General features: G+C 41.4%; 4 protein-coding genes across 4 annotated transcripts in view; 1 reads left to right on the top strand and 3 right to left on the bottom strand.

The window, feature by feature from the left end:
- The window catches only part of LOC308661727 (zinc finger protein 24-like), a 765,670-nt gene extending 748,414 nt beyond the window's left edge, over window positions 1–17,256 (top strand). The window contains exon 5 of the mRNA XM_081316890.1: window positions 17,224–17,256. The gene's annotated coding sequence lies outside the window, so the exon portion shown is untranslated. The remainder of the gene's footprint in view (window positions 1–17,223) is intronic.
- Window positions 8,393–11,522, bottom strand: LOC308663067 (vomeronasal type-2 receptor 26-like; the record flags this gene model as incomplete). Its single annotated transcript, XM_081319212.1, has 3 exons — window positions 8,393–9,303; window positions 10,753–10,879; window positions 11,406–11,522. 3 exons carry the CDS (start codon window positions 11,520–11,522, stop codon window positions 8,393–8,395), a joined length of 1,155 nt encoding a protein of 384 aa, XP_081175338.1.
- Window positions 17,257–27,401: 10,145 nt separating the features above from the next.
- Window positions 27,402–60,004, bottom strand: LOC308663066 (vomeronasal type-2 receptor 26-like; the record flags this gene model as incomplete). Its single annotated transcript, XM_081319211.1, has 5 exons — window positions 27,402–28,306; window positions 53,266–53,392; window positions 55,133–55,345; window positions 57,209–57,263; window positions 59,997–60,004. 5 exons carry the CDS (start codon window positions 60,002–60,004, stop codon window positions 27,402–27,404), a joined length of 1,308 nt encoding a protein of 435 aa, XP_081175337.1.
- A 7,473-nt stretch (window positions 60,005–67,477) lies between these two features.
- Window positions 67,478–131,873, bottom strand: LOC308663065 (vomeronasal type-2 receptor 26-like; the record flags this gene model as incomplete). Its single annotated transcript, XM_081319210.1, has 6 exons — window positions 67,478–68,388; window positions 71,311–71,437; window positions 75,711–76,499; window positions 82,616–82,907; window positions 131,598–131,638; window positions 131,721–131,873. The coding sequence occupies 6 exons, from the start codon at window positions 131,871–131,873 to the stop codon at window positions 67,478–67,480; spliced, it is 2,313 nt and encodes a 770-aa protein (XP_081175336.1).
- Window positions 131,874–144,179: the final 12,306 nt, after the last annotated feature.

The raw sequence follows: 144,179 nt of genomic DNA, 5'->3' as shown, positions 1-144,179 counted from the left end.
GGAAACCCTATACCATTTCAGGCAAATGGCTGTCCAGTCTCCTCTTAAAAACTTCCAGTGTTGGAGCATTCACCACCTCTGGAGGCAGGTTGTTCCACTGGTTAATTGTTCTAACTGTCAGGAAGTTTCTCCTTAGTTCTAGGTTGCTTCTCTCCTTGACTAGTTTCCATCCATTACTTCTTGTCATGCCATCAGGTGCTTTGGAGAATAGCTTGGCTCCCTCTTCTTTAGGGCAGCCCCTGAGATACTGGAACACTGCTATCATGTCACCCCTCACCCTTCTCTTCCTTACACTACACATACCCAATTCCAGCAACCGTTCCCTATATTTTTTAGCCTCCAGTCCCCCAATCATCTTTGTTGCTCTTCTCTGTACCCTTTCTAGAGTCTCAACATCTTTTTTACATCGTGGTGACCAAAACTGGATGCAGTATTCCAGGTTTGGCCTTACCAAGGCATTGTAAACTGGTATTAGTAGTACTTCACTTGATCTTGATTCTATCCCTCTGTTAATGCAGCCTAGCACTGTGTTGGCTTTTTTGGCAGCTGCAGCACACTGCTGGCTCATATTGAAGTGATTGTCTACTAGGACTCCGAGATCACTCTCACAGTTGCTACTATTGAGCAAAGTACCACCTATACTCTACCTTTGCATTTGATTTTTCTTGCCTAAATATAGAACCTTACTTTTTTCACCATTGAATTTTGTTTTCTTAGATAGAATAGAATAGAATAATAACTTCATTGTCACTTTAAATGTACACTAAGAGTATACATTAAAATGAGATTTCATTGCATACAGCTCTCAAAGGATAACCACCTCCAATATACACTGCATAAATAAAAGAAAAAATAAATAAAATAAATTTTGCATACACACAGAGAGAGAGAGAGAGAGTGAGTGAGTGAGAGAGAGAGAAACGACACAGTCTTGTTTGGATGTATACATAAACATGGCAAGAAAAATGAATCTTGTGAGATTCCCAGACGGATGGCATAGGGAACCAAGCTTTTTACAGAACCTTGTAGTCCTTGTAGAAATACTTCAAAAAGTCATCCTAGATGGGGGCAACAGAAACAGACCGTGAAGTTGGTGTGTGGGGTCGCTAATAATGCTTGGAAGTCTAAGCACATATGAGCACTTATAAGCAGTGTCCTAAATAATGGGAAGCGAGTTTCCTATAATCTCAGCTGTCCTTACCATTCTCTGTATGGTTGTGGTCCTGAAAGGAAGTTTCAGGACATAACTAGAAAGTGATTCTGAAGGAAGATAGTTTGACACCCAGAAAACTGGGTGTTGTCCTTCAATGTAGTCTCTTGTCTCCAGAGACTCCTGTGGAAGGTCACCCAGAACTATAGAGTTTGGTGCCATCCTAGGTTGATGACACTTAACTCTAGTGCTGCCTGTCTTCTAATTCCAGGAATTACAGATTCCAAGAAATCTGTAATCTTGAACCCTTCCTAATGTTAAGACAAGGGCCTATTTGTGATTTAGAATAGACTAGAACTAGAGCTGTTCCACTGGTTGATTGTCCTTACTGTCAGGAAGTTTCTCCTTAATTCCAGGTTTCTTCTCTCTCTTAATTTCCAACCATTGTTTCTTGTCCTGCTTTGGTCCTTTGGTGAACAACGTGACTCCCTCTTCTTTGTGGCAGCCCCTCAAGTACTGGAATACTGCTATCATGTCTCCCCTCTTTCTTCTTTTCTTTAGACTTAGTCAAACCCAAGTCCTGCAGCTGTTCTTTGTATATTTTAGTCTCCAGGCCTTGGATCATCTTAGTTGCTCTTCTCTGAATTTTTTCCAAGGTCTCAACATCTTTTTTGTGATATGGTGACCAAAATTGGCTGCAGTATTCCCGGTGTGGTCTTACTAGGGTTTTATAAAGTGGGAGTAATGCTTTGTGTAATCTTGATTCTATGCCTCTGTTTATATAACCCAGGATTGTATTAGCTGTTTTGGCTGCTGCTGCACACTACTGGCTCATAGTCAAGTGATCATCCACTACGACTCCAAGGACTCCTATTTACTTTTCCATTAAATCTCCATATATTAATCCCAAATTGGAAGTGATTTTAATGTTGCTCATGCAAAAGAGGAATTTCATTTCCCCTCTGTTCTAGAAATATGAATTTTGGGCTGATATTTCAGACTAAGGGACAGGAAATTGACAGACAGACAACCTCAAAGATGCTTTTTAAAGAGGCAACTGGACTGTTTTGTTTTTCTTAGAAGACGTTTTGCTTCTCACCCAAGAAGCTTCTTCAGCTCTGAGAGAAGCGAAATGTCTTCAGAGAAAAACAGGAAAGTCCAGTTGCCTCTTGAAAAATCACCTTTGGTCAAACTATGACCTGGATGACTGAGAATCTCCATAAAGGACAGTCAGACAACTGTATCATTGGGTAAATATGGAATAAGTATTGGGTGGATAGATGTTATTTTTTATTTTACACTCACCCTTGTAAGATCCCGAGAACGTTTATATTTTGAAGTGTCTTTGTTTATTAAACAAACAGTGGACTGTGAGGTCTACAGCTAAGATGGTAGCAATGTCCACAGCATGGTCAATGGTGAGACCCGATTTCTTGCTACATCAATCCAGAATATGATTTGGGGCAACTTGTTGGGTAGATGCTCTTCTGCTTGTTGGGTAGATGCTCTTCACATTCCTTTGACATTCCCATCTTTGAGGATGTGTTTGACCTTCCCTTCTTAAGCCTTCCAGGCACTTTGAAGATGCAGTTGGGAATCCCTGTGTTCCTGGTTTATCATGGTTGATTGTTGAGGGATTCTGTTTCATATCGGGATGGGGGGGTTATGTTTATATGTACATCCTGTTCTAGAAGGGAGAGCTCCCAGTGAGTGAGGGGGGGAAGTTGAGGTAATAGGTAGATTCATCCTGACAGTGAGGGACAGAGAATCGCCCATCTCTCTCTGGTCCACTACTTGAAACTTGTCTTACTCTAGTTATCAACTCTAGTTTCCCACAAGAAAATCTGGTTAGTTAACAATAGCTTTCCATACACCCCGCCCACTGAGTGTTCATGCTGGCCAATCACATTTCTTTGGTTTGTTATGAGAAAGGTCCACTTCTCCATCAGACACCTATTTTTGTGACCTTGGTTCTCGCGGTCTATAGATGGCTTCTTAAAAATCCCATTTCTTTCCCAAACTTCTCCTCCTCCCTGTTTCTGTGGCAAGTTGAGTAGTGACAGAAGTTAGCAAGCATCTTAGCAATTCAATTCTTTTTTTACACATTTTATTAAGTACAGAAAAAAATAATTAAAAACATTGAACGTAGTATATCATCTTTGCCTGATCATTCCACATTGGTAACCTTGCATGTGGTACATAAGAAAATACATATTACAATTCAATTCTGATAGCCCCGTTACCAGATTTTTGGTCGCTGTGGGTTCTGGCTGTGGCTTTTGAATGCCATGTTGATGTATAAGAAAGATGCCCTGATCATGATGTTATCTGTCATGTCTCACTGAAGTCTGGTTGTTCCCAGAGTAGAGGCATTCCCTTCTTGGTTTGAAATGTGGCCACCCTGATTTGTCGTTTCACCCCAGGCAAGAGCCCTAGAAGTGGGGGTTAAAACCCCTTAGAAGCTCCACCATCCAAATTATTGGAGGCGAGGTCATTTGATGGAAGTTGGACTTAAGGAAACTAATGGCTGCTGGTGGAATTGCTCTCCCTGCTGCCCATTTCCAAACATCTTTTCATTCCCAGGCTCTAAACTGGACCAAGTTCTTCAAGGCGTCATTGAGCTAAAAAGATACAGGATGCTTCCAGTTCATGTTATCTGATATACAAAGGAAAGAAATAACATTATGGACCACTGCAGGAAATTAGTTTCATCATTTACTAGAAAGAGGAATCTGAAAAAAGGAACTGGGCTAGGTTGGGGAAGAGGGAACAGGTTTGGCAACAGGCAAACTGTGCACTCTGGAGAAAAAGCCAGGGCTTCAGGATCAAATTCTATCAAAACTGAAGGAATTACTTTGTAGTCAGGTAAATTTTGGATCGGGTTTTTTTTCCTGAACATCAACAGAGGAAAAACTGGGAGATCCAGGGAGTTGGGCAGCATATATAAAATACAGAATAACAGAGTTGGAAGAGACCTTGTAAGTCTTCTAGTCTATCCCCCTGCTCAAGCAAGAGACCTATAACATTCCAGACAAATGGGTGTCCAATCTTTTCTTATAAGCAGCCATGACTTTTGGAGGGAAGCAATTCCACTGGTTAATTGTTCTAACTGTCAGGAAGTTTCTCCTTAGTTCTAGGTTGCTTCTCTCCTTGACTAGTTTCCATCCGTTGCTTCTTGTCCTGCTTTCAGGTGATTTGGAGAATAGCTTGACTCCCTCTTCTTTGTGGCAACCCCTAAGATATTGGAACACTGCTATCATGTCACCCCTCACCCTTCTCTTCGGTAAACTAGACATACCCAATTCCAGCAACCGTTCCTTATATGTTTTAGCCTCCGGTCCCCTAATCATCTTTGTTGCTCTTCTCTGTACTCTTTCTAGACTCTCGACATCTTTTTTACATTGTGGTGACCAAAACTGGATGCGGTATTCCAAATGTGTCCTTACCAATTGTCTATAAAGATTGAATGTTAAAATAACCAGGATATGTATAAACTAAAAAAATTATTGATAAATATAAGAAAGTTATTTTTATTTAATTGATATAATAAGAATTGTATTAGTTTAAACATGAGACAGTAAATATTAAGGGGAAAAGAGAGGAAATACTTAATGTAGTAGTTTGAGACTTGTACTAAAGATATTTGTATGTTATTGAATTATCGATTAACTCAGCCTCCACGTTGCTTTTAAAATATTTAAATGTAAAATTAGAAAATCAATAGAACTTTTTTTTTTAAAAAAAGGAAATTCCTTAGGTTGACCAAATCAATAAATTTGCCTTGAAATATCATCATCATTTCCCCCATTCGTTCTCCAGAAGAACCAAAAGGATTCTCATGTTCCTCAGAGATGTACTGTTCAGTTGCTTTCTTTCTTTGGACTTTGGGGTAGGTTTTTTCCCCATCTTTGGATTTGGGTCTCTTAAAATAAGACACAAGAAGACTTTACATTGCAAAGTTTTATAGGAGATTATGGACAGGGCTCACCCGGTGTCCAGTTCTATTGAACATGGAACCCCCTGTAGCCTGACCCTGAGTCTTAGCTTTTCTTTGAGAGGGCGATGGGCTCCTGTTTTAAAAATGTTCCTCCTCCTGGAGCAGTATCTGACCCTGTTTTGCCCTGAGGCCCATTTACCTCTCCTGGGAATGTCTTCAGCTTGAGGTTCCCTCTGGTGACCTTTACAGACAATGATGATGTGCCCCTGTTTGCCACAGGCTCGACACACTGCAGTGCGCAACCTGCACTCTGATCGCTGATGCTGTTCTCCACAGCCGGCACAGCTAGAGAAGAATGGCCACTACCATCTGGCCTTGTCAGATAGCCACTACCTTCTTCTTGGTGTTCTGTACCAGCCTGCTACCGGCCCTGCAACAAAAGCAGGTATGACCCCTTTACAAACGGCAAGAGGCTGGAATAACGTCTGCCACATTTATTACTACAAAAACAAACAAGACACGAACCAAGATACAGGAGCTTTGAAACACTATCCGAGCGGTTGCTTTCAGCAAACCAGCCCTCCCCACACATTCCCTTTATAAAGAGTTCAGGGCATGGCTTCTCTCTCCCTCCTTCCGAGAAGCCCCATTGCCTTCCTCTGTTTACTCCTACTTGACTGCCTCCTGCGTCGGGCGTCCTTGAACAGGGCCAGCTGTGGGTCATCTTCATCCACACTGTCAGGCTCACACAGCTGGGTCTCCATGGTGACCAAGTGGGAGGGGCCTGCCTGAGGGCAATCATCAGCAAGATCTTCAACCCCCTCAGCAAGGTCTTCAACACCCCCCTCCTCCTCTGAGTCGTCCGACCCAACTGCCGAACCCACAGGCTGACCCTGAATCACAACACTTGGTAGCTTCTGCACCCGGTCGATCTCATCATCTTTGTCTGGGTTGTTTGTTCTATTTGTGGCTTCATGGTGAACAGCTGTCTGGCTGAGGGGAGTCTTCAGAGGTCATAGAGCCTTCACTGCTCCACCAGCGGCCTCTTCTGCCAACACCTCTTTTAATGCATCCTGTAATGTCAAGGCTTCCTTTGCAAACAGCCTCTGCTGTAAGTCTCTGTTTCTCAGGCCACATACGAGTTGGTCCCTGAGCTGATCCTCTAAATCTTGGAATTCACAGAGTCTGGATGCCTGCCTTAGGGCATCCATGAATTCAGCTGCTGACTCCCCAGGCTGTTGTTGTCTTGTTCGAATGCATGCTGCCAAGCAATAATGGACAGCCGGGTTCAAAATGTTCTTTAGCCTCCTCTTTAGATCAGCGTAGGTGACTGATTCTAAGCTGGCTGCGGCTATCAGCTTCTCTGTGATGTCAAAGGTTGCCTGCCCATATATGCAGAGCAGGATTGCAGCCTTCAGTCCATTGTCTCTCACCTGGTTGGCCTGCAGGTAATTCTCCACCCTGGAGACGTAGGAGCTCCATTGTTCAGGGTGAGAAACATCAAATTTGTTCAGCTTGCCCACTTTGGCCATACCTGACACTCAGGTCTGGGTCAGATGCCTTCTGCTGTTAAGGAGTTGCTGTGTGAATCCTGGGGACGGATCCCTCAGGAAGACTGCCTCCAGGGTGGCTTACTGGCAGGCAGCTTCCAGTGTGGCTTACTGGCAGGCAGGCTGGGGACGTAGTCCCTACCAGGGCTCTTGTGCCTGGTGTCACACCCAAGTGACTTCTGGCTCAAGTGCTTCAGCTCTTCTTTAGCAGCATCCCACCTTCGTCACCAATGTTAAATGTTAAGTTCAATGAGGCATTGATCAGACCGAAGGTTAAAGCAACAGCTCTTTATTGAAGTAACACAGAAGTGGCTCTAACAGCCACTTAGTTTCTATTTATATCAGACTGCCACTAGGTGGCAGCCAATGAATTTAAAGCAACATTTCCTGCTCAAAGTGCAGGCTTGTAGCTAACATGAAAACAGTTAGAGACTTGATTTAAACATATTCAGCTAACAACTTATAACTGCCATTAGAATTTGGGTCAATACACAACACTAACCATAAATGCTGCATATTATCAGTGTCCAAGAAGACCGAGAAATTCTTGGACGGTAGGAAGAAACAGCCACAATACAATGAAGAAAGAAGACACAACCAACCTCAGATATTTCTACTGAATTTGAGAATAAATGTGATTGCAGGATGAGTTCTCTTTGTGAAGAGGAACTCATTGCAACTTTCCATTTTAAGATGGTAAAAACAGGTCTTCTGGATCAGGCCACAGCCACCCTCATCTCCCAGAGACCACACAGATACTTCTGGAGTATCCACAAGGAAAAATGGACATGTTTGAGTTATCCAAACCTCTGACCAGATGTTGAGTTCCAATTTCACCTCCTTCCCTCACACCACATCAATAGAACACTTAATCAACCTATTCTGTGGGAATTATTTTCTAGAAAACCTATGAGGCTGTATCTTCATTTGTCTCTTGTTTAACTTCTACATAGCAACAGCAATAGCACTTAGACTTATATATCACTCCATAGTGCTTTACAGCACTCTCTGAATAGACATTTTGAATCTAGCACTGCAAAGGATGCCAATTGCATAATAATAATAATAATAATAATAATAATAATAATAATAATAATAATAATAATAATAATAATAATAATAATTATTATTATTATTATTATTATTATTATTATTATTATTATTATTATTATTATTATTATTATTATTATTATTATTATTATTATTATTATTATTATTATTATTATTATTATTATTATTATTATTATTATTATTTAGAGTCTCCCCCCAACAATTATTTCTGGCATATCAACAAGATTCCCATTGCACAAGTATCATGTTTAAAATAAGTGGGTGGCATTTTAGGTAGATTAATAGCACAGGACAGATATAATCATGAGACTAAAATCACAGTGGCCAAATTGTGATTCTACTGGACCAGAATGGGGGACACTATTTTATTTATTTATTTTATTTATTTATTTATTCGGTTTATATACCGCCCTACTCCCAAAGGACTCAGGGCGGTTTACAAGGCAAAATTTAAAAACAATACAATATAAAATTAAAATTAAATTAAATTAAGTCTAGCCGCAAAAATTAAAATCACAATTTAAAAACATTAAACCCCTCAGTCCAGACCAGATAGCTCAAAGAGCCAGGTTTTTAGGTCCCGGCGAAATGAACGAAGGTCGGGGGCAGTCCGGAGTTCCGTTGGCAGTTGATTCCATAGGGCAGACGCGCCCACAGAGAACGCCCACCTGCCCTTTAATTATTTCAAGCAAAATTTTTGGCCCTGATCATAAGCTGCTCCTTCGTATTCAGGTCTGGCTTCAGAATGATAATGTAGCACTTGGGTATGAAGATGCAACCCAGCAGACCAGCACTGGAGGCCAGGATGGAGAAGATCTGCACAGCCACCATGTATTTCCCTTTGGTGCTGAGGTAGGTGGGCACAAAAGTTAACCAGACACTGCAAAAGACCAGCATACTGAAGGTGATCAGCTTGGCTTCATTGAAGGCCCCAGGCAGTTTCCTGGCCAGGAAAGCCATCATGAAGCAGATGGAAGCCAGAAATCCCAAATAGCTGAGGGTTATGTAGAACATAACAACCGAGCCTTCATTGCATTGTAGGATGATCACTCCAGGCTGGGAGTGGAGGTCAGAGTCAGGGAATGGGGAAGAAACTCCAAGCCAGATGGAGCAGATGATAAATTGGACAGCAGAACAAGAAAAAATGATGGAGTTGGCCAAGCTTTTCCCCAACCATCTCTTCACTTGGTTTCCTGGTTTTGTGGCCAGGAAAGCCAACACAACCATGACTGTTTTGGCCAAGAGAGAAGAAATGGCAATTGAGAAGGTGATACTGAAAACCATTTGTCGGAGAAGGCAGGTGGCTTTTCTTGGTTGACCAATAAAGAGAAAAGGAGACAAGAAGCAAAACAGGAGACAGACAAGGAGGATATAAGACAAATCTCGATTGTTGGCTTTGACAATGGGAGTTTCTAGGTATTTGATGAATATGATTAAAACAGCACCTGAGATTAGAAACAAGAATAGTACAAAAGAGACCAAGACGATGCCCAGGTATTCTTCATATGACAGGAAGGTTATAACTTTTGGAATGCATTGGACTCGGTCCTCATTTGGATATTTATCATCCGGACACTTGGTGCATTTTTGTGTATCTGAGAAAACCCCAAAGCAATATTTCTTTAACATTCTGTCTTTTTACTTTTTAAGGAATGCCTTCTTAGGATAAAAACTGACACCAGGAGCTTTTTCCTGGATGCATTGCTTAACATCGTCATAGAAAGATGATAAATAAGCTGTAGCTTGATTTTTTGGGGTGGGGCTAATATAAGTCCTACCTCAAAAATAAGCCCTAGTTTTCGGGTGAGGCACATACCTAAAAATCAAACTAGGGTGGGGGCGGGGCTGTGGAGCTTCCTCACACACCACACACCCACTTACCTTGTAGCCAGGCCTCTCCTCACTGGCCCACTTCTTCTGCAGCGTCTTCTGCAGCCAGGCCTGCATTTCTCAGTCACAGGCCTTTCCAGAAGGCCACTGCAGCTGAAAACCGAGCTATGGATTCAATCCATAGCTCAGTTCTGCAAGACCTCTGCAGCTGAGGATTGAATCCATAGCTCGGTACTCAGTTGCAGAGGCCTTCCGGAAAGGCCTGTGACTGAGAAATGCAGGCCAGGATGCAGCTGCACAATGAAGTTGCTCCTTAGGCTGCAGAAGTGGATTGGCTGGCTGGGGTTGTCAGTGCTGGAGGTGAGTATAAAAGATATCCCCTGAAAGTAAGACCTGGTGCCACTTTTGGAGGCAAAAAAAAAAAAGATCCGGTCTTATATTTGGGGAAACATGGTAGCTAAGGTCTATGATATTTGGTGATGTCCTAGGAACCAGATGATTTCCTGTCAAATATGCAGAACCTTCATAGGAACCTACATTATTAGAGGTAAATAATGAATCAGTTCATCTTTCTAGTCAAATATTCTGAGTCCTGTCATATTGCACTTCTTAGTATAGTGGCCTCACAAGATGCCTATCTTGGGAAGACTAATTGTCTGGCAGAGAAAGCTAGTCCTGCAAACAATTGGGAGCAGTGGTAATATGGATGCAATAAGGTGCACCCATAACTGTCCACACCACTCATTGTGGGCCAGTGACAACTTTTCAGTGATCCTCAAGCAGAGGGTCATGTAGAATGGATTAAATTATCTTCCAGGTGGTGAACCTAAGACAATTCCTCAAGTTTCAAAGCATTCATATGTTCCTAGAAAGATAAATATGGAAGGATAAATCCTAATTAAAAAGTAGAAGAGATATTCCCTCTGGCAGTAGTAAAGCTTTCCCAATATGCCACACCCTCCTATCTCTTTCCAGCACCTTGTCATTTTGCTATTCTTCCCTTTACATAAGAAATTATGCAAAATAATTTCAAAATAAACAGAAAAATAATCGAATTTCAGTGTATTTTAAATTTCACTTTCATGCTCTGGATGAAAGTCAAGTCTGTTGGTTGAGCAGGGGGTTGGACTAGAAGACCTCCAAGGTCCCTTCCATTTCTATTCTGATTCTAGCCCACTTCCACAAGATCTTTCCTTTTCTTTGGTGTTACCCACCTTCCTGAGTGGAGATGGTCCCCTCTGGACAAGGGATGCAGTCGTAGCAGCAAATTGGCTCTCCTTCTCTCTTCTGCTTGACAAATCCAGGGTGACAGCTTTCCACACATTTGGACTGAGGAAGAGACTAAGCAGAAAAACAAAGAGTAACAAAGAAAATATCCTAGCATTAACCACCCATAGAAAATGGAGATAGACATCAACATTAGCAAATAGTCTCTGGGTTTCTCTTAGGTAAATATGAAATTTCTGGCTAGTTCCAAATGGTTATAATAGAGATAACTACTGGCAAAGACTTCATTTAGTTCTTCCATTTTATTTATTACGTATTACATTGGAATATACGACTTTTCTATTTAATAAAGTCTGGAGTGATGAAAGTGAGAAAAGATTTAAGCATTAAGTGACAACTAGTGTGTTTCTCCTCAGGGCTTTATTAGCATTATTTCCTCCATTCCTTATATATGCATGATTTTAAAGTATGATGAAATTTGATCTAAAGTATGATGACCCAACAAACAACATTATAAGTTTTATAAACCCCACATTTAATTCTCAGTGAAGATGATCCACCTTGGCGAGTAGGCCTAACCCAGTTGAAGTGAGTCCTAAGTCTTTGGAAAACAAAGGAAAGACATTGATAGTTTCCCAACCTTGTTGAGCAAGTTTAGATGTGAAAGAGCATTTTGGTTGATTACAAGTCTCTGTCCTTCAAAACTCCCCAGTTGTTCTTTGATGGGATGATCAATAGGGAGAACCACCACACTCATGATGTTCAGATCTGCTGCTACATCTCCATTTTGATCCAGGTATATTTTCTCCTGGGATAAATTGCAGAACTCATTCTTCTCCAGATAGGCATGGAACTAGAATGGAAATGCTCAGAAATTTTAAAAGCAGAAACCTTGATTCCTTATCCCAGGTGGTCTTTTCACATTTGAAACTTTCTTCTACAGTTGTCTATTATGCAAATATGCTTAGTTGGAAGAACATAATTACCATTATCTTCAAAAATCAAAAAGTTCAGCACAATTTGTCAACCACATAGATTAGAACAGATCGAAAATAAATTGAGCAAACAAATAATTAAAGAGACTGTTCATGAACCCCTTGAAAACAAAACAGTGATTACCAGATTGTTTTGTCATGAAGAATGTTGCCAGTTGATTTTCTCCCAGGTAGACCAGATGGGAAACATCACCAGATGATTTAATTCTACTTTATTCTAAAGCTAAGTTAACATCTTGCAAGTCTGAAAGTACAACTCTCTCACCAACTCTTTTAACAGCCTGAAAAGTTAGGGAGGATCCTCTTTTCATTTATTTCTCTGCCCATTAGGCAATGGCAGCCTCTCGACCTTTTATCTGATTGATTTTAGGCAGCATCTCTTCCATCCATCCCTTGAGTTCAATCCCACATATTCTAATCTAAATAGGTTGTGAGAATTGTCAGGCATGAAAGGGTAGGTTAACACATAGGGGTTCAATTAAACTGATTTATTACTAAGTTCATGCAAAAGAATCTTCTCAACCAACAGTTGGCAGATGAGTGTCAATGGCATTCAAACTTACTGTAGTTTTTTTGTGGCAATGTAGGGGTTCAAGGCTGATCACTCTTTAAACCCCATCCCCTGTTTTGTCAATTCCCCTATATCTTTATTTTAGCAAAATATTAGCAAATAATTTCTAATGTATAAGAACCTAATTAAGTGAGGCTGGATGGTACGATATTTAAGTGGATAAAAAACTTTTAAAAATTGTATTCAAATAATTTTCAATATTTTAATAAAACAGGGTAGATATGAATGACAATTAGTTCTTGGTTATCTATTCTTCTATATTGTTATTAATAGAGATACATAGAGTTGGTAAATCATGATTTCATGATGGAAGATTTATACCACCTCTTAAAAGAAGCTGTTTTGCTCTCATTTTTTTAAAAAAAAAAGACTATTTTTTTCTGAAAAATATTTATGGTTTCTTGATAGAGGTACATGAGTAAAACCCAGTAAAAATATATCTGATTTTTAGCAACTAGGACTTGACAAGCTGTGATACTTTGTATAAGAAAAAAACTGTGGCAGCTACAGTGTAGATCTTTCATTAAGGTTTCATTTGCACTTCTTCTAAAACTGGATGAATACTGCATCCAGTTTTGGTCACCACAATGTAAAAAAAAAAGATGTTGAGACTCTAGAAAGAGTGCAGAGAAAAGCAACAAAGATTATCAGAGGACTGGAGGCTGAAACATATAAGGAACGGCTGCTGGAATTGGTTATGTCTAGTTTAATGAAGAAAAGGATGAGGGGGGACATGATAGCAGTCTTCCAATCTCTCACGGGTTGCCACAAAGAAGAGGGATTCTAACTATTTTCCAAAGCACCTGAGGACAGGAGAAGAAGCAGTGGATGAAAACTAATCAAGTTAGAACAATTAATCAGTGGAACAACTTGCCTCCAGAAGTTGTGAATGCTCCAACACTGGAAGTTTTTAAGAAGAAATTGGACAATCATTTGTCTGCAATGGTAGGGTTTCCTGCCTGAACAGGGGGTTGGACTAAATGACTTTATTATTAGGGTTAGGGTTAGGGTTCTATTCTATTCTATTCTATTCTATTCTATTCTATTCTATTCTATTCTATTCTGTTCTGTTCTGTTCTGTTCTGTTCTGTTCTGTTCTGTTCTGTTCTGTTCTGTTCTGTTCTGTTCTGTTTTTATTATTATATATGTACGCTGGCCATTGATTATAATAAATTATTTTTAATTTTTTTTTTATTTTAATTCCATTTATATCCCGCCCTTCTCCGAAGACTCAGGGCGGCTTACAAGCTTAGCAGTAGCCTTCATTCTATGTATATGCCTGCTTAGTAGGGCTTTCACACACACCCCAAGCGGCATTATTACAAAGTCAGCTTAATTGCCCCCAACAATCTGGGTCCTCATTTTACCTACCTCGGAAGGATGGAAGGCTGAGTCAACCTTGAGCCTGGTGGGATGCGAACCTGCACTAATTGCAGGCAGCTGGTGTTAGTTAAGGAAGCATTAGCCCACTGCTCCACCAAGGCTCCAAATTAGTAGGGAAGAAAGGGAATCAAATGTTTGTCAATTGGCAATTGATACCTGCCATGCTTGCAGCCTTGAAGCCCCCAGACTGTCTTTGCCCTCCTTCCTTCTTCTTTTGGATGTGGAGGAATAAGCAGCATTCAAGGCATGTGCCAGAGTCTTAACAATAATGTAAATACGGTGATTATTTGTGATCTGGATTCTGTTCCTTTTCTTTTGGGTCTCCAAAGTTGCTATCTCGGTGCATCTTCTCCGGCTTTTGACCGAAAAGAGATTCTTTGAAAAAAAACAGCGAAATGACTGCTCTCGAAAATGGGGTTCCACAAAGAGTTTGGTTTGAAAAACCTCATCCTTTGGATTGTTTTTGGCCTGAAAAGCAAAGCTCCAAATACTATGGATGTATTTGAAAAGTCTGCGTTTTCTCACTGGAAATTCCCCTAAGACTGTCGTGATCCAGACTTTCCCTTCAATGGGTCCTGGTAAACTCTCAAGTTTTAAATGGAAAGGAAGAATTCTGGGCAGAAGGGAAACAAATTCTATGAAGTGAACAAAGACATTGACTTGTCTCCACTTAGAGATATCATCTCCAGAGAGTGCTGTTTCTCCAGTCACTGAGAATAATTGTGATATAACAACACAAATTCCATTTGTGACAAGCACAGGAGTAAAAGTCCTCATGAAATTCTCTCCATTCTCTACATCTGAAGCAAAGAGGCCAATCAATGTCCATCTGAAATAGAGCAGCAATTGAACAATTCCTGGGTAATGGAACCCTTCTTTGGGAAGCATGTGGTGGAAAAAAGGGAATTGACTTTTATCACTCAGAATCTCTGAAACAATTCTACCTCTAACCTAAAAACATAATGAAGAATGCTAGTTTATATTTGAGGTCATATCAATTCCAAAATATTAAGTTTTAAGAAATTCAACTTGGTTGTTTTGAATGTATTAGAATAGTTTATTACTGATTAACCATTAGGCCATATTAAGATACATACTGTAATATAAAACAGAACATCTTATTAAATATCATATTTGCAATATACTGTATACAATAGAATAAAAGAAACAAAGTTATCACAAAAGAATAAAGTATCACCCCTACAATTTACCAGATGTGCAGATCTCAACTGAACTGTTTTGTTAAAAAATGGGCCAAGTTAGAAGTAATTATTAAATTTTGTTCACACAGGAAATACATTGTTTTAAAATGAGGATCCCAATAGGTTGCACATCTATCCAAGATATTGATCTATAGTATTTCTTGAATAATTGAGATTAAAATAATACATATTTAAGTCTTCTCCTTGGGAACTCTGCAAATACAATTCTGTTCATAATAGGGGTCATAATAGGGTTCTCCTTACTAGCACTGATGATGTTACCTAGTTAGGGTAATGAAACATCTGCAAGAAAATAAGCAAGCTCAGAGAGCACCAAGGATCCCTCAATAGGGGACTTGCGTAGATCTTCCATATTTAACCACTGTATCCAGCTGCTCAAATCTTGCTCAAGTAAATAATGCCCTAAGGTGTTTAAGCATTTCTGCATTCAAGTACTTCACAATTTGGAAGGTCCATTTGTAGCAGCTCATCCATTTCAATGTGTCAAATTTACTGAAGATGGCTATATTTTTCTCTGCTGTGCCATCCTGGATTCTTTGTGTAACAATCATTATAGCTTGTTCTTCATTTGTACAAGAAACAGGGAAATCCAGAGCTCCTAATATAATTTGTCAGTTGTACAATCTCAGAGGTCTTTCATTGAAATTTTGCCTGTTCTATCAAAGACAGTTTTGGTAGTCTGTTGCTTTCCATAGCATTAATTTTACACCAATAATTATATTCCTTGAATTTAGACAAAGAACAAATAGCATAAAATACCTAATTCTGCTCTAACAGTAGATGAAGCCCTCTTGTTGACACCCAGGTAAGTTCTCAGATGCTGTGATTGTTTTTTTTTCTAATAGTGGTATCTTTTTTGAACCACAAACACCAGCTCCATATAAGCGTATTCTTGGTTTTATATATTTTAATAAATGAGGCTAAGAAAGCTGGATGGCTATGATTTTTTTTTAAAAAAATTAAGCAGTACATTCATTCATGCCCTTGCTCAAGTGAACTCCTTTGATGAGAAAGAAGCCATGATCCTATCTCAGAGAAAATTATCCTTAGGTAAGAAAAATGGTTGGCTCACCACTGAATAAGCTATCTATGGCCATGATGTTATTTTCCAAAGACTATGACTTTTCCCTTTGATTTATTAATAATCAAGAGAATTATTATGACAGTGAGAACTATGTCTTTTTAATAACCTATGTAACCCAACACATTAGTATATTATTATTTGTGGAACCAAAGCACCTGAGAGTAGGACAAGAAGCAATGGATGGCAACTAATCAAAGAGAAAAGCAACCTAGAACTAAGAAGTAATATCCTGACAGTCAGAACAATTAATCAGCGGAACAACCTGCCTCCAGAGGTTGTGAATGCTCCAACACTGGAAGTTTTTAAGAAGAGACTGGACAGCCATTTGCCTGAAATGGTATAGGGTTTCCTGCCTGAGCAGGGGGTTGCACTAGAAGAACTCCAAGGTCCCTTCCAAATCTCTATTCTATTCTATTCTATTCTATTCTATTCTATTCTATTCTATTCTATTCTATTCTATTCTATTCTATTCTATTCTATTCTATTCTATTCTATTCTATTCTATTCTATTCTATTCTATTCTATTCCATTCCATTCCATTCCATTCCATTCCATTCCATTCTATTCTATTCTATTCTATTCTATTCTATTCTATTCTATTCTATTCTATTCTATTCTATTCTATTCTATTCTATTCTATTGCACTCCAGTCCACTCCACTCCACTCCACTCCACTCCATCCACTCCACTCCACTCCACTCCATTCCATTCCATTCCATTCCATTCCACTCACTCAAGAGGAACCTAATATATATTTTAGCCACAATATCTATTAGATGAGTGGGCCAGTGATTGCTAGGGTCCCTTTTATTGCCCCTTTTAAATACAGGTAGCCCTTGACTATAAGTCTTTTAGTGGCTGTTTGAAGTTACAACAGCAGTGAAAACTGATCTTTTACCATTTTTCACACTTATGACCATTGATGCATCTCCATGGTCACATGAGAAAATTTGGATGCTTGGCAACTGGTTCATATTTAGGACAGTTGCAATGTCCAAGAGTCACGTGATCACATTTTGCGACCTTCTGACAAGCAAAGTCAATGGGGAAGCCAGAATCACTTAAACAACTGTGTTAATGATTTAACAGCTGCAATGGTTTACCTAACAACTGTGGCAAGAATGGTCGTAAGATGGGGCAAAACTCACTTAACAAATTTCTTGCTTAGCAACGTAAATTTTGGGCTCAGTTGTGATTGTAAGTTTTTTTTTTATTTTTTTTTATTTTAATTCCATTTATATCCCGCCCTTCTCCGAAGACTCAGGGAGGCTTACAAGCTTAGCAGTAGCCTTCATTCTATGTATATGCCTGCTTATTAGGGCTTTCACACACACACCAAGCGGCATTATTACAAAGTCAGCTTAATTGCCCCCAACAATCTGGGTCCTCATTTTACCTACCTCGGAAGGATGGAAGGCTGAGTCAACCTTGAGCCTGGTGGGATGCGAACCTGCACTAATTGCAGGCAGCTGGTGTTACTTAAGGAGGCATTAGCCCACTGCTCCACCAAGGCTCTTGAGGCCAACCTGTATAGGAGTTACTATTGTCATCTTCCTCCCAATTGGGGCATGGCAGCTATTATTTATTTGTGCATAAATCTGCCAATAGAGTGTTAGAATATTGTTTATGATACATTAATAGAATATTTCATTTGAGCATTTACATTTTTATTAAGCTTGAGACACCATGTCTCCTTTTGTTTTCTTTAAGATTTGTATTTTCTCACACTTCATTATTCCACAGACTTGAAAGCAGTTTAGCCAGGTAAATGAGAAAAGATATACATTCTAAACATATGTCTGTGCAGTTTCTCAGTTATTCAGGTCATGCTTGTCCCCTACAATGGCCATGGAGAAAAGCAGCTCTTGAATCCCATAGAGAACATATGACTCAATCTATTGCTCACCTATCAACACTGCACTCCCTCTATTAGATAGAGAAATACACAGACAGACCTGTGGAAGTTTGTAGGTGCCTACTAATGTTGACATCTGGATGGAGATATCATTGGCAGCTCCATCAAGAAAAGTCAAAAGATTGTCCTTCTTTCCGCAACTGTAGTTGGGAACATTGGCTTTTCCAGTAGAGAGCATGTCCAGCAAGGCATCTGAAGTACCAAGTGTGTTCAAACAGTTGTCATGGATGTTGTAGCCCAGGGTGAGATTGTGCAAGAGCTTGGGTTTCTTATTGACATTTTGAATGGCGAAAATGAGGTGTATGATTTTTGACTGATCAGAAGATAAACTGTGGTAAAAATATGTTCATGTCATACTCATCATCACATAAACAAGTATCAAGTAAATATTGAGTCAATTGAGTCTTAAGCCAATGATCCCAAACCAAAGGAAATGATAGTAAGGTTCTACATTTAGGCAGGAAAAATCAAATGCACAGGTATAGTATAGGTGGTACCTTGCTCAATAGTAGCAACTGTGAGAGAGATCTCGGAGTCCTAGTGGACAATCACTTAAATATGAACCAGCAGTGTGCTGCAGCTGCCAAAAAAGCCACCACAGTGCTAGGCTGCATTAACAGAGGGATAGAATCAAGATCGCGTGAAGTACTAATACCACTTTACAATGCCTTGGTAAGGCCACACCTGGAATACTGCATCCAGTTTTGGTCACCACAAGGTAAAAAAGATGTCGAGACTCTAGAAAGAGTACAGAGAAGATCAACAAAGATGATTGGGGGTCTGCAGGCTAAAACATATAGGGAACGGTTGCTGGAATTGGGTATGTCTAGTTTAATGAAGAGAAGGACGAGGGGTGACACAATAGCAGTGTTTCAATATCTCAGGAATTGCCACAAAGAAGAGGGAGTCAAGCTATTCTCCAAAGCACCTGAAAGCAGGACAAGAAGCAACGGATGGAAACTAGTCAAGGAGAGAAGCAACCTAGAACTAAGGAGAAACTTCCTGACAGTTAGAGCAATTAACCAGTGGAACAACCTGCCTCCAGAAGTGGTGAACGCTCCAACATTGGAACTTTTTAAGAAGAGACTGGCCAGCCACTTGTCTGAAATGGTATAGGGTTTCCTTCCTGAGCAGGGGGTTGGACTAGATGGCCTCTAAGGTCCCTTCCAACTTATTATTATTACTGCTGTTAGATAGTCACCCATAAAGATTTAATTCTTGTGAATGTTGAGTGGATGGGATGTAGATAGTCCTCCACCAGGGTTAATAGTTTCCAATATATCATTATTTGTAATTGTGCTGGTTTTCATTTTTCCAGTAACTGGGATTCAAAATCATTTAATCATTAAAGTAGAACCATTGAAAAAAAGAGAATGGTTTATAAGTGACAGCTTGCTGTCAGAAGTTGTAGGTGCTTCATCACTGGAGGTCTTTAAGAAGAGACTGTACATTAACTTGTCTGAAATGATATAGGGTCTCCTGCTTGGGCAGGGAGTTGGACTAGAAAAACTCCAAGGTCCCTTCCATCTCTATTCTGATTGATTGATTGATTGATTGACCCAGAAAACCATCTCTAAAAACAAGTAAGCCTCTATTTTCATAAGGAACAGTCTTTGAACATCAATGAGTGGTTATAAAGATAAAACTGGCTGCTTGTAAGCCGCCCTGAGTCTTCGGAGAAGGGCAGGATATAAATGGAATTAAAAAAATAAAAATAAAAATAAAATAAAACTCAAACCCTTTTAATCATTCAGTGATAAACTGAATTATTGGACAGGAAGAGGAAACTAATTGGGACTTCTTTTGGATTTTTATCTGCCCCATCTTTAGTTTTGAGTCGCTTCCTCAAAATAAGACAAAAGAAATAGAAACGATTTAGTAAATCAGACAGATCCTGCAACATACGAGCAAGTGAATATGATGAAGAGATGGTATGTGTTAGAATTGCAAATGAAGGGAATGCAACCCCATTGCACTGAATGACTTACGAGTGAGACTGACTGGAAGGAGACCGGTTGAAAGGCAATGTTGTACGTGATAGTCTTGTTGCAGTGGTGACCACGCTAAAGAGATGGTCTCCTGGCCTGTAATAGCTCCATGGATTTTTTTCATCGTCCTTCTCCAAAATCAGTGGGCACTTCATTCTAAGCTTCCCAGAGACTGGCTGGGAAATCAGCAGCAGCAGAAACAGAAGCAGGATATCCATAATTCATAGGGATGAATCAATCCCCTTCTCGTATGTAAGAATGAACAAGAAGAGCTAGTAAAACTCAAACCGCTCTCTCAATATGGAAATGCCAATGGCTTTGTTGATTCAGAAAGAGACAAACTGAACTGTAGTTGGAAAGTAGAGAAGATACATTGAAGAATTCAGGCCCTGCCTTTCCCAAAACCTATGCCACACAGAATGGGATCTGAGGCATTTACCCTTTTCTTAATCAAGATCCTTCCTTGTTGCTTCAGTCTGATGTTTTCATCAAAGGCAGTCATTGGAGAAGTAGCAAAAGAGGTCTCAAAAACCCAGGATAGTTTTAATTACAGTGAGAGGTAACTTCTCCCCTGGGTATTACAAACTTCTCTTCTGCTCCTTGTATAAAGAGGTAGCTGGAGAAACCATGGTACTGAAAAGTTACAGATACACCCTTGAGGACACTGTTCTTTATTGATTATGGTCCCTCCTGCCAGGACTCATCCAGAAAGTGATGCTGGAGTTCAATAATAAAAGGATAGACTTTTGCTTTCCTTCAACATGGTATCTTGTCTCCAGAGGCTGCTGGGTCAATCACCCAGGAGTATGGAGCTTGGTACCATTCTAGGTTGATGACACTTAACTCTAGTGTTACCTGTCTTCTAACATCAAGAAAGCAATCCAAACCCTTGAACCCTGCCTAATGTTAAAAGCATGACCTGTTTCTGATTTTCTTTTCCATTAGATCTTCATTTATTAATCTTGAATTACAGCTGAGTTGCTCATGCTGAAGTTAAATTTCATTTCCCATCTGTTGTAGAAAATCCATTTTTTTTTATAACAGCCAGGAAAGTGTTAGGGTGTGGACTGTATTGTTGGGTAAATAGGGTGAAAGTTATAGATTGCGCAGACATTTTTATTTTAACAACAACAACAACAATAACAAAGTTGGAAGGGACCTTGGAGGTCTTCTAGTCCAGCCCCCTGCTCAGGCAGGAAACCCTATATCATTTCAGACAAATGGTTGTCCAGTCTCTTCATAAAAACTTCCAGTGTTGGAGCATTCACAACTTCTGGAGGCAGGTTGTTCCACTGATTATCTGTTCTCATTGTCAGGAAATTTCTCCTTAGTTCTAGTTTGCTTCTCTCCTTGATTAGCTTCTTCTCTCTTTTCTTGATGCTGTCTGTGTTGCTTTCCATATTCACTGAGATCTCTTATATTTTTAAGGTCCTTTTAGTTTATCATATAAAGTAAAGACTGTGATGTCTGCAGCGAAGATGGTGACAGTGCCCACAGGGTGATTGAAGCTGGGACCTGATTTCTTGCCACATTTACCCAGAAACAAGTATGAAGGGACCTGATAGCCCTTCTTCTGGTTGTGTCACCATATTCGACCACAGGTGTGGTGCCCTCGTGGTCTTCTTGTATATGAGGCTGTGTGTCATCCCTCCAAAAGTCTTCCATAAACTTGCAAGATTCATTTTTCTTGCCAAGTATATGCATACATCCGAACTAGACTATGTTGTTTCTCTGGGTCATGTATGTGTGTGTATGTGGGTATATGCATATTTTTTTGTCAGATTTATGAAGTGTATATTGGAAGTTGTTACCTTTTGAGAGCTGTATGCAATATAATGTATGCTGATTAGTGTGCATTAAAAGTGACAATGAAGTTATTATCCTATCCTATCCTATCCTATCCTATCCTATCCTATCCTATCCTATCCTATCCTATCCTATCCTATCCTATCCTATCCTATCCTATCCTAACCTATCCTATCCTATCCTATCCTATCCTATCCTATCCTATCCTATCCTATCCTATCCTATCCTATCCTATCCTCCCCTTCATGGAATACTGCCTTGTCATTGCGAAGGGGCTTGTGTAATTCAATGAAGCTACGAACTATGCCATGCAGGGCCACCCAAGATGGACAGGTCATAGCAGAGAGTTCTGACAAAATGTGATCCACTGGAGAAGGAAATGGCAACCCACTCCAGTATCTTTGACATGAAAACCCTATGGACAGTACCAAAAGGCAAAACGATATGACGCTGGAAGAAGAGCCCCTCAGGTCAGAAGGCGTCCAATATGCTACTGGGGAAGAGCAGAGGGCTAGTACTAGTAGCGCCGGAAAGAATGAAGCGACTGGGCCAAAGCTGAAAGGACGCTCAGCTGTGGATGTATCTGGTGGTGAAAGGAAAGTCCGATGCTGTAAAGATTTTTTTCTCCATAGGAACCTGGAATGTAAGAGCCATGAATCAAGGCAAGCTGGACGTGGTCAAACAAGAGATGACAAGACTGAACATTGACATCTTAGGAATCAGCAAACTAAAATGGACAGGAATGTGTGAATTTAATTCAGATGACCATCAGGTATACTGCTGTGGTCAAGAATCCCTCAGAAGAAATGGAGTAGCCTTCATAGTCAATAAAAGAGTAGGAAAAGCAATACTGGGATACAATCCCCAAAGTTTAGGCTTAAACTGAAGAAAGTAGGGAAAAGCACTAGGCCACTCAGGTATGAATTAAATCATATCCCTGTTGAATATACAGTAGAGGTGACAAATAGATTTAAGGAATTAGATCTGATAGACAGAGTGCCTGAAGAACTATGGATGGAGTTTCGCAACATTATACAACTAAAACCATCCCAAAGAAAAAGAAATGCAAGAAAGCAAAATGGCTGTCTGAGGAAGCTTTGCAAATAGCTGAGGAAAGGAGGGAAGTGAAAGGCAAGGGAGAAAAAGAAAGATATGCCCAATTGAACGCAGAATTCCAGAGAATAGCTAGAAGAGATAAGAATGCCTTCTTAAATGAACAGTGCAAAGAAATAGAAGAAAACAATAGAATAGGGAGGACCAGAGATCTCTTCAAGAAAATTGGAGAGATGAAGGGAACATTTCATGCAAAAATGGGCATGATAAAGGACCAAAATGGCAGGGACTTAATAGAAGCAGAAGAAATTAAGAAGAGGTGGCAAAATTACACAGAGGAACTATACAAGAATGAGCTTAACATCCCTGATAACCACGATGAAGTGGTCACTGACCTCAAGCCAGACATCCTAGAATGTGAAGTGAAGTGGGCCTTAGAAAAGCTGAGCAACAACAAAGCTAGTGGAGGTGACAGTATTCCAGCTGAGCTATTCAAAATCTTAAAAGACGATGCAGTAAAAGTGCTACACTCAATTTGCCAGCAAATTTGGAAAACTCAGCAGTGGCTACAGGATTGGAAAAGATCAGTTTACATTCCAATTCCAAAGAAAGGCAGTGCCAAAGAATGTTCAAACTATCACACCATTGCACTCATTTCACATGCTAGTAAAGTTATGCTTAAAATCCTACAAGCTAGACTCCAGTAGTATGTGGATCGAGAACTACCAGAAGTACAAGAAGGATTTCGAAGAGGCTGTGGCAAGTTCTTTAAGAGATGGGCGTACCAGACCATCTTATTTGTCTCTTGAGAAATCTATATGTGGGTCAAGAAGCAACAGTGAGAACTGGACACAGAACCACTGATTGGTTCAAAATTGGGAAAGGAGTCCGGCAAGGCTGTATACTGTCACTCTGCCTATTTAACTTATATGCAGAGCACATTATGAGAAAGGCAGGGCTAGATGAATCAAAAGTTGGAATTAAGATATGCAGATGATACCACTCTAATGGCAGAAAGTGAAGAGGAACTAAAGAGCCTCTTGTTGCAGGTGAAGAAGGAGAGTGCAAAAGTTGGCTTGAAACTTAACATTAAGAAAACCAAGATCATGGCATCTGGCCCTCTCAATTCCTGGCAAATAGATGGGGAGGAAATGGAGGTAATGATAGATTTTATTTTCCTGGGCTCCAAGATCACTGCAGATGGGGACTGTAGCCAAGAAATTAAAAGACGCTTGCTCCTGGGGAGGAAAGCCATGACAAATCTAGACAGCACACTAAAAAGCAGAGACATCACCCTGTCAACAAAAGTGCGTATATTCAAGGCTATGGTCTTCCCAGTTGCAATGTATGGCAGTGAAAGTTGGACCATAAGAAAGGCTGAGTGTCAAAGAATTGAGGCCTTTGAACTATGGTACTGGAGAAGACTCCTGCGAGTCCCTTGGACTGCAAGGCAATCAAACCGTTCAGTCCTAGAGGAGATCAACCCTGACTGCTCTTTAGAAGGCCAGATCCTGAAGTTGAAACTCAAATACTTTGGCCACCTAATGAGAAGGAAGGATTCACTGGAGAAGAGCCTAATGCTGGGAAAGATTGAGGGCAATAGAAGAAGGGGACGACAAAGAATGAGGTGGCTAGATGGAGTCACTGAAGCAGTAGGCGTGAGCTTAAATGGACTCCAGAAGATGGTAGAGGACAGGAAGGCCTGGAGGAATGTTGTCCATGGGGTCGCGATGAGTCAGACACGACTTTGCAGCTAACAACAAAAACAACAATCCTATCCTATCCTATCCTATCCTATCCTATCCTATCCTATCCTATCCTATCCTATCCTATCCTATCCTATCCTATTATTTGGAAGGTGCAATTGAGACACCTAGAGCCAGTTGTTGGAGGGATCATGTTTCTTTTTATTTTAAATCCACTAGGTCTCCAGAATCCAAACCACAGACAAACCAGAACAGAGTAACTCTGAAAGTTTTAGGTATAACCACTGCTCTTCAACTCTCCTAATTTTATCTATGTCTCCACTCCTATATTTTTATCTAAAGATTTCTCTTGGTTATGTGGGCATGAGTCTCTTACTCATGCCCCAGTCTGGGTTAAGTGGACTTTTGACATTGGGTGTTTGACCTCTCTATATGCTCTGCTTCCCATGTAAGTACCCCTAGCAAATCAAGTTAAATGAGAACTATCTTAATTTTGCGATTCGTATCTGTCAAGAGTGAAAAGCTGGCAGCTACATGCCTCTCTATTTTCATCTTGTCATTAGAATGGTGTTGTTTTCAACTGGGTTAGTTAGAGAAACAAAACCTCTCCAGTTCTACGGAAGCTTGCTGAGAATTGGCAGTATGGAAACCTTTCAAAGACATTCTAGCAGGTGTGAAGAAGATAGCAGATGATTTCCATAACAAAGAGAATTTGTTCACATAAGCTACATGGACATCTGGGGGGTGGGTTGACTTGGAATGTCATTGTTATATGCTATGATATGATGCCTTGGGATTTTAGAGTTAGTTTTACTTCATCTTTACCAGTCCATGTATTCAATAAACAGTAAGAATTTCAGAAAAGAAAATGATCCTGGATTTTTATTTGGATACTTGAGCTGGAAGCTGACATTGTTTTCCTTTACGTATATTAATTTTTTCACTCACTTAATTATATAAGTGTTATATCTCTTTTCCTGAAACATTATTTCAATGTATTAAACCTATTTTCCTGAATTAATGTATATCCACACCAACTGGACAACAAACTTATTGGCAATAGGTAGATAGGGCTCGCAACCTGGGTGTCCTCCTAGATTCACAGCTCTCCTTAGAAGATCACATAGGAGCTGTGACTAGGGGGGCTTTCACTCAGGTTCGTCTGGTGCACCAGCTACGACCCTATCTGGACCTGGATGCCTTACGTACAGTCACCCATGCACTTGTGACCTCTCGTCTTGACTACTGCAACGCTCTTTACATGGGGCTGCCCTTGAGAATCACTCGGAAGCTTCAGCTGGTACAGAGTGCAGCTGCACAGACGCTTTTGGGGGCTCCCCGATACTCCCATATTACACCTCTGCTTCGTGAGCTGCACTGGCTTCCAGTTGCCTTCCGGATGAAATTCAAGGTGCTAGTGATGACATACAAAGCCCTACATGGCATGGGTCCGGAATACCTACGGGAGCACCTACTGCCAGCGTCAACACCCCTCCGTCTTGTGCGCTCCCACAGAGAGGGCCTCCTCAGGGTGCCACCGGTCAGAGAATGCCGGCTGGTGACCCCCAGGGGGAGAGCATTCTCGGTGGGTGCGCCAATCCTCTGGAACCGCTTACCAGCCGAAATCCGGATGGCCCCCAACCTTCGCACCTTTCGGCGAGATTTAAAAACCTATCTATTCCAGCAAGCCAGCCTGGCCTGATAGATTTGGGGTTTTATTTGTAGATCTGGGGTTTTATTTGTTTTATTGTTGGTTTATTGTATACTTACTTTGCTCTGTACACCGCTCTGAGTCCTCCGGGAGAAGGGCAGTATATAAAACAAACAAACAAACAAACAAATAAATAAATAAATAAATAAATAAATAAATAAATAAATAAATAAATAAATATGCCGAAACAAAACTCCTGTAATCTTCCGAATGATAAGTGAGCCCCATTTTGTGACACTCCTGTTTAACTTGATGCCAAGAAGAGGAATATGTGAGATTAGGCTGAAGTTGCCATGCTGAAAATGAAGCAATAAAGGAGAATATTTGTAGCTCACGATTGAATTGAGGGGTCCTTGTTGCACTTGGTTGTTTTCTTGTAGACATTTTAATATTCAAACTAGGCAATATCATCAGTGCTGGTAGCAGTCCTGGCACTGATGATGTCACCTAATTTGGGTAATGAAATGTCTGCAAGAAAAAAATCAAGCTCGAAAAGCACCAAGGACCCTTCATGAAGCAGGCAGGAAAGCAGGATGACAAAAGCCAGGAATCTTGGCTACAAAATCCCTTAAGGAGGTAGATTGGACAGAACCAAGTTGTTATGGAAACAAATGAAAAATGTCACCTGAAGATCTGTGACACCAAACCTGAATCTTCTTGGCATCCAGCTCTATTGCGCATGCCTACCTTTGAGGATATGTCATAGAGCAGGCATGTCAAACTCACGACGTCACGTGACATCGCGCAACGTATCGGAACTTTTTCCCATTGCCAAAAACGGGATGGGCACGGTTTCTCCGTGACGCTCCGGCCCGTGGGCCGGCAGTCTGACACCCCTGTCATAGAGAGAAAGAGACCTTGTTCAAACAGTTAGATTTCCATATTCATTCCATCTTAGGCAAATACTCTTTTCCCTTCTATTTTGGGAATCCTGTCTCTTCTGTTCAGATGTCTTATGTTAATATAGAATATTCACTTTTGTTATCATGCCCTTCCCTGTTTGCTTTTTTTTATTTTACTGTTTGATGATTATATTGGACTTTAATTTTAATAGTTTTACTTTCTTCATAGTTTTATTTTCTTTGCTTTTCCTTTGATTTTAAATAACCTTAATTCCAAACAGATGCAAAGAAAACATACAAGCCCAATAATAAATGTAATGAAAAATTAAATGTTATGAACCTGAGAAATCATTTCACTATCAATTCCCTACTTTAATCATTAGATGTTCCTTAGTGTTTAGATCTGGTCTTAGGATGATAATGTAACACTTTGGGAAGAAGATGCAGCATAGCAATCCAACACTGGAGGTCAAGATGGAGAAGACCTGCATGGCCACCATGGACTTTCCTTTTGTGCTCAGGTAGACAGGCATGAAGGAGACCCAGACACTGCAGAAGACCAGCATGCTGAAGGTGATCAGCTTGGCTTCATTGAAAGCCCCAGGCAGGTTTCTGGCCAGGAAAGCTACAGTGAAGCAAATGGCAGCAAGGAAACCCATGTAGCCAAGGACAACATAAAACATGATGACAGAGCCTTCATTGCATTGCAGGATAATCACTCCAGGCTGGGTGTGGAGGTTAGAGTCAGGATATGGGGGAGAAACTCCAAGCCAGATGGAGCAGATGATAATTTGACCAGCAGAACAAAAAAGGATGATGGAGTTGGCCAAGCTCTTCCCCAACCATCTTCTCACTTTATTCCCTGGTTTTGTGGCCAGGAAAGCCAGCACCACTGTGATTGTTTTGGCCAACACAGAAGACACAGCTACTGAGAAAACAATGCTGAAAACTGTTTGTCGGAGAAGGCAGGTGGCTTTCCTTGGTTGACCAATGAAGAGAAAGGAGGACAAGAAGCAGAGCATGAGGGAGACCAAGAGGATGTAGGAGAGGTCCCGGTTGTTAGCTTTGACAATGGGAGTTTCTAGGTATTTAAGGAATATGATTAAAACAAAGCCTGTGGTTAGGAACAAGAATAGAGCAAAGGAGATAAGGATGATGCTGAGAGGTTCATCATAGGACAGAAAGGTTATTCTTTTGGGGATACACTGGTCTCGGTTCTTGGTTGGATATTGATCATCTGGGCACTTGGTGCATTTTTCCGTATCTGAGAAAACCAAAAAGCAATATTTCTTTAATATTCTTATTTTCAAGAAACACCTGCTTTGGATATCGCCTTATATTGAGAGACAGGAAAGCCATAGTAAATGGTAAATAGGAGGCTGTATATATATTCGTAGATTTTCATGGGTAGAGGTATGTAGGTCTTGGCATATTTAGGTCTTTTCCCGTGTAAGACTGAGTGTCTTGGCAACGTTTCGACGAGGTCCCAGTGAAGATGATGAGTGGGACCTCATCGAAACGTTGCCAAGACACTCTCAATCTTACACGAGAAAAGACCAAATATGCCAAGACCTACACACACACACACACACACACACACACACACAATATATATATATGTGTGTGTGTATAAATTACTAACAAAGAATATAGGGAGGCTGATATGCATTTCGGACTCATTAGTCTTCATCAGTCAGTCATACCCTTCTGAGATTCGAACCTGGGTGTGTGTGTATATATATATATATATATATATATATATATATATATATATATATATATATATATATATATATATATATATGTGGCTCAGTGGGTTAGGACGCTGAGCTTGTCGATCAGATGGTAGAGGACAGGAAGGCCTCGAGGAACATTGTCCATAGGGTCGCGATGGGTCGGACACGGCTTCGCAACCAACAACAACAACAACATAATACGGATGCGGTGGGTCAGTGGGTTAGGATGCTGAGCTTGTTGACCAGATGGTCGGCAGTTTGGTGGGTCAAATCCCGAGTGCCATGTAACAGAGTGAGCACCTGTAACTCGTCCCAGCTTCTGCCAACCTAGCAGTTTGAAAGCACGTAAAAATGCAAGTAGAAAAATAGGGACCACTACAGTGGGAAGGTAACAGCGTTCTGTGCGCCTTTGGCATCTAGTCATGCTGGCCACATGACCACAAAGTCATCCTTGGACAAGCGCTGGCTCTTTGGCTTTGAAACGGAGATGAGCACCGGCCCCTAGAGTCGGAAACGACTAGCACGCATGTGGGGGGAACCTTTACCTTTACCTTTTATAATTATAAAAATAACAAGAATAAAATCAAAACTGATATACTGTACATGGTACCACAACTATCCTTCAGTAAGACAGCTCACCAAATTTTCATCCTACATTGGTTGGGTCCTGTCAGAGCTCATTGGGAAGGGAGTTCTATAAGGAAGAGGCTGTAATAGAATAAGCAGGTTTCTAAGGACCCACAATGTGCCAATGTTTTAAGGAATAGATCTGAAGCATGCCTATTATATCTGTTCTGGTGGGATAAGCAGATATCCTTAGGGAGAGGAAGTCCCACGTATACCCTGTCCTTTGCCATGTCGGCCTTCAAAGGTGAACTTAATTGCACTTGGAAAGAAACAGGGAGCCTGTGAAGTTCACACAATAGGAGTGTAATATTGTTGAACATAGGGGAACTCAACAATGTGGATGTCATTGCATTCTGAACCTTTTATATATTCCACGTGGTCTTTAAGAACAGCCCTATATAGAGCACATTGCAATAATTCAAACAGGAAGTGACCAAGACTTGAGCAAGGCCTCTTTGGTCCAGGAAAGGATATAGTTGGTACAGAAAAAAACTATGTGTGAAGATTAGCTATGGCATTAATTGACACGTGGTGGTGCAGTGGTTAGAATGCAGTAATGCAAGCTAACTCTGCCCATTGCCAGGAGTTTGATCCTGACTGATTCAAAGCTGACTCAGCCTTCTATCCTTTCAAGGTCAGTAAAATGAGGGCCCAGATTGTTAGGGGCAATATGCTGACTCTGTAAACTGCTCAGAGGGTGCTATAAAGCACTATGGAACAGTGTATAAGATTAAATGCTACTGCTATCGCCATGCTCATTGAGTAGTAGCCAGGAGTCTAGGAGGATCTCTAAATTGTGCACCACCTTCATCCAGGAGAGTGCCACTCTATTTAGAATAGGAGATGGTTTATCACTAGACCTGCGGAGGTCAAAAAAAGGAAAGCCACTCAAATTTGCCAAGGTTGAGTTCAAGTTAGGTTTTCCCCATCTAGATCCACAAAGCCTCCAGGTGCTTGGCCAGCTTCACAACAGCACTACCTATCTATCAATGGATGCCATACTACTGATACCATACCTTGTGGTGGCCAATGACTTCACCTAGCAATTTTATGTAAATCTTAAAGAGAAAAGGAGAGAAATTCAAACCCTGAGGAATTCCACCTTGCTGGGGCCTAGGGACCAATCTCTGTCCTCCAACAAAGCCAACTGAAACTGTTTGTGAAAAAGGAGAACCATTGCAAAACACTGCCTCCACTTCCCAATCCCAAGCTGGTTCAGAAGAATAGCTTGGTTGATGGTATCAAAAGCCACTAAGGGACCAGAGTTGTCTGGTAGGTTGTATCAACACTGTACAGAAGTCTTCAGAGGTCATTTGTAAGAGCAACCAATGCCATCTTGGTGTCATCAGCTTGTGTACAAACATGGTCTCAACAAACTTCCACAAAAATATTGGACTTGAAATGTGTCCTGTCTAACACTGTTAGGCCCATAACGAGGCTCTTTAGAAAGGGGTGCACTACTGTTCCTTCAGAAAAAATGATGGTACCACCCATTTCTAGAAAGGGGCATTAACCTGAGGGCTTAGGCTATCAACCTGTTAACAACTATTAAGAGCCTTTATAAGTCATGAGTTTGCTTTAGTAAGTGTTATTTTATTTTAATGACTTTATGTTTTTGCTTGATATAGTCTTTGTTTAGATCAGCAGTTAGCTGACACCTACTTTGAAACTGGAAGAAGCTGAATGCTTCAGTTATGGGAAGTTTCAGTCTAGCTGACCAATTATGAATTGGTAGATTTTATTCCTAATAATGATAAATTTAACTTATGTCCCTTCTATCACACTGATATCCTCAACAAGGATTTTATGGTAAGTCCTCTGTTTGGTTTTTTTTCATGTCCCTTGAACCCAACGTCTCTCTCTCCATGGTACTCCCTACTAAATATTTTCTGCTTTTGTGGTTCTTTGATCTTAATAAATATTGATTATTTGATATATCCTTTGACCTGTAAGGTATAGTTTCTATGAGTGATCAAGAGCCATTGGCCTGAAACTGTTCCTCAAGTTTCAGAGTTCAGATGTTTCTAAGAAAAGTAAACACAGAAGGACAGTTCCAAACTGACAAATAGAAGAGATGTTTCCTGGGGCAGAAGTAACCTTGCACAATCCACCATGTCCTTCTATCTCATCCTTCCAAATCTTTTTCTTATCCCCCCATTGAAAATGAAGAACAACAAATATTCAAACTTAGGTGTGTCTTTTAACATACACATTGACCTAAGGTCTTTGTACCCATTCATCCAACGTCACCCACCTTCCTGAGTGGAGATGGTCCCCTCTGGGCAAGGAACACAGTCATAGCAGCAAATTGGTTTCCCTTCTCGAGCCTGCTTGAAAAATCCAGTACGACAATTGTCCACACATTTGGACAGAGGAAGAGACTAAGAAAAAAAAAAGGAATGTCAAATAAAATGTGTTAGAACTAACCATCTATGGAAAATGGAGATGGATATGCCATTAGCCAAAAAGGCTCCAAGCTTCACTTAGGCAAATATGAAATCTCTAATTCTAATTCTAATTCAAGACAGATGTAGGAGATGTAACTTCTAGCAGAATCTTCATTTAGTTCCTCCCTTTTGCTTCTGCCTTATCACATTATAGGTAAGGAATTTTCCACTTGATAAAGACTGGAGAGATAGAATTGAGTAAAGATATAAGCATTAAATTACAACCAATGGGTTCCTCCTTATGGTTGTATTATCATGCATTCCTGCATTCTTTGTATATCTATGACCTTAAAGTATGATGATCTATTCATGTGAAATATTAGATTAAAATTTGTCCTAAAATTATTCTATCAGAGTTATTAAAATAGAATAAACTGCGATGAAGAAAGGAATTAGTAGTATCTGGAAAAGTTTCTTCTGGACTACTGTATGTAAAACATTGCAGAGCCCCCTCCTTTCAAAGTAGTCAAAAACAGTCTCCCAATTAAAGTACAAAGCAAATATTCTCTAAAATTCTGTCTGTCAACCTTCAATTTTTTTTGTTTATTTGTATATTTATTTGTTGAATTTACATGACCTGCCATGCTTCTAATATAAGACTAAAACTGACTGCCTTGTTTCTGGAACAGTAGTGAGATGAGATGGAGGTTGCATCATGAGAACATGTCCCTCAAAAAAATGTCTTTGGAGATTCTCAGTCATCCAGGTCATTGTTGTCCCAAAGATGCTTTCTAACAAGGCAACTGGATTTCCTTGCTTTTCTTTGAAGACATTTTGCTTCTCACCCAAGAAGCTTCTTCAGCTCTGACTGGATGGTGGGGAACATAAATCCTTCCATTCTCCACCATCCAGTCAGAGCTGAAGAAGCTTCTTGAATGAGAAGCGAAACATCTTCAAAGAAAAACAAGAAAATCCAGTTGCCTCTTGAGAAAAGCACCTTTGGGGTCCCTCAAAAAAGGTAATTCTCAGCATTTCCCATACTGCTGGGAAAGGTTGAGGGTAATAGAAGAAGGGGACAACAGAGAATGAGGTGGCTGGATGGAGTCACTGAAGCAGTAGGCGTGAGCCTAAATGGACTCCAGAAGATGGTAGAGGACAGGAAGGCCTGGAGAAATGTTGTCCATGGGGTTGTGATAGGTCAGACATGACTTCGCAGCTAACAACAACAACAACAAAAGGTAACTCAGGCAACTTTGGTTGCAGCTACAACTAGGTGAGACCAACTGTTAGGAGAAGACAAATCTACATTTATTATTTGTCAATTTTGGACCCTCTTTTTTGCCTACATAGAGACATAAGGTAGTGAACAATCAAGATAAACAATGACATTCAAGGGGTTTTCAGATAAAATGCCCTCTTAATAGTCAAAGGGCAAATCTAAGTAGCATTTCTTTTCTGATTGTCTGTTTTTACTTCCAATATCAGGAAGGGCTTGTCCACATCTGGTCTGTTTAACAGCATCACAGAGTATAATACTCCCCAACCATGACAAGATAAATCTGAATTCCATCGATTATTTCCCAATATGACCAAAAGAAGCACTATCAATTCTTCATTTAATTTCATCAAATTCAGTCCAAACCTGTCTTCTTCTTCTTTTACTAATTTTGGGCAAGGAACAAGCAAAGTGAATGCTATCAGGACCACAATCCCCAGCACTTGATAGCCCCTCACACCATTTTATGGAGATACTAAATTCAGAGGGGACACAAAAGGGCCATGATCTGTGTCCTAAACAATAGCCACCCAGAATCCATGTTCTAGATGACTGAATCAGCTTCAAAGAGTGTTCCATGTTATAACACCTGAATGACATCCTAACAGAATAACAGAGTTGGAAGGCATCTTGAAGGTCTTCTAATCCAACCTCCTGCTCACCCTGGACAATAGTTACACTGGAAATGGGTCCTAAGGATTTGGCAAAAGAGAAAAGATACCAATATTTTCCCCACCATGTTGAGCAAATCTAGCTGTGAGAGTGCATCTTGATTAATAGTTAGACTCTGTTTTGCAAAAATCCCCATGTGCTCTTTGATGAGGTTCTGCTTGGAAAGAACCACCAACATCACGATGTTCAGATCTGCGGTTACATCTCCATTGTGGTCCAAATAAAGTTTCCTCCAGGAAAGGTTGCAAAACTCATTCTTCTCCAGAAAGGGATGGAACTAGAATTGAACAATTAAGAATTTTAAGAGCAGAGGTATGTCTACTTTAAAGAAGAGAAGGCCTAGGAGTGACATTAAATAAATAATAAATAATAATAATAAAGTTGGAAGGGACCTTGGAGGTCATCTAGTCCAACCCCCTGCTCAGGCAGGAAACCCTATACCATTGTAGACAAATGGCTGTCCAGTCTCTTCTTAAAAACTTCCAGTGTTGGAGCATTCACCGCTTCTGGAGGCAGGTTGTTCCACTGGTTAGTTGTTCTAACTGTCAGGAAGTTTCTCCTTAGTTCTAGGTTGCTTTTCTCCTTGACTAGTTTCCATCCGTTACTTCTTGTCCTGCTTTCAGGTGCTTTGGAGAATAGCTTGACTCCCTCTTCTTTGTGGCAGCCCCTGAGATATTGGAACACTGCTATCATGTCACCCCTCACCCTTCTCTTCATTAAACTACACATACCCAATTCCAGCAACCGTTCCCTATATGTTTTAGCCTCCAGTCCCCTAATCATCTTTGTTGCTCTTCTCGGTACTCTTTCTAGAGTCTCAACATCTTTTTTACATTGTGGTGCAGCATTCCAGGTGTGGCCTTATCAAGGCATTGTAAAGTGGTATTAATACTTCACGTGATCTTGATTCTATTCCTCTGTTAATGCAGCCTAGCACTGTGTTGGCTTTTTTGGCAGCTGCAGCACACTGCTGGCTCATATTTAAGTGATTGTCCACTAGGACTCTGACATCCCTGTCACAGTTGACTACTATTGAGCAAAGTACCACCTATACTATACCTGTGCATTTGTTTTTTCTTGCCTAAATGTAGAACCTTACTTTTTTCACAGTTGAATTTCATTTTGTTCGATAGCGCCCAGTGTTCAAGTCTATCCAGATCCTCCTGTATCTTAAGCCTATCTTCTGGAGTATCGACTATTCCTGCCAGCTTGATATTGTCTGCAAAATTGATGAGTTCCCCATCTATCCCCTCATCCAAATCGTTGATGAAGATGTTGAAGAGCACTGGGCCCAGAACGGAGCCCTGGGGCACCTCACTACACACTTCCTTCCATGTAGATGCAGTTCCATTGAGGACCACACGCTGAGTACAGCCTGTCAGCCAGCTACGAGTCCATCTGATGGTGATGTTGTCTAACCCACATTTTTCTATCTTATCAAGTAGTAGGTTGTGATCTACTTTAGCAAATGCCTTACTGAAGTCCAAGTAAATTAATCCACAGTATTCCTCTGATTCACTAATTTTGTCACTTGGTCAAAGAATGCAATAAGATTTGTCTGCAATGATCCGTTTTTGACAAACCCATATTGGCTTTTAGTAATGACTTTGTTTGCATCTAGGTATTCTCTGATTTGTTGTTTGATTATCTTTTCCAGAATCTTCCCAGGTATTGAGGTCAGGCTCATAGGTCTGTAGTTTCCTGGATCTAATTTTTTCCCCTTTTTTGAAGATGGGAACTACATCAGCTCTCTTCCAGTCCTCTGGTAGTTCCCCAGTGCTCCAGGATCTTTGAAAAATATACTTCAGTGGTTCTGAGATTACATCTGCCAGTTCCTTGAGAACCTTGGGGTGTAATCCATCTGGTCCTGGTGATTTGAACTCGTCTAGGCTGGACAGGTGTTCACTTACCATTTTCTTGCCTATCTTAACTTGCATTTCTATTCTGTTTTTTATGGCACTGTTTTTGATAGGTTGGACTGTTTTTTCCCTTTGTGTAAAGACAGATGCAAAAAAATGAGTTAAATAGTTCTGCTTCTTGCTGTTGCTTGTCACCTTCTTGCCAGTTCCCCCCACTAATGGACCAATCATTTCCTTCACTTTTTCTTGTTTTTTACATGTTGAATGAAGCTTTTTTTTGTTATTTTTGACTTTGGTCGCAAGCCTTAGTTCATTTTGAGCCTTAGCTTCCCTCACTTTATCTTTTATCTTTCAGTTTGTCAGAGAGTTCTTTATGCAGCCATGCTGGTTTCTTTTGAGAGCTGTTATTTTTCTTCTTTGTTGGTATTGTGCCATACTGGGCCTTTATTATCTCCCAAGCTTCTTGAGTTGTTTTCCCCTTTAGGATTCTCATCCATGGAATCCTTCCCAAGCTCTCTCTAAGTTTATTGAAATTAGCTCTTTTAAAGTCCAAGAGTCTAGTTGGACTGTGTTCTATTGCTTGTGCTTTCAGAACGTTGAATTCCAATATTGCATGATTACTTCCCCCCAAGTTTCCTGTGGCTTCAACACCTTCTATCAAGACAGCAGTGTTCCAATATCTCAAAGAAGAGGGAGTCAAACTATTTTCCAAAGCACCTGAGGGCAGGAAGAGAAGCAATGGGTGGAAATTAATGAAGGAGAGAAGCAACCTAGAACTAAGGAGAAATTTCCTGACAGTTAGAACAATTAATCAGTGAACAACTTGCCTCCTGAAGTTGATGGTGCTCCATCACTGGAGGCTTTTAAGAAGAGTTTGGACACCACTATTGGACATCAACAATAAGAGTCATATTGGTCTCTCAGAATGGAAAATTAGATGTTTGGTTGTTGGATGATTGTTGGGTTCCCATACCTGCCAGGGCTGCAGCCTTGGAGTTCCTAACTTCTCTTCACCCTCCTTCTTTCCCCTCCTGGATCTGGAAGAATATGCAGCTTTCAAGACATGGGCCAGAGTCTTAATGACACTGTAAAGATGATGGTAACTTCGGATCCATATACTGTTTCTTTTCTGTTGGGTTTCCAGCGGTGCTTTTTGGGTGCATCTCCTCCGGCTTTTGACAGAGAACACATGCTTTGAAACAGAACAGAGAAAAGAATGATCTTCAAATTCATCTCCTATGAAAATGTCAGGTTGAAAATAATAATCCTTTGGTCTTTTTTTTTCCTGATAAGCAAAGGTCCAAATACTATGGATATATCTGAGATATTTGTTCTGTTTTAGTTTATATGTTCCCAAGAATGTTGTGATCCAGACTTTCCCTACAATGGGTCCGGGCAAACTCTTAAGCTCTATATGGAAAGGAAGAATTCTGTCCAGAAGAGAATCATATTCCATGAAATTAACAAATACGTTGACTTGTCTCCACTTAGTGATGGCATTCCTGAGGGATGCTGTAGGTTTAATCATTGAGAATAGTTGTGATATAACAACACAAATCTTATTTCTGAAAAGCACAGGAGACAAAGTTCTTATGAAATGCTCTCCATTCTCTGTGTCTGAAGCAAACAGACCAACCAAGGTCCATCTGAAATGGAGGAGCACTTGGACAATCGCTGGGTAGTGGAATCCTAATTTGGGGAAAATCCGGTAGAAAAAAGGGAATTGATTCTTTTCACTCAAAGCCTCTGAAACAATTTTATCACTGAACTGAAAAAGCAATGAAGAATGCTGTGTTATATTTGGGGTCTGATCAAATAAAAAAATATTAGCTTTTAATAAATCTGACTTGGTTCTGATGAAAAATTATTGTCGATTAGCCCTTAGACCGTATTTTTCTATGTTTCTAATGCAAATTATATTTATTTATCATCTCTACCATTTACTGCAGTCGACTTCAGATATGAAGATATCAACTGAACTGTTTTGTTCAAATAAAAAGCCATATTATACAGACATTTTGATTTCTGATCACATGGGAAATATGTTGTTTTAATATAAAGGTACCAATAGGTCTTTCATCTAATGTGCAGCCCAAGTTATTGACTTCTTACACAGTTGAATTCAAATCAAAGTTGCATTACATCTATCTCTCAAAAATCCACAAATACAACTTTGTTCATTATAAAGGGAGTTAATTAAATCTTCCATACACATAAGCTCAAATCTTGCTTGAGTAAATATTGCCCATTTTAGGCATTTCTGAGTTTCAATATTGAACAATTTGGAAGCTCATCCATTTCAGTGTACCAACCCTACCAAGGTTAGCTATTTCTTTCTCTGCTTCAAGATCCCAGATTCTTTGTTTAACAAACTTTCTAAGTTGTTCTCCAGCTTTGCAAGAGACAGAGAGACCACAGTTCCTAAAATAATTTGTCTGTTGTATAATCCAATAAGTCTTTAATTGAAAGTTTGCTCAAACAGACACCAATGTGAGAGTCTGTCATTTTCCATAGCTTCAGTTTTACATCAATCATTGTATGCCCTGCTTTTAGAGAAGGAAGAAAATTATATGTATATATATCAACTTCCACTCAATTGGATATGGCAGATATTATTTATATGTGCATAAAATCTACCAACAGAGAGCTCCAGGTATGTTTGGAATATTTCAGCCTAGACAAAGTCCTCCCCAGGGGTCTTATTGCTTTTCAAGCCTTTTATGATGAATTTCACCATGAAATGATTAGGGGAAAGTAATTTATATGTTGGTCTATATGCTTGTAACTTTTCTGATAAAACAGAGTGAATTAATCACTGAATCCATATATACAGGTGAAACTCGAAAAATTAGAATATCGTGCAAAAGTTCATTTATTTCAGTAATGCAACTTAAAAGGGGAAACTAATATATGAGATAGACTCATTGCATGCAAAGCAAGATAGTTCAAGCCGTGATTTGTCATAATTGTGATGATTATGGCATACAGCTCATGAAAACCCCAAATCCACAATCTCAGTAAATTAGAATATTGTGAAAAGGTGCAATATTCTAGGCTCAAAGTGTCCCACTCTAATCAGCTAATTAAGCCATAACACCTGCAAAGGGTTCCTGAGCCTTTAAATGGTCTCTCAGTCTGGTTCAGTAGGAATCACAATCATAGGGAAGACTGCTGACCTGACAGTTGTGCAGAAAACCATCATTGACACCCTCCATAAGGAGGGAAAGCCTCAAAAGGTAATTGCAAAAGAGGTTGGATGTTCCCAAAGTGCTGTATCAAAGCACATTAATAGAAAGTTATGTGGAAGGGAAAAGTGTGGAAGAAAAAGGTGCACAAACAGCAGGGATGACCACAGCCTGGAGAGGATTGTCAGGAAAAGGCCATTCAAAAGTGTTGGAGACTTTCACAAGGAGTGGACTGAGGCTGGAGTCAGTGCATCAAGAGCCACCACACACAGACGGATCCTGGACATGGGCTTCAAATGTCGTATTTCTCTTGTCAAGCCGCTCCTGAACAACAAACAATGTCAGAAGCGTCTTACCTGGGCTAAAGAAAAACAGACCTGGTCTTTTGCTCAGTGGTCCAAAGTCTTCTTTTCTGATGAGAGCAACTTTTGCATCTCATTTGGAAACCAAGAACCCAAAGTCTGGAGGAAGAATGGAGAGGCACACACTGCAAGATGCTTGAAGTCCAGTGTGAAGTTTCCACAGTCTGTGTTGATTTGGGGAGCCATGTCATCTGCTGGTGTTGGTCCACTGTGCTTCATTAAGTCCAGGGTTAACGCAGCTGTCTACCAGGAGATTTTGGAGCACTTCATGCTTCCTTCCACAGATGAGCTTTATGGGGATGCTGACTTCATTTTCCAGCAGGACTTGGCACCTGCCCACACTGCCAAAAGCACCAAAACCTGGTTCAATGACTGTGGGATTACTGTGCTTGATTGGCCAGCAAACTCGCCTGACCTGAACTCCATAGAGAATCTATGGGGCATTGCCAAGAGAAAGATGAGAGACATGAGACCGAACAATGCAGAAGAACTGTAGGCCGCTATTGAAGCATCCTGGTCTTCCATAACACCTCAGCAGTGCCACAGGCTGATAGCTTCCATGCCACGCTGCATTGAGGCAGTAATTGCTGCAAAAGGGGCCCAAACCAAGTACTGAGTACATATGCATGCTTATACTTTTCAGAGGTCTGATATTGTTCTATGTACACTCCTTGTTTTACTGATTGCATGTAATATTCTAATTTTCTGAGATTGTGGATTTGGGGTTTTCATGAGCTGTACGCCATAATCATCACAATTATGACAAATCATGGCTTGAACTATCTTGCTTTGCATGTAATGAGTCTATCTCATATATTAGTTTCCCCTTTTAAGTTGCATTACTGAAATAAATGAACTTTTGCACGATATTCTAATTTTTCGAGTTTCACCTGTATAATGTATGTTGCATTAACTGTTGATAAGATAATACATTGGGAGTCTTTGCATGAACCTTTCTTTACCATTGAAAATATTGTCCCAAAGGTGTTTTTTCAAGAAGCAACTGAACTGTCTTTGTTTTTCTTCTCCACTTCTCATTCAAGAAGCTTCTTCAGTTCTTGGATGAGAAGCAAAACGTCATTAAGGAAAAACAAAGAAAGTCCAGTTGCCTCTTGAAAAAGCAACCATGAACTGGATGACTAAGAATATTATTTGGACTAAGATCATCTACAAAATATGAGGTTCCCATTACAGAATACTCTTTGATTGGACACAGAGCCTCTCCTCACCTTCACAAAAAGTTCTCACAACAATGGGGATGGTGTCATCAGAGGATATATCTGTTTTGATCCTTTCTCCCTCCCCATTGTGAGTCCCAGTCCATAGCCATGACACCTACAATGCCATGATGAAAAACATCTTTTGAATTCCATAGAAAAGATATGGACTCTATTGCTCATCCACAACCACCACACCCATTTTACCAGACAGAGAAACACACAGACACAAACACACACAAACCTGTGGGACTTTGTAAGGGCCTACTAAGGTTGACATCTGGATGGAGATGTCCCTGGCAGCTCCATCATGGAGAGCTAAAAGGTTGACCTTCCTTCCACAGCTGTAATTGGGAACATTGGCTTCTCCAGTTGAGAGCATGTCCAGTAAGGCATCTGAAGTGTCAATAGCATTCATATTTTTGTCATGGATGTTGTATCCCAGAGTGAGATTGAGCCAAAACTGGAGATTGTTGTTGACCACTTGAATGGCAAAAATGAAGCCAAGGATTCTAGACTTATCAGTAGACAAACTAGTGTAAAACATATTCATGTCATCGTCATGATCATGATCATCACCATCATCAAATATTTTTATTTATTCCCCTTTATCTTCAGAAGCCTATTGAGTCTTAATCCAATTTTGATCCAAACTGAGAGACTAACTATAGTCATCCATCACTATTTAATTTTCATGAACCTTGAGAATATGGGATGGGGATAGTCTTCCAACAAAGTTAATAGTTACAAATATATCATTATTTGTAGTAAAACATATTTTCCTTTTGTCCAATAACTAGTATTCAAAATCTAGAAATCATTAAAGTAGAACCATCAGAAAAGGAAGGAGATATTTCATGTGTGACCCAGAAAAGCAACTCTAAAACAAATCAGTCTATTTTTATAAGCATTTGGCTATGAATATCAATGAACAGTCATAAACGTATAGAAATATGCTGGGCAGAGGTGACTATAACTCTTTTAATAATTCAGTTTGAAGTGCTGAAATCAAGATTGAATGTGAAGGGGAAAATAATCTGGATTCTTTCAGGATTTGTTTTTCTGCCTGATCTTTAGATTTGGGACTCTTCCCTTAAAATAAAAGAAAAGAGTCATGGAAATCAACCAACTCAAGAAATTAGACATGTTCTGAATCTAGACATTAAAGTGAAATAAGAAGAAAAGTTAGATTGTTAGAAATGCAAATGGAGGAAATGCAATCCCATCCTATTGAATGACTTACGAGTCAATCTGATCAGAAGGAGCCCTGTTGAAAGGTAACTTTGTACGTGACAGTTGTGTTGCAGTGGTGACCACACTAATAATATGGTCCCCTGGCTTGTAATAGCTCCATGTTTTTTTTCTATCCTGGTGCTCCAAATTTAGCTGACACTTTAATTTACGTTTCCCAGTGACTGGCTGGGACAGTAGCAGCATCAGAAGCAGGAGGACGAGGTCCATTATTCATATAACAGATTTCAACCTCCTTCCCATTTCTATAGAAGAACAACAAGAAGAGTTAGAAGAATTCAAATTACTTTCACAAGATGGAAATACCAATGCTTTTCCTGATTCAGACAGAGACAAACTGAGCTTCATCTGGGAAAAAAAACCCAGAAAGGTACATTCATGAGCAAAGCCCCTACATGTCCCCAAAATTGTATCACACAGAGTATCACCAGAGGCATCTATCCTTTTCTAACGAAAACTCCCTTCCATGTTTTCTTCAGTCTGATGTTTACTGCAAAGGCGGTCACTGGAGAAGTGGCAGAAATGATCTCAAAGAAAGACCAGGATGGTGATAATTACAAAGAGAAGCAACTTCTCTTGTGGGGATTCTAAAGTTTTGTTGTCTACTTCCACGTGCAGGGTGGTAGCTGGAGAAAGCATATCGGTGAAAAAAATCACAGATACACCTCTGGAGGCACTGTCCCAAAGGTGCTTTTCCAGGAGGCAACTGGACTTTCTTGTTTTTCTTTGAAGACATTTCGCTTCTCATCCAAGAAGCTTCTTCAACTCTGACTGGTTGGTGGGGAATGGAAGGATTTATACTCCTTGCAGACAGCTGGTCATTTACATTCTTTTAGAGAGTTGTTGAGGCCCCTTGGAGTTTATCTGTATCCTTAGGTGATCTTGAGGACAATGCTCTAGCAATATAATTCTTTTTCATGACACCTAATTAAGTCTCAGGAAAGTTACAGGTAGTCCACGACAAAAAGAGCCTTAGTGGAGCAGTGGGCTAATGCCTCCTTAAGTAACACCAGCTGCCTGCAATTAGTGCAGGTTCGCATCCCACCAGGCTCAAGGTTGACTCAGCCTTCCATCCTTCCGAGGTAGGTATTGTGTAGTGGGTCCGACGCAAGAGTGACGCCAGCCGGTGTGTGAGTTCAGCTCTTTATTGGAAGGGGAAGTGAACTGAGGAATGAGGGCTACCTGGCCTCCTTATATACCTGGCCAGGTAAGCTAACAGCCAATGGGGTTGGTCCTAGGTTTCCCGCCGAAACTGTCCAGGCCAACGCCCCCTGATGGCTGTTGCTATGCAGATGCCTGCATACATAACACCTCTCCCCCCTTAGAGAAGACCCACATAACAACAACAACATGCAACTACTATAACTATGAGTAGATATATAAAAAAACAGTGGTGTCCTTTTTTGAGGGTCACTTGCACACATAGTCCGACAGGTAGGCTGGTGTCCTGTGTGGACGGGTGGATCGTCTGGGTGTGCTTGGCCCCTGGGCTTGGACCATGGGTTCCTGAGGCCTTTGTGCAGGGCTGCAAGGAGCCGGCATCAGGAAGTCCTCCTCCTCTGGTCCCTGCCCTGTGACGTCCTCAGCTGGGTTGACCCCTCCTGGAGTGTGGTCCTCCTGTTGATCGTGTGCGTTGAGTTCAGGGACGTGTGTGATGCGCTCAGGGGCGTGTGTGACGTGCTCAGGGACTCTTCCTCTGAGCTGATCGATGTGTCGCCTTATGCGTCTGTCCCCCTCCACCCCTACAATGTACGAAAGGGGTCCTGTTTTCCCGACCACTGTCCCCGGAACCCAAGGATGTCCAGCCCCATAGTTCCTTGCCCAGACCAGGTCCCCCAGGTTGAGGACCCTGTGTGTGGGTGATGATGGCAATGGTGATGGTAGTGATGCTGGTGGTGATGGTGATGATGGTGATGATGGTGATGTTGCCCTACCGGTTTCGGCTGCTACCCGGTCTGGGTGTAGGCGGTCCAGCTTGGTGATGAGGCGCCGTCCCCATCGCAATTCTGCTGGGCTCTTGCCGGTAGCCACGCATGGTGTTGTGTGTTGGGCTAGTAAAAATTTGGCCAGTCTGTGGTGCCAGTCCCCACTGATGATGCGCCGGAGTGCGTCTTTGGTCGTCCTTACCATCCGTTCGGCCTGCCCGTTGGTAGATGGATGGAAAGGCGCAAAGGTGGCATGCCTAATCCAGTTCGCCTTCAAGAACGCCTGGAAATCAGCAGCAGTAAACTGAGGCCCATTATCAGACACAATTACGTCGGGGAGGCCGTGTGTGGCAAAGAGAGCTCTGAGCACCTGGATTGTCCTCCCCGAGGTCATGTTGGGGACAGGGACTACCTCTAACCACTTGGAGTGACTGTCCACCACTACTAAAAATAGTTGACCCTGGAATGGCCCCGCATAGTCAATGTGAATGCAGGACCATGGCGTGTGTGTGGCCTCCCACCGGTGTACTGGTGCATGTGGCACTTCTGGCCTGGATCTCTGGCACGTATAACAGGCCTTGACCTGATCCTCAACCTCCTTGTCCAACCCGGGCCACCAGAGGTAGCTCCTAGCCAGTGCCTTCATCCTGACCACCCCCGGGTGCCCTTCGTGTAAGGAGTCCAATACCCTGGCGCGTAGTGCAGGTGGAATGATGACCCTGCTACCCCAAAGGAGGCACCCTTTGTGTGTGGAGATTTCATCGAGTCTAATGAAATAGGCCTGAAACTCTGGTCCCGGGGATTTGTCCTGCCACCCTGTGCAAACCCATGAGTGCACCCTGCCCATGATGTTGTCTGTGGCTGTGTGGCTGGCAATGTCCTTGGCAAGAACTGGGCACTCGGGTAGTTCCTGCAGGGCTAGGATCTGTGTGGCTGGTGCTGGGTCTGGGTCGTGTGTGTCTAGGGGGAGCCTACTTAGACCGTCTGCATGGCCCATCTCCTTCCCTGGCTTGTGTACCAGCTTGCAATTGTATGCTGCAAGGAAGATGGACCACCGGAGCATCCTGGGGGACAGAATCTGGGGGGTTTGCCTGTCTGTGGTGAACAGGCCCAGGAGTGGTTTGTGGTCCGTGAAGACAGTGAACTCCCTGCCATATAAGTAATCGTGGAATTTCTTGATTCCTGCCACGATTGCCAGGGCTTCTTTGTCTATTTGGGCGTAGTTTCTTTCTGCTCCAGACAGTGTCCTAGAATAGTATGCTATGGGGACTTGTGCCCCGTTGGGCTCAAGGTGGCTTAGGACAGCGCCCACACCATAAGGGGATGCATCGCAGGCGATACAAATGGGCTTGGACTTGATGAAATGGGTTACTGTGGACTTGTCCGACAGCAATGCCTTCAGGGCCTTGAAGCTCTGATCATGGGTGGCCGTCCAGGCCCATGTTGCCTGTTTGTCTAGCAGCCTGTGGAGCGGTTCAGCGATGGCTGCCTTGTGTGGGAGGAATGTATGGTAGAAATTCAGCAGACCCAGGAATGCCTGAAGCTCTGCTTTGTTCTTGGGTGTGGGTGCTAGTTTGATGGCCCTCACCTTGGATTCTGTGGGGTGGATTCCCCTGGCGTCTACTCTGAACCCCAAAAATTCTGTGGAAGGAACGCCTATGCTGCATTTTTCCTTTTTGAGTTTGAGGCCAGCTGTGCGCAGCCTTGCCAGCACTTCCCTAAGCCTCCCTGCCAGTTCCTCTGCTGAAGCTCCTGCGATCAGGATGTCATCAAAATAGGGGCAGACTCCTGGAATGCCCTTGAGTGCCTTTTCCATAACCTCCTGGAAAATGCCGGGAGCAACGCTGACTCCAAACTGCAGCCTGTTCACCCAGAACGCCCCCCCTATGGGTTACTATGGTTTGGATGTCAGCTGTTTCCCTAGTGACCGTGAGTTGCTGGTACGCCTGTGCAAGATCGAGCCTTGCAAAAATGGTGCCGCCTTGGAGGGAAGCGAGAACGTGGCTGACCGCGGGAACCGGGTAAGCGTGCGGGTTTAGGGCGCGGTTCACCGAGCACTTATAGTCGGCGCAGATCCTTATTTCCCCGTTGGATTTGAGGGGGGTCATGATGGGGGTTTCCCACTCCCCTCCATCTACAGGCTCTAAGATTCCCTGGGCCACCAACTTGTCTAGTTCGTGCTCGATTTTGTGTTTGAGCGCAAACAGGACTCGCCGCGGCCAGACCCTAACGGGGGAGACGTTCGAGTTAAGCTTGAACGATATGGGGGCCCCGGTGTACTTGCCTAATGACCCGGCGAAGACGTCGGCGAACTCCCGGCAAACGGCCTCAACGGAGTCCCCCTGGATCCGATGGATCCCGGATACTGAGATTCCCAGGGCCTCAAACCAGTCCAGCCCGACCAGGCTGGCTCTGCGGCCCTCTACCACTACAACGTCCAGGTGCCCTTCGCGACCCTTAAACCCCACTGAAATGGTGGCCTCCCCCTTCACCTTGACCGGCGAATTCTGAAAATCGGTCAGGGTTAATTTAGTAGGCCGTAATTTAATCCGTTGCTTGCTCCGGCTAATTATGTGGTTAAGGGTCTCATCCGAAATAATCGAGACCGCTGATCTGGAGTCAAGCTCCATGCTGCAAGGGACACCTTGCAAACGGATTGTTAATCTAATTTTGGGTTTGAGCAGCCGGCGGCTACCCGTGTGGTTAATGGCCAGCCGGCTCTCGACATAGCCAATTTTTGTTTTGGTGGGGGCCCCAGTACCTTCGAATGGCAGTTCCTCCGGCTGCAGCTCGTGGATCTCCTCTCAGGGGCGGCGGCTATGGCAGACGGCGGCTATGTGGCCTGTTTTCTTGCAGGCCCGGCACGTGGCGGACCGGAACTTGCAGAGGCTGCGCATGTGGTTCCCACCACACCCTGCGCACCTCTGGGGAACGGCAGTGTTGCTGGGAGGCCTGGGCCTATCTGGGCATCTGGCTCGCTGGTCGGGGGTCGACTTCCGCTGGAGGAGGTCGATGCTCAGGTCGTCCTCCTCTGTGGCCCCTTGCCGGTGGACGCTGGTTGCCTGGTTGCCGGGCCAGGTTCCCTGGCAGGCTTGGATGGCCCCGCAGGCCGCTTCGTGGGCTAGGATGGCGTCCTCGGCTTCCTGGAGAGAGACCTCCTCTCTTTCGAACAGGCGCTCCTGCAACCGCCTGTCGCGTAGGCCGCAAATCAGCCGGTCCCGTAGTCGCTCCTCCAAATTTGTGAACCTGCAAGCGATGGCAGCTTCCCGTAGGGCGGCGAGGAAGTCGGCGCCGGTCTCGTCGGGGCGCTGGTCCCTTTTCTCGAATTGTGACCGTGCGGCCACCTTGGAGCGCCGGGACCTGAAATGTGCATTGAGCCTGGCCACGAGGTCTCGGTACGCGACGGTGTTGGTGGCCTCCTGGGGGAACAGGTTCGCGGCGACTTCCAGCAGCGCTGGTCCCCCAAGGCAGAGCAGGGCGGCCGCCTTTGCACCGTCCTCCGATATCTGATTGAACCGCATGTACAGTTCAACGTGAGCCAGGTAACGGGTCCAGGTTTCGGGGCGGCGGGTCTCGAATTCGCGGGGTTGTCCGGCTCTAGCCATGGCGGCAGTTGGTCGTGGATGTGGCGCCTGGCGTTGCTGGTTCGGCTGGCGGTTGTGGGGGGAAGAAGGAAAAATGCCTTTCCCTTCAGCTCGCGGAGCGTTTCCCCAGTGACTTCAGCTCTTGGTCGGCAGCAATCCCACCTTTGTCGCCACTATTGTGTAGTGGGTCCGACGCAAGAGAGACGCCAGCCGGTGTGTGAGTTCAGCTCTTTATTGGAAGGGGAAGTGAACTGAGGAATGAGGGCTACCTGGCCTCCTTATATACCTGGCCAGGTAAGCTAACAGCCAATGGGGTTGGCCCTAGGTTTCCTGCCGAAACTGTCCAGGCCAACGCCCCCTGATGGCTGTTGCTATGCAGATGCCTGCATATATAACAGTAGGTAAAATGAGGACCCAGATTGTTGGGGGCAATTAAGCTGACTTTGTAATAATGCTGCTTGGTGTGTGTGTGAAAGCCCTAATAAGCAGGCATATACATAGAATGAAGGCTACTGCTAAGCTTGTAAGCCGCCCTGAGTCTTCGGAGAAGGGCGGGATAGAAATGGAATTAAAATAAAAATAAAATAAATACAACCACAACTGAGCCCAAAATTTATGTTGCCAAGTGAAACATTTGTTAAATTGAGTTTTGCCCCATTTTTACAACTTTTCTTGCCATTGTTGTTAAGTGAAACCTTGCAACTGTTAAGTTAGTAACATGGTTGTTAAGTGAATCTGGCTTCTCCAATGATTTTGCTTGTCAGGAGGTCATATTTTGTATTCTGTCTTTTAACATGTACTGCCCTGTTCACCGCCCTGAGTCCTCCGGGAGAAGGGTGGTATACAAATAAAATTAATAAATAAATAAATAATAAATAAAAGGAGAGCACATGACCCTGGGACACTGCAACCATCATAAATATGAACCAATTGCCAAGCATTTGAATGTTGATCATGTGTCCATGGGGATGCTGCAACTGTGAAAAACGATCATAAGTCACCTTTTTCAGTGCTGTTGTAACTTTGAACGGTCACTAAATGAACTATCTGTAGCAGCCTATGGACTGTATGAATGTGTAAATTGGGAGAAAGTTATAGATTGGATAGAGGTTTTTATTTTTATTTTCCCTTGATCACTGTCTACATCAGGGGTGTCAAACTCAATTTCATGGAGGGCCGCATCAGCACTGCGGTTGCCCTCAGGGGGGTGGGTGGGTGTGGCCAGGGTGGGCGTGGCTTACTGGGTGGGCGTGGCTAAATTGCATATGGCCTACTGGGTGGGCGTGGCCAGCTCTACATCGTTGGCATCAAGGGTGCCTATGGGGGCCTGGGCAGGAGTGGGACAGATCTGAGGGTCTCTGGCAGAAGGAGGGTCTCTGGGCCAGGGCCAAGACAGTGGGGCCGTTCCCTCACTGTTTCCAGGATGGCTTCGCGGGCCACATGAAACCACTTCGCGAGCCGGATCCGGCCCCCGGGCCTTGTGTTTGACATGTCTGGTCTACATTGTCCTTCCAACATCATGTAAGACCCTGAGATCCATTATATTTTGAAGTTCCTTATTTTGTTAAATGAACAGTGGCCTGACTGGTCTGCAGCTGAGATGATGGTGGTGCTAACAGAATGGTGAATAGTGAGACCTGATTTCTTGCTACATTCACCCAGAAACAGGTTTGGGGTTACCTGGTGGCCCTTGTTGTGGTTGTGTGTATATGCTTTTTGGGACGGTGTCCTCTTTAGCCTTTCCATATTTGACACTGTGTGTGAAAACCACCCAAAAGAATGATAATTGCTTTTGGGAGTCCCTGTGTTCCTCATATATCTGGGTCAATTCGGGAGGCGGGGATTACATTTCCTATCTGGAGGGGGGAACCTAATCCAATTTTGATCCAAAATGAGAGACTAATTATACAGTAGTCACCCATCACTATTTAATTTTTATGAATGTTGAGAAAATGGGATGGAGTTAATAGTCACAAATAGTTACAAATAGTTAATAGTTACAAATATATCACTATTCATAGTAGAACTTATTTTCATTTGTCCAATAACTAGTATTCAAACTGAAGGAATCATTAAAGTAGAACCACCAGAAAAGGAAGGAGATATCATATGTTACCCAGAAAAGCAACTTTAAAAACAAATCAGTCTATTTTTATAAGCATTTGGCTATGCTATAAATTGATATCTTGCATAGAACATCTGAATATACAGAGAAGCTTTATTCCAAATACATTTCCATCCACTGCTTCTTGTTCTGTCTTCAGGTGCTTTGGAAAACTGTCTATTAAAAACTGCCTTCAAAATTGTACTTATATAATTTTCAATGTTCTTTCTAAAACAGGATTTATGAAAAACAGAATAACAAAAGCTGGAAGGGACCTTGGAGGTCTTCTAGTCCAACCCCCTGCTCAGGCAGGAAACCCTGTACCATTTCAGACAAATGGTTGTCCAGTCTCTCCTTAAAAACTTCCAGTGTTGGTTCATTCACAACTTCTGGAAGCAAGTTGTTTCACTTGTTAATTGTTCTAAATGTCAGAAAATTTCTTCTTAGTTCTAGGTTGCTTCTCTCCTTGATTAGTTTCCATCCATTGCTTCTTGTCCTGCCCTCAGGTGCTTTGGAGAATAGCTTGATTCTCTCTTCATTGTGGAAACCCCTGAAATATTGCTATCATATCACACCTAGTCCTTCTTTTCATTAAACTAGACATACCCAATTCCAGCAACCGTTCCTTGTATGTTTTAGCCTCCAGTCCCCTAATCATCTTTGTTGCTCTTCTCTGCATTCTTTCTAGAGTCTCAACACCTTGTTTATGTTGTGGCGCCCAAAACTGGATCAACGAGTTCTTCTGTTAAAAACGTTGGTTAAGTCATCAGTACAGTAATGGAATTAAGGCTGCTCCACTCATAGCTGACTCCAAATCTTAAAGCATTCTTGTAGTGAATTGTTGTTGTGTTTTTGCCTTTGGTAAAAATGTTTGGGAACACATCCATGCCAGAAACACAGTCCAGGTCCATATTTTATAAGCTGCAATTGACAAGTTCCCCTAGGTGGAACCAACCATTTTTAGGTGATTTGAATGTCTGCAGCTATGTGTAAAGTGGTGTGGAGAAGGAACTTTCCACTTTCTCCCTTTTCCTTAGGGATTTTTCTTTAAGGAAGAAGGCATTTTCCAAACTATGTTTGGATAATGAAGCCTCAAAGAAGCCCTCCTGCCATTTTCTATCTATGCTTATTTTTCCATTCACATGGTACAATGCTGAAAACTTCCCAGTCTGGACAAGAGGATCATGTGGCTTCTTTGGATAATAGACCAATCTAGTCTCAGGCTTTTTCTTCTTCTTTTCCTTGATTGAGTCTTCACAGAGGTTGTTGAGCCGCTTAGGTGTATTTTTGCAATGGGGACATTCCTGCTGGGTCATGTCCTGAAAGAGTGTTGGGAGAGTGATGACTCAACACCAAAGGTATGAAACTCTGGGATCCCATAAGATTTTTGATGTCACCTAACATCTGCAGAAATAATTGTAGTAGGGTCATGCAGAATGTTTCAACTAAGGGTTATTTGTATGTTCTTGACAACCCCCTCTAATGCCCTCACCTATTTTTGAGAACACGTCAGATAGAGAAAGAGACCATGTTAAGAAGTTTCTAATTTTTGACAATGGAAACCTTCCCCCTCTCTCTTCTGGGAGTCTTGTCTCCTTGTCAACTGTCTTAAATTAATATATTCTGACTTTCTCATTTCTTATCTTGTCCTTCTCTGGCTGCATGACCATTTAGTTATTATTATTTTACTCTTAGGTGATTATCTTGCATTTTAATTTCATTATTCTCACACTTAATTCCATCATTCTTCAAACACATGATCCCAAGGAACATTTCCAGTATCAGTTCCCTACTTTTATCATTAGATGTTCCTTAGTGTTTAGATCTGGTCTCAAGATGATAATGTAGCACTTGGGGAAGAAGATGCAGCCCAGAAGCCCAGCACTGGAGGCCAAGATGGAGAAGATCTGCACAACCACCATGAACTTTCCTTTGGTGCTCAGGTAACTGGGTAGGAAGGATATCCAGACACTGCAGAAGACCAGCATGCTGAAGGTGATCAGCTTGGCTTCGTTGAAGGCCCCAGGGAGGTTCCTAGCCAGGAAAGCTACAGTGAAGCAAATGGCAGCTAGAAAACACATATAGCCCAGAACAACATAAAACATGGTGACAGAGCCTTCATTGCATTGAAGGATGATTTCTCCAGGCTGGGAATGTAGGTCAGAGTCAGGGAATGGGGGAGAAATTCCCAGCCATAAGGCACAGATGAACATTTGGCCAGCAGAACCAGAAAAGATGATGGAGTTGGCCAAACTCTTCCCTAACCATCTTCTCACTCTGTTTCCTGGTTTTGTAGCAAGGAATGCCAGTACCACTGTGATTGTTTTGGCCAACACAGAAGACACAGCTACTGAGAAGACAATGCTGAACACTGTTTGCTGGAGAAGGCAGGTGGCTTTTCTGGGTTGGCCAATGAATAAAAAAGAAGACAAGAAGCAAAGGAGGAGGGAGACCAGGAGGATGTAGGACAGCTGTCGATTGTTGGCTTTGACAATAGGAGTTTCTAGGTATTTAAGGAATATGATTAAAACAAATCCTGTGGTTAGGAACAAGAGTAGTGCAAAAGACACCAGCATGATGCCCAAATGCTCTTCATAGGACAGGAAGGTTATCTTTTTCTGGATACATTGGACTCTGTCCTCTGTTGGATATTGATCATCTGGACACTTGGTGCACTTTTCAGTATCTGAGGAAAGAGAAAGTAATGTTTCTTTTATGCACCAATCTCTCCTTCCAAATGACTCACCTATCACTTTACTGTACATTATAAAGAGGAAAGGAGAAGGGACTTAAGACCTGAACTCTGTCCTTCAACAATACCAACTGAAGCCATTTGAGAAGAGAACCATTGGTAAAGTCTGCATCTCATTCCCAATTCCCAATGCTGGTTTATACCTTTGTTGATGTTAACAAGAGCTTATGAGAGATCCAAAAGGGACAGCATGGGACAAACTGTTCAAAAAATGTTCCACAGTGTATGAAAGTTTGTATTATATGGTTGGACCCATGGAGAGACCCTTGGGAAAGGGGTTCACTACTACCTCCTTCAGGACCATCCATTCCTGAAAAAGACATTAGCTACTTCAAGTCGAGATTAACTCCAACATTTGAGGTTTTCTGAAAGTCCCTTAAAATGTGATTCATTCAACAGAGCTGTAATAACTGGTTTCTGTGTGCTGGTTGCATCATGCATAACATCTCAATTTATTCCACTCTTACAATCTTAGGTTTTTTTGGGTTTCATTGATTTAATCTGGGTTTGTAAAATATTTATTGTTGGTTTTATAGTATGCCACCCAGAATAAATGGTGAACCCAGGACTATTGAACTGGGCTATAAGCAATATTTGTGCTTTACTTCTTAATCCATAACATGGAGAGTTAGTGTACTGGAGAGGAAAGAGGCAGATTTTATCCCTGCTAATAGGAAATTTAGTTTATATCCCTCCTCTCACACTGAAATCACCTTAATGGATTTTATGATGGGTCCTCCTGATTTTCTTTTGTCCCTTGAACCCATGCTTACCTCCATGGTCCTTTTGTTTAGACATTTCTTTTAATAAGGGTAAATGATCTTAATAAAGATTGGCTGATTATTCTGATTATTCACTGATTGAGTGATGTATTTTATTTGTTTGTTTGTTAAACTTATATGGTGCCCATCATATGTTTGAGGGGACACTGAATAGCTTGTATCCTTTGGCCTGTAATATAAAATTGGCTTGGGTGAGAACAAGCCAGTGATCTGAAACCGTTCCTCAACTTTCAAATAATTTAGAATGTTCCTAACAAAGGTAAACGTGGAAAGACAGTTCCAAACTGACTAGTAGAAGAGACATTGCCTCTGACTATAATAAATCTACCATGTCCTTCCTGCCTCATCTTCAAGACCTTTTTCTTATTCCTCCCATTCTGGAATAAATTGTTGAATACAAAGAACAACAATAACAAAACAGTCAAGCTTAGATATGTCTTTAACATGTACCTTGATAAAAATCCTCTGAAAGAATCCAGTATCTTTTCCTCCAGAGTCACCTACCTTTTTGAGTGGAGATGGTCCCCTCTGGACAAGGAATGCAGTCATAACAGCAAACTGGCTCTCCTTCTCGTGCCCACTTGACAAATCCAGGATGACAATTTTCTACACATATGGACTGAGGTAGAGACTAAGTAGAAAAATAGTGAACACCAAAAAAAATATATGTTAGGACTCACCATTCCATTGGAAACAGAGTTCAACAAGAACATTTATCAAGTAGACTATTTGCTTCATTTAGATATGAAATTTCTAATTAGTTTCAGATTGTTGTAGGAAATGTAACCCCTGGTAGATTTTTTCCTCCTTTTTGCTCCTGTCAGATCACATTGCAAGAAAAATACTTTTGTACTTAGTAAAATCTGGAGGAATGGAATTGAGAAAAGATCGGTATTACTACCGCTTTATAAAACCCTAGTAAGACCACACTTGGAATACTGCAGTCAATTTTGGTCACCATATCCCAAAAAAGATGTTGAGAGTTTGGAAAAAATTCTGAGAAGAGCAACAAAAATGATCAAAGGACTGGAGATTGAAACATATGAAGAATGGCTGCAGGACTTGGTTTTGGCTAGTCTAAAGAAAAGAAGAAATAGGGGAGACATGATAACAGTATTCCAGTACTTGAGGGGCTGCCACTAAGAACAGGGGGGTCACATTATTGCACCAGAGGGCAAGAAACAATAATGGAAAACTGACCAAAGAGAGAAGCAACCTAGAATTAAGGAGAAACTTCCTGACAGTGAGGACAATTAACCAGTGGAACAGCTTGCCTCCAAAAATCCTGGGCACTCCATCACTGGAGATTTTTAAGAAGAGACTAGATAGCCACTTGTCTGAGATGGTATAGGTTCTCCTGCTTGAGCAGGGGGCTGGGCTAGAAGACCTACAAGGTTCTATTCTATTCTATTCTATTCTATTCTATTCTATTCTATTCTATTCTATTCTATTCTATTCTATTCTATTCTATTCTATTCTATTCTATTCTATTCTATTCTATTCTATTCTATTCTATTCTATTGCACTCCTCTCCTCTCCTCTCCTCTCCTCTCCTCTCCTCTCCTCTCCTCTCCTCTCCTCTCCTCTCCTCTCCTCTCCTCTCCTCTCCTCTCCTCTCTTCTCTTCTCTTCTCTTCTCTTCTCTTCTCTTCTCTTCTCTTCTCTTCTCTTCTCTTCTCTTCTCTTCTCTTCTCAGCTTGTAAGCTGCCCTGAGTCTATTCTATTCTATTCTATTCTATTCTATTCTATTCTATTCTATTCTATTCTATTCTATTCTATTCTATTCTATTCTATTCTATTCTATTCTATTCTATTCTATTCTATTCTATTCTATTCTATTCTATTCTATTCTATTCTATTCTATTCTAGAAACAATGGGTTCCGTCCTGAGAAAGAACCCACTATTCCTCCAATCTTTATATATCTATGATTTAAAAGTATGAAGGGTCAATGTCATCTTTTAGTACTTCAGTTTTCTAGCTGAGAACATTATCTTCTATCAGACCAGTCATTATGACTTCAGGAGAATTGAGTGTATTGGAGTTCGCTCTCAAGAGCAGAAGGCCTATTGTACTATCCCAGTGGGTTAGTCTCAAATTTCTACTCGCACATTAAATTCTCACAGAAAAGAATATGAAATGTATCCTGAGGCTATGAGAAAAAAAAATAGAATAATATTAATAGTTCACCCATCCTCTTGAGCAACTTTAGCAGGAAAAGATCATATTGGTTGATAATAATGCCCATCTAAAAAATTTATAAAAGTTTATACATTCTACACATTCAATTCTCAGTGATGTTCATCCACCTTTGTGACCAGAAATGAGTCATAAGGCTTTTGAATATAGAAAAGGGTCTAATATTTTACTCACCTTGTTGAGCCACTTTAGCAGGGAAAGAGTATCTTGGCTGATAATAAGTCTCTGTCTTTCAAAACTTCCCATTTGCTCTTCAATGTAATTCTCTTCAGGGAAAACAAGCAAGCTCATAATATGCAGATCTGCTATCAGATCTCCATTTTGGTCCACATACATTTTCATCTCAGAAAAATTGCAAAATTCATTCTTCTTCAGAAAGGGATGAAGCTAGAATGGAAACAGCCAGAAAGTTTAAAATTGGAAAATTTTGGTTTCTTATAGCATTTGGTCTTTACATATTTTATTTAGATAAGTTATCTAGAATGTATAAAGGTATCTCAAATGAATGTTGGAAATGTAGAGGACTTTTTATCACTTAAGGTGGACATGTGATGAAGCAAAGAAATATTGGCTATTTTAATACAGAAAATTCTTAAAGTGAATTAAACCAGAAACCTTCTTTCTGGGTCTAATGTAAAAAGACTTGGAAAAAATTTGGACCTTTGACTCTATATGTGGTGATGGCAGCGAGACCGCTCTTTGCACAAAAATGGAAGGATGTTTTGATTCCCACCGTGGATGAATGGCTACAAAAGCTGATGGAATTATCAGATATGGCTAAAATGACTATTTTGATAAACGAAAAGAATACAAGGACTTTTGTTTCTTCTTGGAAATCACTTCTCGACTTTGTGATTGAGGTGGAAAAAAACGATACTATGATTTTGGCTTTTACTGATTACATTGATTGTTGATACAGAAAGGGCTAGATCATACTACTACAGAAGTGTAAAAAGTTGAGATTTGATGTTAATGCCTTATTCTACTGTAACAGAAGGAGTCAAAAGTCAACACTTTTTCTTTTCTTTCTCCCCACTTTTCCCCACTTTTCTTTTCTCCCTTCTGCTACTATTGTTCCTTACTATTTGCTTTTGTATTTTCGTATCTTATAAGTGAATAAAACTATTTAACATGAAAAAACACTTGATCTTTACATATTTAAACATCTGAATCCTTCTAATAGAGTTATCCAACTTGCAGATAGTCTTAGCTGGGAGAACAACTTTTACCATTGTCTTCAAAAATGAAAAAGAAAAGTGTGAAATTTCTCAATCATATATAAATAAAATTTATACTGAGACAATTAACGAATGGTAGGGAACATTCTAGAGCAGAAAACGAACTAACAAAGAAATCAAGAGATTATTCGTAAACTCTTTGGAAACAACAGGGAGATTATCCAAAGAATGGGATTCCTGCAGAGAGGAAGGGATCGTGTCTCCTTGAAATTTATGGGCATAAAACTGTATGATGTTAAAAACAAATCCATGCATAGATGAATTTATTTAAAAATAGTAAAGGTAAAGGTTCCCCCGCACATGCGTGCTAGTCGTTTCCGACTCTAGGGGCCGGTGCTCATCTCCGTTTCAAAGCCGAAGAGCCAGCGCTTGTCTGAGGACGTCTCCGTGGTCATGTGGCCGGCATGACTAGACACCAAAGGCACACAGAACGCTGTTACCTTCCCACTGTAGTGGTCCCTATTTTTCTACTTGCATTTTTACGTGCTTTCGAACTGCTAGGTTGGCAGAAGCTGGGACGAGTAACAGGCGCTCACTCTGTTATGCGGCACTTGGGATTCGACCCACCAAACTGCCAATCTTCTGATCGACAAGCTCAGCGTCCTAACCCACTGAGCCACCGTGTCCCTATTTAAAAATACATCCTTTTAAAAATCAGCAGTGCTTAATATTAAAATATTTTTGTTGCAGTCCTTTCTCTTGGGAAATTTATGCCCCAAGCAACTAGATTGGCCAAATCTGTTGGCCATTTGTAGCACAAGTAGATTGAGATGATTAAATGTCTATGGAGATTTTCCATCATCCAGGTCATGGTTGTCCCAAAGGTGCTTTTTCAGGAGGCAACTGGACTTCCTTTGTTTTTCTTTGAAGACATTTCACTTCTCATTCAAGAAGATTCTTCAGCTCTGACTGGATGGTGGGGAATGGATGGTTGAGATGCTTCCAGTTCTTCTCGTTTGGATTCCTTTTTCAAAGAAACTAAGTTTGAGAAATCATTGTAAGATCCCCTTACCTGCCAGGGCTGCAATCTCAAAGCCAACAACCGCTTCTTCTTTTTCCTCTTGGATCTGGAGGAATATGCAGCATTCAAGGCATGGGCCAGAGTCTTAATGACACTGAAAGCACGGTAGTCAATTCTATATTTGTCACTGTTTATTTTATCTTCACACTCTAGTGGTTCTTCCTGTGTGCATCTTCTTCGGACTTTGACAGAAATTATGTTCTTTGACAAAGAACAGTGAAAAGACTGATTTTGAAATTGTGGTTCCACAAAAATAAATGGTTGAAAGGTATCATCATACCCCCTTTCCTGTATGTAAAAGTTCCAAATACTATGAACGTATTTGTAAAGTCTGTGACTTTTCACTGGCAAGTCTCCAAAAAGTGTAATGATCCAGATTTTTCCTTCAATGGGTTGTGGAAGACCTTCAAGTGCAAAATGGACATGGCAAATTCCATCCATCATGGTACTAAAGTCTGTAAAGAAAACAAAAACATTGACTTGTCTCCACTTAGACATGCCATCCCTGAAGGGTGCTGTAGGTGCAGTCATTGAAAATTGTTGTGATATAACAACACAAATCCCATTCCTCACAAGCATAGGAGTAAATATCTTCATGAAATTCTCTCCCTTCTCTGTGTCTGAAGCAAAGAGTCCAATCAAGATCCATCTGAAATGGAGAAGCAGTTGGATAATTGCTGGATACTGGATCCCATTTTTGGGAGCCATCCGGTAGAAATAGGGGAATTGTCTTTTATCACTCAGAACCTCTGAAACAAATGAACAAGTCATCTGAAAGAGCAATGAAGAATGCAGTGTTATATTTGGGGTGCGCTCAAGTCCAAAATATATGCTTTCAATAGATCCAACTTTGTTAATGAACATAGTAGAATGGCTTATTGTTGATTAGCCATTGGCCATGTCAAGAGGCCATTGGCCTAGAGGAACGTTGTCCATAGGGTCGCGATGGGTTAGATACAACTTCACAACTAACAACATATGTCAAGATACAGAATATAAAACAGAGAACATTAATAAGGACAAGGATATGGCTGCTTCAATCCCTGTACCTAGCCATGACACCTACAATAGCCATAGTGAAAAGCAGTTCTTGAATTCCATAGAGAAGATACAGTTGGATCTACTGCTTACACACCATCATTCCACTCATTTTACCCACAGGGAAGCACACACACAAACCTGTGGGACTTTGTAGGTGCCTACTAAAGTTGACATCTGGATGGAGATGTCTCTTTTGGCTCCATCAAGAAGAGCAAAAAGATTGTCTTTCCTTCCACAGCTATAGTTGGGAACATTGGCTTCTCCAGCAGAGAGTGTGTCCAGCAAGGCATCTGAAGTAGCAAGTGTGCTCAAATAATTGTCATGGATACTGTAACCAAGAGTCAGATTGTGCAGGAGCCAGGAATTCTTGTTGACCACTTGGATGATGAAAATGTAGGGTTGCATTCCTGCCAGATTAGTATTTCTAGTACTGTACAAATATGTTTATGTTATTATCATAAACAACAGAAACAACAAAATAACCCAATATTGATAAGGACCCAGAGGCAAATCATAATCACATCACCATTTAATTTCCAAAAGTGTTGTGAAGATGGGATGGACATAGCCTTCAACCAGGGTTAATAGTCACAAATATATCATTATTTGTACTAATGCTGATTTTCATATCTCCAATGACCATGATTCATAGGCATTCAGTCAAGTACAGTAGAGCTACTGTACTTTTAAATTAAAGCAAGAACATGGATGAATAAGCAAGCCAGCTAAGCAACTCTAAAAATAAGTCATTCTTATTTCTATAAGGACAGGCAATTAATACAACTATAACCTTTTCAGAATAGTAACAGAATTAGGAGATCCTCTGAATTCTGTGTTTGTCTTTCTCAGATTCCTTGATTTCCTTCTGCTCCATCCTTGCATTTGAGTCTTATACAAGATAAGGCAAACGAGGAGAGCCCTACAGATCAAAATAATTCACCAACATATGCATATCCTACAATTTAGAAATAAGTGGATGAAAAAGAAAGGAAGAAGAGTATTACAAATGCAAATGGAGGGAATGCAACTCCATCACACTGAATGACTTACGGAGAAGAAATATAACGAGCCCCATTAAATTGCAACAGCTCAAGAGAAGGATTTGTTGCAGTTTCAAACACAGTGATGATATGGTCTCCTGGCCCATAATAATTCCATGGGTTTCCTCTCTCCTGCTGCTTCAGAATCAGGGGGCATTTGGTTCTGAGCCTCCCAGAACTTCTTTGGGTCAGCCCAAGCATCAGAAGCAAAAGCAGGAGGTCCATTCCTCCTTGTGCTGAATGAGCCACTTCTCTCCTTCTGAACAACGAGAAGACTTAGAAGAATTTAAAGCATGCTCACAAGATGGAAAAGCAAATGAGTTTCCTCTTTCATGTCACTTTAATCTGATTTTTACATGAAAGGCAATGACTGGAGAAGTAGCAGAAGAAGTCTCAAAGACTGGGATGGTGATAATTACAGTGAGAAGCAACGTCTCCCCTGGGGACCCTTAAGTTCTTCTGAGGCTCCATGTTCAGAGGGAGAGCTGGAGAATAGTGTGGTAGTGGAAAAAACACTGGAGATACTGTTTTGCAGTGTTTCTGGCCCTTCCTACTGGGACACATTAGGAAATGAACATTGGAGGAAGAGAGTTCAACTCACCAGGTAAAAGACTTTGTTGATCCAGATTATGATGATCAGGATTCTTGCACTGAAATGGCTGAATTAAAGAGAATAAATAAATTGTTATAACATTTACCCGTCCATAGCTCCAATATCTGAGAGCTTATGTACCAGAGACAAATTCTTTGTATGTGCAACCACAAGTAGCCAATAAAGAACTTAATTCCATTCCACTCCTTCATTTTCCTCTTAGATCTGGATGAACATGCAGCATTTAAATGATGTAGCTGCCAGGAGACAGGATTCCTTCAATCCCCTCTTGAGGTAGAGCTTCCTCTTCCTCTGGGCATCTTGTTTAGCTTTTCACGGACAACCCATGCTTGGAATATGAAATGAAACACTTGGTGTATACGTTCTAAGATGGGGTTGTAAAAAGATTGAAAATCGCCATATTTGGTATTTCTGCCTGTCTGGATGAAGAAGGCCAAATAGCTATAGATGGGTGAAATACTGTAAATCCAAAATGAAACCCCACAAAGCTGAAGTGATCCAGATCCTTCCAATCATGGGTTTTGTGCAGGTCTGAATTACCTTCTGTGTAATGGATAATCCCATTACGAAGGAATCAATCTCCACAGAGTAAACAAAGACATTGACTTGTGTCCCCCTGGTAGAATTGAGAAGGACCAATCAGTACATAGCAGGTAGTCACAGGGATGCTTTGGGAAAAAAACACAAATGCAATTTCTGACAAGCAGAGGAGTCAAACTTCTCATGAACTTCTATCCACCATTAGTATCTGGTGCAACCAGACTGACCAACATCCACCTGAAATATTGGAACATTTTGATAATGGTGGGATACTGAACTCCTTCTTTGGGGACCAGTCAGGGAAGAGAGATTTCTCACTCACAGCCTGGGGTAAAAGGTACAATTGCCCTTGAAAAGAAAATTGTGTTACTTATTGAATGAAATCCAGGTGAAGATATTAGCAGCTGGAGTTTAAGGTAACAATCCTAGTTCTAATACAGTAGAGGAAAACACCTCAACATTTCACAGAAGATTATATTCACAGGACTGTTTTTCTGGTTGGTCTGTTCATAGGTGTTCTGTACCAGCCTGCTACCGGCCCTGCAGCAAAAGCAGGGACAACCCCTTTACAAATGGCAAGAGGCTGGAATAAAGCCTGCCAAATTTATTAACATAAAACAGAGCAAGACAAGACACCAACCATGAAACAGGAGCTATGAAACAGGAACTATCCAAGCAGTTGCCTTCAGCAAACCAGCCCTCCCACACATTCCCCTTAAATACAGTTCAGGGCATGGCCTCTCTCTGCCTCCTTCTGAGGTGCCCCATTGCCTTCCTCTGTTTACTCCTGATTGACTGCCTCCTGTGTCGGGTGTCCTTGAACAGGGCCAGCTGTGGGTCATCTTCATCCACGCTGTCAGGCTCACACAGCTGGGTCTCCGTCGTGACGAGGTGGGAGGGGCCTGGCTGAGGGCTCTGCGGAGCCTCAAAGCCATCATCAGCAAGCTCTTCAACACCCCCCTCCTCCTCCTCTGAGTCGTCCGACCCAACTGCCGAACCCACAGGCTGACCCTGAATCACAACAATAGGTTCCAACTATGAACCAGGATGTTTAAAGGCCTGGAAACTGAAACATATGAAGAATGGTGGCAAAAACTAGACATGGCTAGTCTAGAGAAAAGAAAGACTACAAGTGACATGATGACAGTATTCCAGTATTTGAGAGGCTGTCACAAGAAGACAGGGTGTCAGGACCCACCCCAATCCATGTCTTAGGAAAACAAAAACTCTTGGAGTCAGTTCTAGTCCAAAAGGAATTTTTACTAGGACATGCTTGGTTGTGGAACTACAAGACAGGACTTGGTATTGTTTTACAAATTGAAACTTTATAAAGAGTTCCCGGTTCAACCCCCCTTCCCTCAACCCCATTTGGTCAGCCCCCCCATCATTTTAATTCATGTCATCCCTTTCGTGGGAAAAAGGGAATTTCGAATCTTTATGGTTATTGCCTTATTCCTCTACAGATTCAAATGGAGACATAGGCCAGATGCCTTCTTCTCTAACCCTCCCTTTTGTTCCCCCAGTTAAAAAGGTTTCCCTTGGTCTTTGAAATAACCTAAGGCAGGCTGAATCCACATGCGCTCCTCCTTCCTCGGGAGATGGCAGAATCTGGGGGGGGGGATAATGTTTTAAACATACATTTATGAATGTGATATAAATGGATTCTGACACAGGGTCAACCTATTTGTGACTTCCTGAGAGAGAGCGGTACATGAGAAAATCCAGAAAAAAATATTTCTGATTTTTAGCAATTAAGACTTGACATGGTATATTGTATAAGAACAAATGAATGGCAGTTACAGTGTACATATTTCACTAAAATTTCCTTTGTATTTTTTCTTATATTATTAAATATCTATACTCAGGAATGATTATAATATATTAGTAGTTGTAACAGTAGTCGTATTTTAATGATTTAGAAAGAAATATATAATTAATTTGAAGATAATGTCAATACTGCAGCTCAGGAAGAAGAATTAATATACCAGACTTGATAAGAATATTTGTGAGAGTCATTTCAAAGTAGCAGCTGACTCTAAGCCAAATGAGAGTTGGCAGTGTAATCCTCATGGAATGAAGACAAATGCATCCATAAGAATCTCGGGAAGTGAATGTTATGGTTTGGGGAGACCCCTCAACTCAAGTACCAGAGAAGACATGGCACAAAATCTGAATCAGCTTTCGGGAAAGGTAATGATGCCAAGGAAGAGATCAAAAGAACTTCCCTTATCCTTGAGAAATGTAGCTTGCCAACAGTGCAGGAGGGAAAGAGGGGAGGGTTTTGAGCCCACAGGTGTACCTTATCAATACGAGAGCCAAAGCTGTTGAGGATTTGTTTTGGTGAACTAAAGTTTCTTCTCACAATAATTACTGGAAGATATATTGGACAATGTGATCTGAACTGTCAGAGAGTGGAGGGAAAGTTTTATTCTTCTAATTAACTGCTTTCTGACAATTTCTGAGAGCTGGCTTTATTTCTATCATACTGATTGCTAATGCCTAATAAAGTTAACATTAGAGAACATAATGCCTCTGTTGTTTTGCTTTGTTGGGCTTCTCAACTGGAACCTGACACCTGGACTTTTTCTAAAAATACTGTAACTTTTATGGATCCTTGCTAGGATCCCATACCTGCCATCACTGCGGTCTTATAGCCACCAACCTCTCTTTGTCTTCTTTCTTTCTCCTAAATCTGGAGGAATACACAGCATTCAAGGTGTTCAGTATTCATTCTTTATATTCTCCATTGCCATTGCAAATTTACCTCCCACCTCTTCTTCACTGGCTTAGTAATTATGCTGTAATCGTGTCGTCACAACCTATCCAAAGCTCCTAAAGTGAATGCATTATCTCTGCCCCTGATTACATCTGCCACTCCCCTAATTCTATCACCTACCCACTCCCACCCGGCCCTTATTTACAAATTACCTTTTATGGTTGTTACTTCCTACAGGTTGTCTCTAAACTCGCTATCATATCAATAAATTTTGGTTAGGACCAGTTTTCAGCATAGCAGAGACCTTCTTAGATACAATGCTCAAGCTAGGCTCGTGAGGTTAATATATATCACCAGCCAAAACTTCCAAGAGAAAACAATTTTTACTCCTTTGCAAAGTGGGTGCTCCTTGTGCATGCAAGCACACTGTGGACACACCCCAAAACTTCAATATTTATTCTTTATATTCTCCATTCTTCATTGGCTTAGTAATCATGCTGTAATTGTGTCGTCACAGCCTATCCCACAGGTCTGCAACCCACGGCTCCGGAGCCGCATGCGGCTCTTTCAGCCATCTCCTGTGGCTCCCAGTCCTCTGCCATGTGCAGTCCAAACAAAAGTGGGACTAAAAAAGTTCAACCAATCAATTCAAATATGCAGGGTAGGTGCATATATTGCCTTGGCTCCACTCTTCAGTCAAACCCTGTTCTCCGCATGCGCGCATGTACGCACATGCACACATATTTTTTGCGGCTTCCAGTTTTTCCTTTTGTGAGGGAACCGGTTCCGAGTGGCTATTTCACTGTTTCAGGTTGCTGACCCCTGGCCTATCCAAAGCTCCTAAAGTGAATACATTATCTCAGCCCCTGTTTACATCTCTCACTCCCCTAATTCTTTCACCCCTGGCCCTTATTTACAAATTACCTTTTATGGTTGTTACTTCCTAGGGGTTGTCTCTAAAGTTGCTATCATGCCAGTAAATTCTGGTTAGGCCTGGTTTTCAGCATAACAGAGAGCTTCCTAGATACAATCCTCAAGCTTCAAGTTAGGCTTGTGAGGTTAATATATATACAATGTATTTGCTTCACAGGTTAGCATGTCTTCTCACGCTTCTGTAAAAACAATTAGCTCTTTCCCCCACACTATTTTGCCTGCGGGGAAATGTTTGGGACACATCTGTGCCAGGAACACATCTGTGCCAGGTTGATATTCTCAAGCAGCAGCTGACCAAGACTCGTGTCTCGGTTGGACCAGCCCTCTGTGTCTCTTTTACTTAATGGAAGAGTTCAGGTATGACTAAAGTGTCAGAGGGAGGTTTCTTCTGCCTTTGTCCCTTCTCTTTAGAGCTGTGATGTGAGGACAATGTCAAGTTCGAAGAAGCCTCGTGCTGTTTCAGCCATTTCAGTTTCTAGGGCTTGCCCACAGACCCAGGCAGGAGTGGGGAAGAACGGAATGTGTATTTTCAGGTGGCAAGCTGCCAAGCCTGAGAACCAAAGTCATCCATGATTTTGTTTTGAGAACTGAAGATTCTTTCTCATAATAATTGTTTGAAGGTTAATTGGTTAATGTGACCTGTCCTGTTGGGAGGGAAAGGGAATTTCTATACTTTTAATATACTGATTTGGTACCAATTGAGCCAGAGCTGTTTTCTATTCATCAGTGCCAACATGGTGTGCTCAATAAAGTTTTGCATTAGAGACTGGAATGTCTCAGTTATGCTTACTTCGTTGGGATCATCAGTCGGAACCTTAACAGACAAACTGAAAGAGTGACTGATTTAGCTTGCAAAGTGAAGTTTAAGGGAAAGGGGAATAATTGTCTCCAGAGGAATCCCAGACAATGTTGGGCTTTTCTCTGGTGCTTCAGAAGGCAGAACCAAAGGATGAAAGGGTTTCAGCTGGACATTAAGAGAAGATATCTCACTGAAGGGAGGGAAGATGAAATAATGGACCACCAGCTTTCCCTTCTCTTTTCTCTGAGCTTTAGCTCCAATCTTTTCTTCACCATTGACTGTATTTATTTATTTATTTAGCGTATGGCTGGTCACACACAGAATTAAAAACACTTCATATTTACAAGTTGGAACAGTTAAAACAATTTTTTTTAAAAAAGAAGCAATTATAAAACCTAAGAGGAAAACAGAAATAACATTTCAGAGTTTAATGTTGAGTTTGGAGATCCAGTCAGTAGCTGCCATTGTTACGCAGAGGAAGTCCTTAAAATCCCCTGGGTATCTTCTATTAGTGCATTCCCTCACTATATGTTGGATAGTCTGTCGGGGAGCCCTGCAATCACATTGTGCTGAAGGTGTCTTTCCCCATTTATACAGAGAATCGGCACACATCCCATGAGTCGTTCTAATTCTATTGTATGTCACCCATATGTGTTGGGGTAGATTAAATCCTGAAGGTATACTATTAGGATTAATATGCTCAGAAATATCTTGGGAGGTATAGCTACTCCATGCTTCCATCCACTTTTGTATAGTGCTCTGATGTTCGGCCAGCAGCTTAAGCACTGTGAGGAGTGATGGATTTCTTGACTTTAATCGACATCTTAAGAGATCAGAGGTATAGGCATGAATGGGTAGAGAGGAGTTTAGCAGGATCTTACTATACTCCCGAATGAGAGCTTCTTGTCATCGTAAGTGCGGGGGAAGTATGTGGCTAAGAACTGGTAGCTGGCGAATAGGTGTAGATTTTATGCACCCAGTAATTAATCTCATCGTATGGTTACCATTGACTGTAAAAAGACAGTTATTCTGTAGAAAGCTTCTGAAGAAAGTTGGCTCTCCCTGCAGAGCTGATGCTAAGCCAGGATAGCCAAGGCTCAATGATGCCCTGCTTCAGTTGTCTATCATAGTTAAACAAGGTGGGAGCTAAAATACTGTTTCATAAGATTTCTACAAAAGACTTCCTGCAGAATGGATATTGAGTGTCCTATAAATCTGGTGTGTGGAAGATGGGTGTGGGCACAAAAAGTTGGAATAATTTCATACATCTCCTTCTTTTGGTAGTGGACATCCCAGAGTTATTTGGTTAGTCACTCATATGAAGATGGACCCTTGCCTTATCCAGAAGACGTGTTCTTACCTCTTATAATGGAAGTTTGCAAGGAGTGAATATTCACAAAAAGAATTCATCCTGAAATCACCACATTAGAAGTCTATGAAGATTCTCAATCATCCAGATCACGGTTGACCCAAATACGCTTTTTCAGGAGGCAACTGGACTTTCTTGTTTTTCTTTGAAGACATTCTGCTTGACATCCAAGAAGCTCCTTTAACTCTGACTGGATTCCTGTCTGCAAGGAATATAAATCCTTCCATTCCCCATCATCCAGTCAGAGCTGAAGAATCTTCTTGAATGAGAAGCGAAATGTCTTCAAAGAAAAACAAGCAAGTCCAGTTGCCTCCTGAAAAAGCATCTTTGGAACATCACATTAGAAATTGTAGAGCATATTCATAGCTCGGGTTGTTTAACTGCCTAACCTGGGTGACCAGTGATATAATCCAGATTATACTCCTCCTAATTTGACAAGGAGGTGTCTTTCTACTCTTCTTATAGTGATGAATCTGAGCCCTTACCCCCAATAGCACAAAGGACCCCAGTTGCATATAAACTAAAATATTAGAACTTTGAGAGAGCTTTGATGAAAAAAAAAACTATTATTTCTGCATATCAAGAAGATTCACACTGCACAAGTATCATATTTCAAATATTTGGGGCGTGACATTTCAGGCCTCAAGTAGGCTAAAGGCATAGAAGACAAATTGTCAGACCTGGCCCAGCTTGGTCCCTTAGGAAAGAAATATTCTTGACTCCATTTGTAGCAAAAAGGTTAGTTTTATTAAAAGCCAAGTAGGAAAACCAGATCTAAGAGTTTGTACATGAAAATTTCCTAGTTAACTTTCCCTTTTCTGTTCCACTCTCCTGTTATATTGTCCAGTCATATTTGAAGATGTTTTGGTAACTATCCCTTCATTGGTTGAGTAGATGGGTAAGCATTGCATTACATTCCCAGATCCATGGCCTTGGGTTTTCTCTGGACAGCATGAAGATTCGCTTTCGGCAGACTGGCATCTAGTGAAGCATAGGAGGACAGCTCTGACAGATATACTAATTTAACTATTTAACAGAACTCACTGACCATCTTGCAATTCTAGTGGACCAGGATGGGAGACTCTACATTCCAACTACCCATTAATTATTTCAAGGAAAATCATTGACCCAGTCATGGATGAAGAACAGCTTGGACCATTTTCTAAGTTTGGCCTGTTGGAACATGTTGAAAGCAGAAATGCCTCTATCTCACATTTTTACATTTCTCCTGGTTGTAAGCTGCCCTTTCGTATTCTGATCTGGCCTCAGAATGATAATGTAGCACTTGGGGATGAAGATGCAGACCAGCAGACCAGCATTGGAGGCCAGGATGGAGAAGATCTGAACAGCCACCATGTATTTCCCTTTGGTGCTCAGATAGGTAGGGACAAAGGTCACCCAGACACTGCAGAAGACCAGCATGCTGAAGGTGATCAGCTTGGCTTCATTGAAGGCCCCAGGCAGTTTCCTGGCCAGGAAAGCTACAGTGAAGCAGATGGCAGCCAGGAAACCCAGATAACTGAGGGTGATGTAGAACATTACAACAGATCCTTCATTGCATTGCAAGATGATCACTCCAGGCTGGGAATGGAGGTCAGAGTCAGGGAATGGGGGAGAAACTCCAAGCCAGATGCAGCAGATTATAATTTGGACAGCAGAACAAGAAAGGATGATGGAGTTGGCCAAGGTCTTCCCCAACCATCTCTTGACTCGGTTGCTTGGTTTTGTGGCCATGAAAGCCAACACAACTGTGATTGTTTTGGCCAAGAGAGAAGAAATGGCAATTGAGAAGGTGATGCTGAAAACTGTTTGTCGGAGAAGGCAAGTGGCTTTCCTTGGTTGACCAATGAAGAGAAAAGTAGACAAGAAGCAAAGCAGGAGGGAAATCAAAAGGATGTAAGAGAGGTCCCGATTGTTGGCTTTGACAATGGGAGTTTCTAGGTTTTTAATGAATAGGATTAAAACAAAGCCTGTGATTAGGAAAATGAAAAGAGCAAAGCAGACCAGGATGATACCCAAATTTCCTTCATAAGACAGGAAGGATATAACTTTGGGGATACATTGATCTCGGTCCTCATTTGGATATTTATCATCCGGACACTTGGTACATTTTTCCATATCTGAGAAAACCAAAAGGCAAAATTTCTTTAATATTCTGTACTTTTACTTTAAGTTATACCTTCTTGGACAACAGCTGAGCATTTTCCAAGATGCATTGGTAAAAAAAAAATACTCCACATAAAACAGGAAACAAGAATATCTTTTTCTAAAAAAATAATTGCATTTCTAATAGTCTACGAAATTGGGGGAAGTCTTAGGACACAAATGCTTTTTTATTGGACCCGTGCCCTTCCTGGCTGGTTTATGCAGCCCGGGAGAGGACACGCAGCTGGTTCCAGGCAGTTATATCAGCTTCTTTGAGTGAGGGTAGCTTCCCTGCCGTCTTGAAAGAGGCGGTGGTGAGGCCCCTCCTCAAGAAGCCTGCCTTGGACCCAGCTGTATTGAACAACTTTCGTCCGGTCTCCAACCTTCGCTTTCTTGCGAAGGTTGTTGAGAGTGTGGTGGCGCATCAGCTACCTTTGGTCCTGGATGAAGCAGATTATCTAGACCCGTACCAATCGGGTTTCAGGCCCGGGCACAGCACGGAGACGGCATTGGTCGCGCTGGTGAATGATCTCTGGAGGGCTCGGGACAGGGGTCATTCCTCTGTTCTAGTCCTATTAGACCTCTCAGCGGCTTTCGATACCATCGACCATGGTATCCTGCTGCGGCGTCTCAGGGGATTGGGAGTGGGAGGCACGGTTTTACAGTGGTTCTCCTCCTATCTCCAGGGACGCTCGCAGTCGGTGTTGACAGGAGGGCAGAGGTCGACCACGAGGTCTCTCGTTTGTGGAGTTCCTCAGGGGTCGGTCCTCTCGCCTCTCCTGTTCAACATCTATATGAAACCGCTGGGTGAGATCATTCGTGGCTTTGGAGTTGGGTATCATCAGTACGCTGATGATACCCAGCTTTTTCTTTCTACCCCAAACCACCCCAGTGATGCCCTCAACGTGATGTCCCGTTGCCTGGAGGCGGTTCGGGTCTGGATGGGGAGGAACAGACTTCAACTCAACCCAGACAAGACCGAGTGGCTTTGCATACCTTCATCCCTGGTCTATTCGGATATTCCATCTCTTTCTATGGGGGGTGAATTATTACCCCCCGTAGATAGGGCTCGCAACTTGGGAGTCCTCCTAGATTCGCGGCTTACCTTGGAAGATCACATGGTGGCCGTGACTAGGGAGGCTTTCGCCCAGGTTCGCCTGGTGCGCCAGTTGTGGCCCTATCTAAGCCGGGATGATTTATGCACGGTCACTCACGCGCTCGTGACCTCTCGTCTAGACTACTGCAACGCTCTCTACATGGGGCTTCCCTTGAGGACCACCTGGAGGCTCCAACTGGTACAGAATGCAGCCGCGAGAGTTGTGTTGGGAGTCTCCTGATACTCCCACGTGACACCTCTGCTCCGTGAGCTGCATTGGTTGCCAGTTGTCTTCCGGGTGAGATTCAAGGTGCTAGTAATGGTGTTCAAAGCCCTCCATGGCATGGGGCCGGAGTACCTCAGGGAACATCTGCTGCCGGCATCAAGCTCCCTGCGCCCTGTGCGTTCCCACAGAGAGGGCCTCCTCAGGGTGCCACCGGTCAGAGAATGCCGTCTGGTGGCCCCCAGGGGGAGATCCTTCTCTGTGGGCGCCCCGGAGCTATGGAACCAGTTACCGGTTGAGCTCCGGACGGCGCCCGATCTGCGCTCCTTTTGCCACGATCTGAAAACATACTTGTTCGAGCAAGCCGGCCTGGCCTGAGGGGGGATTGGTGGGGTTTTTTATCATTTTTATTGGGGTTTTTACTATGTATCAATTGTATTTTAATCGGGCATGCATTTAATTATCTTTTAATTTTTGTAAATTTCTGTGTTTTATTCTTGCCCTGTACACCGCCCTGAGTCCTTCGGGAGAAGGGCGGTATAGAAATGATAATAAATTAAATTAAATTAATTAAATTTTCTTTCTAATAGGCAGAACCTTTGTAGATATCTACATTATTTGAAGTAAAAAAAAATGAATCAGTTAATCTTTCTAGAGAAACTCCCAGATTCCTACCACATGGCATTTCTTAATATATGGGACTGAAAGGATTCTTATGTTGTGAAATCTAGTGGGGTGGTAAAAAAAACTACTTCTGCAAATAATAAGGTAAAGGTAAAGGTTCCCCCGCACATGCGTGCTAGTCGTTTCCGACTCTAGGGGTCGGTGCTCATCTCCGTTTCAAAGCCGAAGAGCCAGCGCTTGTCCGAGGACGTCTCCGTGGTCATGTGGCCGGCATGACTAGACACCAAAGGCGCACGGAACGCTGTTACCTTCCCACCGTAGTGGTCCCTATTTTTCTACTTGCATTTTTACGTGCTTTCGAACTGCTAGGTTGGCAGAAGCTGGGACGAGTAACAGGCGCTCACTCTGCTACGCGGCACTTGGGATTCGACCCGCCAAACTGCCGACCTTCTGATCGACAAGCTCAGTGTCCTAACCCACTGAGCCACCGCGTCCCTATCTGCAAATAATGGGGAATGGCTAATGGAAGACAGGTTAATGAGGGAAATGACGTACACTCATAACTGTCCTCATCACCTCATTCTGCACCAGTGACACCTTCTTAGTTATCCTTAAGAGGTCTTTGTAAGAGGGAATCCTAGAAAAAAAAATCCCTCAGGTTTCAAAAAAACTCAGATATTAAGATAAATCTGGAAGGACACGCCAAACAAAAAAGTAGAAGAGATATCTTATCTGGCAGTAGTAAGCTTGCCCAATCTGACACACCCTTCTATCTTTTTGCAGCCTTTCCCTCAAGATATTTTTGTTGCTCTTTCCTTTAGGTAAGAAATAGTACAGCTTGATTTTTTTTTAAAAAAAGTTGAATGTCAGTGTCTTTTAACTTGCACATTCAAGAAAAAAGCTCTTCATAAATCAGCTTTTACAAGTCCCTACCTTTTCTTTGGTATGACCCACCTTCCTGAGTGGAGATGGTCCCCTCAGGGCAAGGAACGCAGTCATAGCAGCAAACTGGCTGTTCTTCTCGAGCCCGCTTGACAAATCCAGGATGACAATTTTCCACACATTTGGACTGAGGCAGAGACTAAGTGGACAAACAAAGAATGCCAAAGAAAATGTGTAAGGACTCATCATCCATGGAAAATGCATGTAGACATGAACATTAGGTAAATAGTTTCTGGGCTTCAGTGAGGTATATATCAAATAAGTGACTTATTCAAAACAGAGATAGCTACTATTTTTCACTTGGTTCCTTCCTTTTCCTTCTGGCCTATCAAATTGCAATAAAACACTTTTCTGTCAGCTGCCACTTTATGCTTGCTTGTGATTCATTGCTATGTGGTGACAGACTGCCATGAACTGTGGGGAGGGGGAATGAAGATGGGGAAATGAAAGTAAGGGCTGTATCTCCTTGTGATGCTGACTCAAGGTTACATGGCTCAAAGTGGGGGGGAAGGGCACATGCCAAACTACATTGTTATCACATTACAAACAAGATGTTGAGACTTTGGGAAAAGTGCAAAGAAGAACAACCGATTAAAGGCCTGAAAACGAAAACATATGAAGAATGGTTGCAGGATTTGGGTATGGCTACTCTAGAGAAAAGAAGGACTAGAGGGGACATGATAACAGAATTCCAATATTTGAGCGGTTGCCACAAAGATGAAGGGGTCAACATATTTTCCAAAGCACCAGAAGGCAAAACAAATAATTTGAGCATAAGGAACAAGTGAACCTGAAGCATTCAGCAATATAGAACCTGTCAACTCTACAACAAACCTGGCTGTAGCCATTTTCTTCATTCTAAGTTGCTACATATTGGGAGGGGGATAGAGGATTTCTACTAGTCTAAACATTCTACTGTCCCGTGGGAACCAAGGTCATTTCTGTCAGTTAGATAGGGGCTGGAACATTTAGTTAGAAAGCTTGCCAAACTCTTCTATTGGGGAACATAGCTAATTGCAAAGTACTCGGGTGGGAAGTTCAACTTTGTAATATTATTGCTTTCTGAAGGGAACTTCAGACTTGGTTTCACTTTTGACTGTGCCAATATTATGTAACCAATAAACATGCTCTTTGAAGAAATCTCAAGCTTCGGAGTTCTGATTTATTTGGTCTTGTCTATCAGAACCTTGACATTACCCTGTCCCTGTTTGTTAGAGACACTCAAAAGTAGAGGGTACATAAAAGGTCCATAATTTGCATCTAAAAATAATCACTAAGCATCTAATGTTGGATATGGCTAAATCATTTTAGAATAGTATTCCATATTATAATATCTGAGGGACACTTTTGTGAATAGTACTGAGGCCTACCAAGCAATAGATTTTTTCTGTATTTCCCACTTTCAATTATCTATGACGTTATCCAGCTTGTTGACTATACTTAGCACATTTAAAGGGGGTCTAAGTCCACAGAGAAAATTCCGCAATATTTCACCAACCTTGTTGAATAACTTTAGTCTTGAAAGAGCATCCTGGTTGAACTTGATTATCTCTCTTTCAAAACTCCCCAGTTCCTCTTGGAGGGGATCTTTGTCAGAGAAAATTAACTTAATCCTGATCTCTAGATCTGCTGTTATATCTCCATTTTGGTTTAAGTACAGTTTCATCCTGGAAATATTGCAAAATTCATCCTTCTTCAGAAACTGATGAAACTAGAATGTAAACATCCAGTGATTTCAAAAGCAGAAATCTTGGTTTCTTATCCCACATTGTCTTTTCACATTTGAATTGTTTTTCTACAGTTGTCTAATTACAACTATCGACAGTTGGGAGAACAAATGTTAGCAATATGTTCAAAAGTGAAAAAGAGCAAAATTTGCAAATCGTACATTGAAAAAAAAGTATTGATGTAATAAGAATTGACCAAATTTGTCAATAAAAGTGAACATTTTAAAACAGTAATGTTTTATGATGATTGTATTATATAATTATAATCATGATTTATCACCTGCTGCTGGTATGTACACTGAGAGCTTATAAACTGGAGACAAATTCCTTGGCCAATAAAGAATTCTATTCTATTCTATTCTATTCTATTCTATTCTATTCTATTCTATTCTATTCTATTCTATTCTATTCTATTCTATTCTATTCTATTCTATTCTATTCTATTCTATTCTATTCTATTCTATTCTATTCTATCTATCCTCTTCTCTGCTCTCCTTTGGTCTGCTCTATATATTAAACAAAGAAGCAAATAAAGAGATTATTCATAAACTCCTTGGAAAAAACCCGATTGTTGATGCCTCCCCCACCACCGCCGAGCTCGAGGTGAAGACCTCACCTATCCCCCTCACTCACAGCCTGGCCGACACCTTGGTGGATGCCTGGGAAAGGGCTGCCACCGAGGCGCTTGACCATGTTGTACCCTTGCGACCCCTGACCCGGCGCAGATCCCGGTGGGCTTTCTGTGGAGCTCCGGGAGATGAAGCGTCGGAGACGAGGTCTAGAGAGCTGTTGGAGATCCAGCCGGTCTGAGTCTGACCGATTGTGGTTAAGAACCTTTACGAGGTCTTATCTCGCAGCGATGAGGACAGCGAAGTCTAATTACTTCGCTGCCCTCATCGTATCTGTTTAGGGTGACTCACTCCCTCCTTAATCAGGAGGTGAGGGAGGAGCCCTTGCAGGGGCGGGCCAAGGAGTTTAGCTATCATCTGACAGACAAAATCGCTCAGATTCAAGCTGGTTTGGATTCTGACTGGGCAGAGACTGACGGGGAGGAATCGAGCGGTCTAGAGAATGTTACCTGGAGTGAATTCAATCCTGTGACCCCAGATGAAGTGGACAGAATCATGAGGAGATTGAGTTTCGCCACGTGTTTATTGGACCCGTGCCCCTCCTGGCTGGTATATGCAGCCCGGGAGGAGACACGAGGCTGGTTCCAGGATGTAATAACTGCTTCTTTGAGGGAGGGTACCTTCCCTGCCACCTTGAAGGAGGTGGTGGTGAGGCCCCTCCTCAAGAAGCCTGCCCTGGACCCGGCTATTTTGAACAACTATCGTCCGGTCTCCAACCTTCACTTTCTTGCAAAGGTGGTTGAGAGCGTGGTGGCACTTCAGCTCCCTCTGTTCCTGGGGGAAACTGATTATCTGGACCTGTACCAATCGGGTTTCAGGCCCGGGTACACCACGGAGATGGCATTGGTTGCGCTGGTGAATGATCTCTGCCGGGCTCAGGACAGGGGTTGTTCCTCTGTCCTAGTCCTATTAGATCTCTCAGCGGCTTTTGATACCATCGACCATGGTATCCTACTGCGGCGTCTCAGGGGGTTGGGAGTGGGAGGCACTGTTTTACAGTGGTTCTCCTCCTACCTCCTGGGCCGCTCGCAGTCGGTGTTGACGGGAGGGCAGAGGTACACCCCGAGGCCTCTCATTTGTGGAGTTCCTCAGGGGTCGGTCCTCTCTCCCCTCTTGTTCAACATCTATATGAAGCCGCTGGGTGAGCTCATTCATGGTTTCGGGGTGGGGTATCATCAGTACGCTGATTATACCCAGCTTTTTCTTTCCACCCTGAACCAACCCAGTGATGCCCTCGACATGATGTCCCGTTGCCTGGAGGCAGTCTGGGTTTGGATGGGGAGAAACAGGCTTCATTTCAATCCTGCCAAGACTGAGTGGCTCTGCATACAGGCATCTCAGACTAACCAATCTTTTCCATCGTTAACTATGGGGGGGTGAGGTGTTACCCCCTGTTGATAGGGCCCACAACTTGGGCGTCCTCCTGGATTCACGGCTCAGTTTGGAAGATCATATAGGAGCCGTGGCCAGGGGGTCTTTTGCTCAGGTTCGCCTGGTGCGCCAGTTACACCTGAAATATATCTGTCTTAGAGGCTGGTCTTTGGATTATATGCCGTGAGCGATTAGACTCTCCAAGCCTTATGGGCCTTTTATAGCACAAGTTCATTGAGCTAGTTCTCTTCCCTTGCCTTAAAGGTAAAGGTAAAGGTAAAGGTTCCCCTGAACGTGTGTGCTAGTCGTTTCTGACTCTAGGGGCCGGTGCTCATCTCCGTTTCAAAGCCGAAGAGCCAGCACTTGTCCGAGGACATCTCCGTGGTCATGTGGCTGGCATGACTAGATGCCAAAGGCGCACATAATGCTGTTCCCTTCCCACCGTAGTGGTCCCTATTTTTCTACTTGCATTTTGACGTGCTTTCGAACTGCTAGGTTGGCAGAAGCTGGGACGAGTAACAGGCGCTCACTCTGCTACGCGGCACTCAGGATTCGACCCGCCAAACTGCCGACCTTCTGATCGACAAGCTCAGCGTCCTAACCCACTGAGCCACCGCGCCCCTTCCCTTGCCTTAGCTCCCTTCAAAAGGAGCTAAGTGTGATGGATTCTTTTGGGACCACATACCTGCCATGGCTGCAGCCTTAGGGCCCCCACCCCTTCTTTGCCCTCCTTCTTTCTCCTCCTGTATCTGGCGGAATACGCAGCATTCAAGGCATGGGCCAGAGTCTTAAAAAAGATATAAGAATTTTGGTGAATTCTGATCTTGATGCTGCTATTTCCTGGTTCAGTTTCTAGTGGTGTCTTCTGGGTGCATCTTCTCTGGCTTTTGACAGAAAAGACATGCTTTGCAAAAGAACAGCGAAAATACTGATTTTGAAACTCAGCTTCAATAAAATAACTGAGTTTAAAGTTTTCCTCTATGGACTTGGTTTTTCCCAGAATTGGAAAGGTCCATATACTATGGATGTATTTATAAAGTCTATGCCTTCTCATTTTGAAATTCCCCATGTGTGACATGATCCAGACTTTGCCTTCAATGGGTCCTGGCAAACGCATAAGTATTAAATGGAAAGGAAGAATTCTGCCCAAATGGGACTCATATTCTATAAAGTGCACAAAGACGTTGACTTGCCTCCACTTAGAGAGGGCATCCCTCAGGTGTCCTCTGTGTCCAGTCATTGACAAGCGTTGTGATATAACAGCACAAATACCATTCCTGACAAGCAAAGGAGTCAAAGTCCTCATGAAATTCTCTCCCTGTTCTGTATCTGAAGCAAAGAGACCAATCAAGATCCATCTGAAATGATGGAGCAGTTGGACAATTGCTGGGTACTGGATTCCTTCTTTGGGGACCATCCGGTGGGAAAAAGAGTTTTTTTCATGCAGATTCTTTAAAGAAGTCTCAATACTGATCTGAAAAAGCAATAAAGAATACTGTACTATATTTGGGGTCCAGTCAAGTTCAAAATACTAGATTTTAATAAATCCAACTTGATTCTTATGAAAAATTAGATTAGTTTATTGTTTTACAGCCATTAGGCCATATCAGGATAGGGAATATAAAACAGACAATATTAACAAAGTGTTATATAAAAATCAAATAAAGAGAACAAATTAAGTTAAAAAGAAGAACAGAGAATGTGTCATATTTTTGTATCATTCCTATAACTTATTGCAGTCAGAACCATATATCTGAACTTCACATGCAAATCTGAAGTGAACTCTTTTGCTCAAATAAATAATCCTATTGTATGTTTTTTTTATTCTGTCTGCACAGGAAATGTGTTGTTTTAGTATAAGTATCCGAGTAGATCATACATTTAATGTGTGGTCCAAGATACTGATACAGTATTGAAAGCAGAAGGGTTGGACTAGAAGACCTCCAAGGTCCCTTTTAACTATTCTATTCTATTCTATTCTATTCTATTCTATTCTATTCTATTCTATTCTATTCTATTCTATTCTATTCTATTCTATTCTATTCTATTCTATTCTATTCTATTCTATTCTATTCTATTCTATTCTATTCTATATAATACTGTAGATGCTTTATGTCTTCTATCTCTGAAGCTCTAGAAATACAAGTCTGTTCATTATAAGGCACTTCGTCAAATCTTCCATATTTAATCGTGTCCAACTGCTCAAATCTTGCTCGAGTGAATATCACCCTAACATTTTTAGACATTTTGCAATGAAATTCTTATCAATTTGGAAGACCAATTTGTTCATCCAATTCAATGTGCCAAGCTTACTGGAGATGACTATATCGTTATCTGCTTTGGAAACTGATCAAAGAGTGAAGCAACCTGGAATTACTGAGAAAGTTCCCAACAGTGAGGACAGTCAACCAGTGGAACAGCTTGCCTTCAGAAGTTGTGGGTGCTCCATCATCACTGGAGGTCTTTAAGAAAGACTGGATAGTCACTTGTCTGAGATGGTATAGGGTCTCCTGCTTGAACAGCAGGTTGGACTAGAAATCCTCCAAGGTCCCATCAAGCTTTATTCTGATTGATTAATTAAGAGAGCAAACTATGGTTTCCCCTGACTGGCATATATTGTAATTAGATAGTTCTTGTTTGCTTGTTCTTCTACAGCAAATGCACTTTTCATCTATCCACTCTCATCTCTACTTAAGAGAACCTTAGCATATATTTTAATCATAACATCTATTAGATTAATGGACTCAATCTATCACTTTCACATCACCACCCTACTCACCATACCAGATAAAAGAACACACACACAAACCATGGAGTCCTAGTGGACAATCACTTAAATATGAGCCAGCAGTGTGCTGCAGCTGCCAAAAAAGCCAACACAGTGCTAGGCTGCATTAACAGAGGGATAGAATCAAGATTACGTGAAGTATTAATACCACTTTACAATGCCTTGGTAAGGCCACACTTGGAATACTGCATCCAGTTTTGGTCACCACGATGTAAAAAAGATGTTGAGATTCTAGAAAGAATACAGAGAAGAGCAACAAAGATGATTAGGGGTTGTTGTTAGCTGCGAAGTCATGTCCGACCCATTGCGACCCTATGGACAACATTTCACCAGGCCTTCCTATCCTCTACCATCTTCTGGAGTCCATTTAAGATCACGCCTACTGCTTCAGTGACTCCATCCAGCCACCTCATTCTCTGTCATCCCCTTCTTCTCTTGCACTCAATCTTTCCCAGCATTAGGCTCTTCTCCAGTGAGTCCTTCCTTCTCATTAGGTGGCCAAAGTATTTGAGTTTCAACTTCAGGATCTGGCCTTCTAAAGAGCAGTCAGGGTTGATCTCCTCTAGGACTGACCGGTTTGATCGCCTTGCAGTCCAAGGGACTCGCAGGAGTCTTCTCCAGCACCATAGTTCAAAGGCCTCAATTCTTTGGCGCTCAGCCTTTCTTATAGTCCAACTTTCACAGCCATACATTGCAACTGGGAAAACCATGGCCTTGACTATACGCACTTTCGTTGACAAAGTGATGTCTCTGCTTTTTACGTGCTGTCTAGATTTGCCATGGCTTTCTTCCCCAGGAGCAAGCATCTTTTAATTTTCTTTACTGCAGTCCCCATCTGCAGTGAACTTGGAGCCCAGGAAAATAAAATCTGTCACTACCTCCATTTCTTTGCCAGGAATTGAGAGGGCCAGATGCCATGATCTTGGATTATTTTAATGTTGAGATGATTAGGGGACTGGAGGCTAAAACATATAAGGAATGGTTGCTGGGATTTGGTACGTGTAGTTTAATGAAGAGAAGGACTAGGAGTGACATGATAGCAGTGCTTCAATATCTCAGGGGTGCCATAAAGAAGAGGGAGTCAAGCTATTCTCCAAGCACCTGAAGGCAGGACAAGAAGCAACGGATGGAAACTAGTCAAGGAGAGAAGCAACCTAGAACTAAGGAGAAACTTCCTGACAGTTAGAACAATTAACCAGTGGAACAACCTGCCTCCAGAAGTGGTGAATGCTCCAACACAGGAAGTTTTTAAAAAGAGACTGGACAGCCATTTGTCTGAAATGGTATAGGGTTTCCTGCCTGAGCAGGGGGTTGGACTAGATGACCTCCAAGGTCCCTTCCAATTCTGGTATTCTATTCTATTCTATTCTATTCTATTCTATTCTATTCTATTCTATTCTATTCTATTCTATTCTATTCTATTCTATATTATTATTATTATTATTATTATTATTATTATTATTATTATTATTATTATTATTATTATTATTATTATTATTATTATTATTATTATTTACAATAGATATTTAGTGCCATAGATATATGTACTTCAGGATCCCTCATTACTTCTGGTAAGACATTAATACTGAATGTCAGAATCCATTTATATCATATTCATAAATGTATGTTTAAAACATTATTCCATGGATCCTGCCATCTCCTGAGGAGGAGGAGGAGGGAACGAATGTGTATTGAGCCTGTATTAGGCATTTCAAAGGAAAAAAGAAGCCTTTTGAACTGGGGGAACAAAAGTGGGGGTTAGGGTAGGAGCATCTGGCTTGTGTCACGGAAGAGAGCAATATGTATCTTAGTCTCACACTTTGAAAAGTATTGATCTTACTTCTCATGGTTCTGTTTACCTCACACCAAAGAGTCAAACAAGCCTTTGGGGATAATGCATTGATGAGGACCAACAATCTGTGTTACATTTTAAGGACAATCAATTTCCTCCATAATAATTCTGTGTTAACTGTGTCAAATGCTGCACTAACATCTAACTAACATGCTGTAATTGGGTGTGTCTAGTTTGATGAAGAGAAGGACGAGGGGGTGACATGATAGCAGTGTTCCAATATCTCAGGGGTTGCCACAAAGAAGAGGGAGTCAAGCTATTCTCCAAAGCACCTGAAGGCAGGACAAGAAGCAATGGATAGAAACTAATCAAAGAGAGAAGCAACCTAGAACTAAGGAGAAATTTCCTGACAGTTAGAACAATTAATCAGTGGAACAACCTGCCTCCAGAAGTTGTGAATGCTCCAACACTGGCGGTTTTTAAGAAGAGATTGGACAACCATTTGTTTGAAATGGTATAGAGTTTCCTGCCTGAGCAGTGGGTTGGACTAGAAGTCCTCCAAGGTCCCTTCCAGCTCTTTTGTTATTGTTGTTGTATATGTAAGGGCAACAAACAACAGCTTCCCCTGACTGACCTATCTTGTGATCAGATGGTTCATGACAAAGCAACTGTTAACAGTGGATCTACTCTATCCAAAGCCAGCTTGTCTTTCTGCAAAGAATGCGCTTTTCATCTATTCACTTTCAACTCTACTCAAGAGGAGCCTAGTATATATTTTAGCCATAACATATATTTGGCAAATAGGCGTATAATTGCTAGTGTCTTTTTATTCCCATTTTTGTATAATGAAACTAAGTATTGCCATTTTCCACATAACTGGATATACTTGTCATTATTTATACCTCTAAATGAACCTGCCAAAGGAGGCCTCAACAGGCTGGATATTTTTAGAATAGAATAGAATTTGTAAGTTTGGACTAACATGATCATGTAACTCCTGGTATTTTGCAAAAATAAACCACACATAATGCAGTAAACATTTCCCATGATGCTATGCAGGCTCTTAACAAGGATTCCAGGAAGAGCTATATTTTATTAGAATATAATAATAATAATATAATATAATATAATATAATATAATATAATATAATATAATATAATATAATATAATATAATATAATATAATATAATATAATATAATATAATATAACATAACATAACATAACATAACATAACATAACATAACATAACATAACATAACATAACATAACATAACATAACATAACATAACATAACATAACATAACATAACATAATATAATATAATATAATATAATATAATATAATATAATATAATATAATGATATGATGATATGATATGATATGATATGATATGATATGATATGATATGATATGATATGATATGATATAATATAATATAATATAATATAATATAATATAATATAATATAATATAATATAATATAATATAATATAATATAATATAATATAATATAATATAATATAATATAATATAATATAATATAATATAATATAATATAATATAATATAATATAATATAATATAATATAATATAATATAATATAATATAATATAATATAATATAATATAATATAATATAATATAATATAATAATATAGGATAGGATAGGATAGGATAGGATAGGATAGGATAGGATAGGATAGGGAAGGGAAGGGAAGGGAAGGGAAGGGAAGGGAAGAGAAGAGAAGAGAAGAGAAGAGAAGAGAAGAGAAGAGAAGAGAAGAGAAGAGAAGAGAAGAGAAGAGAAGAGAAGAGAAGAGAAGAGAAGAGAAGAGAAGAGAAGAGAAATATACTAGAATAGAATAGAATAGAATAGAATAGAATAGAATAGAATAGAATAGAATAGAATAGAATAGAATAGAATAGAATAGAATTCTTTATTGCCCAAATGTGATTGGACACGAAAGGAATTTGTCTCTAGTGATAACCTCCCAGTATTCATACAAGCAACAAGTGTTAATTCATGATCATGATCATAATTATCACACAATTCATTTCTAAAATCCTCTCCTTGGACTCCATTTCTCTTTAAATTTTTTATGTTTAATTTGATTGTGAATTTATTATGGTGAAAAATAGCTGATACATTGACTAATGTGCTTGTAATTTTTTTCATCAAATGGCTAATTAAAGCAGTCCTCCCAATAAGTCCATAAGACACCTATATTTTATTAACTGAAGGTAGGATAATCCATTGGTGTTCATTTCAGAAATATGGGATTTGTTCACCTTTGAAGATATCATTATTTTGGTTAAGATTAGGTACAAAACATGAACTTTCGATCAATGCTCTACTATTCTCTTATACAGAAGACCATTTGAAGGGACACAGAGCCTTTCCTCATCTTCACAAGTATACAGCAGCAGTGCCCAAATACTGTATGGTGTCATAAAAGGATGTGTCTGCTTTGATCCTTGCCCCCTCCCCACTGTGAATCCTAATCCACAGCCATGACAGTAACGATAGCCATGGTCAGGGGTAGACAACCTTTGCTTTTTAATGAATCATGGACTTTAACTCCTAGAATTCCTGAGCCAGCATGGCTGGCTCAGGAATTCTGGAATTTGGTTTTTTCATTTTTTCCATCTTGGCCTCCAGTGCTGGACTTCTGGGCTGCATCTTCTTCCCCAAGTGTTACATTATCATCCTGAGACCCGTTCTAAACACAAAGGAACAGCTAATGATAAAAGTAGGGAAGTGATAGTAAAATTGTTTCTTAGGTTCATGACATTTAATTTTTCATTGTGGTTATTAAAAGCTTTGTATCCACTCTTTCATCTGTTTGATAATTAAGTTTTTTTAAAAAAAAACCTGAAAGAAATAACAATACGAAAAATATCCATATATACACTATGATCCAGCTATGTGTTCCAAAGATGTGTTTGGATTTGTCACTCACCCACCACCATTCCATTCAGACTTCCAGATAAAGAAACATAAATGCAAACCTGTGGGATTTTGTAGGGGTCTCCTAATGTTGCCATCTGGATGGAGATGTCACTGGTGGGTCCATAAAGAAGAGCCAAAAGGTTCTCCTTCCTTCCACAGCTATAGTTGGGAACATTGGCTTCTCCAGTAGAGAGCATGTCCAGCAAGGCATCCGAAGTACCAAGGGTGTTATCATAGTGGTCATGGATGTTGTAGCCCAATGTGAGATTGTATAGAATCTGGGAATTCTCATTGACCTGTTGTATGGCGAAAATGGTGCTTAGCATTTTAATAGAACCAGGAGAGAAACTCCTGTAAAAAAAACAAAAGTTCAAGAGTTTGGAAAAAATTCAGAGAAGAGCAACTAAGATGATCAAAGGCCTGGAGATTAAAACATACAAAGAATGTCTGCAAAACTTGGATTTGGCTAGTCTAAAGAAAAGAAGAAATGTATCTGGACTTCTTTCAGGGTTTTTTGTCTGCCTCATCTTTGCATTTGAGCCTCTTCCATGAAATCGGACAAAAGAGAGAAGCCGTGGAAATCAAAACAATTCAAGAAAGTAGAATATTTGTAGCTTGGGGTTGAAATGAGGGATCCTTGGTGCTCTCGGAGCTTGGTTGTTTTCTTGCAGACATTTCATTGCCCAAATTGGTAACATCATCTAGTAAGTACCTACCCAAACCAAGTAACAGTGCCAGTAAAGAGTTACTCTCAGATTATATTCTAGTAGCGAAATAATTCAAGCAATTAGACAGGTCTTACAATATAGGACTAAGTGAAAAAAAGGAAAGAAGTGTTAGAACTGCAAATAGACAGGGTTCAATTGCATCACACTAACTGACTTACAAGTCAAATTTCCTGTCAGGAGCCGTGTTGAAAGGCAGTGTTATGGGTGCTATTTTCGTTAAAGAGAAGATCATACTAAGGAGATGGTCCCCTGGTCTGTAAAAGCTCTGTGGATTGTTTCTATCCTGGTGCTCCAAGTTCAGCGGGCACTTTATTCGAAGTTTCCCTGAGACTGGCTGGGACATCAGCAGCATCAGAACCAGAAGCAGGAGATCCATAATTCATAGGACTGAATTGAATCTCTTTCCTGTTTCTAAAGAAAAATTCCAAGCACTCCCACAAGGTGGAATATTCAGTGGATTTCCTGGCTCAGATATAAACTGATCTTTATGTGAAAAAGATAGAAAGTGCATTCAAGAACACAGCCCCTGCCTGTTTCTGAACCTTTTTCCAAAGAGAGTGTTATCTGAGGCATTTATCCTTTTCTGATGCACAATCCTTTCTATGTTGGCTTGGTCTGATGTTTACATCAAAAACAGTCACTGGAGGAGGAGCAGAAAAGGTCTCAAGCATTGGGACAGTGATAATTACGATGAGAATCAACTTCTCCTCTAGGGATGCTAAACTTCTTTCAGGCTTCATGTGAAGAGGGGTAGCTGGAGAAAAGCATGTTAGTGAAAAGTTAAAGATACATCTGGGGGCATTGTTCTCTATTGGTTCTGGTCTTTCCTGTCAGCTCATGTCCAGAAAGTGATACTTGAGGAAGCTAGTTCAACATCCAGGGAACTGACTTCAGCTTCTGAAGTATCTCGTCTCCAGAGACGGCTGGGGAAAGTCACCCCAGACTTATGGAATTTGATTCCATTCTAGGTTGATGACACTCTTCCAGTACCAAGGAAACAATTATGTCTATGGATATGGTGGCTCAGTGGGTTAGGACGCTGAGCTTGTCGATCAGAAGGTCAGCAGTTTGGCGGGTCGAATACCGAGTGCCGCGTAACAGAGTGAGCGCCTGTTACTCGTCCCAGCTTCTGCCAACCTAGCAGTTCGAAAGCATGTAAAAATGCAAGTAGAAAAATAGGGACCACTACGGTGGGAAGGTAACAATGTTCCATGCGCCTTTGGCGTCTAGTCATGCCGGCCACATGACCACGGAGACGTCCTCGGACAAGCGCTGGCTCTTCGGCTTTGAAACGGAGATGAGCACCGGCCCCTAGAGTCGGAAACGACTAGCACACATGTGCGGGGGAACCTTTACCTTTACCTATATATATATATACATATATACTGTATATAATAACAACAATAACAATAAAGTTGGAAGGGACCTTGGAGGTCATCTAGTCCAACCCCCTCCTCAGGCAGGAAACCCTATACCAGGGGTAGGCAACCTTGGCTCTCTCATGACTCATGGACTTCAACTCCCAGAATTCCTGAGCCAGCCAAGCTGGCTCAGGAATTCTGGGAGCTGAAGTCCATGAGTCATAAAAGAGCCGAGGTTGCCTACCCCTGCCCTATACCATTTCAGACAAATGGCTGTCCAGTCTCTTCTTAAAAACTTCCAGTGTTGGAGCATTCACAACTTCTGGAGGCAGGTTGTTCCACTGATTAATTGTTCTAATTGTTAGGAAATTTCTCTTTAGTTCTAGGTTGCTTCTCTCTTTGATTAGTTTCCATCCATTGCTTCTTGGTGCTTTGGAGAATAGCTTGACTCCCTCTTATTTGTGGCAACCCCTGAGATATTGGAACACTGCTATTATGTTACCCCTCATCCTTCTCATTAAACTACACATACCCAATTCCAGCAACTGTTCCTTACGTGTTTTAGCATCCAGTCCCCTAATCATCTTTGTTGCTCTTCTCTGTATTCTTTCTAGAGCAGGGGTTTCAAACTGCTGGCCTGCGGGCTGGAGCGTCACGGAGAAACCACGCCCATCCCATTGCCGGCAATGGGAAAAAGTTCCGATACGTCACGTGACGTTGCAAGTTTGACATGTCTGTTCTAGAGTCTCAACATTCTTTTTCACAAGGTTTACCTGTGTCATCAGGGTCACCTGGTTGCTGGAATTGGGTATGTGTGGTTTAATGAAGAGAAGGGTGAGGGTTGACATCATAGCAGTGTTCCAATATCTCAGGGGCTGCCACAAAGAAGAGGGAGTCAAGCTATTCTCCAAAGCACCTGAAAGCAGGACAAGAAGCAACGGATGGAAACTAGTCAAGGAGAGAAGCAACCTAGAACTAAGGAGAAACTTCCTGACAATTAGAACAACTAACCAGTGGAACAACCTGCCTCCAGAAGTGGTGAATGCTCCAACACTGGAAGTTTTTAAGAAGAGACTGGACAGCCATTTGTCTGAAATGGTATAGGGTTTCCTGCCTTAGCAGGGGTTTGGACTAGATGACCTCCAAGGTCCCTTCTTCTTCTTCTTCTTCTTCTTCTTCTTCTTCTTCTTCTTCTTCTTCTTCTTCTTCTTCTTCTTCTTCTTCTTCTTCTTCTTCTTCTTCTTCTTCTTCTTCTTCTTCTTCTTCTTCTTCTTCTTCTTCTTATTATTATTATTATTATTATTATTATTATTATTATTATTATTATTATTATTATTATTATTATTATTACCTGAGTAGTGCAAATGGTTGTGGAGCCTTCCTGGAGCTGCTGAAAGGATTTGTGCTGTAGACTGGAGATAGATGATGTCATATCCCTCCCCCTCTGTTCAGAGAGGGCTGTTCAATTTTGACATAGATGGCCTCTTTAATACCCCTTTCTGTCCAAAATGTGGACTTTGCTGTTTTCAAAAGAGTGCCCTTTGTGCATTTAAAAGAAAACCTCCAGGTGACCTCAATGACTCTCTAAATTTTAGAGTCTAAAAGAATGGAACTGACCAGCTGTCTTCAAGTAGCATAAATCCTTTTATTCCCACCATCCAGTCAGAGCTGAAGAAACTTCTTGAATGAGAAGTGAAATGTCTTTAGAGAAAAACGAGCAAGTCCAGTTGCCCCATGAAAAAGTATATTTGGGACAAGGAAACAATTAATATCCTTGAACCCAGTCTAATATTAAGATTAGGGGCTGTTTTGGGTTTTATTTTATATTAGATTTCCATATATTAATCCAAAACTGATTTGAGAATGGCTTGTGGCTGAAGTGAAATTTCCTGCATGTCTTAGCACTATCAATTTTGGAAGGAGAACTGACAAAGATTCAGGACTGTATCACTGGGTAAATTGGGAGAAAGTTATAGAAAACATAGGCTGTTTTTTTCTTGATATTTTCTCTGTTGTCCTTTATTTCCATGCAAGAAACTGAGATCCCTTATATTTTGAAGTTTGCCATTTTATCAAATAAACAGTAGGCTGGGAGGTCTGCAGCCTAGATCACAGGTCTGCAACCCGCGGCTCCGGAGCTGCATGCGGCTCTTTCAGCCGTCTCCTGCAGCTCCCAGTCCTCTGCCATGTGCAGTCCCCCCCCCAAAAAAAAAAAGTGGGACTAAAAAAGTTCAACCAATCAATTCAAATATGCAGGGTAGGTGCATATCTCGCCTTGTGTCCACTCTTCAGTCAAACCCTGTTCTGCACATGCGCGCATGTACGCGCATGCGCACACATTGTTTTGCGGCTCCCAGTTTTTCCTTTTGTGATGGAAACAGTTCTGAGTGGCTCTTTCACTGTTTCAGGTTGCTGACCCCTGGCCTTGATGGTGGCAGTGACCGCTGCATGGTGGATTGTACTGTCTGACCTCTTCCCATAATCATTCTAAAACTGGTTTGGGGAAGTGATGTTTTTTTGTGTGTATGAGCTTGGTGGGGTGGGATCCTTTTGACATCCCCATCTCTGAGGCTTTGTGTGACCTTTCTCCCTTAAAAGACCTCCCAAGTGTTTTCAGGGTCCATTTGAGAATCCAAATTGTTTGAGGATTAGGTTTCGTATCTAGGTAATGGGGGAATATAATATATAAACCTAGAAGGGAGAACAGAAGGTTTAAGATGGGAGGGGGTTGCTGAGAGGATAGGCAGGTCCATTCTTATGGTGAGGAACAGGATGGCCCATATCCCAGGCCCACCACTTGAAACCCATTGTAAGTTTCATGCCTTCTGCTCTTAATATATGGCTATCAGATCCTTCATGACTCTAGATTCTGGCTGTTGCTTTTGAAAGTATAGTTGATGTGTTCTGATGCCGCTCTCATCCATGATATTATTTGCCATGTCTCACCAAAGCCTGGTTGTATCCAGAAAGGTGGAATCGCCCTCTTGGTCAGAAATATGGCCACATCCATTTGTGGTTTTTCCCCAGGGTAGAGGAAGACAGTTGGCTGTTGTAATCCATGGTCTGTTATAGTAAGAATGGAATGGAATAGAGTGGGGTGGGGTGGGGTGGGGTGGAGTGGAATGGAGTGGAATGGAATGGAATAGAAGCGAAACATCTTCAAAGAAAAACAAGGAAGTCCAGTTGCCTCCTGAAAAAGCATCTTTGGGATAACTATGACCTGGATGACTAAGAATCTCCATAGACATCCCTTTCAGTCAGAATTCAGGCTCAGGTGTGGGGCAGAAATGGCTTGATCATTCTTTTTCATGGTGAGGGTGGGATGGATGTTGTGTATCAATGTTTGCCCTATTTGACCACTCTGTGATCTTTAATACTTTTGAACATGGTATTCTTCAGGATCAGCTCAGATAATTTGGAGTGGGCAGCACGGTGGGTGTACTGGTTCACTTTCTTTATCTGGGGTCAATGCCTTCGATGATTGGGAAGGAGCGTTCCTGTCCTTGACCCCCACCATGTCAGAAGCTTCAGTGCTCTGTGTTCTCTCTTCTCCTATTCAACATCTACATGAAGACACCGAGTAAGCTCATCCATCATCATGGGGTGAAGTATCATCAGCATGTTGATAATACATAATTATATTAATTTACCCCTGGTGAATTAAATGTCAACACTGCTAACATTGGATGTTCTTGCTTTGACAACAGATGGAAATATAGCCATTTTCTCTATTACTTTTAGACTTAGTCAATGCTGGGAGGGGGAATAGGGATGAGAGTCCAGCTAGTCATAACAATAATAACTTAGCCATGGGAACCCAAGGACATTGGGCCCAGAGCTGATAGTGTTTGGGCGGACTGGAGAGCTGGAGAGAAAGCCCGCGCTTCAAGCTAATTGGGGAATGTGATTTATGACTGTTTATTGGAGGAGGGAATTGTATTTTGTAACTTTGTATCCAGGGGAGGGGAATTTAGTTTTTTGTTTCAACTATGTAGTGTTGACACTTTGTTTCTCGAATAAAAGATTCTTTAAGGTAAACAATGCCTCAAAGTTCTTTTGAAGAGTTTCATCTCTCAGAACCATGACATTAATGCTGTGAATGTCTGCTGTGAAGGTCTGGATGGGAAACAATAGGCTTCAGCTGAATACTGGCAAGATTGAGTGATTTTGAGTTTTTGAGTCTGCCAGTTCTAAAATTATTATTCCATCTTTGGTGCTGGATGGGGTTTCTCTGAAAAAATGACAGATCACATGGGCATCTGGAGTTCCTCCTAGGCTCATGATTTCTGCTTCTGGGTTTGTCAAAAACAGATCATTCCTGACAAATCTTATTGCATTTTTTTACAAAGTGACAAAATTAAATGAGCAGAGAAATGCTGTGAATATAATTTACTTGGACTTCAGTAAGGCATTAGATAAAGTAGACTACAACCTACTACTTAATAAAATAGAAAAATGTGGGTAGACAGCATCACTGCCAGATGGATTTGTAATAGGTTGACCAAATGCACTCAACATGTAGTCCTTAATAGAACTGCATCTACATAAAAGGAAGTGTGTAGTGGGTTACCCCAAGGCTGTCTTAGGCCCTTCAATAGCTTTATCAATTATTGGGATGAGAGTATAGATGGAGAACTCATCAAATTTGCAATGGCTCTCAAAATAACCAATACTCCAGAAGATAGGCTTAATATACAGAAGGATTTTGACAGACTTGAACACTGAACTTGAACAAATGGAAATCCAGTGGTGAAAAAGCTAAGGTTCTACATTTAGGCAAGAAAATCCAAATACATGGGTACATAGTGATACCTCGCTCAATAGTAGTAACTGTGAAAGGGATCTTGGAGTCCTAGTGGACAATCACTTAAAAATGAGCCAGCAGTGTGCTGCAGCTGCCAAAAAAGCCAACACAGTACTAGGCTGCATTAATAGAGGGATAGAATCAAGTTCATGTGAAGTATTAATATCATTCTATAATGCCTTGGTAAAACTGCACTTGGAATATTGCATCCAATTTTGTTTGCCACAATGTAAAAAAGATGTTGAGACTCTAGAAAGAGTGCAGAGAAGAGCCACAAAGATGATTAGGGGACTGGAGGCTAAAACTTATAAAGAACAGTTGCTGGAACTGGCTATGTCTAGTTTAGTAAAAAGAAGGACTAGGGGTGACATGATAGCACTGTTCCAATATTTGAAGGTCTGCCACAAAGAAGAGGGGGTGTGTGTTTCAACCTATTCTCCAAAGCATCTAAAGGGAGAATAAAAAGCAATGGATGGAAACTAATCTAAAAGAGAATCAACCTAGAACTAAGGAGAAATTTACTGACACTAGAACAATTAACCAGTGGAATGACCTGTCTCCAGAAGTTGTGGGTGCTCCAACACTGAAAGTTTTTGAGACAAGATTTCAGGATATTCATATATTTTTTTTACTTTTAATGCATTCAAATCTCAGGACTAAGGAGAAGTGAGTTTAGTTCTAGGATCTTGAATGGAATGGACTGATTTATGGTAACTTTCTTAAGATGGATGCATGCTCTATATGTAATAACATCTAATGGAGGAACACCAATATTTTAATTAGCAAGAGTGGAATGAAGGACACTATGCTGCAGTAGTCATGAAGCTGACTGAGAAAGTGCACCCAAGGAGGGCTCAACAACTATTCCTCTTGAAATGACTACGAACTATTGGTCACAATGTTCCTCTCTGGCTTCTGTATACACCAACATTTATATTAATAATTTTGATGAAAGGAGAGAGGGAATGTATCTTAGAACTTGGGATAGACTATAGAAGACTAAATGGGAATTGAGATCTTGGATTCGGGCTATGTCCATGAGGTTTGCCTGAGTCAAGATGGATTAAAACAAGGCTTTTTTAAAATGCATGTCTGGAATTAGGCTGAAATAAATCTTGAAGCAATGATTTGCCGCATGTTGAAATGAACATCTCTAGTGGGAAGTGGGCATGAGAGGAGGTAGGCCAGAGTGTGACATTGTGCATAGTCACACAATACTTAAATCTTGGGCAAAGCCAAGTATTATCTATATTTAGGGACTTCTGGCTCAGCGCAGGATGAAACTTTGCATTATTTCTTGTATTTGCTCTTCAAAGGACTGGTTTCCAAGGTGACCACTGGATAACACCCTGGAGAGAAAAGGTAGAGGGAGAAATCCCCCCCAGTGCTTCCATAATTATAGGGGAGGACACCTGCCACAGTTCCTTTGCAGAACTGGAAGTGAACCTTTAAACAAGAATTCGTTTTCAAGTTTTCAGAGCTCCAGCCTTGGAAATTAATCAAGGAGGGAGAAATGCAATTTTCTTGCTGAAAAAAACCAAAGTTAAGGTGTAGTGATGAAAGAACAAGCAACACAGGTTAATTAATGTCCATGTTTGCTGCAGTCCTGAAAGAACTCTCAGCACATTTAGACTCTGAAAGGGGTGAGGTGTTCCTCCCTTAGAACCAAATCCTTCCCAGATCTGAGACAGGCTTTCATCTACCATTTTCTGTCTCTAGGATTTGGCCTTTGGTAGGAGACTCAAGGTGCTGGCCAGACCCAATGCTCGCTTTATTTTACCTGGCACAATTTGAGCCAATAGGATCACATTTAATAAAGCAAAGTAATAATAATAATAATAATAATAATAATAATAATAATAATAATAATAATAATAATAATAATAATAATAATAATAATAATAATATAAAGTTGGAAGGGACCTTGGAGGTCATCTAGTCCAACCCCCTGCTCAGGCAGGAAACTCTATACCATTGTAGACAAATGGCTGTCCAGTCTCTTCTTAAAAACCTCCAGTGTTGGAGCATTCACCACCTCTGGAGGCGGTTTGTTCTACTGGTTAATTGTTCTAACTGTCAGGAAGTTTCTCCTTAGTTCTAGGTTGCTTCTCTCCTTGACTAGTTTCCATCCGTTGGGACCCTTTATTTCTCCACAGAAGTAAGGGTTCAAAATTGGGGTCCAAATCAACTGTGCAAGCTGATATTTAGCAAGCTGTTCTCATGCCATAAAAACCAGATATAGTCATCAGAAATTCCTGATATTTTATCACTTGATAGCAATAGCAATAACACTTATACTTATATATGTCACTTCTTGGTGCTTTACAGCCCTCTCTAAGTGGTTTACAGAGTCAGTGCATTGCCCTAACAATCTGGCTCCTAATTTGAGCTGGTCAGAATCAAACTCCTGGAAGTGAATCCCAAAGATGCTTTTTCAGGAGGAACTGGACTTTCTTGGTTTCCTTTGAAGATAATAATAATAATAATAATAATAATAATAATAATAATAATAATAATAATAATAATAATAATAATAATAATAATAATAATAATAATAATAATAATAATAATAATAAGTTGGAAGGGACCTTGGAGGTCATCTAGTCCAACCCCCTGCTCAGGCAGGAAACCTTATACCATTTCAGGCAAATGGCTGTCCAGTCTCTTCTTAAAAACCTCCAGTGTTGGAGCATTCACCACCTCTGGAGGCAGGTTGTTCCACTGGTTAATTGTTCTAACTGTCAGGAAGTTTCTCCTTAGTTCTAGGTTGCTTCTCTCCTTGACTAGTTTCCATCCGTTGCTTCTTGTCCTGCTTTCAGGTGCTTTGGAGAATAGCTTGACTCCCTCTTCTTTGTGGTAGCCCCTGAGATATTGGAACACTGCTATCATGTCACCCCTCACCCTTCTCTTCATTAAACTACACATACCCAATTCCAGCAACCGTTCCCTATATGTTTTAGCCTCCAGCCCCCTAATCATCTTGGTTGCTCTTCTCTGTACCCTTTCTAGAGTCTCGACATCTTTTTTACATCGTGGTGACCAAAACTGGATGCAGTATTCCAGGTGTGGCCTTACCAAAGCATTGTAAAGTGGTATTAGTACTTCACTTGATCTTGATTTTATCCCTCTGTTAATGCAGCCTAGCACTGTGTTGGCTTTTTTGGCAGCTGCAGCACACTGCTGGCTCATATTGAAGTGATTGTCTACTAAGACTCCGAGATCCCTTCACTTCTCATCCAAGAAGCTTCTTCAGCCCTGGCTGGATGGCGGGGAATGGAATGATTTATAGTCCTTGCAGACAGCTGGTCATTTGCATTCTTTTAGAGTCGTTGAGGTCACTTGGAGGTTTACCTGGGTCCTCAGGGTTACCTGAGTAGTGCAAATGTACGTGGAGCCTTCATGGCTGCAGGATGTTTTCTGCCCTGTGTTCCTTCACTGTAGAAGACAGGCACAGGTTGTTGGGGATGACTCTGTGTTGTCTGCATCTCAAACTGAAGTGCAAATGGTTCCTATAGTCTGCAATGTTTTCTGGAAATCTGTTCATACTCCCACATCATTCAAAGGGTGTTCATCCCAAGGTCTATAGCAAAATGTTTATCCTGATTCTCAGCCATCCAGGTCATGGTTGCCCCAAAGGTACTTTTTCAGGAGGCAACTGGACTTTCTCATTTTTCTTTGAAGACATTTCGCTTCTCATCCAAGAAGCTTCTTCAGCTCTGTCTGGATGGTAGGGAATGGAAGAAAGTGAGCAGTGAGTTAGCCTGCATCCCTTCATTCTAACCACTGTGCCACCACAGGTCACTTGATCCTGATCTATTGAAGACATATGCTTACTAGACAATTCACATGTAAAAGATGTACAGTGCAGGAAAGGAAAAGAGGTATGGGAAGCATTTCAGAAGAGACACACTAGTTTTCTGGGGAGTGAACGTTTCCAATGGTTTTTAAAGGCAGCACCATGGAGACCATATTACACAATTGGTGTTGATGAAGGCAAGAGTCTCTGAAAGGCCACAACGGACTTACCATTTCCCCATAGATATCAAAGAATAAAGGGGAGAGCACTGTCCCCAAATGATAAAGCCACCATGTTGATCTCTTCTCTTTGTTCACCAACAAATGAAGCTGTTCACTATGGAAGCAGCAGAACCACAGAAAACCACAGAAAACAGTACCCAATCCTATTACAGTTTGGGAGACCATCTCATTGGCATAGTCCTCTGTGCAACAAGATTTTTGCGTGTGATGTTGCCTTCCAACATGGCTCCATATAAAATGCCTTACTCATAAGTCACTGAGTGTTATGGAGCTGGAATCCCTTTATTTCCATTCTCTAACACTCTCGTTCTTTTCTTCTTATTATGCTTACTTGTACATTGCAAGACTTGTTTAATTTCATGAATTGTTTTGATTTCCATGACTTCCCTTTTTTGTCTTATTTTGGGGAAGAGACTCAAATCCAAAGACAGACCAAGAAAAAAAAACCTGAAAGAAATCCAGATTGTTTTTCCCCACTTGAATACTGAGTTTTATTTACTGGGTAATTTTTAAAATGGTTGCAGTTTTCTCTGCCCAGTCCTTTTCTCCATTTTTGCAAGTGCTCATTGATGTTCAATCCCTGATTCTTATACAAATAGAGGCTGAATTGTTTTTCCAGTTGTTTATTCAGGGTCACTTATGAAACATCCTCTGGTTCCACTTGGAATTATTTTGCAATCTGGTTACTGGGCTGATGAAAATTAATACTAATTTAAGAGGATTAAATAGAAAAAAATTAATTTCTTATGACAAAGCCTCTTCCATTTACGATGCTTCTACTTTAAAGATTGAATTATTTTGAAATCAAGATATTGGAGAAATGAAAATCAGCAGTAATACAAAAATGATATATTTGTAAATATTAACCTTGGTGGGGGTGAATCTCCATCCCATCTTCTGAACATTACTAAAAATTATATGGTAAAGGGAGGCTATCATTTCCCTCTGGTTTTGGATCAGTATTGGCTTTAGACTCAAAGCCAAGGACACAAAGAAGAATAAATGAATAAAAATATTTTTTGTTGCTGCTGTTGTTGATGATAATGACATGAATATTTTTTTACAATAGGACATTTCATGATATGAGTAGAAGCCTCCGCTTCATGTTTGCCTTTGAAGTGATCAACAAGAAACCACAGTTCCTGCAAAATCTTACTCTTGGCTACAACCTCCATGATGATTATTTGAACCCCCTTGGCACTTCAGGTGCTTTGCTGGACATACTTTCTACTGGAGAAGCCAATGTTCCCTACTTCAGCTGTGGAAGGAAGGACAACCTATTGGCTCTTCTTGATGCAGCTGCTAGTGACATCTCCATCCAGATGTCAACTTTAGTAGGCACCCAGAAACTCTCACAGGTTTGTATGTTTGATATTATGTCTGGTAAAGTGAGTGGGGGAGTGGTAAAGTGAGTGGGGGAGTGCACAATAGATCCCACCGTATCTTTCCTATGGAATTCAAGAGTTGCTTTTCACTAGAATCAGGATTCACCCATGGGGAGTAGGCAAGGATCAAAGAAGCCATATCCTCACATGACACCATTCCCATTGCTTTTAGATTTCTGCTACACACTTGTGAAAGTGAAGAGAAGCTCTGTGACCAATCAAAGAGTCTTCTGTTCAAAAGGAAAGTGATGATGGGAAGCCCTTAATCTGTATATCATCTAGAATAGAATAGAATAGAATAGAATAGAATAGAATAGAATAGAATAGAATAGAATAGAATAGAATAGAATAGAATAGAATAGAATAGAATAGAATAGAATAGAATAGAATAGAATAGAATAGAATAGAATAGAATAGAATAGAATAGGGTGGTATTTACTCCAGCAGGATTTGAACAGCTTGACACAGCAGTTAAATATGGAAGATTTAACCAAGCTCCTTTATATTAAACATATTTGTTGAACCCCAGAAATAAAAGACCTAACGTATGTATTATTTGAATGTCAATAGTATATTAAAGAGAGAGATGAGTCCCATGGACTGCCCATTATAACAATGTCCTAGTTAGGATTATAGTATTAAAACAAGGTATTTCCTTTGGAGTCAGAATTCAAAAATTGCATGCAATATGGCCTTTCATCTGAAAAAAAAATGTTCAGTTGAGATCCACATATGGGGATCACATTCTGGTAATTTGTAGGGGTGATACAGAAGTATGATTTGAACTCTTTATTCTTGTTCTTTTTATGTATTTATGTAATTTGTTCTTTTCTTTTTTTATATGATGGTCTCCATATTATATGGCCTCATAGCTAATCAACCATAAATTATTATATTCATGAAGACCAAATTGAATTTATTAAAAGTGAATATTTTGGACTTTATCTTATCACAAACATAACACAGTATTCTTTTTTTCCAGATCAGTTATGAAATTGTTTCAGAGGCTCTGAGTGATAAAAGCCAATTCCCATTTTTCCATCAGATGCTCCCCAAACAAGGGATCCACTACCCAGGAATTGTCCAACTGCTCCTCTACCACAGATGGACCTTGGTTGGTCTATTTACTTCAGACACAGAAAATGGAGAGTATTTCATGAGAACGTTTAGTCATATGCTTGTCAGAAATGGAATTTGTGTTGTTATATCACAACAATTCTCAACAAGTCAACCTACTGCCCCCCTCAGGCAGGCCATCTCTAAGTGGAAACAAGCCAATGTCTTTGTTCACTTCATGGAATATGTTCCTCTTTTGGAAAGAGTTCTTCCTTTCCATGTAACATTTATGTGTTTACCAGGACCCACAGAAGGGAAAGTCTGGATCCTCACATTATTGGCAAAATATTACATGCAAAGTAACAAACTGTTCAAATATATCCATAGTGTTTGGAGTTTTCCTTTTCAGTGGAAAAAAGGGCCCAGAATTGATGCCTTAGAAGACCATATTTTAGTGGAACCCCAATATCAAGATGGCTCTTTTCAATGTTCTTTTTCAAAGCATTCCTTTTCTGTCAAAGGCCGTAGAAGATGTACCCAGAAAGCACCCCTGGAGAGTAAAACAAACAGCATGTGGATCAAAAATGACCAGAAAATTTACACTATTCTTAAGACTCTGGCTCGTGCCTTGACTGCTGCATATGCCTCCAGATCCAGGAGGAGAAAGGAGGAGATCAAAGAGAGGTTGGGGGCTCCAAGGCTTCAGCCATGGCAGGTATGGGGTCCCAACAAGGATCCATCAAACGTAGTTCTTTTGGAGAAGGAATCCAAAGCAGAAGGAGGGGTATTTTTTCAACCTCCTTGTGCTGCAAAAGGCCAACAAATTTTGCTCAGTCCAATCACTTGGGCCATTAGGTTTTTCAAAAAGTGTGAATTGTGATTAATGTAGTTTGATATTCCACCACAAATTTTTTAAAAAGCATTTGTACATGTTTTAAAGAAATTCCTATAGGTATGTGATTTGTGATTAAAATCATAGAATTTTACCTTCACATGTTTAAAGGAGACCCTGAGACAATCTAGCCTCCTTTCTGAGATGATCAAACCCTCTTCTCTGCAGGAATCCCAGTTTGAGTTTTTTCTGACTGATGATGGCTGATTGGTTTTCGCTTTATGACAATCGGTGAAGGGCACACTGAGCTTCTCTGGTTCTCTGGCTCAGCGCTAAAACTGCTCCTTCTTTTAAGATGTCTTTCCTCTCATATAGCCAGAATCTCCTCTCTTGTGTTCACTATTCCATGTCTGATGCTCTGGAATAACAGTGAAAAGCTCTTAAGCTTCCATTAACATCTTTCAGTTCTTGGAAGAGTGCTGTATTCTCCCTTCTCCAACTAAAAGGTTTGAAAGTTGGAAAAGGAGCTATCAGTTTCCAGATGTTCCAGGCACAACATGGATCTTTTCCTTGTTGTATTTTTCTCAAGGTTAAGAACAGCTTGCTTGATTTTTTTCCTTAATTTCATTGCCATTCCCTAAAGCTGATTCTGGTTTTCCACAATGTCTTCTCCATGTACGCCTCTTGCTAAAGGACCTCGTACTTTATTTGGTGTCTCCCCAAACCAGAATATTCACTCCTGAGATTCTCATGGATGCATTTGCCTTTTTTCTATGAATATCACATTGCCGACTCACATTCAGTTTGCAATCAACTGCTATTTTGACAGCATTCTCACATATATTCTTATAAAATTTGATATTCTGCATCTGTCTTCCTGTACTTCTCATTTTTATTCTTTTAAGTAATGCACTTGTCTCTGTCTTAAATTTCACTCAGAAGTTTTTTCCCCACCTCATTTTGGTAGCCCATCACAATGTGCTTTGAATTTTATATCTGTTTCTAAGACATACATTTAGTAGGAATCAATCTGAGTTGGTCACCAGGACCAGAGGTTTAATCTTCCAAGCTTTCAGACTCACTCTGGAGCCCATCCTCAGGGAAATTCTCTCTCTCTGGAATATATTTACACTCAAAATTTCATAACAGTTTCCAATTGAAAGACATTGGATTCCTTTTATCCAAATTGTTAACGACATTATCATCAGATCATGTTTTGATTATCAAATGATTAAAATATTGATATTATTATTACTCATGTATAACGATCAGTGACCGGTGCACATATATTAATTGGTGGGAAAAATCTAGTTTCAGACTTTTATGGATTCTGTGAAGGTAGCCTTACAATAAAGTAGAATTAGTTCATCTGTGTTGTGATTCAGGGTCAGCCTGTGGGTTCGGCAGTTGGGTCGGACGACTCAGAGGAGGAGGGGGGTGTTGAAGACCTTGCTGAGGGGGTTGAAGATCTTGCTGATGAGAGCCCTCAGCCAGGCCCCTCCCACTTGGTCACCACGGAGACCCAGCTGTGTGAGCCTGACAGTGTGGATGAAGATGACCCACAGCTGGCCCTGTTCAAGGACGCCCGACGCAGGAGGCAGTCAATTAGGAGTAAACAGAGGAAGGCAATGGGGCTCCTCGGAAGGAGGCACAGAGAAGCCACGCCCTGAACTCTATATAAGGGGAATGTGTGGGAGGGCTGGTTTGCTGAAGGAAACCGCTCGGATAGTTCATGTTTCTTAAAGCTCCTGTTTCTTGGTTTGTCTTGTTCCATTTGTTTTTGTAGTAATAAATTTGGCAGGCGTAATTCCAGCCTCTTGCCTTCTTGTAAAAGGGGTTGTCCCTGCCTTTTCTGCAGGGCCGGTAGCAGGCTGGTACAGAACAGTTTGTCTTCAGCCTCCCACCCCTTACTACTATTATGGAGCAGCTACGTGCGGAGAATGCCCAGCTCACCCAGCAACTCACTTTGCTGGCAGCTCAGGTGGCTCAACTGAAAGCTCAGGTTCATGCTGCACCCCCACCATCACCCCCACCCAGGAGAAAATGCCAAGTTGCAATGCCGGATAAATTTACAGGCAATCCAGAACTGTTTCCTGCTTTCCTGGGACAATGCCAGCTCTTTATCAGCATGAGAGCAGCTGATTTCCCCACTGACCGGGATAAGGTGGGGTTTGTGTTAAGCCTTCTTTCGGGTGATGCAGCTCGTTGGGGCACGCCTCTGCTGGCTCAACCTAGCCCATTGTTGGACAACTTTGTGGGGTTTTGTGATCATATGCGTCTGATGTATGAGGACCCTATTAAGACTGGTACTCGACGCCTGAAAGCTCTGAGGGAGGGTCAACGCCCCCTACAGGGCTATATCAGCGATTTCCGGCTGCTTAGCCAGGATTCCGCCTGGAATGAGGCTGCGCTTGTGGATGCCTTCCAGGATGGATTGTCGGAGGAGATGTTGGATGAGCTGGCCCGTGTGGATATTCCCTCAGACCTGAATGGGCTGATCCATCTCTGTCTGCGGATCGATGCTTGGTTGCAGCAGCGAAGGAGTCGCCGTGCCAACCCACAGACCCCTGCAGCCCCTGTTGTGCGTGAGCCCCCAGTTCAAAGGGAGGAGCCAATGGAGCTGGGTGCCGCCAGGTCTCATCTATCGGTGACTGAAATGAACAGACGATGATCGGGGGGGTTGTGTTTTTACTGTGGGGACCCTGGGCATTTGGCTGCTTTTTGCCCAAAGAAGCGACAGCGGGCATCAGTGACCGAGTCTGCCCCGAGAAAGTCCCCTACTTTTCTGTCGGGAAATGCCCCAAGCCCGATCTAGACGGTGTGATAGATCGGGCGTCCCACAACAACACTGAGCGACGTCTTTCTGATGCTGCCTGTGGACCTCCACGGCATTTCATATTGGAGGCACGTCTGATCCTTCCTGGCAAGCCAGAGGGGATTCCAGTCCATGCCCTAATTGACTCTGGGGCCACCACAAATTTTATGGCCTCAGCATTTGTGGCCAAATGGGCTGTTCCCCAGTGCCCGGTGGATCCGCCCATGTTAGTGGAGACTATCGATGGTCGAGTGCTCCTGTCTGGGCCAATTACGGCCGCCACGCAACCATTATGTATGGCCATCAGTTCCCATGTGGAGGCCATCCAGGTCTATATCACCTCAGATCTGCATTTCCCCGTGGTCTTGGGACTGGCATGACGCACAGATCTATTGGTCACAGAACTTGGTCACCTTTCCAAGCTTGCAGTGCGTGGACCACTCCCGCCATATCTGTGCCGGCCAGGTGGAGGGTTCTCCAGGGGTTTCCTTGCCTCCCAAACTGTCCGACTTTGCTGATGTGTTCAGCAAGACAGAGGCGGATCAATTACCCCTGCACAGGCCCTATGACTGCCCCATTGATTTAGTCCCTGATGCGCCTCTCCCAGTGGGGCGTTTGTACTCCATGTCGGACCCCGAGTTGGCTGCATTGCGGGACTTTCTGGAGAAGAATTTGGCTCGTGGTTTCATCCGGCCCTCGTCCTCGCCAGTGTCTGCACCCGTGGAAGTCGGGCGAATTGCGGCTTTGCTGTGATTATAGGAAACTCAACGCCATCATGGTGCGCAATCGTTACCCACTGCCCCTCATCCCCGAACTCTTGGACTGACTCTGGGAGGCTAAGATCTTCACAAAACTGGACCTGCGTGGAGCTTACAACCTCATCAGGGTTCGGCCGGGTGATGAGTGGAAGATGGCATTTGGTACTCGCTATGGACATTTTGAGTACACGGTGATGCCGTTTGGCCTGACCAACGCCCCTGCTGTGTTTCAGCATTTCATGAACGACATTTTCCGGGATTTGTTGGATCAGTTTGTCGTGATCTACTTGGATGACATCCTGATCTACTCCCCATTGCGTGAGGTGCACCATCAGCATCTCCATCAGGTCCTGCAGCGACTCCGAGAACATCGGCTGTTTGCCAAGTTGGAGAAGTGCCAGTTCTACCAGGTGACCATCGATTTCCTGGGTCACCGCATTTCTCCTGAGGGCATCGCCATGGAGCCGAGTAAGGTTGAGTCTTTGCAGAGTTGGCAACCCCCGCGTCGCGTGAAGGATGTTCAGCGACTTCTTGGATTTGCCAACTATTACCGAACTTTCATCCCTGGGTTTGCTGCCTTGACAGCCCCCCTCATCCGGCTCCTGCAGAAGAAGACTCAGTTCCAGTGGAATGCTCCAGAACAACAGGCTTTCCAGACTTTGAAGGAAGCCTTCATGAAGGAGCCCATCTTGAAGCATCCTGACCCGTAACGGCCGTTTGTTGTGGAGGCGGACGCCTCCGACATTGGCATTGGGGTGGTGTTACTCCAGGCAACGACGCCCAGCGGTACCCTCTTCCCTTGCGCGTACCATTCACGAAAACTGAACCCTTTGGAGTGCAATTATACAATCTGGGAGAAGGAGCTGCTGGCCATCAAAGTGGCATTCGAGGCCTGGAGGCATCATCTGGAGGGAACGCGGCATCAAATCGAGGTCCGGACGGACCATAAGAATTTGGAAAGCCTGCAGACCGCTCGGAATTTGAACCAACGCCAGATCCGGTGGTCTCTTTTCTTTGCGAGGTTTGACTTCCGGGTTCGGTACATACCTAGCAGGCACAATCAAAGAGCGGATGCTCTGTCCAGGAAGCCCGAATATTCCCGAGTGGAAGACAAGCTTCTGCCCAGGACAGTGATCCCCGTCGAGTCTTTTGCTGTGGTGCGGGAGCCGGTTGATATACGGGCTCGGATCCGGGAGGCACAGCAGCAGGAGGTGTGGGTGGCTCAGCGGAAGGAGGAGCTGGGGTCAGATTCTCCTTGGACGGTCACAGATGGACTCTTGTATTATCGTGACCAGCTCTACATTCCGGGAAGGCCACTCAGGGGACTCATCCTCAGCCAGTGTCACGATAACCCGGCAGCGGGGCATTTTGGCCTGTTCAAGACCCTGAACCTGGTCTCCCGTACCTTCTGGTGGCCCCGAGTCCGACACGACATCCAGTCCTATGTTACCTCCTGCATCCCATGCAGGCAGGCCAAGTCAGCGACAGGGGCCCCGCCTGGATTACTGCAGCCTTTGCCGACACCCAAAAGACCCTGGGGGGCTGTGTCCATGGACTTTCTGATGGATTTACCCCCATCCTATGGTTTTACGACAGTGTATGTGGTGGTGGACATGCTGACCAAGATGGCGCACTTCATCCCCTGTCGCGGCTTACCGTCAGCCCGCGCCACTAGTCGTATGTTCATTCAGCAGGTGTTTTGGCTGCACGGCCTCCCTGATAGAGTCGTCTCTGATAGGGGGGCCCAGTTTACAGCCCGCTTCTGGCAGGAGTTGATGCATGCGTTGGATATCAAGATTTGCCTCTCGTCCACGCATCATCCTCAAACTGACGGGGGAACCGAGAAGGTCATTGGTATCCTGGAACAATATCTGCGCTGCTACGTCAATCTGCAGCAAAACAATTGGGTGGACTATCTGGCCATAGCTGAGTTTGCATTTAACAATTCGCAGCACACCTCCACACAGATGACACTGTTGTTGGCCAATGTGGGATATCACCCCCGGTTTTTCCCCCTTTCTCCCGTGGACTCACCGGAGCCGGCAGCGAATGACTTCATCGCAGAGTTACAGGCGATCCATCAACTGGTGCGACGTCAGTTAGAGAAGGCCAAGGCCGATTACAAAAGATTTGCTGATCGGTCAAGACGGGATACGCCTCCACTATCGGTGGGAGATCGGGTCTGGTTGTCCACCAGGAACCTACTGTCAACACAGCCGGTGAGAAAGTTAGATCACCGATATTTAGGACCGTTCCCAGTCGAGGCTGTCATCAATCCGGTCGCCTATCGCTTAACTCTGCCACGTTCCCTGCGCGTGCACCCAGTCTTTCATCGGTCTCTGTTGGTCCCCGAGCAACCGGCCTGTCCACTCTGCTGAGCGGAACCTCCCCCATCAGGACCTCGTGATGGAGGCAGCACCCCCGAGTATGAGGTCACCAGCATCAGGGATTCCCGTTGGCTGAAAGGTCGTTTCCAGTACCTGATTGAATGGAAAGGTTACGGACCAGAGGACTTCACCTGGGAAGACGCGACCACCGTTCATGCCCCTGCGTTTGTGACTGCTTTTCATTTCCATCCCGACCGCATCCGGATTGGCAGACCCGGGGGAAGAGCCCTGCGGTGTGGGATAGTGTTGTGATTCAGGGTCAGCCTGTGGGTTCGGCAGTTGGGTCGGACGACTCAGAGGAGGAGGGGGGTGTTGAAGACCTTGCTGAGGGGGTTGAAGATCTTGCTGATGAGAGCCCTCAGCCAGGCCCCTCCCACTTGGTCACCACGGAGACCCAGCTGTGTGAGCCTGACAGTGTGGATGAAGATGACCCACAGCTGGCCCTGTTCAAGGACGCCTGACGCAGGAGGCAGTCAATTAGGAGTAAACAGAGGAAGGAAATGGGGCTCCTCGGAAGGAGGCACAGAGAAGCCATGCCCTGAACTCTATATAAGGGGAATGTGTGGGAGGGCTGGTTTGCTGAAGGCAACCGCTTGGATATTTCATGTTTCTTAAAGCTCCTGTTTCTTGGTTTGTCTTGTTACATTTGTTTTTGTGGTAATAAATTTGGCAGGCGTAATTCCAGCCTCTTGCCTTCTTGTAAAAGGGGTTGTCCCTGCCTTTTCTGCAGGACCGGTAGCAGGCTGGTACAGAACAATCTGGTCATGTTTTTCATCTGGTCTACCTGGAAGATTTGCCTGGCAACTTTCTTCTTAACAATTCCATGTTTTCTGGAAATCACTTAGTTGTTTTCAAAGATAAGAAAACATACTTAAGATTAATCTCTTGGTTGTTTTTTTAATGCTTGTTAGTTTATTTGTGACCTGCTCCAGGACGTTCTTGTATAATTTACAAATTTTGACAATTATATAGAACAAATTTTAGTCAATGTATATATTGTCAATATATGATTGAGAAATTTTGCTGGATCTTTGTTTTTCACTTTTGAAGATAATGGTAACAATTCTTCTCCCAGCTTATCATATCTGTGAGTTAGACAACTGTAGAAGAAAAATTCAAATGTGAATAGACCATGTGAGATAAGAAAACAAGGTTTCTGCTTTTCAAATTTATGGATATTTCCCTTCTAGATTCATCCCTTTCTGGATAAGAATGAGTTTTGCAATTTTTCCCTGTTTAAACTCTGTTGTTGTTGTTGTTGTTAGTTGCGAAGTCGTGTCCGACCCATCGTGACCCTATGGACAATGTTCCTCCAGGCCTTCCTGTCCTCTACCATCTTCTGGAGTCCATCTAAGCTCACGCCTACTGCTTCAGTGACTCCATCCAACCACCTCATTCTCTGTCGTCCCCTTCTTCTATTGCCCTCAATCTTTCCCAGCATTAGGCTCTTCTCCAGGGAGTCCTTCCTTCTCATTAGGTGGCCAAAGTATTTGAGTTTTAGCTTCAGGATCTGGCCTTCTAAAGAGCAGTCAGGGTTGATCTCCTCTAGAACTGACCGGTTTGATCGCCTTGCAGTCCAAGGGACTCGCAGGAGTCTTCTCCAGCACCATAGTTCAAAGGCTTCAATTCTTTGGCGCTCAGCCTTTCTTATGGTCCAGCTTTCACTGCCATACATTGCAGCTGGGAAGACCATAGCCTTGACTATACGCACTTTTGTTGACAGGGTGATGTCTCTGCTTTTTAGTGTACTGTCTAGATTTGCCATGGCTTTCCTCCCAAGGAGCAAGCGTCTTTTAATTTCTTGGCTACAGTCCCCATCTGCAGTGATCTTGGAGCCCAGGAAAATAAAATCTGTCACTACCTCCATTTCTTCCCCATCTATTTGCCAGGAATTGAGAGGGCCAGATGCCATGATCTTGGTTTTCTTAATGTTTAGTTTCAACCCAAGTTTTGCACTCTCTTTCTTCACCCGCAACAAGAGGCTCTTTAGTTCTTCTTCACTTTCTGCCATTAGAGTGGTATCAAGATTTTGAATAGCTCAGCTGGAATACTGTCACTTCCACTAGCTTTGTTGTTGCTCAGCTTTTCTAAGGCCCACTTCACTTCACATTCTAGGATGTCTGGCTCGAGGTCAGTGACCACCTCACTGTGATTATCAGGGACATTAAGCTCATTCTTGTATAGTTCTTCTGTGTAATTTTGCCACCTCTTCTTAATCTCTTCTGCCTCTTTTAGGTCCCTGCCATTTTGGTCCTTTATCATGCCCATTTTTGCATGAAACGTTCCCTTCATCTCTCCAATTTTCTTGAAAAGATCTCTGGTCCTCCCTATTCTATTGTTTTCTTCTATTTCTTTGCATTGTTCATTTAAGAAGGCATTCTTATCTCTTCTAGCTATTCTTTGGAATTCTGCATTTAATTGGGCATATCTTTCTTTTTCTCCCTTGCCTTTCGCTTCCCTCCTTTCCTCAGCTATTTGCAAAGCTTCCTCAGACAGCCATTTTGCTTTCTTGCATTTCTTTTTCTTTGGGATGGTTTTGGTTGCTACCTCTTGTACAATGTTGCGAACCTCTGTCCATAGTTCTTCAGGCACTCTGTCTATCAGATCTAATTCCTTAAATCTATTTGTCACCTCTACTGTATATTCAACAGGGATATGATTTAATTCATACCTGACTGGCCTAGCGCTTTTCCCTACTTTCTTTAATTTAAGCCTAAACTTTGCAACAAGAAGCTCATGGTCTGAGCCACAGTCAGCTCCTGGTCTTGTTTTTACTGACTGTATAGAGCTTCTCCATCTTTGGCTGCAGAGCATATAGTCAATCTGATTTCTGTGTTGACCGTCTGGTGATGTCCATGTGTAAAGCCGTCTCTTGGGTTGTTGGAAAAGAGTGTTTGCTATGACCATCGTATTCTCTTGACAAAATTCTATCAGCCTGTGCCCTGCTTCATTTTGTACTCCAAGGCCAAACTTGCCTGTTATTCCAGTTATCTTTTGGCTTCCTACTTTAGCATTCCAATCCCCTATAATGATAAGGACATCATTTCTGGGTGTTAGTTCTATAAGGTGCTGTAGGGCTTCATAGAACCGGTCAATTTCATCCTCTTCAGCACCGGTGGTTGGGGCATAGACTTGGACTACTGTGATATTGAATGGTTTGCCTTGGATTCGAACTGAGATCATTCTGTCATTTTGAGGATTGTATCCTAGTATTGCTTTTCCTATTTTTTTATTGACTATGAAGGCTACTCCATTTCTTCTGAGGGATTCTTGCCCGCAGTAGTATACCTGATGGTCATCTGAATTAAATTCACCCATTCCTGTCCATTTTAGTTCGCTGATACCTAAGATGTCAATGTTTAGTCTTGTCATCTCTTGTTTGACCACGTCCAGCTTTCCTTGATTCATGGATCTTACATTCCAGGTTCCTATGGAGAAAAAATCTTTACAGCATCGGACTTTCCTTTCACCACCAGACATATCCACAGCTGAGCGTCCTTTTGGCTTTGGCCCAGTCGCTTCATTCTTTCTGGCGCTACTAGTACTAGCCCTCTGCTCTTCCCCAGTAGCATATTGGACGCCTTCCGACCTGAGGGGCTCATCTTCCAGCGTCATATCGTTTTGCCTTTTGGTACTGTCCATAGGGTTTTCATGGCAAAAATACTGGAGTGGGTTGCCATTTCCTTCTCCAGTGGATCACGTTTTGTCAGAACTCTCTGCTATGACCTGTCCGTCTTGGGTGGCCCTGCACAGCATAGCTCATAGCTTCATTGAATTACGCAAGCCCCTTCGCCACGACAAGGCAGTAATCCATGAAGGGGGTTTAAACTCTACGTGGACAAAAATAGAGATCCAGCAGCAGATCTGGACATCATGGGCTTTGTGGTTATTCCCAAGCAACATTCCACTGAAGTGCAAATGGGGAGTTTTGAAAGACAGAGACTTATTATCAAACAAGAAGCTCTTACAGAGCTAAAGTTGCTCAACAAGGTGGGAGAAATATTGGTATCTTGTCTTTATTGTCCACCGCCACATAACCCATTTCATAGTCACCATGATTTAATGGTAAAGGGGTTAAACTAAGTGAAACTGAGGAGTGAGGCCATCAGGTGCTGGGATTGTGCTTTTGACACCCTCACTTCTTCCTTATAAAAGAATAAGTCAATTTTGTTGAGTAGCACCTGAGTTTGGTGTCAATCAGTCTGACATTGATACCTGGGAAGATCCTGGAAAAGAATCAAAAAACAGATCTGCACTCAATAAAAGCAAACAAAGTTATAACTACTAGCCAGCACAGGTTTGTTAAAAATAGATCATGCCAAACCAACCTTATTTCATTCTTTGATAAAGTGACTAAATTAATAGACCAGCGAAATGCTGTGGACATAGTATACTTAGATTTCAGTAAGGCATTTGACAAAATAGATTCATTAAACTAAACATACCCAATTCCAGTAACCGTTCTTTATATGTTTTAGCCTCCAGACCCTTGATCATTTTTGTTGCTGTTCTCTGCACTTCTTCTAGGGTCTTTTTTACATCGTAGTGACTAAAACTGGATGCAATATTTCAAGTGTGGACTTACCAAGGCATTATAAAGTGATATTAAGACTTCACATGATCTTGATTCTATCCCTGTGTTGGCTTTTTTGGCAGTAGTATCACACTGCTGGCTCATACTTAAGTGATTGTCCACTAGGACACCAAAATCCCTCTCACAGTTACTACTATTGAGTGAGGTACCCTCTATATTGTAACTATAATTTTGGTTTTTCTTGCCTAAATGAAGAACCTTTTTTACTTTTTTCACCATTGAATTTCATTTTGTTAGATAGTGCTCAATGTTCAAATATGTCAAGATCCTTCTGTATCTTAAGCCTATCTTCTGGAGTATTGGCTATTCCTGCCAGCTTGGTGTTGCCTGCAAATTTGATGAGTTCCCCATCTATCTCCTGATCCAAATCATTGATGAAGATGTTCAAGAGTACTGGGCCTAAAATACAGTCTAGGGGTACCCCACTGCATACTCCTCTCCATGTAGATGCAGTTCCATTGAGGACTGCATGTTGAGTGTAGTTGGTCAGCCAGTTACAAATTCATCTGGTGGTGATGCTGTTTAACCCACATTTTTTAATCTTATCAAGTAGTAGGTTGTGGTCTATTTTATCAAATGCCTTAGTGAAATCCAAGTAAATTATATGCACAGCATTCCTCTGGTCCACTAATTTTGTCACCTGGTCAAAGTATGGAATAAGATTTGTCTGGAGTGATGTGTTTTTGACAAACCCATATTGGCTTTTGGTTATGACTTGTTTGTCTCTAGGTGTTCACTGATTCGTTGCTTGATTATCTTTTCCAGAATCTTCCCAGGGATTGAGATCAGGCTGATAGGTCTGTAGTTTCCTGGATCTATTTTTTTTTCCTTTTTTGAAGATGGGAACTACATCAACTCATTTCCATTCCTATGGTAGTTCCCCAGTGCTCCAGGATCTTTGAAAGATAATAATAATAATAATAATAATAATAATAATAATAATAATAATAATAATAATAATAATAATAATAATAATAAAGTTGGAAGGGACCTTGGAGGTCATCTAGTTCAACCCCCTGCTCAGGCAGGAAACCTTATACTAATTCAGGCAAATGGCTGTCCAGTCTCTTCTTGAAAACCTCCAGTGTTGGAGCATTCACCACCTCTGGAGGCAGGTTGTTCCACTGGTTAGTTGTTCTAACTGTCAGGAAGTTTCTCCTTAGTTCTAGGTTGCTTCTCTCCTTGACTAGTTTCCATCCGTTGCTTCTTGTCCTGCTTTCAGGTGCTTTGGAGAATAGTTTGACTCCCTCTTCTTTGTGGTAGCCCCTGAGATATTGGAATACTGCTATCATGTCACCCCTCACCCTTCTCTTCATTAAACTACACATACCCAATTCCAGCAACTGTTCCCTATATGTTTTAGCCTCCAGCCCCCTAATCATCTTTGTTGCTCTTCTCTGTACCCTTTCTAGAGTCTCAACATCTTTTTTACATCGTGGTGACCAAAACTGGATGCAGTATTCCAGGTGTGGCCTTACCAAGGCATTGTAAAGTGGTATTAGTACTTCACTTGATCTTGATTCTATCCCTCTGTTAATGCAGCCTAGCACTGTGTTGGCTTTTTTGGTAGCTGCAGCACACTGCTGGCTCATATTGAAGTGATTGTCTACTAAGACTCCGCGATCCCTCTCACAATTACTACTATTGAGCAAGGTACCACCTATGCTATACCTATGCATTTGATTTTTCCTGCCTAAATGTAGAACCTTACTTTTTTCACCATTGAATTTCATTTTGTTAGATAGTGCCCAGTGTTTGAGTCTGTCCAGATCCTTCTGTATCTTAAGCCTATCTTCTGGAGTATTGGCTATTCCTGCCAGCTTGGTGTCATCTGCAAATTTGATGAGTTCCCCATCTATCCCCTCATCCAAATCATTAATGAAGATATTGCACTGGGCCCAGAACAGAGCCCTGGGGCACCCCACTACACACTTCCTTCCATGTAGATGCGGTTCCATTGAGGACCACATGCTGAGTACGGCCTGTCAGCCAACTATGAATCCATCTGGTGGTAATGCTATCTAACCCACATTTTTCTATCTTATCAAGTAGTAGGTTGTGATCTACTTTATCAAATGCCTTACTGAAGTCCAAGTAAATTATATCTACAGCATTCCTCTGGTCCACTAGTTTTGTCACTTGGTCAAAGAATGTAATAAGATTTGTCTGGCATGATCTGTTTTTGACAAACCCATGTTGGCTTTTAGTGATGACTTTGTTCGCATCAAGGTGTTCGCTGATTTGTTGTTTGATTATCTTTTCCAGAATCTTCCCAGGTATTGAGGTCAGGCTCATAGGTCTGTAGTTTCCTGGATCTATTTTTTCCCTTTTTTGAAGATGGGAACTACATCAGCTCTTTTCCAGTCCTCTGGTAGTTCCCCAGTGCTCCAGGATCTTTGAAAAATATAGTTCAGTGGTTCTGAGATCACGTCTGCCAGTTCCTTGAGAACCTTGGGGTGTAATCCATCTGGTCCTGGTGATTTGAACTCGTCTAGGCTGGACAGGTGCTCACTTACCATTTTCTTGCCTATCTTAATTTGCGTTTCTATTCTGTTTTTTATGGCACTGGTTTGGGTAGTTTGGACTGTTTTTTCCCTTTGTGTAAAGACAGATGCAAAAAACGAATTAAATAGTTCTGCTTTCTCCCTATTGCTTGTCACCTTCTTGCCACTTTCCCCCACTAATGGACCAATCATTTCCTTAACTTTTTTCTTGTTTTTTATATGTTGAAAGAAGCATTTTTTGTTATTTTTGACTTTGGTCGCAAGCCTTAGTTCATTTTGAGCCTTAGCTTCCCTCACTTCATGTTTGCAGGCACGGGCTATTTGCTGATATTCTGACTTAGTTATGTGCCCCTCTTTCCACTTCTTATACTTGTCCTTTTTATCTTTCAATTTATCAGAGAGTTCTTTATGCAGCCGTGCTGGTTTCTTTTGAGAGCTGTTATTTTTCTTCTTTGTTTTTCTTTGAAGACTCATCCAAGAAGCTTCTTTGGCTATGACTGGTGGAGAAAAAGCTTCTTGGATGAGAAGAATCAAGCTGAAGAAGCTTCTTGGGTGAGAAGTGAAACATCTTCAAAGAAAAAAAAGAAAGTCCAGTTGTCTCGTGAAAAATCACCTTTGGGATAACTATGACCTGGACTGTTATATATTAGGCTTTTAGGAACAACTATAGCACTTGCATAAGAGTCACCACCAGGAGGCGTTGAACTGTAACTGTTTTGGTGGGAAGCAGTTTCGGCGGGAAACAGAGGTTCAATCTGATTGGTTGGTTGTGTACCTGGCCAGATACTGGCCAGGTATATAAGGAGTGCAGGTAGCCCCTATTCCCCAGTACAGTCACTTCCACCAAATAAAGAGCTGTTATGTTGTACTCATCGTCTTGGCGTCCTTCCTGCTCTCCAGAACCCACTACACAACATGGACGACTGAGAATCTCCATAGACATTTAGTCCAAACTCTTAACATTAGACAGCGTTCAAGGTATTGATTATTTAATTGCCATTAGAAGACAGGCAACACTTGAGTGCCACCAATGTAGAATATTACCAAACTCCATAGCTTTGGATGGATGAACTTTCCCATGGTCTATGGCAGGGGTGTCAAACTGCCGGCCCGTGGGCCGGATGCATCATGCAGAAGCTACATCCACCCCATTGCTGGCAATGGCAAAACCATCCCGATACGTTGGGTGATGTCATGTGATGTCGCAAGTTTGACATGTCTGGTCTACAGAGACAAGTTACTAGATTGAATAACAGCATAAGTCATCTGGGTGTTGAACTATCTTCATCCAGCATCACTTTCTGGACAATACCTGACAGGAAAGGACCACAACCAGTACGAAACAATGCCCCCAAAGGTGGAACTGTAATGTTTCACTAAGATGTTTTTTTTTTCTTCAGCTACTCCTCTGGAAATGCAGTCCTGAAGGAATTTAGGATCCCCAAGAGAAGTTGCTTCTCTCTGTAATTTTCAAAATTCTGGTGCTTGAGACCTCTTCTGCTACTTTTCCAGTGAATGCTTTTAATGTAAACATCTGACTGAAACAACATAGAAGAGATCTTGCATCAGAAAAAAATAAATGCCTCAGTCCCACACAATGTGGCACTTGTTTTGGGACAGGTAGGGACTGTGTGCTTGAATGTACTTTCTCTCCTTCCCAAGTGAAGCTTGGTTTATATCTGTCTCAATCAAGAAAGTCACTAGAATTTCCTTATTGTAAAAGTGTTTTGAATTCATCAAACTCTTCTTGTTGCTCTTTTTTAGAAACAGGAAGGGGATTGATTCAGATTTATGGACCTTCTCTTTGTGCTTCTGTGGCTGGTGGTGTTCCAGCCAGCCTCTGGGAAGCTTAAAATGAAGTGCCCGTTGAATGTAAGCACCAGGACAGAAACAAACCATGGAGCTATTACAGGCCAGGAGACCATCTCATTAGTATGATCACTACTGGAACAAAAGTAGTGCGTACAACAATGTTACCTTTCAACACGGCTCCTTATTGTCAGTTTGACATGTAAGTCATTCAGTCTGATGGAATGAGTTATAGTTGCCTCTGCTCATCCCATTTATATATTTTTACAACCGCTCATTCATATTCAGTGCCTGATCCTTATAGGAACAGAAAAGATTTTAGAACTGCTTTTCTGGATCACTTATGAAACAACCTCTTCCTATAATAATGATTGTACTTTAATGATTGAATGATTTTGAATCTTGGTTACTTGGCAGTGGAAAATTAGCAGTGTTATAAATAATGATTTGTTTATGATTCTTAACCTTAGTGGAAAACTATCTCCAGCTGATCTTCCCAACACTCATTAAAAAGAAAAGGTGATGGGTAACTATCATTTGCCTCTAGTTTTAGATAGGTATTGGCTTAAGCCTGAGAAGGCAAAGATAATTAAATTGAAAAAGTATTTTGCTTTTGCTCTTAATGATGATGATAACATGAACGTTTTATGTTAGTTTACCTTTCGATAAGTTAAGAATCCTGCGCTACATTTTTAATATTCAAGTGGTCAACAAGACACCTCGGCTTCTGCAAAATCTCACGCTTGGCTACAACATCCATGACAACTATTTGAACAGACTTGTGACTTCAGATGCTTTGCTGGAGATGCTCTCTACTGGAGAAGCCAATGTTCCCAACTACAGCTGTGGAAGAAAGGATAACGTTTTGGCTCTTGTTGATGCAGCTACCGATGACATCTCCATCCAGATGTCAAGATTAGGAGGCACCTACAAAGTCCCTCAGGTTTGTATGTTTGTTTTTCTGTAGTTAAGTTAAATGGGGTGGTAGGTAGGTATGTGACTGATCCAACCATATCTTCACTTAGGAATTGGAGAACTACTTTTCACCATGGCCATTGTAGGTATCATGATTGGAGATTAGGGTCCACCATGTTCAGGAGGCAAAGATCAAAACAGTAATATCCTCTTATGAACATTATAATCATCATTCCTTTGGGTCTTCTGCTTCATACTTGAGAAGGTGAGGAGAGGCTCTGTGTTGAAACAAAGGGTCTTCCATACAAAAGGAAAATATAGCAGAGATGGGGAATTGTTTTCCAGATTTATGAAAAGTATCTAAATGGATTATCTTACCTATAGCTGATAAAATACATATGTCTTATGAACTTGTAGGGACCACTATCATTAATTAATCATTTTATTTTAAAAATTACAAACATTTTAGCCCACATGTGCAGTATTTTTTTACCTTTAAATGTTTATGATGAAGTTCTTGAAAACATGACTTGAAGAGCAATAAATATCCTTAAGAGGATTTTTCTACCAGCTAAAATATTCAGAAAATTTCCCTAACAGTGATATCCTCTATTGGCAGGTTCATTTACACATGAACCTGGGCCCCCTCAGGGTGCCTCCAATCAGAGAATGTCGATTGGTGGCCCCCAGGGGGAGGGCGTTCTCTGTGGGCGCGCCAGACCTATGGAACCGCTTGCCGGTTGAGCTCCGGATGGCCCCCGACCTTCGCTCCTTCCGACGCGATCTAAAAACTTATCTTTTTGAACAATCCGGCCTGGTCTGATGGGTTTGGGGTTTGGATTTAGTTTTAACATAGTTTTAATTATTGTATTATATTGGGCATAATTATTTAATTCTTTTTTAACTTTTGTATTTATATTTTGATATTTATTGCCCTGAGTCCTTCGGGAGAAGGGCGGTATAAAAATTAATTAAATAAATAAATAAATATCAGTGAATAATTCCTACCAAATTCAGTTTGATCAAAGATGGCTTTAATGTCAACATCCAGTTTGAGAATCCAAATAAAAATCCAGGTTCATTCTGTCTCTGAAAATCTTACTGTTTATTGAATACACTACATGGGTATGTCAAAGCAAAACTAACTCTGAGGTTCCAACCCCAATTCATAGACTTAAACAATAATTTTCCCAGACAAACCCCCAGCGCCTTACCTAGTCCATCTAAACAACTTTACTTTGTTATGGGAGCTATCTGCTTCAAATTCACACCTGGTCTGTTGTCCTTGAAAAGATTTCAGGCTCTCACGGTTTTCAGCTGAATTGTTTTGTTTATCCATCTAACCCATTTGAAAGTAACACCTCTCCCCCTTAATCTAAAGGCAAGTTGAAACACAGAGGCATGTAGCTGCCAAAGTTTCATCCTTGACATTTATACATATTAAAAACAGAATAAAATGTAATTTACAGGCCCATTGGTCTATTAGATATTGTTGCTAAAATATATGCTAGGATCCTCTTGATTAGAGCTGAGAGTGGAGAGATGAACAAAGAATTTCTTGCTGAAGAACAAGACTTTCGACAGAGTATATTTGTTTATGGTTTATGAGAACTAAATTGGATTTCTTTAAAGCTAATACTTCAGAGTTGATCTGACTCCAAATATAACACAGTATTTTTCATTGCTTTTTCAGATCAGTTTTGAATTATTTTCAGAGTCACTGCATGATAAAAGTCAATTGCCCTTTTATCACCGTCTTTTACCTCCCAAAGGCATCCTTTACCCAGCAATTGTCCAACTGCTTCTCCATTTTAGATGGACCTTGATTGGTCTTTTTGCTTCAGACACAGAAAATGGAGAGAATTTCATGAGAACGTTTACCCCTTTGCTTGTCAAGAATGGGATTTGTGTGGCTATATCACAGCAATTCTCAACAACTGAGGCTACAGCACCCCTCAGGGATGCCCTCTCTAAATGGAAACAAGTCAATGTCTTTCTGCACTACATAGAATATGGTGCCGTGTTGGACAGAATTCTTCCTTTCCATTTAACATTTATGCATTTGCCAGGACCCATTGAAGAGAAAGTCTGGATCACAACACTCATTGGACTATTTCCACTGAAAAATGACAGACATCTCAAATACATTAATAGTATCTGGACTGTTGCTTTAGAGGAAAAAAAAGGGCCAGTAAGGGATGCTTTTCAACACAATTTCTTTGTGAAACCACCCTTTGGAGAAGAGTCATTTCTTTGTTTTTTTTCAAAGCACGTACTTTCTGTCAAAGGCCGGAAAAGATGCACTGAGAAAGCACCACTGGACATGCAAAAGAAAAAGAATATGATTGAAGTCAATAATGTCCACCACTTTTACACTGTCATTAACACTCTGACTCATGCCTTGATTGCTGCATATACCTCCAGATCCAGGAGGAGATGGAAGAAAGGGAAAGAAAGGTTGGGGGCTTCAAGACTGCAGCCATGGGAGGTAAGGGGTCCTAACAAGGATCCATCCAACCTATTTCCTTTTGAAAAAGGAATCCAAACGAGAAGGAGGGTAGGAAGAAAAATCAGGTCCAGTTCCAAGCCGGGAGTAAATAAAATGGAGGCTAAGATGCTGGAAATAAAATGGAGGCTAGCTGCTTAGGGAAAAAGGTTTCTGTTTATTGATGAGCAGAACCAGCAACAGCATGCAGCTTTGGGATAGCTGACAAAATGGCTGAGTGAGTGGATGGATCTTTATATGATTCTGATTGAGTTGCTCCAAGGGGTTGTGCAATGTAGTGAGCCTTGTGTCTTTTGCTATTCTAAGGGAACTGGGTTAATCCTATTATGTCCCAAAGGTCCTGTCCTGTCCTAAGAATGTGGGTGGGGGAATGTAAACACTTAATCCCATCAGATGTGTGGGCTGAAGGCATTGTGTTTATGAATAGATTGGCCCAGCCTTTCTTAATGGGTACAAAATATCCATCTCTAAAGACTGGGTCTGCTTTCTGCCTTTGTTAAGATTTTTCTCCATTTCTCCTTTGGGGAAATATAATAGTCTGCCTCTTTTTAATATTAAGAATAAAGAATATTTTAATCCGGGGGGGGGGGTGTCCTACAAGGGGAACTATATCATCCTGCTTGTGCTACAGAATGCCAAAAGGTTTGGCCAATCTAATCGCTCAGGCAATAATGTTCACAAGAACAGAAACTATGACAGATATAGTTTAATATTAAACACTGCTAATATTTAAAAGATGTGTGCATTATTAAATAAATTCCTGCATGTATGAGGATATGATTAGCATTATAGAATTTTACCTTCATACATTTAAAGGAATCCTCTTTTTTGTAAGAGTTTTATTAATTTTTTACAATAACAACCTTAGTGCCTGGTGTACAGTGTGTTGTCTTGGTTCATGAATTTTTTTACAATCAGTAATAGTTAATTAAGTCAATAATAATTATTTTTTATATTTCCATAATTAAGTTTAAGTTTTAAGTTTAAGTTTTATTAAATTTTTATACCGCCCTTCTCCCGAAGGACTCAGGGCGGTGAACAGGGCATATAATAAAAATACAAAAGTACAAAAGTTAAAAAAGAATTAAATTATTGCCCAAAATAAAACAGTAAGAATATACAAATATTAAAACCCTAAGTTAACTCCCCATCAGGCCAGGCCAGATTGATCGAATAAATGGGTCTTTAACCCGCGCCGGAAGGAGCGGAGATCCGGTGCCATCCGGAGCTCAACCGGCAGTTGATTCCACAGAGCCGGGGCGCCCACAGAGAAGGCCCTCCCCCTGGGGGCCACCAGCCGGCATTCTCTGACCGGAGGCACCCTGAGGAGGCCCTCTCTGTGGGAACGCACAGGGCGGAGGGGAGTCAACGCCGGCAGCAGGTGGTCCCCGAGGTATTCTGGACCCATGCCATGTAAGGACTTAAAAACCATCACTAAGACCTTGAACCTCACCTGGAAGACAACTGGTAACCAATGCAGCTCGCGGAGCAAAGGTGTAACATGGGAGTACCGGGAAACTCCCAACACAACTCTCGCGGCCGCATTCTGTACCAGTTGGAGCCTCCGAGTGGTCTTCAAGGGAAGCCCCATGTAGAGAGCATTGCAATAGTCAAGACGAGAGGTCACGAGCGCATGAGTGACCGTACACAGGGCATCCCGGTCTAGATAGGGCCGCAACTGACTCACCAGGCGAACCTGAGCGAAAGCCCCCCTAGTCACGGCTACTATATGATCTTCTAAGGTAAGCCGTGAATCTAGGAGGACTCCCAAGTTGCGAGCCCTATCCACGGGGGGTAAAGACTCACCCCCCATAGAAAGCGATGGAACATTTTGAATGTCCCGGGATGCCGGAATGTACAGCCACTCAGTCTTGTCAGGGTTGAGTTGAAATCTGTTCCTCCCCATCCAGACCCGGACCGCCTCCAGGCAATGGGACATCACAGTGAGGGCATCACTGGGGTGGTTTGGGGTCAAAATAAAAAGTTGGGTATCATCGGCATATTGATGATACCCAACTCCAAAACCACGAATGATCTCACCCAGCGGTTTCATATAGATGTTGAACAGGAGAGGCGAGAGGACCGACCCCTGAGGAACTCCACAAACGAGAGACCTAGGGGCCGATCTCTGCCCCCCTGCCAACACCGACTGCGAACGTCCCAGGAGATAGGAGGAGAACCACCGAAGAACCGTGCCTCCCACTCCCAATCCCCTGAGACGCCGCAGCAGGATACCATGGTCGATGGTATCGAAAGCCGCCGAGAGGTCTAATAGGACTAGGACAGAGGAATATCCCCTATCCCCTATTAGTATATCAATTGATAATATATTTCATTGATTCTCTCTTTTTGCAATAGTATTCTCCTTCTTCAGCATTAAACAAATATAATTTTTGATATTTAATATTATCCATATATAAATGATTAAATAAAAACATTTTCTTCTATATTTATACCAACAATAATAGCATCCATATATAGCATTTTTTTCTTATCAACTTATGTTATGTTCGTAAAAGTCATCTTATTAATTCACCATATATCGTATTTTCATCAATCTTGTTTAAACTCAATTTCTCCATAATATTCAAACAATTCTTATCAATCATAATTTTCTCAATAATTAACATCTAAATTTCCAAATTTTCCACTTAAATATATCATCCCAGTATTTTCATATTTCATATATTATAGAAATACTATACTACTTATCTATCATAATATCTACCTATAACATCTTTTCTAATCAATTTATATTTCACTTCTATTTGTAAAAATTAATTAAATCACTATATATTTTTTTTCAAAATTCTTATTAAGCTTAATTTCCCCACAATATTTCAATCATTCCTTAATCCTAAATCTTTTCAAATTTAATTTGTCTTTAAAGTTCAATTTTTTCATTTATTTTCATCATCCCAATATTTTTACATTTTGTGTCTTATCAAAAAATACCATATTGCTTATATCTCTTATCCCATTTATTCCAAAGCCCCTTTATTAGCCATATAGCCATATTCAAACAAGTCTTGGCTTGTATAATATTCCATTTGGTAGGGCGAGTCAAGTCTCTTAAGACCATCTCTAATCTTCTTCCTTTGCCAAATTGTTTTCCGAATTAATATGTTTGATTTGTCAAACAGTTCTTGTATTTTTGTAGTTGTTGTTAGGCGTAGAGGATACATAATACGTAAGATGTATGCTTTTTGACTCCCAAACAGTGATTCTCCTAGTAGTGTCCATTTTGTTAAGTCTTCTTTCTTCTCAGGTTTATTTTGATATTCTAATGCATAAGGTATCTTTTCCATATTTACTGTTGTATCTTGTGAAGTTTTTCTTGTTTGTATTAAGTTATAGTTCCCTTCATTTGTGACTTCGCCAATTAAGTCATTTTTTTCTAGTTCACATTCTGTTATCTAATTTGTTTGTTAATTCTTTACTATCATTCTTTGAATGTTTTTGATTGTAAATTTAAATTAGAAATGTATTCCTTTATGTTATCAAAGTTATGCTTAATCTTTTCATGATTTAGAGCTATTGTGATTTGTATCTGTCATAGCATTGCAGAAATTTCTTCTTGGAAAGTATTTGTCTTGTCCTGAAATGTTGCGTCTAGAGCTCTTTGATCTTTCCAGTTGAATCCTTCAAGAGAAGATATTAAGTGTGGCTTTCTATAATTTTTTAATGAATATATCATATCCATGTTGTCTCCCCCTTTTGAGTAATCCGTCATAAGTGCCATAGTCTCTGTAATTATCCTTGTCAAGCTGACCACTACTCAAAATCCAAACAGTCCAATTTTATATAGTTTTTGCCTTTATATGTAATTTTTATAATCCACTGTAATTTTCAATTGTCAAAGTTTCAGTAAAATCAGTGTTTTATAACAATTCTTTCAGGAGTCAATTGTCAATTTTCAACCAATCAGAATTGCAATTCAGTATATTCTTAAAGAGATGGGCATACCAGAACATCTTATTTGTCTCTTGAGAAACCTATATGTGGGCCAAGAAGCAACAGTGAGAACTGGACACGGAACCACTGATTGGTTCAAAATTGGGAAAGGAGTTCGGCAAGGCTGTATACTGTCGCCCTGCCTATTTAACTTATATGCAGAGCACATCATGAGAAAGGCAGGGCTTGATGAATCAAAAGTTGGAATTAAGATTGCCGGAAGAAATATCAACAACCTAAGATATGCAGATGATACCACTCTAATGGCAGAAAGTAAAGAGGAACTAAAGAGCCTCTTGTTGTGGGTGAAGAAGGAGAGTGCAAAACTTGGGTTGAAACTAAACTTTAAGAAAACCAAGATCATGGCATCCGGCACTCTCAATTCCTGGCAAATAGATGGGGAAGAAATGGAGGTAGTGACAGATTTTATTTCCCTGGGCTCCAAGATCACTGCAGATGGGGATTGTAGCCAAGAAATTAAAAGACGCTTGCTCCTCGGGAGGAAAGCAATGGCAAATCTAGACAGCAGACTAAAAAACAGAGACATCACCCTGTCAACAAAAGTGTGTATAGTCAAGGCTATGGTTTTCCCAGTTGCAATGTATGGCAGTGAAAGTTGGACCATAAAAAAGGCTGAGCGCCAAAAAATTGAGGCCTTTGAACTATGGTGCTGGAGAAGACTCCTGCGAGTCCCTTGGACTGCAAGGTGATCAAACCGGTCAGTTCTAGAGGAGATTAACCCTGACTGCTCTTTAGAAGGCCAGATCCTGAAGTTGAAACTCAAATACTTTGGCCACATAATGAGAAGGAAGGACTCACTGGAGAAGAGCCTAATGCTGGGAAAGGTTGAAAGCAAGAGAAGAAGGGGACGACATAGAATAAGGTGGCTGGATGGAGTCACTAAAGCAGTAGGCATGAGCTTAAATGGACTCCAGAAGATGGTAGAGGACAGGAAGGCCTGGAGGAATGTTGTCCATAGGGTCGCAATGGGTCGGACATGGCTTCGCAGCTAACAACAACAACATATTTAGCCACCTTACATCCTTCCTGTACCTTTCCCTCTCAAAATGTAGTCATAGATCAAAGTTTTTAAACAATTCATAAGTTTAAATTACAATCAAAATATTTATTTTCCTTCAAAAACTTTCCAATCTTATGGCTGGCCCAGTATACAATCTCCTCTTTGTCCCCTGGCAACTATCTTCTTAAAGGTTATTAGAGTTCTTGGGAACAGATTTTTCTTTGTTTCTGGGCATTGTCTTTAATGTGCTATACTCTAATTGTCCACTAGATGTCAGCGGATATTTGTTTTCCAGCTCTTTCAAGCAAGAAGTTATTATTTTTCTTTTCCTTTTTATAATTTCATCAAAATCCTTTAGAATATAATCTTAGCAGTTTGTTTTAGTTTCTAAATTTGATCAGATTGTAGTATTTTAAATTTAATTTCAATGTTTCTTTCCTCCTTAAGGTTAATTCACCACTTCCACATTTGAAGGAATCCTTCCACTCAATGTAGCTCAGCCTCTCCTCTCTGCAGGAATCCCTGTTAAAGCTTCTCTGACTGATGGCTGCCCAGTCTTTGGATTAGGAGAATCAGTGAAGGGGAAACCGGATTTTCCCTGGTTCTCTGACTCACCACTAAAACTCTCCCTCTTAGGATTTTTTTTTCTCATTCAGTCAGAATCTCCTTTGTTTAACTGAATTCATTTTTCCATGTCCAACACTCTAGAATAACAGTTAACTGATCTTAACTTCTCTGTATTGTCTTTCAGTTATTGGATGGTTGCTGCATTCTCCCTTCTGCTTCAGATGTGGGTGTGTCAAGTGAGGGTCTTGTAATGGGTCTTGTGATTGGTTACAAGCCTCTCACTGATGACTCACACTTGACCCATCACAAGACCCATCACAAGATGCTCACTTTCATCTTTACAAGTCCATCTTGTGGTTTTCAAGGAGTTTATGCATTTTCTTTTTGTGTAATTGATTTGCTCTAAAATGTGTCCTATAATTTTATAAAATTTTATAAATTTTCTTTTTTAAATACATAAATTGTCAATATATAATTGACAAATTTTGCTGAACTTTTCTTTTTCATTTTTGAAGATAGTAGTAAAACCTGGTCTCCCAACTAAAAGTATTTACAAATTAGACCACTAGAGAAGAAAGATTCAAGTGAGAACAGACAAAAAAGGGATAAGTTACCACGTTTGCTGCTTTTAAAATTCCTGGATGTTCCCATTCTAGTTCCATCCCTTTCTGGAGAAGAATGAGTTTCTCAATCTTTCCATCTACGAACTGTACTTGAACCAAAATGGAGATTTAGCAGCTGACCTGAACATTGTGAGCTGGGTGTTTTTCCCTGAGGAATACCTCATGAAAGAGAAACTGGTGATTTTTGAAAGACAGAGAATTATTATCAACCAAGGTCTGCTGATATGGCTAGAGCTGCAAAACAGGGTGAGAGAAACATTGATGTCATTTCTCTCTTTTCCAGAGGATTGTGACCAATTTCATTGGGCTAAGCATATGGCTTAGTGTTCAAATGGGGAAACCGAATGAAAATGGTGAAAAAAGACCTTCAGGGGCTAGGAATGATAGCCTCATGTTTGTCTGTTACTTGTCCTCTAACAGTAAAGAAGAAGGCAATTTTGTTGACCAGTGCCTGAGGTTTGGACTGAATTCAATGAGATTGAATCTAGACTGGATGAAGTTGTCAACTGTCCAGTTGGCATTTTCAGAAAAACTCCTGGGACATGATTTTACAAAAAGTATAATACTTTACTGAAAATTTACATTGGCACAAAAGAAGCAAAACCAGCTCTGGTTTTCCCACTCGAGGCTTGCTTCGTTAAATAATAGACTCTCTCACCTCACCCACTAGGTTTTCACATTGTCCAATAGTAATATTTCTTCTTCTTCTCCACTGAACACCTGCGTTAGTGACCTTGGCTCTTGATTGTCTAGATATCATCCCTCCCAGTTTTGCATTCCATTGTCAAGCTATGAGGGAAGGAGAAAATGTAGGTGAAAGGGTGAATCAGTCTTGACAGAATGCCTTCTGGTTCCAGTGGGAAATAAGCTTTGTAATCAGGATTCACCTTGTCCTTATTGGGCCAATGTCCCTATGATAGGATAGGATAGGATAGGATAGGATAGGATAGGATAGGATAGGATAGGGTAGGGTAGGGTAGGGTAGGGTAGGGTAGGATAGGATAGGGTAGGATAGGATAGGATAGGATAGGATAGGATAGGATAGGATAGGATAGGATAGGATAGGATAGGATAGGATAGGGTAGGGTAGGGTAGGGTAGGGTAGGATAGGATAGGGTAGGATAGGATAGGATAGTTGGAAGGGACCTTGTAGGTCATCTAGTCCAACCCTCTGCCCAAGCAGGAGTCCCTACAAGATATAATAATAATAATAATAATAATAATAATAATAATAATAATAATAATAATAATAATAATAATGGTGATGATGATGAAGAAGAAGAAGAAGAAGAAGAAGAAGAAGAAGAAGAAGAAGAAGAAGAAGAAGAAGAAGAAGAAGAAGAAGAAGAAGAAGAAGAAGAAGAAGAAGAAGAAGAAGAAGAAGAAGAAGAAGTTGGAAGGGACCTTGGAGGTCATCTAGTTCAACCCCCTGCTCGGGGAGGAAACCCTATACCATTTCAGACAAATGGCTGTCCAGTCTCTTCTTAAAAACTTCCCGTGATGGAGCATTCACCACTTCTGGAGGCAGGTTGTTCCACTAATTAATTGTTCTGTCAGGAAGTTTCTCCTTAGTTCTAGGGTGCTTCTCTCTTTGGTTAGTTTCCATATGTTGCTTCTTGTCCTGCCTCCATGTGCTTTGGAGAATAGCTTGGCTCCCTCTTCCTTGTGGCAGTCCCTGAGATATTGGAACACTGCTATCATGTTCCCCCTCATCCTTCTCTTCTGACAGATGATAGTCCAGTCTCTTCTTGAAAGCATCTAGTGATGAAGCACCAACAACATCTGAAGGCAGTCTGTTGATTTTTCTCACTGTCAGGAAATTTCTCCTTATTTCCAGGTTGAATCTCTCCTTGATCAGTTTCCATCCATTATTCCTTGTCTGGCCTTCTGGCCTTCTGGTGCTCCTCTCTGGGACAGCCCCTCAAATATTGGAACACTGCTATCATATCTCCCCTGGTCCTTCTCTTCACTAGACTAGCCATACCAAGTTCCTGCAATTGTTCTTCATATGTTTTAGCCTCCAGTCCCCTAATCATCTTTGTTGCTCTTCTCTGTACTTTTTCTAGTCTCAACATCTTTTTTTGTAGTGCAGAGACCAAAATTGCTTTCAGTATTCTAGGTGTGGCTGTCCCAGAGAAATAAGGAGAAATTTCCTGACAGTGAGAAAAATCAAAAGACTGCCTTCAGATGTTGTTGGTGCTTCATCACTAGATGCTTTCAAGAAGAGACTGGACTATCATCTGTCAGAAGAGAAGGATGAGGGGGAACATGATAGCAGTGTTCCAATATCTCAGGGACTGCCACAAGGAAGAGGGAGCCAAGCTATTCTCCAAAGCACATGGAGGCAGGACAAGAAGCAACATATGGAAACTAACCAAAGAGAGAAGCACCCTAGAACTAAGGAGAAACTTCCTGACAGAACAATTAATTAGTGGAACAACCTGCCTCCAGAAGTGGTGAATGCTCCATCACGGGAAGTTTTTAAGAAGAGACTGGACAGCCATTTGTCTGAAATGGTATAGGGTTTCCTCCCCGAGCAGGGGGTTGAACTAGATGACCTCCAAGGTCCCTTCCAACTTCTTCTTCTTCTTCTTCTTCTTCTTCTTCTTCTTCTTCTTCTTCTTCTTCTTCTTCTTCTTCTTCTTCTTCTTCTTCTTCTTCTTCTTCTTCTTCTTCATCATCATCATCATCACCATTATTATTATTATTATTATTATTATTATTATTATTATTATTATTATTATTATTATTATTATTATTATTATTATTATTAGGTTTTTAAAAAGAAGCTGGACAGTTGCTTGTCTGAAATGGTGTAGGGTCTCCTGTTGAAGCAGCGGGCCTGACTAGAAGATCTCCAAGGTGCCTTATAGCTCTATTTTGATTCTGATTCTGATCTTATTAGCCTCAAGTCTTTCTGGAAAAAATGAAGTCTCCAAATTTAATAACAAATTTATTATTAGTATTATACTAATTATATAAATTTGTGATACAAATATGTTATTGTTCAACGGGCATGGAACATTTTTTTTCTTCCACACCAGTTATTGTTACCTTATTGTAGTTCTTCAGCAGAAAGGAATGTATCTTGGATATCTAGCTGAGCCTTATAAATATCTTGTTCTGACAAAGCACTCATATCCATGTTGCAAATGCTGCAACAAAAGATGCCTTACTCAATCTTTTTAAGGGACATGTTCTAATGACTTCTATTTCATATCACAACAGTTCTAGAAACTGAGCAGTCACTTTTACTCCTAAAGTTTGGCTAATGTTCATGTTATCTTCCAGGGATGGTTAGTGTTAACATACTTTCTTTGGAATTCCTTGTTTTTCTGATTAGTTTCTTCCTCAGTCCAAATGCGTGGTAAAATGTCAACCTGGATTTGTCAAGCAAGCTCGAGAAGGTGAGCCAGTTTGTTGCTATGACTGTGTTCCTTGACCGGAGGGGACCATCTCCACTAACGAAGGTAGGTCACACCAAAGAAAAGGAGACACCTTGTGGAAGTGGATTCATAGAGAGTGTTTATATGAAACAAGAAGTTAAAAGACAGTTTGAAGCTCAGATGCTTTCTTGTTAATTTTCATACTGCACAATTTATGATCTATAGGAAGGAACTGTAAAAAGAATAAACTTAAAGGAGAAGCTGAATAAAGACAGGAGGGTGTGAAATAACTTTATCTCTACAGAAATAGAGCACAACAATGATGAAAACTGTAAACTTGAATGTATTGGGGTCAATATAAAAGGGGAAAAATGATATTGCCATAGGTGTATACTATAGGTCGCCCAACCAAGCAGAGGAAATAGATGAACTTTTTGCTAGTCAGTTAACTAAGGTATGTAGGAAGCACATCACAATAGTAGTGGGGGACTTTAATTACCCTGATATCAACTGGGAGACAAATTCTGCAGCAAGTGGAAGATCTAACAGATTCCTGACAAACCTAGCAGACAACTTTCTCTCCCAAAAAGTAGAGAACTAGGGGATTAGCCATATTGGATTTAATTCTCACTAACAGAGATGAAATGATAGAAAGTGTCGAAGCCACAGGAACCTTGGGAGGAAGTGATCATGCAATATTGGAATTCAACATTATGGAAGCACAAGCAATAGAATAGAGCCAAATTAGAGTCTTGGACTTTAAAAGAGCTAATTTCAATAAACTTAGAGAGACCTTGGGAAGAATTCCATGGATGAGAATCCTAAAGGGGAAAACAACTCAAGAAGCTTGGGAAATTTTGAAAAGTGAGATAATGAAGGCCCAGTCTAGCACAATACCAACAAAGAAGAAAAATAACAGCTTTCAAAAGAAACCAGCAATAAAGAACTCTCTGATAAACTGAAAGATAAAAAGGACAAGTATAAGAAGTGGAAAGAGGGGCACATAACTAAGGCAGAATATCAGCAAACAGCCTGTGCCTGCAAAGGTGAAGTGAGGGAAGCTAAGGCTCAAAATGAACTAAGGCTTGCGACCAAAGTCAAAAATAACAAAAAAAAAGCTTCTTTCAACATATAAGAAACAAGAAAAAAGTTAAAGAAATGATTGGTCCATTAGTGGGGGAAAGTGACAAGAAGGTGACAAGGAACAGGGAGAAAGCAGAACTATTTAACTCGTTTTTTGCATCTGTCTTTACACAAAGGGAAAAAACAGTCCAAACTACCAAAACCAGTGCCATAAAAAACAGAATAGAAACACAAGTTAAGATAGGCAAGAAAATGGTAAGTGAGCACCTGTCCAGCCTAGACGAGTTCAAATCACCAGGACCAGATGGATTATACCCCAGGGTTCTCAAGGAACTGGCAGATGTGAACTCAGAACCACTGAACTATATTTTTCAAAGATCCTGGAGCACTGGGGAACTACCAGAGGACTGGAAGAGAGCTGATGTAGTTCCCATATTCAAAAAAGGGAAAAAAAATAGATCCAGAAAACTACAGACCTATTAGCCTGACCTCAATACCTGGGAAGATTCTGGAAAAGATAATCAAACAACAAATCAGCGAACACCTTGATGCGAACAAAGTTATCACTAAAAGCCAACATGGGTTTGTCAAAAACAGATCATGCCAGACAAATCTTATTGCATTCTTTGACCAAGTGACAAAACTAGTGGACCAGAGGAATGCTGTAGATATAATTAACTTGGACTTCAGTAAGGCATTTGATAAAGTAGATCACAACCTACTACTTGATAAGATAGAAAAATGTGGGTTAGATAGCATCACCACCAGATAGATTCGTAGCTGGCTGACAGGCCATACTCAGCATGTGGTCCTCAATGGAACTGCATCTACATGGAAGGAAGTGTGTAGTGGGGTGCCCCAGGGCTCTGTTCTGGGCCCAGTGCTCTTCAACATCTTCATCAAGGATTTGGATGAGGGGATAGATGGGGAACTCATCAAATTTGCAGACGACACCAAGCTGGCAGGAATAGCCAATACTCCAGAAGATAGGCTTAAGATACAGAAGGATCTGGACTAACTAGAACACTGGACACTATCTAACAAAATAAAATTCAATTGTGAAAAAAGTAAGGTTCCTTAGTTCTAGGTTGATTTTTCCTGCCTAAATGTAGAACCTTACTTTTTTCACCATTGAATTTCAGCCATTTGCCTGAAATGGTATAGGGTTTCCTGCCTGAGCAGGGGGTTGTACTAGATGACCTCCAAGGTCCCTTCCAACTTTATATTATTATTATTATTATTATTATTATTATTATTATTATTATTATTATTATTATTATTATTATTATTATTATTATTATTATTATTATTATTAAATATCGAGCGAGCTTTCTTACAGCCAGAGACAATATCTCTTCTGCTTTTTATTTTTGAATGTGATCTTCCACATTTATATATCTAGGAACATCTGAGTTCTTTGTATCTTGAGAAATTTCTTTAGGTCCACCTACTGGAAGGATCCTTGTGATGCATTATCCATGTGCCTCCCCTTGAGGATCACTGGGAAGGTATTGCTGGTCCACAATGAAGTGGACAGTTATGGGTGCACCTCATTTGACACATATTACCACTGCTGCCAGCAGCCATTTCTGGTTATTTGCAGGAATTTTCGCTGCAGGGTAACTAGTTTTTATAAGATAAAACATCCTCAGGATACAACAACAACAACAACAACAACAACAACAACAACAACAACAACAACAACAACAACAACAATAATAATAATAATAATAATAATAATAATAATAATAATAATAATAATAATAATAATAATAATAATAATAATAATAAAGTTGGAAGGGACCTTGGAGGTCTTCTAGTCCAACCCCCTGCTCAGGCAGGAAACCCTATACCATTTCAGACAAATGGCTTTCCAGTCTCTTCTTAAAAACCTTCAATGCAGGAGTATTCACAGCTTCTGGAGGCAGGTTGTTCAACTGATTAATTGTTCTAATTATCAAAAAATATCTCCTTAGTTGTAGGTTGCTTCTCTCTTTTTTAGTTTCCATCCATTGCTTCTTGTCTTGCCTTCAGGTGCTTTGGAGAATAGCTTGCCTATTAACAAGTGTCATCTGACAGGACCCCGGATGTTTGCCTAGAAAAGTTAACTATTTCATATATATATATATTACTTCTAATAATGTAGCTTCCTATGAAGTTTCTGCACATTACATAGGAAATTATTACCTAGCACGATATATATATATATGGAGGTCTTCTTATTCAGCCCTCTGCTCAAGCAGGAGATCATATCAGTTTAGACAAGTGGGTGTCCAGTCTCTTCTTAACTCCAGTGATCAAGCACCCACAATGTCTGAAGGCAAGCTGTTCCAGTGGTTGATTGTTCTCACTATTAGGAAGTTTCTCCTTAATTCCAGGTTGCTTCTCTCCTTGATTAGTTTCTATCCATTGTTTCTTGTCTTGCCTTCTGGTACTTTGGAAAATAAGTTGACCCCCTCCACTTTGTGGCAGCCTCTCAAATACTAGAATACTGCTATCATGTCCCCCCTAGTCCTTCTTTTCTCTAGACTGGCCATTCCCAAATCCTGCAACTGTTCTTCATATGTTGTAGTCTCCAGACCTTTAATTATCTTAGTTGCTCTTCTTTGAACTTTTTCCAAAGTCACAACATCTTTTTTGTAATGTGGTGACCAAAACTGGAAGCAGTATTCCAGATGTAGCTTTACTAAGACTTTATAAAGTGGTACTAATGCTTCATGTGATTTTGATTCTACACCTCTGCTTATACAATCAAGGATTGTATTAGCTTTTTCGGCTGCTGCACATTGCTAGTTCTTGTTTAAGTGACCATCCACTAGGACATCAAGGTCCCTCTCACATTTACTGTTTTTGAGCCAAGTTTCATCTAATCTGGACTTGTACTTTTGGTTTTTCCTGCCCAGTTATAAAACCTTGCTTTTCTCTACATGAAATATCATGTTGTTGGATAGGGCCAATTGTTCAAGTCTCTCAAGATATTTTTGGATCCTGAGTTTGTCTTCTGGGGTGTTGGTTGTTCCTGCCAGCTTAGTGTCATCTGCAAATTTGATGAGGTCCAGTGGTGGGATTCAAATTTGTGAACAACCAATTCTCTGTGTGGATGCTACTTCTAGAATTCCATTCTGGGCCTGGCCAACAAAAAAAATTAGCTACTGGTTCTGCCTAAGTGGTGCGAACTGGCTGAATCCCACTACTGATGAGATCCCCTTCTATTCCCTCATCTAAGTCATTTATGAAGATATTGAAGAGTACTGGGCCTAAAACAGAACCTTGTAGTACCCCACTGCTTCCTTCCTTCCATGTCTATGTGTTGAGTATGATTTTTCAGTCAGTTACAAATCCATCTGGTAGTGATGCTGTCCATCCCACATTTTTCTAGTTACCAAGAAGTAGGTTGTGGTCTACTTTGTCAAAAGCCTTGCTGAAGTCTAAATATACTGTTTTTAGTGATACCAGCAGTTGATGCAAGAAGGTATTTCTTTAAATGTAAAAGGACAGAATGTTAAAGAAATGTTGCTTTGTTGTTTTCTCAGATACGGAAAAATGCATGAACTGTCCAGATGATAAATATCCAAATGTGGATCGAGTTCAATGTGTCCCCAAAGCTATATCCTTCCTAAGGTATGACGAATATCTGGGCATCATCCTTGTCTCCTTTGCCCTGTTTTTGTTCCTAATTACAGGTTTTGTGTTAGTTATATTCCTTCAATACCTAGAAACCCCCATTGTCAAAGCAAACAATCGTGACCTCTCTTATATTCTCCTGGTCTCCCTCTTGCTTTGCTTCTTGTCTCCTTTACTCTTCATTGGTCAACCAAGAAAAGTTACCTGTCTTCTCCGACAGATGGTTTTCAGCAGCATCTTTTCACTTGCCATTTCTTCTCTCTTGGCCAAAACAATCACAGTGGTGCTGGCTTTCATGGCCACAAAACCAGGAAACCGAGTCAAGAGATGGTTGGGGAAGAGCTTGTCCAACTCCATCATTGTTTCTTGTTCTGCTGTCCAAATTATCCTCTGCTCCATCTGGCTTGGAGCTTTTCCCCCATTCCCTGACTTTGACTTCCAATCTGAACCAGGGCTGGCCATCCTGCAATGCAACGAAGGCTCTGTTGTCATGTTCTATATCACCCTCAGCTACCTGGGCTTCCTGGCTGCCTTCTGCTTCACAGTGGCTTTCCTGGCTAGGAATCTGCCTGGGGCATTTAATGAAGCCAAGCTGATCACCTTCAGCATGCTGGTCTTTTGCAGTGTCTGGGTGACTTTTGTGCCCACCTACTTGAGCACCAAAGGGAAGTACATGGTGGCTGTGCAGGTCTTCTCCATCTTGGCCTCCAATGCTGGTCTGCTGGTCTGCATCTTCATCCCCAAGTGCTACATTATCATTCTGAGGCCAGACCAGAATACAAAGGAGCAGCTTACAACCAGAAGAAATGAATAAATGTGAGACAGGGGAAAATCTACTCTCAACATATTTGAACTAAGCACACTTAGAAAATGCTCCAAGTTGCAGGCAAACAATTTTGCTTAAAATGCTTAAAAGGCAGGTTCAAGATTGTGTTCGCCATCCTTATCTAGTAGAATTCCTAGATGACAATTGATCTCTTTTGAACTCTTAAGGCATCATATCTGTCCTGGGTCCTTAGCTTACCTGAGGCCTGGCATGCAACACCTAGGTTTTTGAAACATGATATTTGTGCAATGGGAATCTTGTGGTGATGCCAGAAATATATGCTGGTGGTGCTCTAAAAAGTTCATTATTTTAGTTGTAGTTCATCTGCAATTGAGGTTCTTTGCAATATTGGGCTCAAGATCTCAGCTTTATCAGCATAAGGAAAGTAGAGAGAGATCTCCCAGCCACATTTATAATGTGGATTATCCAACTGATCAAATAAATTATTATAAATGTTAAAGAAGAGAGGAGCTAATATAGACCATAATAGGATTTCTAGAAACAAATTCCTACAGAATGGGATGATTGAATGTCCCACTGATGTGATGTGAGGGAGAGGTGAAATTGTACATAAATTCCCAATCAGAAGCTGTGGTAATTCATACATCTCCATCTTCTGATTTTGGACAGTCCAAAGATATCTGGGTAGTCATTGGGAGATGAATATGGGCCCTAGCCTTATCCAGGAGACCTGTTCTTCCTCCTTGGCTGTATTATCACTGTATCTTTCTAGCACCAAGTTGTCTATAGAGATTCTCAGTCATCCAGGTCATGGTTGTCCCAAAGGTGCTTTTTCATGAGACAAGTGGACTTATTTTTTTCTCTTTGAAGATGTTTCACTTCTCATCCAAGAAGCTTCTTCAGCTCTGACTGGAAGGTTGGGAATGGAAGGATTTATATTCCTTGCAGACAGCTGGTCATTTGCATTTTTAGTGAATCATTGATACCACCTGGAAGCTTATCTATGTCATCAGGTTCACCTGAGTGATGCAAATGGGTGTGGAGCCTTCTTGGACAAGATTGAGGATAAGATAAGGATAAGATTGAGCATGCCATCTGCATTTAAAATACAAAGGCCACTCTTTTGAAGACAGCAAAGTCCACATTTTGGACAGAGAAAACTGCTAGTTTGAAAGAGAAGTCAAAGAGGCCATCTATGTCAAAACCGAACAGCCCTCTCTCAACAGAGGGGGAGGATCTATCTTCCATCTACAACACAGTCCTCTCAGCAGTTCCAAGAAGGTTCCACACCATTTTCACTACTCAGGTGACCCTGAAGACACAGATAAGCCTCCAAGTAGCTATCAACCACGCTTTAAAAGAATGCAAATGACCATCTTTTTGCAAGGAATATAAATCCTTTCATTCCCCACCATCCAGTCAGAGCTGAAGAAGCTTCTTGGATGAAAAGCAAAATGTCTTCAAAGAGAAAACAGGAAGTACAATTGCCTCATGAAAAAAGCACCTTTGTGTAGCACCCAAGAGATTCTCAGACTTCTTCAACCCCTACGAGGCACAAGCAGGGCTTATCTGGTAATTCTGCTTAGTCATTTCTACTGACTTCCACAGCATGGGATGTAGCACATACCTCTGGGACTTTGTAGGTGGCCAATGCGGTAATCTGAGGGGAGATGTCAATCTTAGTCCCTTCAAGGACAAAGGTCCTTCTGCCTTCATAATTGTGGTTAGGAACTTTGGCATCCCCACCAGAGAGCATGTTCAGCAGAGCATCCCAAGTCATTCTGGGGTCCAAATAATTGTCATGAAAATTGTAACTCAAGTTAGATTGACACCCTGCTAGTAAAAATAATAATATATAAACTAAATTAGAACTGAGGAAACCAAAAAGAGAGAGAAATAACAGAGTAAGCTAACAGAAAAAGAAAAAATAGACCATTAAGTTACAAATAAAGATATAGAGTTATAGAAGGACCCAGATTGTTGGGGGCAATTAAGCTGACTTTGTAATAATGCCGCTTGGGGTGTGTGTGAAAGCCCTAATAAGCAGACATATACATAGAATGAAGGCTACTGCTAAGCTTGTAAGCCGCCCTGAGTCTTTGGAGAAGGGCGGGATATAAATGGAATTAAATTAAAATAAAATAAATAAATAAAGAAGTTCCTTCCAATATTCTTCACAATTTTAAGTATATTTTAACCTATCTGTCTAAAGTTACAATGCAACTCTCTTTTTTTCCTCTAATCTATCCTATCCAATCATTAAAAGCATACATCGCAAGTTCATTTTTTGGTCTTTTTATGCAAAATGTCAATAAGGTTGTTCCAGTAATCAATAAATGTAGATATTGCCCTTTCTCCAATCAAAGGAGTCAGTTTGTCCATCTCAACAACTTCTGTAAAATTCCTCCGTGGTGGGTAGTGCTGAATGTTCCCAACTTTGTAAATGAAGCAATCTCACCACAGTAATTATATAATGAAATATATTGAATAATCTTCTACAGCATTTTTCTTTTATCCATCAAGCCTCAAATAAAACATTCTGGCTTCAATTAAATAGTTATGATTAATATCCTCTGTATTAATGTATGTATTTTAATCCAATTTTGTAAGCTTTTTTACATGTCCACCAAGCTTGATAAAATGTCTCTTTGTGTTCTTTACATTGGGTTTGGTTTGAAAACCAATGCTAGGAGCACCCTAGATAATCTTTCCTTGTCTCCCTTTCATCTCATCCCTTTCACAATTCCTGAGACACTGAGAGGTTTAATTGCTGAACTGGAGCTCAAAAATTAGCATCTGTCTCTCTCCCTTTCCCTCTCTTTCTCTTTCTCTCTCCCTCTCCCTCTCCCCCTTTTTTCTCTCTGTGTAAGTTTGTCTTTGGGAGAAAGGGGAGAGAAAGCAGGACATCGCCCTGGTTGACAAAATGGACAATCTTCTTTTCCAGTCCTCTGATATTTCCCCTATGCTACATGAGTTTTGCAAGATTGCATTCAGTGGCTCCAAAATTACATCTGCCAGATCCTTCAAAACCAATGGATACAAACCATTTTGGCCCAGGTGATTTGTACTCATCCAGAGTGGGTCGGTGTTATCTTACTAATTCCCTGCCAATTTTGACTTGTATACCTGTTCTATCTCCCTTGGTTTTGGTTTTGATAGGTTGAGCTGTTTCTTCCTTTTGTGTAAAAACATGCAAAAAAATGAATTAAACAGTTCTGCTTTCTCCCTTCTCCCTGCCATCTTTTTGCTCTCTGCTTCTATTAGTAGACCTATCATTTCCTTGTTTTTCTTCTTGTAACTTAGATATTAAAAAAAATATTATTGGCATCAATTGCCAGTTTTAGCTCATTCTGGGCCTTAGCTTTCCCTCCTGATTCCTTCCTTGCACATTTGGGCCACTTGTTGGCATTCTGCCTTAGCTATGTGTCCCTCTTCTTCTTCCTCTTGCTTACCACAAGGAAGTTGAGGATTTGGTGAACTGGTGTAAGAAAAAGAGCCCAATTTTAAATGCTGGAAAAACCAAAGAGATCATTGTTGATTTCAGAAAAGACAGGCACAGCCACTCTCCTTTGTGTATTAATGACTTACCTGTGGAGATGGTTACCAGCATCAAATTCCTGGGTGTGCAGTTAATGAGTAGGCTGGTTTGGTCACTCAACAGTATGACACTGGTAAAGCGAGCCCAGCAGCACATGCATTTTCTGTGTTGCATGAGAAAAGTACTTCTTCCTTCCCCTGTATATCTGTCCTTACCACTTTCTACAGATCTCCAATCAAGAGCATCCTTTCATGCGGCATTACAGTCTGGTTTGGAAGCATCACTGCTTCATACAGGAAGGTGGTGCAGAGAGTGGTGAGGATGGCTGAAAAGATTATTGCAGTTCCCTCCCTTCCATCCAGGACACAGCATATAAACATTGCTTCAGCAGGGTGCACAAGATTGTCTGGGATGCTACAAGTCCTCTTCATGACCTGTTTTTCTTGTTACCATCTGGGAGGAGGCTTTGTGGTATCCAAAGCAGAACATCCAGATTCAGTCACAGTTTCATTCCATACAGTGTTAACTTTGTGAACTCTAAAGCTTTCTCCTTCCATTATGTATTCAAGATGATTAATATTTATATGTTACTTATATGTAAGGCTGAAGGTTTATACATATGTTGTATATAGCATGTTTAAATGCATGTTATGTACAGTATGTGTGCACTTTGAGAGCAAGCAACTAAATTTCATGTTTAATGTGCACCAATGTGCTCACAGTAATAAATGACAATAAAAGTTATCTATCTATCTATCTATCTATCTATCTATCTATCTATCTATCTATCTATCTATCAATCATCTGTCTGTCTGTCTGTCTGTCTGTCTGTCTGTCTGTCTATCTATCTATCTATCTATCTATCTATCTATCTATCTATCTATCTATCTATCTATCTATCTATCTATCTATCTATCTATCTATCTATCTAACTAACTAACTAACTAACTAACTAACTAACTAACTAACTAACTAACTAACTAACTATCTCTTTCCATTTTTTATATTTGACTTTTTCCTCTGGTCTTGTGTGGTATCTTTTGAATTTCTATGTCTGTGTACTGTTTTGCTTAGACCTTCATTATCTCATTTTTCAGAGTTTCCCAAATATCTTGAACTGTTTTTCCTTTTAGAATATTCATGGATATCCATAAAACACATCCTATTCTCCTATTCGTAGCTTAACAAAAATAATAGAACAGAAAGAATAGAACAGAACAGAACAGAATAGAGCTGGAAGGGACCTTGGAGGTCATCTAGTCCAACCCCCTGCTCAGGCAGGAAACCCTACACCATTTCAGACAAATGGCTGTCCAGTCTCTAGAAGAATAGAATAGAATAGAATAGAATAGAATAGAATAGAATAGAATAGAATAGAATAGAATAGAATAGAATAGAATAGAATAGAATAGAATAGAATAGAATAGAATAGAATAAGGGACGCGGTGGCTCAGTGGGTTAGGATGCTGAGCTTGTTGATCAGAAAGTCGGCAGTTTGGCGGGTCAAATCCCGAGTGCCGCGTAACAGAGTGAGCGCCTGTTACTCGTCCCAGCTTCTGCCAACCTAGCAGTTCGAAAGCACGTAAAAATGCAAGTAGAAAAATAGGAACCACTACGGTGGGAAGGTAACAGCGTTCCGTGTGCCTTTGGCGTCTAGTCATGCCGGCCACATGACCACGGAGACGTCCTCGGACAAACGCTGGCTCTTCGGCTTCGAAACGGAGATGAGCACCGCCCTCTAGAGTCGGAAACGACTAGCACGCATGTGCGGGGGAACCTTTACCTTTACCATAGAATAGAATAGAATAGAATAGAATAGAATAGAATAGAATAGAATAGAATAGAATAGAATAGAATAGAATAGAATAGAATAGAATAGAATAGAATAGAATAGAATAGAATAGAATAGAATAGAATAGTTCTCCAGTGCTGGTCTGCTGGCCTGCATCTTCATCCCCAAGTGCTACATTATCATTCTGAGACCAGACCTGAATAGAAAGGAGCATCTTATGACCAGAAGAAATGTAGAAATATGAAACAAAGAAATTTCAGCTCTCAACTTGTTCCAACAGGCCAAAGCTGTAAAATAGTGCAACCTGTTTCCAGTATGTGGATGGCCCAACTATTTTGCCTGAAATAATGAAACACAGACTGGAGAATAGTGTGATGAGGACGTTCTTTGATTTTTGGGAATGTTTTAACAAGACAGAAATATAGAAGAAATGCATGAGACAACCTTTATACCCTCACATTTCAGTACATTTTATCAAAACTGTTATGGCAATGGCACTGATGTGTCTCTTTTTATTTAGCATAACACTTTCTTGAGGTTAGAAACAGTAGACAGATGAGCAAATAACAACAGGCAAGACAAACAATTTTATTCAGGGAGTTTTCAGAACTAAGGCCAAATCTAAGTTACATTTCCTTTCAATTTCTCCCTCATTACACCCGATATGTAGAAGGCTTCTCTTTAGATCAATGTCATTTCAATGCTTCAATATTCTTGATCAGGGCATTATTTCACATCAAAAGAGTGACTATAATTTTTTGTGAACTTGAAGCCTAGGAGCAGAAGGCCTATTGTTCTATCCCAGTTGGCTAAAAGAGAGAAATGAATACCTCTGGCAATCTCTGGGCTGTTTAAAAACATCATAAACTTTGGGCCTGTCCCTTTAAGGGACATTTTCCCCAGTCAGGACAAAATTAATGTTATTTATTTAACGAGAACAACATCCTCCATCCAATCATGATTCAATTTTGTCTGATTCAACTGAAACTTGAATTCAGGCCCTGGTCAATGGAATTGCCTTATTCTTTGCTATTTGAGGGCAAGGAAGAAGTGAACCTGAAACTATTAGCAACTCAATCTGAGGCACTTGAGGGTCCCTTATCAGTTTGATGGAGAAATACAAAGTGAGCATGATTTGGATCCTAAAGAATAATCACCCAGCATCCCAAGTTGGAACTGGCTGAATCAGTTTAAAAGACTGTTTCATATTATTCTGTCTGAAGAACATCTTCGTGAATAGTACTGAAGTCTCCCAAGCAGTCTAAAAAAAGTATTCTTACTCTCTACATTCTGTTCTTAGTGAAGCTCATCCACTTGGTTGACTATGCTTAAAGGTAAAGGTAAAGGTTCCCCCGCACATGTGTGCTAATTGTTTCCAACTCTAGGGGCCGGTGCTCATCTCCATTTCAAAGCCGAAGAGCCAGCACTTGTCCGAGGACGTCTCCGTGGTCATGTGGCCGGCATGACTAGACGCCAAAGGCGCACGGAACGCTGTTACCTTCCCACCGGAGTGGTCCCTATTTTTCTACTTGCATTTTTACGTGCTTTCGAACTGCTAGGTTGGCAGAAGCTGGGACGAGTAACAGGTGCTCACTCTGTTACGTGGCACTCGTGATTTGACCCGCCAAACTGCCTAACTTCTGATCGACAAGCTCAGCGTCCTAACCCACTGAGCCACCGCGTCCCTTTGACTACGCTTAGCCCACTTGAAATGGATCATAAAGCTTTGGAATCAGAAGAGACACGATATTTTCCCCACCTTGTTGAGCAGTTTTAGCTATGACACAGTATCTTGCTTGATAATAAGTCTCAGTGTTTCAAAACTCCCCAGTTGCTGTTTAATGGGATCCTTCTTGGAGAAAACCATCAAGCTCTTGATATTCAGGTCTGCTGTTACATCTCCATTATGGTCCAAATACAGTTTATTCCTGATGATGGAGGACTGGGAGAGGATGTGGAATAAGGGTATTAAGTTTACAGCATGTAATGTTTTGAAAGAAAATATGATGAAGATGATGTATAGGTGGTATTTAACACTGGTTAAACTTGCTAAAATTTATCATACATATGATAATAAATGCTGGAAATGTAAAGCTGTAGAAGGAACCTTTTACCACATGTGGTGGACTTGCCCCATAGTAAAAGACTTCTGGGAAAAGATTTATAATGAATTAAAGAAAGTTTTGAAAAATACATTTATTAAGAAACCAGAAGCCTTCTTATTGGGTATAGTCAGAAAAGAAATTCCCAAAAAAGATGTTACTTTCTTTCTGTATGCCACAACAGCGGCGAGAATTTTGATAGCTAAGAATTGGAAGACACAAGAAATACCAACGGTGGAAGAATGGCATATGAAAATGATGGACTATATGGAACTCGCTGAACTGACAGGGAGAATCCGTGACCGGGGAGAAGAGTCGGTGGAAGAAGACTGGAAAAAATTCAAGGATTATTTGAAGAAATATTGATATATCAACTAGTTTGAAATGGACTTGGAGGTGTTTATAGGTTGTAGTTTTAGAATTTAATGTTTAGTATTAAGGATAATATGAAACAATGATTGTTAAATGATAAGAAATTAAATATAGGTAGATATTAAATATGATTTAAAATTAGGAAATAGAAATTGCTAATGAGGATTAACGAAGAAACGCAGATAGGGGGGATTCAAGGAAGTCACCCGAAAATGATTAGAAAGATTAGGAATAACGGAAGCTAAGTATTTTTGTTGTATTTTTGTTGATTGTATTGTTTATGTCATGTCTTGTTTTTTATATGTATTTTTTTGTTTAAATATATGTTTATATAAAAGCAATAAAAAAATTAAAAAAACAAAAACAAATACAGTTTATTCCTGGAAAAATTGCAAAACACATTCTTCTCCAGAAACGGATGAAACAAGAAAAAAAAAACATCCAGGAATTTTAAAAGCTGAAACCTTGGTTTCTTATCCCATGCAATCTTTTTTTACCCCACATAGTCTTTTCACATTGGAATCTGTCTTCTACAAATGTCTCACTTCCAAATGAATTGGGAGAACAATTCTTATCACTACCTCCACAAGGGAATGAAAAAGATTATGGAATATGTGTCAGTCATATATTGTCAAAATATATGATCGACAGATGATGCATTAAGAGAGGGATTGAATTAAGAATGTGTGAAGTTCTAGTATCACTTTACAAAGTCTTAGTAAGACCACACTTGGAATACTGCATCCAACAACAAGAATACTTAGGGGGCTAGAGGCTAAAATATATGAAGAACAGTTATAGAAATTGGGTATGGCTAATCTAATGAAAAGAAGGTCTAGGGGAGGCATGATAGCAGTGTTCCAATATTTGAGGGGCTCCTACAAAGATGTGGGGGTTAAACTATTTTCTAAAGCACCAAAACGTAAGAAGGGAAACAATGGATGGAAATTAGTCAAGGAGAGAAGCAATCTAGAACTAAGGAGAAAATTCCTGACAGTGAGAACAATTAATCAGTAGAACAAGTTGCCTCCAGAAGTTGTGGGTGCTTAATCACTGGAGGCTTTAAAAGTGAGAGTGCACAATCATTTATCTGAAATAGTATATGATCTCCTGCTCAATCAGAAGGTTGGACTAGAAGATCTCCAAGGTCCCTTCAGACTCTATTATTCTGCATTTAGGCAGGAAAAATCAAATGCACAGGTATAGTATTGTTGTTGTTGTTAGTTGCGAAGTCGTGTCCGACCCATCGCGACCCTATGGACAAGGTTCCTCCAGGCCTTCCTGTCCTCTACCATCTTCTGGAGTCCATTTAAGCTCACACCTAATGCTTCAGTGACTCCATCCAGCCACCTCATTCTCTGTCGTCCCCTTCTTCTATTGCCCTCAATCTTTCCCAGCATTAGGCTCTTCTCCAGTGAGTCCTTCCTTCTCATTAGGTGGCCAAAGTATTTGAGTTTTAGCTTCAGGATCTGGCCTTCTAAAGAGCAGTCAGGATTGATCTCCTCTAGGACTGACCGGTTTGATCGCCTTGCAGTCCAAGGGACTCGCAGGAGTCTTCTCCAGCACCATAGTTCAAAGGCATCAATTCTTTGGCGCTCAGCCTTTCGTATGGTCCAGCTTTCACTGCCATACATTGCAACTGGGAAGACCATAGCCTTGACTATACGCACTTTTGTTGACAGGGTGATGTCTCTGCTTTTTAGTGTGCTGTCTAGATTTGCCATGGCTTTCCTCCCCAGGAGCAAGCGTCTTTTAATTTCTTGGCTACAGTCCCCATCTGCAGTGATCTTGGAGCCCAGGAAAATAAAATCTGTCACTACCTCCATTTCTTCCCCATCTATTTGCCAGGAATTGAGAGGGCCAGATGCCATGATCTTGGTTTTCTTAATGTTTAGTTTCAACCCAAGTTTTGCACTCTCCTTCTTCACTCGCAACAAGAGGCTCTTTAGTTCCTCTTCACTTTCTGCCATTAGAGTGGTATCATCTGCATATCTTAGGTTGTTGATGTTTCTTCCGGCAATCTTAATTCCAACTTTTGATTCATCTAGCCCTGCCTTTCTCATGATGTGCTCTGCATATAAGTTAAATAGGCAAGGCGACAGTATACAGCCTTGCCGGACTCCTTTCCCAATTTTGAACCAATCAGTGGTTCCGTGTCCAGTTCTCACTGTTGCTTCTTGGCCCACATATAGGTTTCTCAAGAGACAAATAAGATGGTCTGGTATGCCCATCTCTTTAAGGACTTGCCACAGTTTGTTATGATCCACACAATCAAAGGCTTTAGCATAGTCAATGAAGCAGAAGTAGATGTTTTTCTGGAACTCTCTAGCTTTCTCCATGATCCAGCGTATGTTAGCAATTTGATCTCTAGTTCCTCTGCCTCTTCGAAATCCTGCCTGTACTTCTGGTAGTTCTCGATCCACATACTGCTGGAGTCTAGCTTGTAGAATTTTAAGCATAACTTTACTAGCATGAGAAATGAGTGCAATGGTGCGATAGTTTGAACATTCTTTGGCACTGCCTTTCTTTGGAATTGGAATGTAAACTGATCTTTTCCAGTCCTGTGGCCACTGTTGAGTTTTCCAAATTTGCTGGCAAATTGAGTGTAGCACTTTTACTGCATCGTCTTTTAAGATTTTGAATAGCTCAGCTGGAATACTGTCACCTCCACTAGCTTTGTTGTTGCTCAGCTTTTCTAAGGCCCACTTCACTTCACATTCTAGGATGTCTGGCTCGAGGTCAGTGACCACCTCACTGTGATTATCAGGGACATTAAGCTCATTCTTGTATAGTTCTTCTGTGTAATTTTGCCACCTCTTCTTAATCTCTTCTGCCTCTGTTAGGTCCCTGCCATTTTGGTCCTTTATCATGCCCATTTTTGCATGAAACGTTCCCTTCATCTCTCCAATTTTCTTGAAAAGATCTCTGGTCCTCCCTATTCTATTGTTTTCTTCTATTTCTTTGCATTGTTCATTTAAGAAGGCATTCTTATCTCTTCTAGCTATTCTTTGGAATTCTGCATTTAATTGGGCATATCTTTCTTTTTCTCCCTTGCCTTTCGCTTTCCTCCTTTCCTCAGCTATTTGCAAAGCTTCCTCAGACAGCCATTTTGCTTTCTTGCATTTCTTTTTCTTTGGGATGGTTTTGGTTGCTACCTGTTGTACAATGTTGCGAACCTCTGTCCATAGTTCTTCAGGCACTCTGTCTATCAGATCTAATTCTTTAAATCTATTTGTCACCTCTACTGTATATTCAACAGGGATATGATTTAATTCATACCTGACTGGCCTAGCGCTTTTCCCTACTTTCTTTAATTTAAGCCTAAACTTTGCAACAAGAAGCTCATGGTCTGAGCCACAGTCAGCTCCTGGTCTTGTTTTTACTGACTGTATAGAGCTTCTCCATCTTTGGCTGCAGAGCATATAGTCAATCTGATTTCTGTGTTGACCGTCTGGTGATGTCCATGTGTAAAGCCGTCTCTTGGGTTGTTGGAAAAGAGTGTTTGCTATGACCATCGTATTCTCTTGACAAAATTCTATCAGCCTGTGCCCAGCTTCATTTTGTACTCCAAGGCCAAACTTGCCTGTTATTCCAGTTATCTTTTGGCTTCCTACTTTAGCATTCCAATCTCCCATGATGATAAGGACATCATTTTTGGGTGTTAGTTCTATAAGGTGCTGTAGGGCTTCATAGAACCGGTCAATTTCATCCTCTTCAGCACTGGTGGTTGGGGCATAAACTTGGACTACAGTGATATTGAATGGTTTGCCTTGGATTCGAACTGAGATCATTCTGTCATTTTGAGGGTTGTATCCCAGTATTGCTTTTCCTACTTTTTTATTGACTATGAAGGCTACTCCATTTCTTCTGAGGGATTCTTGCCCGCAGTAGTATACCTGATGGTTATCTGAATTAAATTCACCCATTCCTGTCCATTTTAGTTCGCTGATACCTAAGATGTCGATGTCTAGTCTTGTCATCTCTTGTTTGACCACGTCCAGCTTTCCTTGATTCATGGATCTTACATTCCAGGTTCCTATGGAGAAAGAATCTTTACAGCATCGGACTTTCCTTTCACCACCAGACATATCCACAGCTGAGCGTCCTTTCGGCTTTGGCCCAGTCGCTTCATTCTTTCTGGCGCTACTAGTACTAGCCCTCTGCTCTTCCCCAGTAGCATATTGGACGCCTTCCGACCTGAGGGGCTCATCTTCCAGCGTCATATCGTTTTGCCTTTTGGTACTGTCCATAGGGTTTTCATGGCAAAGATACTGGAGTGGTTTGCCATTTCCTTCTCCAGGGGATCACGTTTTGTCAGAACTCTCTGCTATGACCTTTCCGTCTTGGGTGGCCCTGCACGGCATAGCTCATAGCTTCATTGAATTACGCAAGCCCCTTCGCCACGACAAGGCAGTAATCCATGAAGGGGAGGTATAGTATAGGTCAGGGGTCAGCAACCTGAAACAGTGAAAGAGCCACTCTGAACCGGTTCCCTCACAAAAGGAAAAACTGGGAGCCGCAAAAAATGTGTGCACATGCGCATGCATGCGCAGAACAGGGTTTGACTGAAGAGTGGAGCCAAGGCGAGATATGCACCTACCCTGCATATTTGAATTGATTGGATGAACTTTTTTAGTCCCACCTTTTTTTTTTTGGACTGCACATGGCAGAGGACTGGGAGCCGCAGGAGACGTCTGAAAGAGCCGCATGTGGCTCCGGAGCCGCGGGTTGCAGACCTGTGGTATAGGTGGTACCTTATTTATTTATTTTATTTATTTGTTTTTATAAACCGCCCTTCTCCCGAGGGACTCGGGGCGGTGTACAGAGTAAGGTAGGTATACAGATTGAAACAATACTGAAAAACAATAGTCAAAACAAACTGGGACCCCAATTAGAGCTATCAGGCCAGGCCGGACTGCTGGAACAGGTAAGTTTTTAAGTCGCGCCGGAAGGTGCGGAGGTCGGGGGCCATCCGGATTTCAGTTGGCAAGCTGTTCCAGAGGGCTGGCGCACCCACTGAGAATGCCCTCCCCCTGGGGGCCACCAGCCAACATTCCTTGAGTGGTGGCACCCTGAGGAGGCCCTCTCTGTGGGAGCGCACAGGACGGTGGGGTGTTGACATTGGCAGAAGGTGCTCCCGTAGGTAGTCCGGACCCATGCCATGTAGGGCTTTGTATGTCATTGTTAGCACCTTGAATTTCACTCGGAAGGCAACCGGAAGCCAGTGCAGCGCACGGAGGAGAGGTGTGATATGGGAGTATCGGGAGGCCCCCAAAAGTGTCCGTGCCGCTGCACTTTGCACCAGTTGAAGCTTCCGAGTGGATCTCAAGGGCAGCCCCATGTAGAGAGTGTTACAGTAGTCTAGGCGAGAGGTCACAAGGGCATGGGTGACTGTACGTAAGGCATCCAGGTCCAGATAAGGTCGTAGTTGGCGTACCAGTCGAACCCGGGAGAAGGCCCCCTTGGTCACAGCTCCTATGTGATCTTCCAGGGATAGCTGCGAGTCTAGGAGGACACCCAGGTTGCGGGCCCTATCAACAGGGGGTAGTAACTCATCCCCGATGTTAAGGGGTGGGATGCTCTGAGTATCCTGGCTTGCCGGTACGTACAGCCATTCAGTCTTGTCCGGGTTCAGTTGAAGCCTGTTCCTCCCCATCCATTCCCGGACCGCTTTCAGGCAGCGGGACATCACGTCGAGGGCATCACTGATGCTGTTTGGAGTTGAGATGAAAAGCTGGGTGTCATCAGCATACTGATGGTACCCTACTCCAAAGCTACGAATGATCTCACCCAGCGGTTTCATGTAGATGTTGAACAGGAGAGGCGAGAGGACCGATTCCTGAGGGACTCCGCAAACGAGAGGCCTCGGGGTCGACCTCTGTCCCCCTGCCAGCACCGACTGCGAGCGACCCTGGAGAAAGGAGGAGAACCAACGCAGAACCGTGCCTCCCACTCCCAGTCCCCTGAGGCGCCGCAGCAAGATACCATGGTCGATGGTATCGAAAGCCGCCGAAAGGTCTAATAAGACTAGGACAGAGGAATGGCCCCTGTCCCGGGCTCTCCAGAGATCATTCATCAGAGTGACCAATGCTGTCTCCGTGCTGTAGCCCGGCCTGAAGCCCAATTGGCACGGGTCTAGATAAACCGCTTCATCCAGGACCTGAGGAAGTTGATGCGCCACCACGCTCTCAACAACCTTCGCAAGGAAGCGAAGATTGGAGACTGGACGAAAGTTATTCAATGAGGATGGGTCCAAGGTGGGCTTCTTGAGGAGAGGTCTCA

Source organism: Vipera berus (genome assembly GCF_964194415.1).
Source record: "Vipera berus genome assembly, chromosome: 2".
Lineage (NCBI taxonomy): Eukaryota > Metazoa > Chordata > Lepidosauria > Squamata > Viperidae > Vipera > Vipera berus.
Note: the sequence above shows the minus strand (reverse complement) of the source record. Positions and strands in the feature narration are given on the sequence as shown.